Here is a 144,179-nt window from a genome sequence, read left to right as displayed (position 1 = left end):
TAGGCCAAAATGTATTCGGCCACATGTCTTTGGTAAAAAAAATGTCAATAAGCGTATATTTATTGGTTTGCGCAAAAGTTATAGCGTCTACAAACTAGGGTACATTTTCTGGAATTTGCACAGCTTTTAGTTTATGACTGCCTATGTCATTTCTTGAGGTGCTAAAATGGCAGGGCAGTACAAAACCCCCCAAATGACCCCATTTTGGAAAGTAGACACCCCAAGGAAATTGCTGAGAGGCATGTTGAGCCCATTGAATATTTATTTTTTTTGTCCCAAGTGATTGAATAATGACAAAAAAAAAAAAAAATTTACAAAAAGTTGTCACTAAATGATATATTGCTCACACAGGCCATGGGCATATGTGGAATTGCACCCCAAAATACATTCAGCTGCTTCTCCTGAGTATGGGGATACCACATGTGTGGGACTTTTTGGGAGCCTAGCCGCGTACGGGGCCCCAAAAACCAAGCACCGCCTTCAGGATTTCTAAGGGCATAAATTTTTGATTTCACTCCTCGCTGCCTAACACAGTTTTGAAGGCCATAAAATGCCATGATGGCACAAACCCCCCCCAAATGACCCCATTTTGGAAAGTAGACACCCCAAGCTATTTGCTGAGAGGCATGGTGAGTATTTTGCAGCTCTCATTTGTTTTTGAAAATGAAGAAAGACCAGAAAAAAAATTTTTTTTTTTCTTTTTTCAATTTTCAAAACTTTGTGACAAAAAGTGAGGTCTGCAAAATACTCACTATACCTCTCAGCAAATAGCTTGGGGTGTCTACTTTCCAAAATGGGGTCATTTGGGGGGGTTTGTGCCACCTGGGCTTTCCATGGCCTCCGAAACTGTGATAGGCAGTGAAGAGTGAATTCAAAAATTTACGCCCTTAGAAAGCCTGAAGGCGGTGCTTGGATTTCGGGGTCCCGTGCGCGGCTAGGCTCCCAAAAAGTCCCACACATGTGGTATCCCCATACTCAGGAGAAGCAACAGAATGTATTTTGGGGTGTAATTTTACATATTCCCATGGCATGTTTGAGCAATATATCATTTAGTGACAACTTTGTGCAAAAAAAAAAAAAAATTTGTCTCTTTCCTGCAACTTGTGTCACAATATAAAATATTCCATGGACTCGACATGCCTCTCAGCAAATAGCTTGGGGTGTCTACTTTCCAAAATGGGGTCATTTGGGGGGGGTTTGAACTGTCCTGGCATTTTATGCACAACATTTAGAAGCTTATGTCACACATCACCCACTCTTCTAACCACTTGAATGCAAAGCCCTTTCTGACACTTTTTGATTACATGAAAAAATTATTTTTTTTTGCAAGAAAATTACTTTGAACCCCCAAACATTATATATTTTTTTTAAAGCAAATGCCCTACAGATTAAAATGGTGGGTGTTTCATTTTTTTTTTCACACAGTATTTGCGCAGCGATTTTTCAAACGCATTTTTTGTGGAAAAAACACACTTTTTTAAATTTGAATGCACTAAAACACACTATATTGCCCAAATGTTTGATGAAATAAAAAAGATGATCTTAGGCAGAGTACATGGATACCAAACATGACATGCTTTAAAATTGCGCACAAACGTGCAGTGGCAACAAAATTAATACATTTTTAAAAGCCTTTAAAAGCCTTTACAGGTTACCACTTTAGATTTACAGAGGAGGTCTACTGCTAAAATTACTGCCCTCGATCTGACGTTCGCGGTGACACCTCACATGCATGGTGCAATTGCTGTTTACATTTGACGCCAGACCGACGCTTGCGTTCGCCTTAGCGCGAGAGCAGGGGGGACAGGGGTGCTTTTTTTTTTTTTTTTTTCCTTTATTATTTTTTTGCTTTTTTATCTTATTTTTAAACTGTTCCTTTCATTTTTTTTTTAATCATTTTTATTGTTATCTCAGGGAATGTAAATATCCCCTATGATAGCAATAGGTAGTGACAGGTACTCTTTTTTGAAAAAATTGGGGTCTATTAGACCCTAGATCTCTCCTCTGCCCACAAAGCATCTGACCACACCAAGATCGGTGTGAAAAAATGCTTCCCCAATTTCCCAATGGCACTGTTTACATCCGGCGAAATCTAAGTCATAAAATGCTCGTAGCTTCCGGTTTCTTAGGCCATAGAGATGTTTGGAGCCACTCTGGTCTCTGATCAGCTCTATGGTCAGCTGGCTGAATCACCGGCTGCATTCTCAGGTTCCCTGTTGAGACAGGAGAGCCAGAGAAAAACATGGAAGACGGTAGGGGGGGGGCATTCCCTCCCACTGCTTGTAAAAGCAGTCTAGAGGCTAATTAGCCGCTAGGATTGCTTTTACATGAAAGCCGACCGCTGGCTGAAAAGAATGATACCAAGATGATACCTAAACCTGCAGGCATCATTCTGGTATAACCACTCAAAGTCGTGAATGGCGTACCAAAACGCTACCAAAAAAACTGTTAGCGATCGCAGGGATCAGGCCTGACTCTGCGAACGCTGCAGTTATGCGTTTAGTGTTTTGTAAGTGACAGTGATCGATCGATACTGCACTTGGCTGGGCTGAGCCGGGCGGAGGGGCAAAATGCAGGTGCTAGCAGGTATCTGGGCTGATCCCGCTAACACTGCGTTTTTGGGAACCCTAAACTGCTGGGGACGCCAGTATAGATCTGATCGGATCAGATATTGATCCGTTTAGATACTATACCACTAAGGGAGGCGTATGCTGCGTGCGTGGGTGTTAGCGGTACTGGCGCTAATCTGACGCTGCCTGGGGCGACGCATATCACCGCCGGGCGATCGGGGGGCTAAACCTTTATTCGGTAATAAACGGCGGGTGCCCTGACACTATAAAAAATAAACAAACTAACCAGCGTCACCCGTAACGGTTATACAGTGATCAGTGGTGAAAGGGTTAACTAGGGGGCAATCAAGGGGTTAAAACATTTATTCGGTAGTATATGGGGGTCCCTGTTGCTATAAAACGCTGACGGCGAACCTAAATATTTACCTCACTAACTAGCGTCACCAGCGACACTAATACAGCGATCAGAAAAATGATTGCTTAGCGACACTGGTGACGGGGGGTGATCAAGGGGTTAAAACTTTATTAGGGGGGGTTAGGGGGGTACCCTAGACCTACAGGGGGCTAATACTCACTGCCCTACCACTTCTAACTGTCACAAACTGACACCAATCAGTAATCAGGAAAAAAAAAAAAAAAAAAACAGCTTGGTGTCAGTTTGTGACGGGGGGGGGGGGGGGGGGGTGATCGGGGGTGTTTAGTGTGCCTGGCATGTTCTACTGTGTTGTGTAGTGTTTTACACTTACTCGGATGTCTTCTCTCCTCGGCGTCGGAACGGAAACTGCCAAGCCGAGGAGAGATGACATCACATCCTCTGCCTGTGTGTACTATACACAGGCAGGGGATGTTTCTCATTGGCTGGGAGCGATCGCGAGGGGGGAGCCATGATCAGATGGCCTCCCCCTCATCTCTGATCGCTGCCAGACAAATGCCGACCGCCGCCGGCACGGGGGGGGGGGGGGTCCGATCGGACCCCCCGCCCGCGGGAAGGCATCACGTATCAGGTACGTGATTTTGCCTGCCCGTGCCGCTCTGTTGACGTATATAGACGTGAGGCGGTCGGCAAGTGAATATAGACTTTCACCCAGACAAATATTTTATGGGAAGTAAACTAATTAATATGACTCATATATGGTTTATATCCATATACAAGTAAACCAAGACTTAAAGTGATTGTAAAGTCTTGCTTAAAAAGAAAAAAAAACAAGTCATACTTACCTCCTCTGTGCACTTGGTTTTGCACACAGCAGCCCCGAACCTCCTCTTCTTGGGTGCCTCATTGCTGCTCCTAGCCCCTCCCTCCTGTCGAGTGCCCCCACAGTCAGCAGCTCTCTATGGGGCACCCGAGCAGAGTCACAGCTCCACGTATCCATCCAGACACGAAGCCCAGACCTGGCCTCATCCCCTCTCTCCCCTGATTGGGTGACTGACTTTGATTGACAGCTGTGGGAGCCAATGGCGCCTCCTCTGCTGTGTCTCAGCCAATCAGGAGTGTCCTGGATGGCTTAGACACTCATGGATAGCGATGGGGCTCAGGTTAGTAATTGGGGGGTGCTGGGGAGGATGCTGCACACAGAAGGTTTTTTTATCTTAATGCATAGAATGCATTAACATGAAAAACCTTCTGCCTTTACAACTCCTTTAAATCCATATGATTAAAAGCACATTTTTCATTATATTAAGTCCCAAACCTAATTAGTAGATGGAATATTTTACTGCCCTTGCAAATTATGTTGTGCTGTGTCTTAGCACCATAGCGCACAAGTTTTAACATATATCAAGATTTAAATTCAATCAACATTATATATCAAGAATTTGTGCAGAAATACAACCCCAATTCCAAAAAAGTTGGGACGCTGTGTAAAATAAAAACAAAATGTAATGGATTTGCACATCTCAAATTTTATTCACAATAGAAAATATATCAAATGTTTAAACTGAGAAAATGTACCATTTTAAGAAAAAAAATACGGTATTTTGAAATTGAAGGCCACAACACATTTAAAAAAAAAGTTGGGACAGGGCCAGGTTTACCACAGTGTAGCATCCCCTCTTCCTATAACATCTTGTAAGCCTCTGGGAACTGAGAAGACCAGTTTCTGGAGTCTCGGGAGAGGAATGTTGTCCCATTCTTGCCTGATGTAGGATTCTATCTGCTCTTCTTTGTTGTATTTTTCCTTTCAAGATGTGCCAAATATTGAAAGGTGAAAGGTCTGGACTGCAGGCAGGCCAGGTAAGTACCCAGACTCTTCTACTATGAAGCCATGCTCTTGTCATAGCCCTGCAGAAATATGGAAGGCCTTACCTGAAAAAGACATCATCTGCATGGGAGCATATACTGCTCTAAAACCTGGATATAGTTTTCAGCATTGATGGTGCCTTTCCAGATGTGCAAGCTGCTCATTTCATACGCAATAATGCAGGCTTTTGAAATGGCCGCTATTAAGCCAGAAGGCCCCTCTCCTCTTTATTCCAGAGGACACGGAGCCCTCAGTTGCCAAAAAGAATATCAAATTTTGATTGGTCTGACCATACAACAGTTTCCCACTTTAGATTAGACCATTTTAAATGGCCTTTAACCCAGAGTAGATGGCAACATTTCTGGATAATGTTCATTGTCTTCAATGTCTTCTTTGTTGCAAGACAGAGCTTTACCTTGTATTTTTGGATAGCATAGCAAACTGTGTCATAGACAGTGATTTTGGAAAGTATCCCTGAGCCCATGCAGTGATCTCCATCACAGAATCATGCCTGTTTTTAATGCAGTGATGTCTGAGGGCCCAAAGGTCACAGGACTCCAATATTGCATTTCGGCTTTATCCTTTGCGCACAGAAATTTTCCCAGATTCTCAGGATGATTTGATATTATGTACTGTAGATGATGATTTATTTAAAGTCTTTGCAGTTTTAGGTTGAGGGACATTATTCTGAAATTGTTCAACAATGTTTAGGTGCAGCTTTTCACAAATTGGTGAACCTCTGCCCATCTTCTGAGACACTCTGACTCTCTAAGATGCCCTTTTTATAACCAAATTATGTTACTGACCTGTTGCCAATTAAATTAATTAGTTGCAAACTGTTCTTCCAGCTCTTCCTTGTTGGTACCACTTACCTTGCCAGCTTTTCGTTGCACTGTCCCAATTTTTTTTTTTTGATGTGTTGCTGCTGGCAATTTCAAACTTACCTCACTTTATTTTCTTAAAATGGTACATTTTCTCGGTTTAAACATTTGATATGTTTTCTATTGTGAATAAAATGGGTTTATGATATCTGAAAATCATTAAATTCTGTTTTTTGATTAGATTTTACACAGCGTCCCAACTTTTTTGGGGTTGTATATAAAGAAGCAGAAAACTGCCAGGGATGTCAGACCACAGCCATCTAAATCCACAAGTCAGAAGTTACCCAAAACTTTTAAAAAACACATTGCAAATGCGGGTCATCTTTATTTGTTCAAGCAATTCATTATTCCATCTATAATAATCCAGAGGCTGGAAACTGCGGTCTTTGTCAATCATATGGGTTTATTCTGATTTACCTATTTGAATGCAATCAAAATGAGCTTTGTAGCATAAATGGATAACAGGTATGCTATATAGGTTAAATAAAATGATCATAAACTAGCCTAAAAGTGCACACACAGCCTATGTTGAGCCAGGTACACAACGGGCACTTTAAAAAAAAAAAAAACTGTCAAATGCCACAGCCTCCATGGATTGTAGAAACTATGGTATTTGATAGCAAAATAGAAGTGGTAGGGGTTATTGCCAGTAGAGGGTAGGTCTTAACCTTGATTTGAAAGAAGTTGAGATCTTGTGTACAAGCCTAACAAAATATTACAGCGCACACATGCAAAAAATGAAATTTCTCCCATGGTTCAGAGAAGCAGGATCTTCCATTCTATGGATAATGTAGGACCCACTAATAATGGGGTACTTTGTCGCAGTAAGTGAGCTTAAGCACCATACAGCAATATGGTGTGACCAAATCCCCATATTTTTTGAAAATGTTCAGGTGTTTTAAATAGCCTTGCAGATGTTAAATGTCATTGTTTGCGCTGTAGTATTTTGTTCTGTTTTATGGTCTTATGGCTGCACCATCTTTGCTGCAACTTTAAGGGTGCGCCCCCCAAATACTTTGTCTTGTGTACAACAAGCCTTCCCCTGGAATCAAATTAGTTCCACAAGAAATGTTCTGAAATTAGGTACCAGCAACATAAGGTGCACTTGAACACTATTGTTACATTAGTACTTTTTATGTCAGGTCATGTTACTTCAAGCTAATAAACTTTCTATTTATTACACATCTACTGATAATATGAATTTGAGAATTTCATTATTAATAATGCTTGGGCCGGGAATGTTTTTTTTTACAAATATTTAATAAATACTATTTTTTGTACTAACCAATATATTAGGCACATCATGCATAAAAATATATAAATGTATAACAGTCAATCCTAAAAATAAATAAGAGCCTCTATTGCATTGATTTCTTAAATTTTGTTATTAAAGTAGTACCAGTTTGCAATACAAACCATTATGTAGCATGATCTATTAAGTCAGCAGTACCATTTGGCTGGTCAAATGGTATTGACCTTCTTTGGCATCCCACTTACAATCAAAGACTTTCAAAACTGTAAACTGGCCGCCCAAACAATGGGCAAAGTTTTATCTGCTGGACACACTGTGAAAACACTGTTCAAATTAAAACTTAAAAAGTATACATATTTTTATTGAAATTGTTTATATGCTAATGGGAATTGTAAAGGCATATATGTTAAAAAAATGTAAAGTACACCTGCGTGCACATTAAAGGTTTTAGACATTAATAAGCAGTAAAAATTAAACAAGCCATCAGCAACCTCCCTAGTTGCTTGTACTGTGAAAAGTTATTCTCAATGACTACAACAGAAACTCAAAGGGTCAGTTCACATGTCTCACTGCTCTAACACACATTACATACATCAGTATGCTGGGGTACCATTCAGTCAGGTGCAGTTTTTACCATGCAACATACATTGGCAGCTCATTTAAAATGAATGGGCTATCTTTAATGGAAACACACATTTACCTGTGATGTACTGCTCGTTAGCACAGCGAAACATTGTGAGCCAAGCCTAAAGTAGTAGTTTCAATGTGCTTTTAGGCCTCATGCACATGGAGCTTAAAGCAGTAGTAAACTGCTTCAGAATAAAAATAAATAATAAAACCTGTAAGACAATGGCATATTGTGCTAGTATGCATCGCATACTAGCACATTATGAAATACTTACCGTAGAACAAAGCCCTCCCATGGCGCCCGGTTACCGCTGAGAGGGCTGATATCTTCCCCTGGTCTTTCTTTTGGGTTTGCAGGCTCCGGCGCTGAGAGAGGCTGGAGCTGTGCAGACATCACTCCGATGCATGTGCATGGGAGCCTTCGGTTCCGACAAGAAGCTCTGAAGGTCCAGCACAGTATGCTGGACTTTCAGAGTGCATGCGCCGGTGAGGTCAGCAGCTGCATGCAGGGTGAATATCGCCTAAACGGTGCACGTTTAGAAGATCTTAATATTACCTGCAGCTAAGCCTTATAGGCTTACCTGTCGGTAAAAATAACAAAGTAGGCTTTACTACTGCTTTAACCACTTCAGCCCCGGAAGAATTTACCCTCTTCCTGACCAGGCCATTTTTTGCGATACGGCACAGCATCGCTTTAATGACAATTGCGCAGTCGTGCGACGTTGTACCCAAACAATATTGACGTCCTTTTTTCCCCACAAATAGAGCTTTCTTTTGGTGGTATTTTATCAGCTCTGCGTTTTTTGTTTTTTTTTGCGTTAAAAAAAAAAAAAAAAAAAAAGGAGCGACAATTTAGAAAAAAAAACAATATTTTTGACTTTTTGCTATAATATCCCAAATAAAAAAAATAAATTGCAATAAGGGTATATTGATTGGTTTGCGCAAAAGTTATAGTGTGTACAAAATAGGGGATAGATTTATGGCATTTTTATTATTATTTTTTTCTTTACTAGTAATGGCGGCGATCAGCAATTTTTATCAGGACTGTGACATTGCAGCGGAAAGATCGGACACTTTTTTGGGACCATTGACATTTATACAGCGATCGGTGCTCAAAATAGCCACAGATTACTGTATAAATGTCACTGGTAGGGAAGGGGGTTAATACTAGGGGGCGATCAAGGGGTTAAGTGTGTCACAGGGAGGTGTTTCTAACTATGAGGGGATGTGACTGACTAGAGGAGCCAGATCGATGCTCCTCCTCTGTCAGAACAGGGGTTTACGTTATTACATAGAGATCGCGTCCGCTATGGCTCTCAAAGGAGCCGCTGTACACACGGCGATTCGTGCAGGAGAGCATTCCTGCCGCCGTATATGTACAAGAGCCTGTCGGGAAGTGGTTAAAGTGGTTCCGAAGCCAAAGCTCAACCTCTCAGCGCTCCACCAAGAGCCATGAGCCAACCCCTCATGCCATCTCCACAGCCCAGTGCTCCAGTGAGCACTGGAGGGGAGAGCAGAGAGCTGCTGCCCGACAGTCACGGCTCTCTGCTCAGAGCGGAGGGGAGAACTGAGCTATCAGCGGTGTTTGATCACTCATTTCTCACTGCAGAGTGGCAGGGAACAGATGCAGCATCGGATCAATGCTGCATCTACCTAGGTGAGTATAAATTGGGGTTTTTTTTGCTTTTTTTATTAGGAAGCCATACTTCTCTTCTAAAGTAAAAAACTTTCCACTAGTTTTTCTCCCCAATCCCCTTACAAAAGATTTAGTCTTGTATCGATCCAGCCTTGTGCCTAACTGCAGCAGTGCTGGTTCTTGCTCTCTCCCCTCTCACAGGCTCAGGGGAAGTCAATCAAATGGTGTAATGAGGGAGTGGGGGGAAGAGGGCCGAGCCACGATGCGATGTATGTAGCCCGACTCAGGAGTGAGACCATAGGAAGCAGGTTTCTATTGGAACATGCCAAGATGAGGAGTTGAGAGTGCCTTCGGGGGACCCCAGAGGAAAAGGTTTTGTATTTCTGTATGCACTACCATTGCACAGAGCAGCTAAGTATAATATGTTTGCTATTTAACCACTTGACGACCGCATTCTGCATTCTGCTTGGCTGCACAAACCGATGTACCTGTACATCGCTCAGACCTGTGGGTAGGGGGCACGTGCCACTGTGGCGATTGGATTTGTTTCAGAACCAATCAGTCTACAGGTCCAGGCCAATGATTTCTGGCCTGGACCTGCTGATCAGTTCTGGGGAATGAATAGCCTCCTCTGTCTGTGTAATGTAAACACAGGCACTCGTGGAGTCATTTTCGGTTCCAGCGAGTGAGAAGACATCTACAGTGAGTACACCAAGCACTACACTGACAACAGTACATTTGGCACACTTTTAACCCACTGATCACCCCCCCCCCACGTAACCCTTTCACTCCTTGTCACAGTGTCACCAAAAGCATTTTTCAGATTTTTCACTGTATTGGTGTCACTTGACACTAAACAGCATTGTGGCAGGTAGTGGTAGGCCCAGGAAGGTTTAGGGTACCCCCCTTATATTTCTCAATAATGGTTTAATCTCTTAATCCCCCCCCCCCCACTTTACCCTTTCACTCCCTGTCACAGTGTCACTAGTATAGTGTACGCATTCTTTTTTTTCTGATTACTGCATTAGTGTCACTGGTGACACTAGTTAGAGTCAGCGTTAGTCTTGTATAGCGTCAGGGTACCCGCCCTATATTCCCTAATAAAGGTTTAACCTCTCGATTATCCCCCCAGTTAACCCTTTCACTGCTTGCCACTGTCATTAGTATAGCGTACAGATCTCTTTTCTGATCACTGTATTAGTGTCACAGGTGACATCAGTTAGGTGTTAGCGCCAGTTAGTGTCAGCGTCAATCCCAGACAGTGTCAGATTTTAACCCTTTGATTGCCAGTTGCACTAACACACACACACCATACAGCTCCATTACTAGTATAGTGTCTAAATGGATCAATATCTTTGATCTGATCAGATCTATACTAGCGTCCCCAGTGTTCCCAAAAACACAGCATTCGCAGGATCAACCCAGACACCTGCCAGCACCTGCGTTTAGCCCCTCCGCCCAGTCCAGCCCTCCCAAAGTGCAGGGTCAATAGATCACTGTCACTTTACAAAATACAGCACACAAAACTGCAGCGTTAGCACGCCTGATCCATGCTAGCACTAACAGTTCACTTTTTTTAAATCGTTTAAAGCAGTCTCTGACAACCAGGTGCATTTTAACCTGTGAGTCACACTAGCTATACCTGTAAAATTTAGTGGCCAAAATGTCAAACAAAGGTACACTAGTGAAGAGGCCTACAGGATACTGAACATGACAGATGAGAGCGCAGGGGAAGCCTCACTGTCAGAATCACAATCGGATTCAGGCTCACTATACAAACCTGTAGAGAGCAGCGGCACCCTGACAGCTCTGATGACGGAGTAGAGTTCCCTGCTAAGGTCAGGCATACCCGACCTCGTTCTTCTGTTGCTGAGGTGCAACAACCACATGGTTCTCGTACGCAGCAGAGAGCCAGTACTAGTGTCGTGCAACCTTCTGGTGAACTGGCAAGCACCAGTGGCCTAGTACATCCTGGTCGAAATCAAACCAGCACTGCAGTATCATTTGGTGAGGTGGCGAGTCCCATAAGTGCAGTTCAAGCTGGTGTTAGGCTAGCACAAGTTGTGCCCCACAGCCACCAAGAATTCAAAGACAGGCCCGTAGAGCCCATAGTACCCCTTCCTGATGCGCTTTGAAATCCTGGTCGGCATCCCACTACTCCTGCAGTTGCCCGTACTTCCCCCATTCACTGGCAAACCCAGAATTCAGGTGGAAACAGCAGATTTTACTTCCATTGCCTTTATGAGCCGCTTTTCACAGAAGATCTGTACAGATCTATTGTGGACCAAAGCAATTTATATGCTGGCCAATTTATCGCCACAAATCCAAATCTGACCCTTGTCAGAGAATTTGGCTGGAAGCCTATAACGGTTCCCGAATTTAAGACCTTTCTGGTCCTATCCCTCCTCATGGGCATTACTAAAAAGTGAGTTGCAGTCACATTGGTCCACGGACCAAATTCACCATATGCCCGTGTTCTCTGCTGCCATGGCCAGGAATTGATACGAGCAAATCTTGCGGTTCATGCACTTCAAACGACAATGAACTCTGTCATCCTCGGGGTGACCCTGAATATGATCGGCTCCACAAAATTCGGCCCGTACAACCTACTATTTGCAGCCTTGTTTATTCCCGATCAAGATGTCTGCATTGACGAGTCCCTGATTATGTTTTATGGCCGCCTTGTGTTCAGTTTCTCCCCAGCAAGCGTGCCAGACATGGGGTCAAGATGTATAAGGTCTGTGACAGGGCAACAGGCTATACATATAGTTTCCTGGTTTACGAGGGAAAAGATAGGCGCATGGAGCCCCCCAACTGCCCAGACTACATAGGGGGCAGCGGAAAGAATGTTGGGGACTTGGTGTCACTCTTGTTCGGAAAGGGGTACCCATTTATACGTGGACAATTTTTATACAAGCGTGCCACATATTAGGCACCTCTTTTAATTACAGATTGGCATATTTGGCACCGAGCGATCTAATCACCGGGGCCACCCCAACGACTTGTAGATATCCAACTAAGACTGGGGGAGCCCGCTTGATGTCCAATGAATTGCTTTCAGTGAGATGGAAGGACAAAGGAAACATTTTCGTTCCGTCTTCTATTCATGCAGACACGGAAGTCCAAATTACAACGGCGACTGGTGTTGTTGAGAAGCCCCTCTGTGCCCTCGAATACAACCTTAAAATGGGTTGGACTTCAAAGACCAGATGATGGCGCCATACTTAGTTGCCCGTAAGGCCAGATGCTGGTACAAAAATAAAAGTGTCTGTATACTTATTCCAATTGGCTCTGTTCATCGCTTATGTGCTATACAAAGCACTGGATCCTTCCTAAAATTCCAAGAAGAGATCACAGCCCTTCTGTTTCCAGACGGTGCTGTGGCCCAACTTCTCAATCCAAATGCAGTGAGCCGTCTGCATGAGAGGCATTTTTCGGATATCCTCCCTGGTAACCCTACCCAATAAGCACCCCAAAGAAGATGTGTCTGTAGAAAATCCTGACATAGACATAACATCCGCTATTATTGTCCCTCCTGTCCTGACCAACCTGGTCTCTGCATCAGGGACTGTTTTCGTCGCTACCACACACTAGTGGAGTATTAGCATAGGCACAGTTCTAGGTCACACTATCACACTATCACACAGTGTCTCGAAAGATGAGATGGCCATCGCATTTTAAGAGACCCTAAGCTGGAACATTCAAAGTAATAAAAAGTGTAAAAAAAGAAAGAAAAAAAATAACAATACATATATATAAAAAGGCAAAAATAGTTGTTGTTTTATTGTTTTTCTCTCTCTATTGTGCTCCATTTTTACTGTATTTTATGCAATACTTAAATATTTTGTTATGGTCTTTTATCGTGTTTGCTTTGCAGGTATGTCATTCTACTGTTTTACCGTACTGTTAACCATTTTTTGCTTTTCAGGTACGCCATTTAGCTGCAGCACTGATTTATTTATTTTGACAGCAACAGGGTTTGCTATCATGATACGTAAATCCGTGACTCCAGCACTGTAGGAGGTGATCCTACTACCACAGTTAAAAAAGGGGCAGGGGTGGACTAAGGGGCGGATTGTCCCTATGCTTTAGCATATATTTTCATTCATTTTATTTCTTGGCAGAGATTTCTTCATCCATGTCGATTGATGTGAATGGAGGAATCTGTTAGGTTTTTTTTTTTCATTCAGGCTGCATGAAAAAAAAAAAGCACATTACAATATATGCCCAACAAGGACCACCGACATACTGGTATGTTGCTGGACTTTGAGTGGTTATACCGCAATAATGCCTGCAGGTTTAGGTACCATCTTGGTATAGTTTTTTTTCAGCCAGCGGTCGGCTTTCACTTAAAAGCAATCCTAGACTGCGTTTACAAGCAGTGGGGAGGACGTCCCGTCCCCCCCACCGTCTTTCATGGTTTTCTCGGGCTCCCCTGTCCCACCGGGGAACCCAAGAATGCAGCAAGTGATTCCACCAGCTGACCATAGAGCTGATCAGAGAGCAGAACCACTCCAATCGTCTCTACGCCTAAGAAACCAGAAGCTACTAGTTTTTTTTCAGCCAGCGGTTGGCTTTCACATAAAAGCAATCCTAGTGGCTAGACTGCGTTTACAAGCAGTGGGGGGGATGTCCCCCCCACCATCTTTCATGGTTTTCTCGGGCTCCCCTGTCCCACCGGGGAACCCAAGAATGCAGCAAGTGATTCCACCAGCTGACCATAGAGCTGATCAGAGAGCAGAACCACTCCAATCGTCTCTACGCCTAAGAAACCAGAAGCTACTAGTTTTTTTTCAGCCAGCGGTTGGCTTTCACATAAAAGCAATCCTAGTGGCTAGACTGCGTTTACAAGCAGTGGGGGGGACGTCCCCCCCACCATCTTTCATGGTTTTCTCGGGCTCCCCTGTCCCACCGGGGAACCCAAGAATGCAGCCGATGATTCCATCAGCTGACCATAGAGCTGATCGGAGAGCAGAACGACTCCAATCGTCTCTACGCCTAAGAAACCAGAAGCTACTAGCATTTTTATGAATTCAGTTTCGGCTGATATTAACAGCGCCATTGGGAAAGCATCTTATCACACCAATCTTGGTGTGGTCAGATGCTTTGAGGAAAGATCTAGAGTCTAATAGACCCCACATGTTTAAAAAAGAAAAAAAAGGGAGTACCTGTCACTACCTATTGCTATCATAGGGGATATTTACATTCCCGTGAGAACAATAAAAAAAATTTAAAAAAATGAAAAAGGGACAGTGTAAAAATAAAATAAAATAGCAAAATTAAGAAAAATAAAAGCACCCCTGTCCCCCCGTGCTCGTGCGCAAAGGCAAAAGCAAGCATCGGTCTTGTGTCATATGTAAGTAGCAATTGCGCCATGCATGTGAGGTATCACCGCGAACGTCAGATTCTAGCAGTAGACCTTCTCTGCAAATCTAAAGTGGTAAACTGTAAAGACTTTTAAAAATGTATTTACTTTGTCGCCGCTGCACGGTTGTGCGTAATTTTAAAGCATGTCATGTTTGGTATCTATGTACTTGGCGTAAGATGATCTTTTATATTTTACCAAACATTTGGGCAGTATATTGTGTTTTTGTGCATTAAAATTCCAAAAAGTTTTGTTTCCCAAAAAAGATTGCGATTGAAAAATCGCTGCGCAAATACTTTGTGGAAAAAAAAATTGCAACACCCACCATTTTAATCTGTAGGGCCTCTGCTTTAAAAATATATAAGGTTTGAGGGTTCAAAGTAATTTTCTAGCAAAAAAAAATATTTTTTGATGTAAACAAAAAGTGTCAGAAAGGGCTTTGTCTTCAAGTGGTTAGAGTGGGTGATGTGTGGCATAAGCTTCTAATGTTGGGCATAAAATGCCAGGACAGTTCAAAACCACCCCAAATTACCCCTTTTTTGGAAAGTAGACAACATGCCTCTCAGCAAACAGCTTGGGATGAGTCCATGGAATATTTTATATTTTACCACAAGTTTTGGGAAAATTCAAATTTTTATATTTTTGTATCACTAAATGATATATTGCTCACACATGGCATGGGTATATGTGAAAATACACCCCAAAATACATTCTGATGCTTCTCCAGAGTACGGGGATACCACATGTGAGACTTTTTGGGAGCCTAGCCTCATACAGGCCCCCGAAAACTAATCCCCGCCTTCAGGCTTTCTAAGGGCATAAAATGGTGATTTTACTCCTCACTACCTATCAGCTTCGGAGGCCCTGAAATGTCAAGATAGCACAAGACCCCCACAAATGACCCCATTTTGGAAAGTGGACACTCCAAGCTATTTGCTGAGAGGCATGGCGAGTCCATGGAATATTTTATATTTTGCCACAAATTTTGGGAAAATTACAAATTATTTTTTTTTGTGTTTTTTTTACACAAAGTTGTCACTAAATGATATATTGCTCAAACATGCCATGGGTATATGTGAAATTACACCCCAAAATACAAATACATGTGTAAATATATCATTTAGTGAAAAAATGTAAAAATAATAATTTTTAAATTTTCCTGAAATTTTTGGCAAAATATAAAATATTCATGGACTCAACATGCCTCTCAGCAATTAGCTTAGGGTGTCTACTTTTAAAAATGGGGTCATTTGGGGGGATTTTGTGCTATCTTGGCATTTCATGGCCTCCGAAACTGATAGGTAGTGGGGAGTAAAATCACCATTTTATGCCCTTAGCCTGAAGGCGGTGATCGGTTTTTGGGGTCCTGTACGCGGCTAGGCTCCCAGAATGGTCTGCCACATGTGGCATCCCCGTACTCAAGCAGCAGAATCTATTTTGGGGTGCAATTCTACATATATCCATGTGTGAGCAATATATAATTTCAGTGACAACTTTGTGTAACTTTTTTTGTCAATTTTCAATCACTTGTGACAACAGAGTAAAATATTCAATGGGCTCAACATACCTCTCAGCAAATTCCTTGGGGTATCTACTTTCCAAAAAGGGGTAATTGGGGGGTTTGTACTGCCCTGTAATTTTAGCATCTCAAGAAATGAGATAGGCAGCCAAACTAAAAGCTGATAATTCCAGAAAATGAACCATAGTTTGTAGACTTTGTAGACTGTAGGCTATAACTTTTGCGCAAACCTATAAATATATGCTTATTGAATTTTTTTTTTACCCAAGACATGTGGCTGAATACATTTGGTCTAAATATATGACTAAAATTTAAGTTTATTGGATTTTTTTTATAACAAAAAGTAGAAAATATCATTTTCTTTTCCAAATTTTCGGTCTTTTTTCGTTTATATCTCAAAAAATAAAAAGCCCAGGAGGTGATCAAATACCACCAAAAGAAAGCTTTATTTGAGGGGAAAAAAAGACACAAATTTAGTTTATGTACAGCATTGCATGACCGCGCAATTACCAGTTAAAGCAGCGCAGTGTCAAATTGCAAAAAGTTCTCTGGTCATGAAGGTGGTAAAACCTTCCGGGGCTGAAGTGGTTAAAAAATAAATTGAGTATATATATATATATATATATATATATATATATATATATATATATATATACACACACACACACACATATACATACACACATTATATATATATATATTATATACACACACACACACACACACACACACATACATATACATATACATACATACACACAGTGGGGATCGAAAGTTTGGGCACCCCAGGTAAAAATGTGTATTAATGTGCATAGCGAAGCCAAGGAAAGATGGAAAAATCTCCAAATGGCATCAAATTACAGATTAGACATTCTTATATGTCAAAAAAAGTTAGATTTTATTTCCATCATTTACACTTTCAAAATTACAGAAAACAAAAAAAATGGCGTCTGCAAAAGTTTGGGCACCCTGCAGAATTTATAGCATGCACTGCCCCCTTTGCGAAGCTGAGACCTGCCAGTGTCATGGATTGTTCTCAATCATCGTCTGGGAAGACCAGGTGATGTCAATCTCAAAGGTTTTAAATGGCCAAAATCATCTGACCTTGCCCCAACAATCAGCACTATGGGTTCTTCTAAGCAGTTGTCTAGAAAACTGAAAATAGTTGACGCTCACAAAGCTGGAGAAGGCTATAAGAAGATAGCAAAGCGTTTTCAAAAGTCAATATCCTCTGTTCAGAATGTAATTAAGAAATGGCAGTCATCAGGAACAGTGGAAGTTAAAGCAAGATCTGGAAGACCAAGAAAAACATCAGACAGAACAGCTCGCAGGATTGTGAGAAAAGCAATTCAAAACCCACGTTTGACTGCACGATCCCTCCAGAAAGATCTGGCAGACACTGGAGTTGTGGTACACTATTCCATTATAAAGAGATATTTGTACAAATATGGTCTTCATGGAAGAGTCATCAGAAGAAAACCTCTTCTACGTCCTCACCACAAAAATCAGCGTTTGAACTTTGCAAATGAACATATAGATAAGCCTGAGGCATTTTGGAAACAAGTTCTGTGGACCGATGAGGTTAAAATAGAACTTTTTGGCCGGAATGAGCAAAGGTACGTTTGGAGAAGAAAGAACCTCTGTCTTAATGAAAAGAACCTCTGTCCAACTGTTAAGCATGGGGGTGGATCAATCATGCTTTGGGGTTGTATTGCAGCCAGTGGCACAGAGAACATTTCACGAGTAGAAGGAAAAATTGATTCAACAAAATTTCAGCAAATTTTGGATGGTAACTTGATGCCATCTGTGAAAAAGCTGAAGTTAAAGAGAGGATGGCTTCTACAAATGGATAATGATCCTAAACACACCTCAAAATCCACGGGGGATTACATCAGGAGGCGTAAATTGAGGGTTTTGCCATGGCCTTCACAATCTCCTGACCTCAACATTATTGAAAATCTATGGATAGACTTTAAAAGAGCAGTGCGTGACAGACAGCCCAGAGATCTCAAAGAACTGGAAGACTTTTATAAGGAAGAATGGGCAAAGATACCTCAAACAAGAATTGAAAGACTCTTGGCTGGCTACAAAAAGCGTTTACAAGCTGTGATACTTGCCAAAGGGGGCAGTACAAGATATTAACTCTGCAGGGTGCCCAAACTTTTGCAGACGCCATTTTTTTGTTTTCTGTAATTTTGAAAGTGTAAATGATGGAAATAAAATCTAACTTTTTTTGACATATTATAAGAATGTCTAATCTGTAATTTAATGCCATTTGGAGATTTTTCCATCATTCCTTGGCTTCGTTATGCACATTAATACACATTTTTTACCTGGGGTGCCCAAACTTTCAATCCCAACTGTATATTATATACACACACAGTACTGTACAAAAGACAGGTGTGAAAAAATGCTGTAAATTAAGAATGCTTTCAGAAAGAAGTGCTATTAGTTTATTTTTATCAATTAACAAAATAGAAAGTAAATGAACAGAAGTGAAATCCAAAATCAAATCAATATTTGGTGTGATTGCCCTTTTGCCTTCAAAATAGCATTAATTCTTCCAGGTACTCTTGCAGTTTTTGGAGGCAACTCGGCGGGTAGGTTGTTCTAAACGTCTTGAACTATAACCACAGATCTTCTGTCGATGTAGGCTGCCTCAAATCCTTCTGTCTCTTTTGTAATCCCAGACAGACTTGATGTTTAGGTCAGGGCTCTGTGGGGGTCAAACCATCACTTCCAGGACTCCTTTTTTTTTTCTGCCGAAGATAGTTCTTAAAGGATAAGTTCACCTTTACAGAAAAAAAATTAAATAAATGCAAATTTTTTTGCAGGTAAAAAAATATGCATTATATTCGTAAAACATTGCACCCTGGGTAACGCCATGGTCCTGTCTGTTACACTCTGACAGGAAGCTCTCTGAACTACCTAGATTGATCAACAGCACCCTGGTAGCTCATACACAGAACCACAAGTTGACAGCCGCAAAGGATGCCGGTACTTGTAGTTTTCCCTTTCACAGAACACGGTGAATGAATGACGTGGCTGGGCAGAGCGGTATTTTTTTAGATTGTGACAGCGAGCGGAGGGGGAGATCCCCCGCTCACTGTTAAAACGGGGGATCAGGTGGGTGCGGGGGCCAATACATTTGTAACATGTTACATGCTGAATTTCCGTGTAACATGTTACAAAAGGTGAACCTATCCTTTATTGACATTGGCTGCATGTTTGGCAATATTGTCCTGCTGCAAAATAAGCTTGGGGCTAATCACAAGCCTTCCTGACAGTATGGAATGATGGATAAGTATCTGCCTCTATTGCTCAGCATTGAGGACACTCCACCATGCTCCACTGCTACCTGCAGATGCCCATTGTACTGCTCTTCAACTCTTCGGCGAACAAACTGCCAAACATTTTACATTTTCACTCATCAGTCCAGAGCACCCGCTGCCATTTTTCTGCACTCCAGTGCCTATGTTTTTGTACATTTGAATCACTGACTGATGAATAGCAAAAGGCAGTTTGTTTGGCCTGGAGAGCGGTACAATAAAGAGTGTCTGCAAGCAACAGTGAAGCATGGTGAAGGTTCCTAAGTGTGGAGCTGTATTTCTGCAAATGGAGTTGGAGACTTGGTCAGGTCAGGTGTCCTCAAAGTGGTTGTAAAGGCAGAAGGTTTTTTTTTTTCCATTCTATGCATTAAGATAAAAAAAAGCCTTCTGTGTGCAGCAACCCCCCTCAACTCCCCTAATACTTACCTGAGCCCACCTCGATCCAGCGTGGCACGAGAATCTCTGCTGTTCGGGACTCTCCCTCCTGATTGGCTGAGAGAGCAGCGAACCGCCATTGGCTCCCACTGTAGTCAAAATCAGTGAGCTAATGTGGAGAGAGAGAGGGGGTGGGGCAGGGCCACGGCTCCATGACTGAATGAACACAGGGGGCTGTGGCTCAGGTGCCCCAATAGCAAGCTGCTTGCTGTGGGGGCACTCAACAGGAGGAAGAGGACAGTGCCGAAGAGGGACCCAAAAAGGAGGATCTGAACTGCTCTGTGCAAAACCACTGCACAGAGAAGGTAAGGATAACGTTTGTTATTTTAACAAAAAAAAAAAAAAGACTTTAGTATCACTTCAATGCTGAGAAATGCAGGCAGATATTTATCCATTATACCATACCATCAGGGAGGCGTGTGATTAGCACTAAAATTATTCTGCAACTGGACAACGACCCCAAACCTGCAGCCAATGTCATTAAGAACTATCTACAGTGTAAAAAAGAAAAAAAAGTTACATAATTACATTAGTAGGCGAGGTTGAAAAAAGACACACCAACCTATGTGTGTGATTATAAATCAGTATTACATTGTATATCCCTGTATATTGTGGTTGTTCAGGTGCTTATCTAATTAGTTTTTTCAAATCATCGATGCCCCCTGCTGAGACCACCGCCTGTGGAAGGGAATTCCACATCCTTGTCGCTCTTACAGTAAAGAACCCTCTACATAGTTTAAGGTTAAACCTCTCTTCTAATTTTAATGAGTGGCCACGTGTCTTGTTAAACTCCCTTCCGCAAAAAAGTTTTATCCCTATTGTGGGCTCACCAGTACGGTATTTATAAATTGAAATCATATCCCCTCTCAAGCGTCTCTTCAGTGCTCGCAACCTTTGCCCTTAACTAATATCCTCCAGATCCTTTATTACCTTTGTTGCCCTTCTTAATACTCACTCCATTTCGAGTACATCCTTCCTGAGGACTGGTGCCCAGAACTGGACAGCATACTCCAGATGTGGCCGGACCAGAGTCTTGTAGAGTGGGAGAATCATTGCTTTATCCCTGGAGTTAATCCCTTTAATGCATGCCAATATTCTGTTTGTTTTGTTAGCAGCAGGTTGGCATTGCATGCCATTGCTGAGCCTATCATCTACTAGGATCCCCAGGTTCCTTTCTATCCTAGATTCTCCCAGAGGTTCTCCCCCTAGTGTATAGATTGCATTCATATTTTTGCCATCCAAATGCATCATTTTACATTTTTCTACATTAAACCTCATTTGCCATGTAGTTGCTCACCCCATTAATTTGTTCAGATCTTGCAAGGTTTCCAGTTATTGCCTTGCTTAGCTTAGTATCATCTGCAAATAGAGAGATTGAACTGTTTACCCCATTCTCCAGGTCTTTTATGAACAAATTAAATAGGATTGGTCCCAGCACACAACCCTGTGGGACCCCACTACCCACCCCTGACCATTCTGTGTATTCTCAATTTATCACCACCCTCTGATCTCACCCTAGTAGCCAGTTTTCAATCCATGTACTCACCCTATGGTCCATGCCAACGGACCTTACTTTGTACAGTAAACGTTTATGGGGAACTGTGTCAAATACTTTTGCAAAATCCAGATACACCACGTCTATACTGGAAGTGGTGGTATGGCCCTCACAGAGTCCTGATCTCAACATAACCGAGTCTGTCTGGCATTACGTAAAGAGACCGAAGGATTTGAGGCAGCCTACATCCACAGAAGATCTGTCTTTAGTTCTCCAAGATGTTTGGAACGATCTACCTGCAGAGGTCCTTCAAAAACTGTGCAAGTTTACCAAGAAGAATTGATGCAGTTTTGAAGGCAAAAGGCTGGTCACACCAAATATTGATTTGAGTTCTATTTTGTTCAGTTGCTTTCCATGTTAATTGATAAGAATAAACTGTTAACACTTTTATTTCTGAAAGCATTCCTAACTTACAGAATTTTCTCATACCTACCCAAAACTCTTTTGCACAAAGATTATACACACACACATTATATTTTATATATATATATATATATATATATATATATATATATATATATAAATAAATATATATATATATATATATAACACACACACACATACATATCTTTACAACAACTTTAATTAAAAAAAAAAAAAAACATTGCCTACACAGGCGTTCAGCATTTTTTTTTTCTTCCATGCCTGTAAAAGGACCTCTAGGTTAGCCTATGTGACCATTCACACATAGGTGTTTGCAGAGGAGCACTTACAGGCATAAAAATAGAAGCTTATGAGCAGAAAAACGCACATAATCCATGCACTTAAATGTATTCAAGTAGTGTATTTACGTTTAAATAGCATATACGTATAAATATCGTGACATTAGAGCGTGTTTTTTTCTGTCAAATTCTGTCAGAGGAAAAAAAAATGCTTATTTTCATAAGCCTGTGTGCATGAAGCCTAAACACCTGCGGTGTGTTTACATTGGACAGCTGGCAGGCTGCCAAGATTCCGCTTTCTGTAAAAAGATAGAAAGGAGCTGTGGTTTCAGTGCTTTTGTCAGTTTTGAAAATTAATTTCTACAATGTCTATAGCTACAGCTTTGAATGAGAGCTTATTTAAAGTACTTTTAGGGCCAATTCACACCCGTGCATTTTAGCGCAGCTGTAAAACCGCAGATCAATGGAAGGACAGCTAAAAAAAACAATTTCCAATGAGCCCTATTCACACCATAATGTTGAGTTGTGCTAAAATGAAAAAGACGTCAGCGCGTGTTAAAACACAACCAAAATTTATGGAAATGTATATGCATTTTAGCTCAAGTCAATGTGAATTGGCCCCAACTGTTTTTCTGAATATGTCTATACTTTAGTTGCAAAGTCTGAATTCTGGTTTACTTTAAATCTTGGTATGGGTTTCTCTTTCCAAATAGATTACCAGTCTGAAAAAGCTATTAAATTCTGAGGACACTCCCATGCAGATTGTCAGATTTTTAGCAATAAATTAGTTACTTTACCTTACTCCTTAAACAACAAAAAATATTTCTCAACCTCACTTTCACATTTTTTGCAGTTATCACTTAGAAGGGATCATGATGAATTTCTCTGTAAAGGTGAATTTTTCGATATTTCTTTCCTTTTGTCCATCTTGTAGAAGTATGATGAACAAAGCCAATAAATACAGTATATTTTTCAAGAATAATTGAGCCCACTTCAATTTTTCAGACACAGAGGTAGATTACATTTATAATTGAAGTTCATGAAGTATGCTTTTGGAACAATTTGACTTTTCACAGGTTAAAATTTCAGTTCAATGCAGTTTCAAAAACATAATCGCTTTATTTGCAAATGAAATTGAACAGTGAGAATTTAGAAAGAAGATTCTTGATGTTGATTTTCCACATTCAGCTTAGTTTTGAGATCTGTGAGCTGAATGAATCCTCTGCTCAGACCTGTTTGGAATATCAATTTTACTATTCATACACAATAAACATTCCGTTTTCGTGACTGCTTTAAATGAGTGATCAAATAAAATCTGAATTCTGTTTTGTCAAACCAATAGGGGTACTTTGGTGCAATATCGCAAGTTAAAAATGTTTTTCCTACAATGATAAGACAACTGATTTAGGCATACTTGAATAGATTTGTGAAGATTATTGAACAGAAAGATAGCAAACACTGATATTTATCATTCATTTGCAATCTGCAATTGAGAAAGGTTCCTGTGCAAAACTTTGGATCACAGCCAGAAAGACCATTTTCGGAAATCAATAGTCACGTAATGCTTTCTTCCTACCTCTATTACTCAATATACAACAATGGTGTTTAAATTTTCTCAAAAGTAGTTTTAAATTCAAGGAATTTTCTCTGCTGTGCTTTATATAAAGTCCACTTACAAAATCCAGAGCAAAAAAAAAAAAAAAAAATGTAAGAATCAGGAAGCGAATCATCTGCAATTAGGCTTTGATGGAAGCAGCCATCCTTTGACTTACATGTTGCACATCATTTCGAGGGCAGGCAAGCTGAATATTTTCACTGAATCAGGACTTTTGAATTTAGTATGCAGCAGCACATGAGTTTATTTGGTGGGTTTTTTTTTTTGGAGCACAAGCACACAGGTATTTTGGTACTAGAATGATCACCCCTGGATTTTACCAGGAGCTAAAATGATGAAGCAAACACATGCGAGATGCAGATGTTTATCTAGAACCTGCTGCATCTCTACCATCGTGCCTCGGTTTTAGCATGCTCTTGGATGTTAGCCCCATCCAAAGGGCCAATGCTAAGCAACAGGGTCTACAAACTCCACTACCACAGCCATTTTAATATGGTAAGGTGCAAAATGAATAGTGCTCAAGTTGTACAAACTAAAGCATTTGACTTATTGCACTTTCCATCTCAGATTTTAGGAGGTAGCTAATAACCAAGAATGATTGTGCCGATTTCCTCATTTTACTGTGTCTTGGAAAAGTTTTCATGCCCCTTGAAATTTTTCACATCTTGTCATGTTACAACCGAAAACGTAAATGTATTTTATTGGGATTTTATGTGATAGACCAACACAAAGTGCCACATAACTGTGAAGTGGAATGAAAATGATAATTTTTTACAAATATATGAAAAGTGTGACGTGCATTTGTATTCAGCCCCCTTTACACTGATGCCAAATGCCTTCAGAAGTCACCTAATTAGTAAATAGAGTCCACCTGTATGTAATTTAATCTCAGTAGAAATACAGTTGTTCTGTGAAGGTTTGTTAGAGAACTTTAGTAAACAAACAGCACCATGAAGGCCAAGGAACACACCAGACAGGTAAGGGATAACATTGTGGAGAAGTTTAAAGCAGGTTTTGGTTACAAAAAATATCCCAAGCTTTGAACATCTCATGGAGCGCTGTTAAATCCATCATCCAAAAATGGAAAGAGTACAGTATGGCACAACTGCAAACCTAGCAAGACATGGCCATCCACCTTAACGGACTGGCCGGGCAAGATGAGCATTATTCACAGAAGCAGCCAAGAGGCCCATGGTAACTCTGGAGGAGCTGCAGAGATCTGCAGCTCAGGTGGGAGAAACTGTCCACAGGACAACTATTAGTCGTGCACTCCACAAATTTGGCCTTTATGGAAGAGTGGAAAAAAAGCCATTGTTAAAAGAAAGTCATAAGAAGTCCTGTTTGCAGTTTGCGAGAAGCCATGTGGGGGACACAGCAAACATGTGGAAGAAGGTGCTCTGGTCAGACAAGACCAAAATGCAACATTTTGTCATAAAAGCAAACCGCTATGTGTGGCGTAAAACTAACACTACACACCCCTGGAGGAAAGCGTTAATAGCACCCGTTTTGCGGCGCTTCGGCAGGGCTGCCCATTCATTTTAATGGCCAGAGGCATTGGAGGAGCAGTGTATACACCGTTCCCGAACCGCCCCAAAGATGCTGCTTGCAGGACTTTTTTTTTCTGTCCTGCAAGCGCACCGGTGCTTTCACACTGGGGCTTTCACACTGGGGCTGCAGAAGAGGCAGTTTACAGGTGCTTTACAGGCACTATTTTTAGCACAAAAATGCCTGTAAAGCGCCTCAGTGTGAAAGGGGTCTTAGAGTCTGCAAAATACTTGAGACTGGGGTGGAGGTTCACCTTGCAGCTGGAAAACAACCCTAAACATACAGCCAGAGCTACAATGGAACGGTTTAGGGCAAAGTATATTTATTTGTTAGAATGGCCCAGTCAAACTCCAGACCTCAATCCAATTGAGAATCTGTGGCAAGACTTGAAAATTGCTGTCCACAGACACTCTCCATCCAATCTGACAGAGCTTGAGACATTTTGAAAAATATCACTCTCTAGATGTGCAAAGCTGGTAGAGACATACCCAAAAAGACATGCAGCGAAAGATAGTTCTACAAAGTATTGACTTGGGGGGGCTGAATACATATGCACGCCACACTTTTCAGATATTTGTAGAAAATTTAGAAAACCATTTATCATTTTCCTTCCACTTCACAATTATGTGCCACTTTGTGTTGGTCTAGCACATAAAATCCTAATAAAATACATTTGATTGTAACATGATAAAATGTGGAAAATTTCAAGGGGTATGAATGCTTTTTCAAGACACTGTATCTGCAGCAGCTGTGATGAAGGCCTGTACTGCAGACAGACCATAAATACAATAAGGGGAATTTATTAAAACTGGAGCAGACAGAATTCAGAGCATATCTGCATGGCTACCAACTATCTTCTAGCTTTCATTTTCAAAGCTTAACTGAACAAGCATAGAAGCTGTTTGGTTGCCATGCACAGCTGCTCCAAATTCTGTCTGCTCCAGTTTTGATAAACTCCCCCTAATGCTTTTACATGGTAATCACTGTATTTCTGTAGAAAACATCAGTCTGTTAAGCGCTGCTAAAAAAAAAAAAAAAAAAAAAAAAAAAAAAACATGGTAAAAACCAGGCAGACAGTTCGATTTTCCATTTATTAGGGAATTTTCAAATGGGGGCCTCTTCTTTGTGGAAACACTCCTTGCCCAAACAGAAATGTATGATCAAGCATAAGCCCATATGTCCATACATGCTTCAGTGCAAACAGATGCAGTTTGCCCTTATTTTTGTGAAACTACATCAAAAGATTTTGTTCAAGATGGCCCACCGATAACTAGAGCTACTAGTAGTATACAATAGCCTGGTGCCATGAACTAAAGATCTTTAAACCTTTTCATACACTGCAATCCTTTAAATATTAGAGCTTTTGTCACAAATTATTAATCTGGATACAATGGCATTTCTTATTCTGAAGGGATGGGAAGTAATGAAATGAGTATAAATATGGAAAAGAAATGCATATAATAATTTTTGTATTTACCATAAAATTTATTTTTGAAGTTCATTGAGGGACACAGGAATAGTAGACAACCTTAGACCTTCATGGTCTCCAAACTGCAGTCCTTTGCATACCTTTATCCGGCCCTTAGGAACTCCTCCCACAAATATGAAGTACTAATTCTCCCACTGACATCGACGATGGGGCACTATTCCTCCCACTGACACAGACAACGGTCGTTCTGGGCGGCCGTCATATGACGTCCACCCAGAACGAGAGCCGCGCCACCCAGCCGTCATTTGACGGCCGGGAAGAGGTTAATTACCTAAACTGGTATATTTCCTAACTAATGCCCCCTGCAAATTACCGGTAAACATTCCTATCACTAATACCCATTATGGGGCACAATTCCCCCTCCTACTGACCACAGGCACTATGTATTTTTTTTTTTTACTCCCACTAATCACAGTCCAGTCCCCCCTAAAGTAAAGGACAGTAAACTGGCTCTCTTTGTTTAAAAATTTTGGAGACCACTATCTTAGACCAATGGATTATACTGACTCCATCAGGAGTTTGGGAAACTGGAAAAATAAATAAAAAAGAAGTAGTAAAGCTACCATATGTATGACCCTGCCTTCAATTGTCATGCCACAGTTCTGTGAGCAAGCAGTACATGAGGCCAGACACAGAGGAGCAGGACATGTGCCCTTTAATGAGCTTAAAAAAAAAAAAAATATTATTTTTTTTTTGTTTATATGGTCCATTGAGACACAGGAATATGTAATCTTAGAACACTGGGACATACAAAGAGTAGTCCAACTGGGGGGCGAGCAATAGCAACAGACAGATCCAACAACGTGGAATCATATTACACATAGTACAGAAGAAACAGACTCCTGAAAGGCTGGATGAAGAAGGGCCAATCTAAAGAGCCGCTACGACTAAGGAGAGGGCACCTGTGTTACAAACTAGAACAGAAGTCCTCATAGCAAAAAACTGTATAAAGCTATAAAGTATGGGCCTTAACAGAGGAAACAATGGACCAGAAACAGTTTACCAAAATAGGAGGTACAAATGAGTAAAATCTGACAACAGAAGGAGAACTGGACCAAAAAGCAATGTGGTTCAGTAGGGACCATTTGTCAAGAAGATCCCTATCAAGGTATGAGACAGGGTTGTTTTCACTCCTTTGCTGTTTGATCAAGCTATAAAACGATCCTAAAATGGTGAGTTTGACTCTTGGTACGTTGGAAGACTAAATAATTGCATGCTGATGATACCCTGGTATAATTGGCTGACCCTGACCACAACCTCAATTGCTTGTTAAAGACATGGGATGAATTCAGGAACCCCTCCGATTTTTATGTCAATTCGGAGAAATCCAGTCTCCTAATAGACAAAGCTGCTACCCAAACAGTTTAATCAAAATCACGACTGCTAATTGTTAAAGCCTTTAAATACTTAGGAGTGATGGTAGGTCCACCTGCTACCTTCCACCAACCATTGATTTCTCTGTTACAACAGAAAACTACAAAGAATGGATCACCTCTAGATCTCATGGGCAGGGTTAATTTACTAAAGATGGTTAACCACCTCAATACAGGGCACTTACACCCCCTTCCTGCCCAGGCCATTTTTCAGCGCTTTGAATGACAATTGTGCAGTCATGCTACACTGTAACCATGTGAATTTTTTATCATTTTCTTCACACAAATAGAGCTTTCTTCTGGTGGTATTTAATCATTCCTGTTTTTTTTTTTTTTTGTTTTGTTTGTTTTTTTTTTTTAGGAAAAATAATTAAAAAAACAACCAAAAAAATTTTGAAAAAAAGTTTTTTTTTTTGTTTCTGTCAGTCAGTCTGTTTTGTTTCTGTCAGTAAATTTTATAAATAAGTAATTTTTCTCATTCACTGATGGGTACTGATGAGGAGCCCTTTCATACAGATCAGATTTTCTTCCATTTTTGCCTTACCAAAAGCAGAAGAAAAATGCATGAACATTAAATCCTACGAACTATTCACACCAGTTAGTTGCATTTCTAGTCCTGCATGCTGCATGTTTGGTGTGGTTATAAAAAAAAAAATAAAAAAAAAAAAAGGAAGGAAGAAGAAAAAAAAAGCACCTCACTATTGAAATGAATGAACAATGTATGTGGTTTCTGTTTTGAGCCATGTCTTTTCCACAGGTGCAAAATGCACCTGTAACACAACAAAAATGCATGTGTATGCAATAATAAACCCAAAAACAAAATTTTACACAATGCAGCCTGCCAAAACTTAATGCAGTGGCTACATTTGTTTATTTTTGTCACCCTTTATTTTCATACAGTGATCCAGCCAGTAAAAAACACTTCCTGTCTTGGGATGTCTCGATGCTAGATGAAGGAGAAACAGACTCCAAAACCTGCACTGCTAAAGTGCTCTGTGTATACCCCATTTTTAAACTAGAAAGTCAATCCTTTAACGTGAAAGGATTTCCCCCCTTGATGCTTGGAAAAGACTGATTAACACTACTCTACCGCTATACAAAATGACTTGGCTCAGGAAGAACCCACAGCTCTTTAAAAAAATTAGGGGATCACGTATTTACCTATACACTTACTACCCTGGAACCAGGTCTCATAATGCACATCATACAGAAGTAACAGTGGCAAAATGCTTCTGCAGTTAACTAGCACAGTACACAAGTGGAAAGTACAACAATGCAGAGCTCAGTGCACAAAGGCCACATACTAGGATATTACTGCCACATCCACAAGACTAAGTGCCTCACTTTCAAAAGAATTATTACACACGTAGTTGTCAGACTGTTACAGAGGCTATACCACTGCTCTCGATCTAGGAAGCACTTTGCAGCAAACCAATACAGTACGCACAAGTCTGGAAAGTACCACAATGCCAAGACCAGTACCTAAAGGTCGCATTCTATGATATCCCCATGGGGTCACTCACAGAGTGAGTCTTCAGAGATTGGGTCCCACCAAAGGTTGTGCCTTAAGCCTCGTACACACGATTGGATTTTCCACAGACAAAACCTCAGACTTTTGTCCGAAAGGCAACAAACATGAACATAGTGACGTATTACGTGTTTTTTCAGCTCTTTAGCGCCACCCTTTGAGCTCCTTCTGCTAATTTCAGGTTAGCAGAAGTTTGGCGAGTGTTGATCTGCGCTTTTCAGTTCGTTTCTGAACAGCCGTTCGTCAACCAGACATGTCGCGGAATCGGAGGAGATAACGATTTATTATTGGCCTTGGAGTTATTGCTTTGACCCAAGTCCAGTCCAGGAACAGGAGGAGAAGGATTTCTTGGACCAAAAATTGGTTGTTTTATTAAACATGATCAATTATGTCATATGCCTTAGCTGCGGGAGCTACAGGAGAATAATCCAGATGATTTTTGGAATTATCTCGGGATGACGGACCCCTGCTTTCACCAACTCTTGGCATTGTCGACCCCCTATATTAAGAAGCAGGACACATGCATGAGGCTTTTATTTTATTTTTTGGTTGAATAATGATTTGATTTGGTATATTTTCTATATTTCTGGATGCATAGAATGCACTTTTTGGTTAAGTTCTTTTGGCAGATAGCATGTCTAATTTTATTTGTTCTCTTTTTTTAATGCACAATAACAAAATTGTGGAGAATAATACCTGGCTATGTGTTTTACTTCAAATGACAGTTCGAGTAGGCAGTTACAATTAAAAAAAAAATACAATGTAAAATTGACAAGGGACACCAACATAGTTGTATCTTTGATCTTAAAATCTATGGGATAATGGTTTTGTGGTAAGTTGACCAAAAAAAAAAAAAAAAAAACAAGCATATTATTCTTCTTGATTATCACTAGGAAAAAAAAAAGCTTTTGAAAATTTGTTTGCAATAACTCCATCAGTATCACCAGCAAAGCAGCTTCATTATTATCCCATTATAGAAGAGAATGTGCGCTGCATTTTGAGATTTCATAATTTGCCACATTATGAATGTGAATTCTCCATTACGAACACTAGTTTACAAGACCGACCGCTTTTGGCTCATCCTTGCTTCCAAGCACGTGTGTTTGTACTTTGGACTTTTGTGTACACACGCTCGGAAAATCCGACAACAGACATTTGTCTGCAGAAAATTTTAGAACCTGCCATCCAACATTTGTCCGCAGAAACTCCGACAACAATTGGAGCATACACATGGTCTGACCTTACGCCAACAGCCTGTCATCACACAATTCCCGTCGGAAAATCAGTTGGTGTGTACGAGGCTTTAGCTCTGGACCCAGAGTGTGTCCTGCAGCAAACACATGGGTTTGAAAGTGCCACAAGCAGAGCCTTGGTCACATTCCAGGCTAGCCTCAGAATCTTTAATCCAGCGGAGTCTGGGTACGGCCTCCAAAGCCATTTGCTGAGAAAATACCAAACAGGATAGCTGCTGTGTAGCTCAGGCACAGTACAATGTGCATCTATCTAGTTTTGTAGAGAAAAAAGCCATCTACAAATTATTGACAACTTTTTCACAGAAAAAGAAGAAAAAAAAAAAAAAAAGTTTTCTTCAGCACATTTGAGAAAAAAAGTCATAGGACACTAGCAAAAAAAACTGAGGTATGACAGTTGGAGGGAAGGTTAGGCAGGGATCTATTGTTTTTTGTTTGCTAGTGTCTTAACCTTCTGAAGGTGGCAGTATAACCAATTGGTCCATGATTACCGTATATACTTGAGTATAAGCCGACCCACCTAATTTTACCACAAAAAACTGGGAAAACGTATTCACTCGAGTATAAGCCTAGGGTGGGAAATGCAGCAATTACTGGTAAATTTTCAGGATGCAGTGCAGCACGGACAACACAAAGGCTGCCGGCGTCACTGTGCCCATCACCGCAGCCTCACCGTGACCATCACCGCAGCCTCACCGTGCCCATCATTGTAGCCTCACTGTGCCCATCACTACAGCCTCACCGTGCCCACCACTGCAGGCTCACGCCCCCATCAGTGCCGCCTCATTGTGCCCGTCATTGCAGCCTCAATGTGCCTATCACTGCAGGCTCACCAGTAGTGACTGTGCCCACCATTGCAGACTCACCAGTAGTGACTGTGCCCATTCATGCAGTCTCAGCAGTCAGTACCGGGATGGCACAGTGAGCATCTCCCGCTGTATCTCGGAGCTCAGTCTGAAATGGTCGGCCGCGTTGTGACAAAAGTCCCGCCCTCCTCCTAGACCAGCTCGTGTGATAGACGCAGTGTTCTCTCTATCACACGAGCTGGTCTAGGAGGAGGGAGGGACTTTTGTCACAGCACAGCCGAAAATTTCAGAGTCAGCTCCGAGACACAGTGGTCTCCCGCTGTGTAAGGGAGGGAGAAAGGGGAGCACTGCAGCCACAGTTCAAAGCGGCCCCAGGGCAAGCAGCCTAATGCCCGGAATCCCGGTAGGCCAATCCGGCCCCGCCCTCACTCGAGTATAAGCCGAGGGGGGCTTTTTCAGCATTAAACAAATGTGCTGAAAAAGTCGGCTTATACACAAGTATATACAGTATCTACTATCCGCAAGTCCCTCAATGGATGATAATGTTTTTAGGAATTTCTTAAACCCTCTTGGTTAGAACTAAAGTCACTGCACATTTTTATTTGATTAACTTTTTACATAGGGATGGACAAGGGCCACAAGTACTTTTAGAGCCTTTACTATTGTAGCCAATGAAACATTGCATTTCAGAAGACCTTAAAGTGCTTACAGGCTTCGAGATTTGGCTGACTGGCTCCTTCTACACTTCAGTCTTGGATTTGGTATGTACTCTTAGTACACTTTCATTACACATTGCTGACTTTGATTTTGGAAAATGAACAGTATCCTTAATATTATTTATCCATCAATTATTTTTTACAGATTCCAATATACCAACATACGTAAAGGGAAACTATAGTATTTTTAGATATACATGCTAAAGTGAATAGCTTTTTGTACATAAACACAATGTGAGCTATAATTTTGAATACCCATTAATATGCAGATGCTTTTCACATGATTGGATAATTGAAGTGAATATTTACACAATTTTGGAGTGAAGTGTAAATTTCTTTAGTAAATCATTTAGCTCTACTATTGCAGATCAAGGAGGCTGATAGAGTAATTATCCATACAGAGAACATCCAATTCTGTGAAAACATTAAAATAATGGAAAAACGATACAACATGCACGTTAAAAACATGACTGCTGTATCAAAAATAAATCTAACATAAACCAGACAGGATTGGGTCTATTCAAGATTCACAATATTTAATCTTACAGACAATTTGGCAAATTACCCAGTCAGGGCAAAATGACAAGTCATCTTCAGGCAACCCTATCACCACCACCGATAATGGTCTTGCTTAGCCACTACTTAAATTGACTGACTTTCTCAGACTGATGTCAGTTTTGATCTTGCTGCTTGCAAGGACTTTCCAAGGGCAGAATCGCTATAGAGAGCACCGCAAGGAGATGAAACACTCCCCTGCTTGCATGTGTCATTCCCTCGCTGGTTGGATAAGCAAGGCATTGCTCTCTTGTTGGTAAATTACTATCTGTAGCTTTTTTTAAGGCAGCAAGGGAGCCACACAAAGTCTAACAGTTGCTGCTCTGCCTATTACCTGACAACACATGCCATCTCCTAAACATGTATAACCGTTTCAAATAGAAGAGCACTGTGAACAAGAAACCTATATACCACTGGTACCCAATATGCGGTCCACTGGCTGCCTGCTGCATCCTGGGCACATGTCGGCAACAAGATGCTGGGACACACTTTACGTTCCCACAAACAGCACCATAATAAACCTGAGTGGCAGCTCTGTGTTCCCACACTCAGAACTATAAATAAAGCCAGTACTGTCAGGTGGAGTTATGTCCACCAGACAGTAAAAGTTAAAAAGTGAAGAAATCCAGCCTGAGCTCGTTTGGCTTGGCTTCTCCTATGGTCCACAGGAGTGCAATTCGTTTCGCACTCCTGTGCCCTGTTTTCAGCAAAGAGCAGACTGAAGTGCACTCTCTGCTGTCGTCACAGGAATTAGTCCAGGCACCGTGTCATCGCGACAATAAAATCTGGGTCCGCCAGGTGCCTGGACTGATGCCCATTTCAGCTTCTCAGCACTGCCACTGATTACCAAAGCAGGGAGGGGGTTAAGGTGGGAGTAACAGTCTTGCCACTGACTACCAATGAATGTGGTCATTGGGATGGGGGGGTGCTAACAGCAATGCCACTGATCATCAACACAGGGGGTAGGGATTAACAGCACTACCCTTGACCATCAATACAAGAAGGGGGTTAACAGAATTGCAACAGACCGACAATGAAGGTGGTAGGAGTGTCAACACTGCCAGCAACTACCCATTTAGTGAGGTGAGGAAGGTGGTGAGGAAGGTGGGGGGGGGGGGGAGGTGAGGATTATCAGCAGGGCCACTGACCATCAATGAAGGGCTACTACTATAGGTATGGACACCAATGCTGGATGTTACTATTGCTGCCACTGACAGCAATCCTGAGGGTTATTACTGGCACCAATGCCGGGGGTTATTATTGAGATTACTATCACTACGGCTACTGACACCAACAATGGGGCATATTTTACTCCAATTCTCTTCAGTGTGCACAAAAAATGTACAAACCGCTATTGTGCAGCCCTCTGAAGTGTTAGGCCTCATGCACACTGGAAATTTTTACAGCTGCTGTTTTTGTTTTCAGATGTTTTTTTCTGCAGCCAGTAAACTCCCTAGCATGTTATCCTATGTGTCCATGCACACATAGGCTGTTCGCATTTTTTGGCAGGGACATTTCTGGCAGAAAAAAAAAAACAGAACTATTGGGATTTAAGAGGAGTTTTTCAGCTGTAAAAATGCTGCTATTCTGTGTTTATTAGTGTTTTTGAGCCATAAGCTTTTGTGGGAGTATAATTTTGATTAAAAAAGCCTAAAAAACGCTACTGCAAGACTCATTCTACAGCTAATGCTATTGGTGTTTTTAGAACATCCAGTGTGCATGAGGCCTTAGGGCTGCCCATGAGGCCCTCTATAATTTTCAAATTGACTCCCACTGCTTTTAATAACTACCAGCTCTTTGTTTCATATGGTTAGGGCTACTTAGAAGTTGGAAGACAGCATAAGCTATCAGCATGAATTTAGACGACTGAAACAGCAGTAGCTGAAAGACTAGTACACATCATCCTCAAACAGAGAAAAGCCAAATAAGAATGGAAAAATCTTTCAAAAATGTAAATCTGCAGAATTTGAATTTAACACTTAAATGTTCAGATTACTGCATGAGGCCAATTGTGACCTTATCTCTTTAAAGTAAAACTATGGGCAAAATAAAAAAAAGTCTGTCACTAGCAGTAACAAAGAAGTGTTTGTTTTTCTGAGCCCTCCTCCTGAACAAAGTTTTATTTCCCCTTGATCCTGACAGTCATTCTTATTTTTCAACTTCTTTTAACAGGCCAAGCTATCCAGCAAAAGTGGCACTTAGAGGGTTGAGACAAGCCATTTAACGCTGACAGGGGTAACTTACAATGGCCAGCTTTTTCTCACGTAGCTAGAAAAAAAAAAAAGATACTGTTGCCATAACTGCTGTAAAAGTCTTAGCTGCCTTTAGGCTTTGCTTGTCACTTGTGTCAAGAAAACCGAATGCAGCCACCACATGGAAGGGTTGGTAAGCCATATTATATTTCTAATTTTGGGTTAAGATTTGCTTTAAGGTACATGTTGGGATACCACCAAAAAAATAAAATAAAAATATTGGTATCAGAAATGTACAATAGTTTCCCTCTAAGATGATACAAGCAACCATTTAAAGTCCGCTGTCATTTCCTCTGCATGTCAGATTTCACAATAAACTGTAAAAAGAAATAAAAAAATAAAATGTACATTTATTGTTGTAGAAACCTTGTTCTTGCAGTTAGTACACACTACTAATGATTTGGTAGCCACCAGGAATTTCCTAATGTGCCATATAAAAAAGGTACAAATAACACATATAATCAGGTTTTTATTGCAGTCTGTGCCCTCATTAAGGAGATTCACCCTCTACATTTGTTCTGGTGACCATTATCACCAAAAGCGAAAAGTTGAACAGCAATAGAGGGGAAATCTTCCCATGGGGATACTAGTTCTGGTGACAACCAGGGATTCCTTAATTTTAGGGACTTCCTCTCACTTCCTGTTTTGGCTATAGGACAGGAAGTGAAGGTAAATCGCCACAAAAGGACATAGATGGCAAAAATTGACAGGGGTTATAAATTTCCCTTACTCTAGCCATGAAATTAGTTCTTATAAAAAAAAAAATGATAAAAAAGGAACAGTAAGGAGACTTTGCCCTTGCTATTCTATTCCTCTTTCAAGCTGCTCATATATTTGTCATCAAGAATATGTGCAACACATTTATTCATGCTTAATTCAATTCCGGAAATTAGAAAAGTGATTTAAGAAGCACCCGTTCATCATTTTAAAAAACAACTAATGACCTTTTCATGACAATTACTGGAATCATTTTTGATTGATTTATTTGTTTAAATTTACAGTTTCACCTAAATAAAAGTATTTGATCACTCACATATGCAGTCCATCCTCAGGATTGTGTTTGTTGCAAGAATCACAACTCAGAATTAGTTTCTCTTTTTTTCCTTTTTAATAAGATACAACCATGTATGGAAATGATGTGGTTGTTTGCAGTGGGTTTTAGTTTTAACTTTGTTTTTGTAGTTTTTATTGAAATTGTACATGAACAAGAAAACTTAATATACAGTCACAGAACAAACTGTAGAGGCTTGTAGAGCCATAACCAAACAATTTGGTAAAACTTGTTTCCCTTCCAAAAAATGTGAAGTTGTATAAAAAAAAAAAATAAAATTAATCTATACCTAGGAATGCAAAACAGTTACACAAAACTTTAAAATGCTTATAAAGACATCTATTAAAACTACAGAAGACTCATCTAGTGTTTACACTTATGTACATCATTATTCAATTTGACAAACAGAGGTTCTTCAGGAAAAACAAAATTTAGCTTTGGTGGGCTGTCCTGAGATATGCAGTCATCGGCTAATTATGCTGCATAAAGGGGAAAGGGCTGTGTGTGGTCCAAATTGCTGACCTGCGCATTGGAAACAAACTTGTTGCTAGGGAAAGCCATGCGACACAAATAACCAAATAGGTCTTTAAGGACCAGTCCATCTATTTGAATTTTAGATTAGAGCTCACCAGCCTTAGATCCCCTGTACAAGTAAATTAGCCAACTCTGCATCACAGAACTCCCCAACATGGAGATTTTTTTTTCTGGAGAATCTCTTTAGGGTGATTTATGAGAGAAATACTCAAGCTGCTATTGCAGACCACCAGAAGGGTAATCCCTAGTTTCTGTACTTTCCATGCATGCAGATTAGGACTGGCAATTTATGAATTCTTGTCCAGAGTCAGGGACTCAAAAAGAACTGAAGCCACAAACAGCTTAAGTAGCATGTTACAGGGGGTCTGCAATGTTAGCCCACATATATTTCTCTCAGGACAGGTGTCCTTTAAGGGACAACTAGCAAAATAAACTACATATTCAGCAAAAAACGTTTACTGTCCCCAATAACAAATTCCAAAGCCTTCTAAAAATGTCCTAAAAACCAAGAAAACCACTGGTATCCCCTAATCACCTGGTGAGGGGTGCTGCTGTCAGCCAAACTAAAATACCAGTGTTTAATCCAAAAACTTTATCACAGTCTAAAAATGTGTGTAAACATTTAGTTAAGCAGAAAACTCACATCTGGGGCTTGATTTTCAGTTTAAACGAACCCTACACAAGTTTTCATAATTGTACCAATGCTTGCTTGGTGGACACCAATAAAACAAAAAAAAAAAAAAAAAAAAAAAAAAAAAAAAAAAAGGTATTTACAGTATAGTAATCAAACACAAGCCTAGTTAAGAAAAGACTGCAGTAGCTACTGAACCCTAGGTGTTTGTTGGTATGTAAATATATATATAATTGTAGGTGTTTGAATGATGAAAATGTGTGGTTTTATGGTTTTAGCCTTTCCTATTTCCACTGCTGCCCATAAGAATCCTGATAAAACTCCTGGCTGTCATTACTGTAACCATAGTTACCAGTGTAATCACCGCCTTGCTGCAATGGCTGCTGGGCTATGGGCTGGCTTCCCCAATTCTGCTGATTGTTGGTCTGACGGCGCTTGGAGTCTGGCTGACTGTACCCGTCTGCCTTTCTCTTTCCACCAACATTCCCACCTCTATTTCCACGGTTACCACGCAAATTCCGACCTCGTTGTGATTGTTGAGTAGGCCCACCACGTCCACCTCTGGATCCTCTAGGAGGGCCCATGGGAGAACCCCTTTGTAAAAAATGTGAGCGCCCTCCACGTTGGGGCGGAGCTGCTCTACCTCTAGATGGTGGAAGTGCACCTCTACCGCCTCTGCCGCCTCTCCCACGCATAGGGTATGCATCATCATAACCATAGTATGGGTCATCATATCCACCGCGGTAGTCATGGTAATCGAGTGCATAATAATCATCATAGTAATCTTCATAGCCATAGTAATCTTGGGGATAGGCATAGCCACCTCTGCCTCCACGGCCCCTGCCTCTGCCTGGAGGAGGCATACGAGGAGGGGGATAATAGTAAAAATCATCATACCTACAAATATAAACCAAGTATAAGCACAATCAAGCATTTTTACTATAATCACAAGAAATACAAATGCAGAGAATTAAAAAAAAAATAAAAAAAGCTATAGTATACTTGGACTTATTGAAAGGGGAATGTATAGCATTTTCGAATGCGTTTCCTCTTTTTGTAAAAGATTGATATATGTTAAAGATTAGCTCAATGTAAATAATCTGATTTATGTTTAAATATTTAAAATAATTCTGTTTATACCCAAAGTTTGAAATCAATCATGTAAATAGGGTCAACCACACTGGTTCATTACATATGAAAGCTTTGTATTTGCTTTACACCATTGTACATTTTTGCTCCATCTCATCATGCAAGTCTGGGAGTTTGCAAACCTTAGATGACTAAAGTTAGTAATCTACAGCTTTTTATATTAAAAACAATATTATGAAAGTGCAAGCATGTAATATGAGAGTCACATCAAGAAATATTTTAGCGCAAACCTTTTCTGAGGGATGCATACATATCTGTAAATGCTTGTTTCAGATAAAGGATATAAAGTATTGAAGCTAAAAAGGACATGACAACCAGGAAACTAGCATGTGCAAAATGAGAAGTAGCAATGACAGTCTCTGATTTTTTTTAAAAACTGAACTCCAGGCAAACAGCCATTGCACAAATTTTGTTTCTTGTATTGTAGCCCAACTTCTTAGCTAATTGTTCTGCTTCTCTCTGTCTGAGCTCTACCATACAGTGGAAGCATCTGATATTGAAGTGACCAGATTAAGGTACTTACACTGCATGCATTTATAGCGCTTGAAAAACGCCTCCCCTGCAGCCCGTGTGAGAGCCCGATTGCTTTCACACTGGATCGGTGTGCTTGCAGGACGGGAAAAAAAGTCCTGCAAGCAGCATCTTTGGGGCATTGCGGGAGCGGTGAATACACTGCTCCTAAAATGCCCCTGCCATTGAAATCAATGGCCAGCACTGCCAAAACACTGGCAGCGGCGCTTTGAGGGCGCTAGCAGAGGTTAAAAGCGCCCTGCTAGCGGGGAGAAAAGTGCCGCTAAAACAACGGTAAATCGCCGCTAATTAACAGCCCCACCCCAGTGTGAAAGTAGCCTTAGGGGTGTAGAATCCATTTTACGGTCACAGAAATATGGCATATGTCACTGGCAGCAGGAGATTATACACACATTTCGGGCTGCTAAGTGTGCATATATTTCACAAGCCAACTGTTTGCATTCAGGCTGGCTTCACACCATCTTCGCATGCGGCTTACAGCACGGGTCCGGTGCGTCCCCGTTGACTGTTTCAGGACCGATTTCAGTCTGCATTTTTGCCTGAATTGGGACCTGAAACAGACCAAAAGACACACAGGGCTCCTGTGCAAATTTGCACCGGAGCCCCAGCGGACATATGTGAACCGGCACTATAGAGCGCCAGTCAAAATCTCCTGCTATGGCAAATTGGATGCAGGTTTCGCAATAGTGTGAACCCAGCCTCAGATGAAAGCAACCAAGTGGCTTTAGGGCCGCCCAATTACTTTCATGGACATAAAAGAGACGGGGGATGGGGATTTTTAGGGTGCCAAATAATGTCACATGTACCGTATTTATCGACGTATAACAAGCACAGGCGTATAACACGCACATTCATTTTAAGAGGGACGTTTCAGGAAAAAAACTTAAATTTTAAATAAGGAACTTTGAAGCAAAATAAGGGTCAGTGCCCATCTGCAGCCTCACCATTGGCATCAATGCAGCCTGATCAATATCCATCTGCAGCCTCATCAGTCCACATCAATGCAGCAGCCTCACCATTGCCATCAATGCAGCCTGATCGATGCCCATCTGCAGCCTAGAGGGGACAGGGAGGGGGGTGGGACGAGCGTCAACAGATTACACGCAGTGAGAATCTCCTATGATAGACAGAACAGTGGTCCAATGGCGGCCCAGGAGACGGGACTTCCTATTACAGAGGCCGCCAAGTAAACAGGAGATTCTCACTGTATGTAATCTGACGGCGCTCGTCCTGCCCCCCTCCCTGTCACCTTCGAGGCAGCTAAAATTGAAGTATTGGCGTATAACACGCATACACTATTTGCACCTGATTTTCATGGTGAAAAAGTGAGTGTTATACGCCAATAAATACAGTATTTATTTTGAATACATGTGACATTATTTGGCACCCTAAAAATCCCCATCCCCCGTCTCTTTTATTTTTATATTGAACTCGGGATTGGTGCTTATTGCCAGCTGTGCCTTCCACGACTAATTATTTTTTCTTTCATGGACACCTAGAAAAATTGGATATTGTATTGCGTTTATGTGCCTTAAAATTAAACTTAAGCGTATTTTCTAATGACGATTTGCACTTAACCACTTTAATACCAGGCTCTTTTACCCCCTTCCAGCCCAGGCCAAATTTTCAGTCATACAACACTGTACCCAAATTGAATTAATATAGAATATATTATATCGAATATATATATATATATATATATATATATATATATATATATATATATATATATATATATATATATATATATATATATATATATATATATATATATATAGAATATATTCTTTTGCTAAATAAACTAAAAAAATAAATAAATAAAATTAAAAAAAAAATTTAAAAATGAAAAAAAAAGTTTCTTCGTTTGTTTATAAAAAAAAAAAAAATAGCAAATAAGTAATTTTTCTTCTTCACTGAAGGGCACTGATGAAGCTGAACTAATCATCATGGCCCTGTACTGTAAAATACAGTACTCACTGCTCCCCTTCCCTCACACATGGTCTCTGTGTGAGGGAAGGAGAGCCTTTAAAACAGGCAAGGACCTGTTCTATTTACATCTGTGATCGCTTGTGACTGGACACAGTAGTCACGTGGTAAAGGGCCACTGTGATTGGCCCTTTAACCCTTCTGTGATTTGCTGTGTCCAAGGCACATAGTGGTCAAAGAGCACACACCCATGGGTGGACGTTCAGGGACGGTAGGAAAATGGTTAAAAACCAATCCGCCAATACTGTATGTCATACAAAGTTAAATCTAGCACTATTTATTCTCCAGGGTCTCTGCTTTCATAAAATATATATTGTTTTGGGGGTTTTTACTAATCCTTAGGCCTAAATAATAAAAACTGCTCTGGCAGCGAAGTGATAAATACAGAGCTGCATGAATTTATGCCTTTTATATCTGTCTGGAGTTCAGTTTTAAAGGTAAAACACTAATCATAATAGCCCAAAATATATGCTTGCTGAAAACATACTATACTATATTTCCCCTTTAACAGCTATCCATTTTAATGACTGCATAGGATAGATATCAAACACAAAACGATAAAATAATCAGCTTACTTTAAAAGACAGCATAAAATCCAGCGACTGTTCAAACTGTAGTAACCCAAAGCAACCAATTGCAAATATAAAACTTATAAAAATATAAAAGGGTTAGCTCCCCTGCGCGAGCCGTCATGGCTCTTTAACCACTTCAGCCCCGGAAGGATTTACCCCCTTCCTGACCAGAGCACTTTTTACAATTTGGCACTGCGTCGCTTTAACTGCTAATTGCGCGGTCATGCAATGCTGTAACCAAACGAAATTTGCGTCCTTTTCTTCCCACAAATAGAGCTTTCTTTTGATGGTATTTGATCACCTCTGCCGTTTTTATTTTTTGCGCTATACACGGAAAAAGACCGAAAATTTTGAAAAAAAATGATATTTTCTACTTTTTGTTCTAAAAAAAATCCAATAAACTCAATTTTAGTCATACATTTAGGCCAAAATGTATTTGGCCACATGTCTTTGGTAAAAAAAATGTCAATAAGTGTATATTTATTGGTTTGCGCAAAAGTTATAGCGCCTACAAACTAGGGTACATTTTCTGGAATTTACACAGTCTTTAATTTATGACTGCCTATGTCATTTCTTGAGGTGCTAAAATGACAGGGCAGTACAAAACCCCCACAAATGACCCCATTTTGGAAAGTAGACACCCCAAGGAAATTGCTGAGAGGCATGTTGAGCCCATTGAATATTCATTTTTTTTGTCCCAAGTGATTGAATAATGAAAAAAAAAAAAAAAAAAAATTACAAAAAGTTGTCACTAAATGATATATTGCTCACACAGGCCATGGGCATATGTGGAATTGCTGAGAGGCATGTTGAGTCCATGGAATATTTTATATTTTGACACAAGTTGCGGGAAAGTGACAATTTATTTATTTATTTTTTTTTTTTTGCACAAAGTTGTCACTAAATGATATATTGCTCACACAGGTCATGGTCATATGTGGAATTGCACCCCAAAATACATTCTGCTGCTTCTCTTGAGTACGGGGATACCACATGTGTGGGACTTTTTAGGAGCCTAGCCGCGTACGGGACCCCGAAAACCAATCACCGCCTTCAGGATTTCTAAGGGTGTACATTTTTGATTTCACTCTTCACTGCCTATCACAGTTTCGGAGGCCATGGAATGCCCAGGTAGCACAAAACCCCCCCAAATGACCCCATTTTGGAAAGTAGACACCCCAAGCCATTTGCTGAGAGGCATGGTGAGTATTTTGCAGCTCTCATTTGTTTTTGAAAATGAAGAAAGACAAAAAAAAAAAATTTTTTTTTTCTTTTTTTAATTTTCAAAACTTTGTGACAAAAAGTGAGGTCTGCAAAATACTCACTATACCTCTCAGCAAATAGCTTGGGGTGTCTACTTTCCAAAATGGGGTCATTTGGGGGGGGGGGTTTGTGCCACCTGGGCATTCCATGGCCTCCGAGACTGTGATAGGCAGTGAAGAGTGAAATCAAAAATTTACGCCCTTAGAAAGCCTGAAGGCGGTGCTTGGTTTTCGGGGTCCCATACGTGGCTAGGCTCCCAAAAAGTCTCACACATGTGGTATCCCCGTACTCAGGAGAAGCAACAGAATGTATTTTGGGGTGTAATTTCACATATTCCCATGGCCTGTTTGAGCAATATATCATTTAGTGACAACTTTGTGCAAAAAAAAAAAAAAAAAAATAATAATTTGTCTCTTTCCCGCAACTTGTGTCACAATATAAAATATTCCATGGACTCGACATGCCTCTCAGCAAATAGGTTGGGGTGTCTACTTTCCAAAATGGGGTCATTTGGGGGGGTTTGAACTGTCCTGGCATTTTATGCACAACATTTAGAAGCTTATGTCACACATCACCCACTCTTCTAACCACTTGAAGACAAAGCCCTTTCTGACACTTTTTGATTACATGAAAAAATTATTTTTTTTTGCAAGAAAATTACTTTGAACCCCCACACATTATATATTTTTTTAAAGCAAATGCCCTACAGATTAAAATGGTGGGTGTTTAATTTTTTTTTTCACACAGTATTTGCGCAGCGATTTTTCAAACGCATTTTTTGGGGAAAAAACACACTTTTTTACATTTTAATGCACTAAAACACACTATATTGCCCAAATGTTTGATGAAATAAAAAAGATGATCTTAGGCCGAGTACATGGATACCAAACATGACATGCTTTACAACTGCGCACAAACGTGCAGTGACAACAAAATAAATACATTTTTAAAAGCCTTTAAAAGCCTTTACAGGTTACCACTTTAGATTTACAGAGGAGGTCTACTGCTAAAATTACTGCCCTCGATCTGACCGTCGCGGTGATACCTCACATGCATGGTGCAATTGCTGTTTACATTTGACGCCAGACCGACGCTTGCGTTCGCCTTAGCGCGAGAGCAGGGGGGACAGGGGTGCTTTTTTTTTTTTTTTTTTTTTTTTCTTTATTATTTTTTTGCTTTTTTATCTTATTTTAAAACTGTTCCTTTCATTTTTATTTTTTTTTTAATCATTTTTATTGTTATCTCAGGGAATGTAAATATCCCCTATGATAGCAATAGGTAGTGACAGGTACTCTTTTTTGAAAAAATTGGGGTCTATTAGACCCTAGATTTCTCCTCTGCCCTCAAAGCATCTGACCACACCAAGATCGGTGTGATAAAATGCTTCCCCAATTTCCCAATGGCGCTATTTACATCCGGCGAAATCTAAGTCATAAAATGCTCGTAGCTTCCGGTTTCTTAGGCCATAGAGATGTTTGGAGCCACTCTGGTCTCTGATCAGGTCTATGGTCAGCTGGCTGAATCACCGGCTGCATTCTCAGGTTCCCTGTTGAGACAGGAGAGCCAGAGAAAAACACGGAAGACGGTGGGGGGGGATTCTCTCCCACTGCTTGTAAAAGCAGTCTAGAGGCTAATTAGCCGCTAGGATTGCTTCTACATGAAAGCCGACCGCTGGCTGAAAAGAATGATACCAAGATGATACCTAAACCTGCAAGCATCATTCTGGTATAACCACTCAAAGTCGTGAATGCTGTACTCAGACAAAAATATGGTTAACAATAAAGCACAGTAAACGGTAAAGTATAAAAAATTGCAGACCTGAAAAGCAAACATGATAAAACATAATAACAATAAAACATTGCAGAATAGAATACAGTAAAAAAGAGCAGAACAATAGAGAGAATAGAGAGAGAGAGAATAGAGAGAGAACAATAAAACGACAACTATTATTTTTTATTTTATATTTTTGTTTGTGTTTTTTTTTTTTTTTTTTTTTTTTTTACACTTTTTTTGTAACTGTAACTTTTATAACTGTAACCGGTTCCAGGTTCGGGTCTCTCAAAATGCAATGGCATCTTGGGAGACCCTGTGAAAGTGTGTCCTAGTCTGTGCAATGCTGTACCCTACGCTAATACTCAGCTAGTGAATGGTAGCATTCAAAACATTCACCAATGCAAAGACCAGGATTGTCAGGACAGGAGGGACAATAATAGCGGGTGTCACGCCTATATCCGCGCTTGCTGCAGACACAACATCTTTTTGGGGGGGGGTTCGTTGGGTAGGGGTACTCGGGAGGACATAAAAATGCCTCTCATGCAGCCGACTGCATTTGGTTGGGGATGTGAATGGGGGAAGTACGGGCGCTGCAGAAGTGGTGGGTTCCCAATTAGGATTGGCGAATGCAGCAGGAAGGGCACTATGGGCATGACGGGCCTGTGTTTGTTTTCTTGGTGGCAGCGGGACATTACTTGTGCTTGCCACCTCACCAGCTTGAACTGCACTTATGGGACTCGCCACGTCACCAAGTGTTACTGCAGTGCTGGTTTGACTACGACCGGGGTGTACTAGGCCGCTGGCGCTTGCCAGTTCACCAAAACGCTACCAAAAAAACTGTTAACGATCGCAGGGATCAGGCCTGACTCTGCGAACGCTGCAGTTATGCATTTAGTGTTTTGTAAGTGACAGTGATCGATCGATACTGCACTTGGGTGGGCTGGGCTGGGCCGGGCGGAGGGGCAAAACGCAGGTGCTAGCAGGTATCTGGGCTGATCCCGCTAACACTGCGTTTTTGGGAACCCTAAACTGCTGGGGACGCCAGTATAGATCTGATCGGATCAGATATTGATCAGTTCAGATACTATACCACTAAGGGAGGTGTACAGTGCGTGCGTGGGTGTTAGCGCTACTGGCACTAACCTGACGCTGCCTGGGGCTGGTGCTTGCCAGTTCACCAAAACGCTACAAAAAAAACTGTTAGCGATCGCAGGGATCAGGCCTGACTCTGCGAACGCTGCAGTTATGCGTTTAGTGTTTTGTAAGTGACAGTGATCGATCGATACTGCACTTGGGTGGGCTGGGCTGGGCCGGGCGGAGGGGTAAAACGCAGTTGCTAGCAGGTATCTGGGTTGATCCCGCTAACACTGCGTTTTTGGGAACCCTAAACTGCTGGGGACGCTAGTATAGATCTGATCGGATCAGATATTGATGCGTTCAGATACTATACCACTAAGGGAGGTGTACGGTGCGTGGGTGTTAGCGGTACTGGCACTAACCTGACGCTGCCTGGGGCTGGTGCTTGCCATTTCACCAAAATGCTACCAAAAAAACTGTTAGCGATCGCAGGGATCAGGCCTGACTCTGCGAACGCTGCAGTTATGCGTTTAGTGTTTTGTAAGTGACAGTGATCGATCGATACTGCACTTGGGTGGGCTGGGCCGAGCTGGGCGGAGGGGCAAAACGCAGGTGCTAGCAGGTATCTGGGCTGATCCCGCTAACACTGTGTTTTTGGGAACCCTAAACTGCTGGGGACGCCAGTATAGATCTGATCGGATCAGATATTGATGCGATCAGATACTATACCACTAAGGGAGGCGTATGCTGCGTGCGTGGGTGTTAGCGGTACTGGCGCTAATCTGACGCTGCCTGGGGCGACGCATATCACCGCCGGGCGATCAGGGGGCTAAATCTTTATTCGGTAATAAACGGCGGGTTCCCTGACACTATAAAAAATAAACAAACTAACCAGCGTCACCCGTAACGGTTATACAGTGATCAGTGGTGAAAGGGTTAACTAGGGGGCAATCAAGGGGTTAAAACATTTATTAGATAGTATATGGGGGTCCCTGTCGCTATAAAACTCTGACGGCGAACCTAAATATTTACGTCCCTAACTAGCATCACCAGCGACACTAATACAGCGATCAGAAAAATGATCGCTTAGCGACATTGGTGACAGGGGGTGATCAAGGGGTTAAAACTTTATTAGGGGGGGTTAGGGGGGTACCCTAGACCTACAGGGGGCCTAACACTCACTGCCCTGACACTGTAACTGTCACAAACTGACACCAATACAGTAATCAGAAAAAAAAAAAAAAAAAAAAAAAAAACTGCTGGTGTCAGTTTGTGACAGGGGGGGGGGGGGGGGGATCGGGGTGTTTAGTGTGCCTGGCATGTTCTACTGTGTGTGTAGTGTTGGTGCACTTACATTGCAGTCTTCTCTCCTCGGCCCGGAACGGAAAATACCGAGCCGAGGAGAGATGACATCATTTCCTCTGCCTCTGTGTACAATACAGAGGCAGGGAAATGATCCCATTGGCTGAGAGCGATCGCGAGGGGGGGGCCACGAATGGATGGCCTCCCCCTCACCTCCGATCGCCGGGGGAGATTTGCCGACCGCCGCAGGCACCGGGGGGGGGTCCGATCGGACCCCCCACCCGCGGGCAGGCAAGGACGTACATATACGTCCTTTTGCCTGCCCGTGCCGCTCTGTCGACGTATATAGTCGTGCGGCGGTCGGCAAGTGGTTAAGACGCTGTAGCAGGCGCCCGCAGTGTGTCCCCGGAGCCGATGCACGTGCCCGGCAGGCGTGATGACCGCCGGGCACCCACGATCGCTCGCGACAGAGCAAAAACCGGGATCGGTGTGTAAACACACAGATCCCAGTTCTGTCACCAAGTAGGAACAACGATCGGTCTCCTCCACTAGTCAGTCACATTTCCCCCACAGTTAGAACACATTTAACCCATTGATCGCCCCCTAGTATTAACCCCTTCCCTGCCAGTGACATTAATACAGTAATCGGTGTCTATTTATAGCACTGATCGCTGTATAAATGTCAATGGTCCCAAAAAAGTGTCTGATTTGTCCGCTGCAATGTCTCAGTCCCGATAAAAATCGCAGATCGCCATGACTAGTAAAAAAAAAATAAATAAAAATGCCATGAAATAGGATTTTTTTTCATCATATTTACCTGTAAAATACTTTTCTTTGAGTACATCATGTGACACAGAGTCAGGCTAATATTCATTACCTGCCGGGACATCCCAGAGCAATAGCCTTGAGGGGAGGGAGATGCCCTGCCAAACAATAGCTATCAGAACTTATACGGCAGCCCACAGTACACTGCGGCCGAAAGCCGAATCCTCGGCTGTTCGAAAACCCACTTGATAAAATTTTGTGAACGTATGCACTGAAGACCAGGTGGCAGCCTTACAAAACTGAGCTATAGATACCTGATGGCGAAAAGCCCAGGAGGTTCTTACACCCCTGGTAGAATGAGCTCTCACCTTAAAGGGAGGAGCTTTATGGCCTCAATGACCAACTGACGGACCCAATTGGCAATGGAAGCTTTGGAAGCTGCCTGCCCCTTCTTGGGTCCCTTTGGTAAAACAAAAAAAACAAAACAAAAACAGAAAAAAAAAAAATGTGTCTGATCCTCGGATCTCCACAGATCTAGACAAATAAACCTTGACTGCACGGACAACGTCCAAAGAATGCAGTCGTCTCTCTTCCGCTGAACGAGGCTGTGAGAAAAAAGGCAAAATAATGTCCTGATTTAAATTAAAGGCCGACACCACTTTTGGCAAAAAGGATGGAACAGGTCGTAACACGACTCTTATGTCTGACACCCTTCTAACCGAGGTGATAGCCATCAGGAAGGCTATCTTGCATGACAGCAAGTCTAATGGAATTTCCTTAATAGGTTCAAACGGTTGTTTCAGTAACACAGACAGCACCAAGTTCAAGTTCAAGTCCCAAGGACACATAGGTGACCTAATGGAGGGAAGCAAGCGAGTTGCCCCTTGCATAAAGGTCTGGATCCATGAATGGGAGGCTAAAGGCCTTTGGAAGAATACTGATAGGGCCGAAACTTGACCTCTGATTGTACTCAAAGCCAATTTATTTCCACAGCTGACTGTAGAAAAGAGAGAATTCTCCCAATCACATATACCCGAGGATGCCATTTTCTGGCTTCACACCAAGCAACATACCGTGTTTAATCAGCGTATAACACGCACATTTTTACCCTGAAAATAGAGGGTAAATCGTGCCTGCGTGTTATACACCGATATCTGTTTTTTTTTTTTTTTTTTTTTTTTTTTTAACAGGGGGCAGGGATCGGGTGGTCCGCCCCGGGTGCCACGCTGGCCGCCCCGCCTCTCCTGGCTGTGGAAGTGCTGCCAGTAAACTCTGGGGGTCAGAGGACATTCCTGCAGTGCCCGTCCTTTGTGGTGTACCGCTCCTCCTGTGTAACTCGATGTACATCTAAGCCTTTGAATCCCTTAACGCGCTCGTTGTGGCTGCTCTCCTCCTCCCGCTCCGCGCTCCTCCTCGTGTGTAGCTTTTGATTGGAGGAGAGCGGTCACATGACCATCAATGAAAAAGAGGAAAACAGTCACATGACCGGGTCCACGAGAGAGAGCAGCTTTAATGGAGGTATTTAGAAGTATTTTTTGATATGCGATGAGTGACAAAGGAGGAGCAGTGCATGGGAAGGGGCTGACAGGCTGTAAAGTTTTGTCAACTTTGGAGTGTGCTTGCTTGGGAGTGCAGGGGGGTCTTTATAATGAAAGGAGGCTGTGTGCTGTACAGGGGGTCCGTGTACAATGCAAGGGGTCCGTGTACTATGCAAGGGGTCCGTGTACTATGCAAGGAGTCCGTGTACTATGCAAGGAGTCCGTGTACTATGCAAGGAGTCCGTGTACTATGCAAGGAGTCCGTGTACTATGCAAGGGGTCCGTGTACTATGCAAGGGGTCCGTGTACAGTTTTTTTCCTGAAACTTCCCTATTAAATTGGGGTGCGTGTTATATGCTGGCTCGTTATACGCCGATAAATACGGAAAGTCTTCCGGACCTTATGATAAATCTTCCTAGTGACAGCTTTCTAGCATTCACTAGAGTAGACACCACTGGTCCCGAGATGCCATGGTCCTTTAACACCCTGGCATCAATAGCCATGCCATCAAATTTAGAGACTGTAAATTGGGGTGGAATATAGGACCTTGAGACAGTAGATCGGGGCGACATGGAAGCGTCCATGGCCTGTTTATTGTCATTCTCACAATCTCCAGGAACCAGGGCCTTCTGGGCCAGGCTGGTGCCATCAGAATCACTGGAACCCCCTCTCTCCGAATCCTGCACAACAAATGTAGAAGGAGAGTGATCGGAGGGAAAGCATAAACCAGGGAGTACTGGCTCCATGGAACTATCAGAGCTTCCGCTCCAGTTGCCAGAGGATCTCTTGTTTGAGACACAAACTGCTGTAGCCATCCCCAATGTTGGCAAATTTCCTGGAACACCTCTGGGTGTAGGGACCATTCCCCCGGGTAGATCTGCTGGCGGCTGAGATAATCTGCCTTCCAGTTCTCTACTCCCGAGATATAGACTGCCGATAGAATTGGCACATGTCCCTCTGCCCAGGCTAGTATGTAGTTCACCTCCTTCAGAGCTGAACGACTCCTGGTACTGCCTTGGTGGTTTATATAGGCCACTGCCGTGGCATTGTTGGACTGAAGCCTAATGGGGCAGTCCGGAAGCTCCACTGTCCAGGACCGTAGGGCAAGACGTACTGCCCATAATTCTAGGACGTTGATGGGCAGGGTCTGCTCTGTCCCTGACTATTTCCCCTGAGCTGTGAGTCTGTCTAGGGTCGCTCCCCAGCCTGAGAGACTGGCATCTGTATTCAGTACTCTCCAAGTTACCGAGAGAAAAGATTTTCCCTTTCGCAGGTTCTGATCCTGCAACCACCAGTTTAGGCTTAAGCATGCCTGAGGAGATAAGCACATTGGATAATCCAGGGCTTTTCTTCCTCTGTTCCAAGCCAACAAGATGTCTTGTTGTAACGGCCTGGAATGGAACTGGGCATAGGGCACTACCTCAAAGGAGGATACCATCCTCCCTAGAATACTCATACAGAGACGAATGGAGGGTTGTCTGGTGCCCCTTATCTGACGCACCTGATCTTTCAGGGCACAGATCCTTACGGGTGGCAAGAATACTCTTGCTTGGACCGTGTTTAGGATCAGACCTAAATACTTTAGACTTTGAGTTGGTCTCAAGGCTGACTTTCCAGTATTTATGATCCAGCCTAAGCTTTTCAAATACTGCACTGTGTATATTATGCTCTGTTCTAGAGCCTGTACTGAGTGATCTTTGAGCAGGAGGTCGTCCGGATACCTGAGCACCAGGATCCCTTGGGCCCTTAAAAAATCCAGTACTGATGCTAGGACCTTTTTGAACACCCAGGGAGCTGTAGCAAGCCCGAAGGGTAGAGTCACAAACTGAAAAGGACGTGCCTCTACTGCAAAACGTAGGAACCTCTGATGAGGCTGAAAGATAGGTACGTGTAAGTACGCATCCTTTATAATCGATGGAGGCTAGAAAGTCTCCCCTCTGGAGTGAGGTTACTACTGAGCAGGCAGACTATCCGAAAGGACTGTATCAATAGATACTTGTTCAGGGACCTTAGGTCCAAAATGGGCCTTGTGTCCCCATTTGGTTTATGAACAGTAAACAGGTTTGAGTAAAACCATGTGCCTCTTTTGAATACAAGAACCTCTACAATCAACTCCTTGATGCACTAGATAATGTAGTGCCTGAAGCAATAAGTTTCTTTTTGGAGGATCCAAGGGAACACTAGAAACCTCTAAAGAGGGAACCCTCCGCAACTCCAGCGTGTAACCGCAAGATTTAATCGAGGTGACCCACTCGTCCTGAATTGTTGTTTTCCAAATGTCCGCAAAGTGCAGCAGCCCCCCCCCCCCACCCAATGGAGTGAGGGCCTCCCCTCAAAAGGAGGGCTTGGTGCTGGGTTTAGAAGAATTTTGGACCCAGAGCTTTTTCTGGCCCTGGCGGCTTACCCCTGGCCCTAGCGCCCTGTTGGTGGCGGAACCGCCCCAAAACTGAGACATTTGAGGAAGCAGTCCCTGGGTTTTTTAAATGAGGGACGTCTGGTGCTTTTCTTCATAGGAAGTAGAGAACTATTCCCTCTGGAAATCTTTTGGATACATTTGTCCAAATGATTACCGAATAAATGTTCCCCCTGAAACGAGAAACCTGCCAATAACTTTTTACAAGGAAGCTCGGCTGACCAGTTCTTAAGCCATAAAAGTCTGCGCATATGTACAGACAAGAGAGCCAGACAAGAAACCTGCTGTATTTAATCCTTTAAAGCATCAAAACACAGCGCTTGAGGAATATCAGTCTTACTTACAGGCAGATCATCCTCCTGGTTAGGCCTTTCCAGACATTTGACCTGATCCTTTAAGGACTGGCAAATAGCAATTGCTGCAACAGCTGGCTGAATAGCTGAACTGGCCAAAGAAATTAACTCCAATTTCTTGTCAACAGGGTCTTTCAAGCCCTGTGCGTCACCTACCAGACAAGTTAAGTTCTTGTTTAAGGAAGAGACCACTGCATCTACGGCTGGCATGCTCCATTTTTTAACAAACTTTTCATCCATGGGCTATAAAAGGAAAAACCTCTTAGGAGGAACAAAAGTCCTGTCAGGATGTTCCCAATCAGCGTACACTGCCTGTTCCAACAGGGGGTGTAGAGGGAAAGTCTGTGTGACCTGAAGAGGCCTCAGAGATCCCAAAGAGGACCAGGGGGGGCTCAGTCACCTCTGCAAGAGGCAACTTAAAGGCAGAACGAACCATTTCGGTCAGAGTCAGGATCAAAAGCCTCTGCGAATGAGAGGCAGACATCGACTGGATATCTTCTTGTCCAGATTGCTCGGAAGCAGACTCCTCTGCCGGGCAACTCCAGCAAATCCCGAGCTGTAAGCTCTTCCCCATCCTCAACCCATTCCTGCTCCAGACTAGGAAACTCTGGGGAGGCAGATCTACCATGCTTCCTGCCACCCTGCGGGATGGAGGCAATCATGCCAGCAATCCTGTGCTCTAACCCGGCTAGGGCTGAGGACAGTTCATCCTTAGTGATAAAGGATGAAACCGCAGCATTGACTGTAGGCACAATACCAGATAGGCGCAGCGGCTCAGACTGCCCAGAAGCCTCTGTTTTTTCAGGGGATACAACACTAGGGATACGACTAGGTTCATCAGGAACTACTGACGACATAGGTGTGCCCTATCCCTGTGGTGTTAGTCCCACTCCTCTTTTTGGAAGACATTTAATAGCCACAAACAAAGAGTACTTGGGTACATGTTAAAACACCTCAGAAGGGAGACCCTTTAATAGGGCTCACCAAGCCCCTATGCAACAATCCTGCTAAGCATCTTTAGCCTGCCAAGCAACACCTGGTGACTCACGTGACCCGGGTAAGGAAAAATGAACCACTACCAAGTGTCTGTTCAGAGCCTGCTCTGTGTTCCACAGCTGCCTTCTGGAAGCACCATATGCTTAAATAAGCTGGGTGTGCGCCAGAACGTTCTGTGCATGCGCGTGGCCCCGAACGGGTGTGACTGTATTCACTTATGACGCAAATATTCATGCGCCCAGATAAATGCTACGGCGCGTGTGCCATGGCCGCCAAACAAACTGCTGAGCCCAGCTGCGCTCTTGCGAACTCACGTAAGCCATGGCGAACCAAGGCGAAATGGCGCACCTTTGTGCGCCATCATACAGGTAAAAAACAGCCAGACATAAGCAAAAAAGGTACACTTTGCAAACACTCACAGCTATCCCAAAACTCCCCCGTATGGTCACCGCACACAGGTGTCCATCTTTTAGCTAGCTTGACTGATTGTTACAATCACTGGGACACCCCACAATAATAAAATAAAGGAGTTTCACTTACCCGTCCAGGCGCAGGGCCCAATCTTCACCCATCATGGCGGGTTCCTGTCACTTGGACCTTCAAGGACTGGGTACCCTTTCACGTTTAGGGTCCATTCCCTTGGACATGTACAGCACCCTGCAGGAATTGCGCTGTAGTGTCCAGAATTTGCACTCCGCAGGGTCCAGCGCCCAGAGACCACATTACAGGCAAAACCTTTGCAGACACTGGTAAAAAACTAAAGTACTTCCTGTATGGGGGGGGGCACTTCCTGTCTGAAGACCTTTGGTCTACCAGCGTCCATTCACCCAATGATGAAATATAACCCAGCAGGTAATGAATATGACTCTGTGTCCCATGATGTATGAAAAAGAAATTGTGGGTTTTTTTTTTTCAAAATTGTCGCTCTTTTTTTGTTTATAGCGCAAAAAATAAAAACCGCAGAGGTGATCAAATGCCACCAAAAGAAAGCTCTATTTGTGGGTAAAATAAACACCTACATTTTGTTTGCTACAGCATCGCACGACCGCGCTATTGTCAGTTAAAGCAACGCAGTGCTGTATCGCAAAAAATGGCCTGGTCATTAAGGGGGAAAATCTTCCGGGGCTGAAGTGGTTAAACAAAGTAAAATGAAATACTATTAGATTAATGCACTTTGCACTGCTCCCATTCCTTCATATATGCAGCTATCTAATTTGCCGATGCAGTAAATTTCAGATTTAACATTTTTTCAGTCATAATTGCATTAATCATCAAAATATATCTCTAGGTTTCATTTAAATTTATTCCTGCTTTTATATATAAATTTGCATAGGTTACAATAGGCTCTCTGCATGTCCTCCTCTGAATTAAAATCCTTTAATAAGATCATTCAGAGAATTCAAAAAGGTCCATCTTACAGGGCATTGTGCTATACAGGTGTGTCTGAATAAAAGCATAGAAGCAAAAAAAAAAAAAAAAAAAAAAAAATATTATATATATATATATATATATATATATATATATATATATATATATATATATATATATATATATATATATATATATATATATATATATATATATATATATATATATATATATATATATATAAAATTTTTTTTTTTTTTTTTTTTAAAAGCTAAAGAAAGAATTTCTAAGCAATGTTGGGGCTCATTCACATGGCATTTATATAATATTTTTTTCAGATAATTTTGTAAGTGGTTCTATAGCCAGATGAATATGACAAAAACTCACCTGAGTTTTAGAACAAAAGTATGTTTCTGTTGTGGTATAAAATGACACCTGCAATCTTTCCTAGTCTAAAGAATTGTGAGGGGAGCCAATTAAAAGTCAGATTTATAGTCAAATGCTATGCAAACACTTTTAATATGGTTTGCAAGTGTAGAGCAGGTATCATGCAGTCAAATAACTTACTGGAGGTCCTCTGAAAGAGGAACCAGCCCAGAAGTCTCAAAAAAATAAAACCAACCAACCTCTTTGCATAGTAAATCACTTTCCACATTGCCCTCCCCATACTCCAGTAAACAGCTCCCCTTCTCAAACCTAAAATGTGTCTATATGTAGATCAGTGTTTCTCAACTCCAGTCCTCAAGGCACCCCAACAGGTCATGTTTTCAGGATTTCTCTCAGATGAAACAGCTGTGGTAATTACTAAAGCAATGAAACTGATCAAATCACCTGTGCAAAATAATGGAGAGCCTGAAAACATGACCTGAGGTGCCTTGAGGACTGGAGTTGAGAAACACTTATGTAGATGATGTAAAATAAACGTAACCTTTGAAATGCTTTATCCCCCAATAAAACTACAAATGCTTAAAAAGGGGAAATAGTTTTTCTTCAAAAACCCCTGCTCCTTTCCCAAACTTAACTAACCTTTCTCCCAGTGATGAACTTTGAAAGTTCTTGAAGCCACAGTTCAACCGGTCACTGCAGTGTATACATCCAGCCAAACACACAGTTGGTGAGTTCTCAATAGTTTTTTCTCCTTTGGCCCCCATTCTGCCCCAAAAGAAGCTAAAGTACATTTTCAAGTATCGAGCTTCAACTACGTTCAGGTGTGAACAGTGCCTACTGCATATAACCTAGTGCTGGGCACTGAATGTGCTTCTTGTGAAGCTTCAAATCTCTCAGGTGTGAACAGGGCCCAAATTAGGAGACACTTGGGACAGGAGACTACAGGTTTCTAATGCGCAAGCCCTGATCATGGAAAAAACTATACTTACCCTTAAAAGTCCCTTGAAATTCAGCAAGTGTTTTATTACATTTCCAAATTATTACCATGTAAACAGCAGCTTTATGCTGGTCTTGTGCAAAAGAATCTAACTAGATTCTATTCTATTTCTACCCTTTTCTGCTGCCTGATCAATGCTGGTCCTGGTTCTCCCATTTGCACTGTGGTTCATCTGGCCAACCTCTATTTTGCTATAGGTCAAAGTGTTGTAGGAATTTGGACATAACCACACTGTGTGGCGAAGGATCATAAATCAGATTTCCTTCACAGCAATACAGCAGTGATCAGCAGGTGAGGTTAGTATTAAATAACCTCTGTCTGGGCACATTTTTGACCATAAAGATTATAGTGACAGTCACTTTAACAGTGAAGAGTGTTTAACACAAAGGCTACTTTCAGACTGGGGTGGGCCTTGGCGGTAAAGCAGCGCCGCTATTCAGCCGCTAGCAGGGTGGTTTTAACCCCCGCTAGCGGCCGACAAAGGGTTAAAACTGCCCGAAAAGCGCCGTTGCAGTGGCGGTTTGGCGGCACTGCCCCATTGTTTTCAATGGGCAGGGGCGCTCTTGTGAGCCAATAACTGTGTTCTCTGCCTGTGCACAAGGGGGTTATGGACGCTTTAGGAGCGGTGTTTACACCACTCCTACAGCACTGCAAAGATGTGGCTTGCAGGCCTTTTTTTACCGTCCTGCAAGCGCACCGCTCCACACACTTTCACACTGGAGAGACAGGAGAGGCTCTTTACAGGCACTATGTAGGCGCTATTTTTAGCGCTGTAGCGCCTGTAAAGCGCCTCAGTGTGAAAGTAGCCTAAAGATTAAGGGTTTGAGTTATTTGTGGTCTCGAGATGTTAAAGGATAGGTTCTTGTTTTTAGGGTGGAACATGTAACATGTTCCCGCTCCTGCAGCCTCTCAGTGATCCCCCTTCTAATTGACAGGGGCTGGGTATCTTCCCCCCGCATCCACTGTCACAATCACCCACTGTCACAATTTAAAAAGGATGCGGCCGTGTGGGCTCTGCATGGTTTCTGTGAATGAACTATAGATACCGACAAGCCTTTGCTTGTAACTTTCAATGAACTATCAGAGCACTGGTGAGTGCTCTAGGAAGTTCATTGATGCTTCCTGTCATTCACAACTGTCTGCTGTATGAGGTACAGGCAGACTGCTACATTGACAGTCAGCAGGAGCCTAAACCTGAGATCTGCTGATCATGGGAGCAGGGCTTTGCAGGCTCCTAAATAAAAAAAAATAATAATAATAAATGCACATTTTTTGAAATGTGCATTTATCTTTTTTTTATAAATGTGAACTATTCCTTTAAAGTGTATGTAAAACTCTAACAATGAACTTTTTTTATTTGCTCCCTTTTGGGCTGATAAACATCAATTGAACGTGGTTTGACACTTTTTTGGTGAGCGTAAACAATACCTGTTGATTTTGCCAAAAATCTTGTGAGCCGATAACTTTGTGTTCTCTGCCTGTGCACAAGGGGGTTATGGAGAGGGGGAGGAGAGTTCTTTGTTCAACATGAGAAATTAAGTATGCTGGGGCATTTATTAAAATTGGAGCAGCAGTGCATGGCAACCAGTCAGCCTCTAACTTTAGCTTGTTCAGTTAAGCTTTGGAAATGAAAGCGAAAAGCCAATTGTTTGTCATGCACAGTTGCTCCAGTAAACTCCCCCCACTGTGATGTCATGTCAGAGAGGAAAGTAGGTACAGGATATATTTCTGAGACCCCAAATTATTTTTCAGTACATGCATGTTTACAGGGATAAAATCATGCATTCCAGAAATGTATTAAAAAAAACAAAAAAAAAAAACAAACATATTTAATTTGTTTTGACAACGAAATACAAGAAATATACAATATACTCACATGGGACCGCGAGAAGCTTGTCGAGCTGCCTGGCGCTCTTTCCTCTTCTTGTCTGGGGGTTTTGCCAATACTATTTCAATGTCTTCTCCTTCCAAGTCTGTTCCATTCATTTCATCCATTGCCTTTTATGGAAATTGATAGGACTGAATATCCAAAAGCAACAAGGTAACCCAACATTAAGCAAGCAAAGTAATAGATGAAAATGGCACCAACCTAAAACACTAGACTAAAAAAAAAATGCTGAAGGCAAGGTCCTGCTTGTATATTGCAAAACAAAATCAGCAGAAAATTCTACAAAAGAATACGTCTTAAAATGGTTATGCTGCATTTACGATTGTCATCATTACTCCCATATTCTTCCTTGTCTACCTAAAAATGATTTCCATTTTAGATGTCAGTAATAAACTAAGCATACAAACTGTATGGGCCACAATATAACTGTTTACGTTATTTTGAATACAAGGCTACATAATCAAAAACCCCCCTTTATCATTCTTACCAGATTGGTTTCTGAAAATCTTTAATTGGTCTCACCCTGACTGCAGAGTCTCTCTCCTCAAAGTGTACAAAGGCATAATCCTTTAGCTTCTTCACCCGCTCCAGCTTTCCAAACACTGAAAAAGCCTTCTCCAGGGTTTCCTCAGTTACAGTGGAAGACAGGTTTCTCACAAAAAGTACTTTGACCTTAAAGAAAAAAAAAAAAAAAAAAAAGTGGTGAGGGGAAAGAATAGAATGCCTTTTCTTACACTTTAAATACCGCCAACATCTTGTATGAGTGGACCCATATATCAGTCATTATCCAAAGGGTGTTTTAATCAAAAGCATTCACAGCTGGATATTACCATGATATGCCGATTTTCTCGGCTTTTGTCATGGCAGATTATATTTTCCTCTGCTTTAAATACCTCCTCCAACATGAATTTAATAATTTTTGCCATTTTGGGCTCTTTTTATATTTCCCTTCATCTACTCTAGCAAAAGTGCCAAATTTAGCTCTAAAAACTGCTGTATCAATGTTAGCAGTATGTGTGGCCATATAGTTTTAATTTTTATTTGTGTGCATTCCTATCTGCTCAATATTAGGTCCTCTGAACATATGTGCACATTAGCTTCTCATTCAGCTACTCACCTTTGCCATAATCTCAGGATCGGGCTCCTCCACAGGATCTGCCCACTCTACAGTGACCGCATTCCCCCAAACCTTCACCTTTCCACTCATCAACCTCCGTCTGGCTTGAGCTGCACTTTTGTGGTCCTCATACTCCAGAAAACAAAACCCACGGTTCTTTTTCTTGTCATCCGGTTGGTGATACAAGATCACATCCACCAGGCCCTCTAGAATATACACAATGTATTGTCAACAGCTATTGTAAAACAGCAAAAAATACAGAACATGAATATTACTTAGGCCTTTTGAACATGGGCAAAAAAAAATAAAAAATAAAAGTGCCTTTTTTTTACATATCTGAATACAGGTGCATTGTTATTTATATATGAGACAATGGACACAGCTACATAAAGATCAGTAACACAGCCTTCATAGTTCAGAGCCGAAAAATAAAAACAGAAATATTATGTTTGATTTCAGTAATTTACGCATTTATGTATAAACTGCAACACTGGCAGCTAAAAGAGGATACACAAGGTACATACGAAACATAACTTGATTTTTCATCCAGAAAGATACTGCACATAAGCATCAGTAAAATATTACTTCCATGTGCAAGGGGCTCTAAAGCATATTTATATAATTTTTTTTTTTTTTTCATAGAGTGGGGAAGGATTAGAACTTTTTAGGTTTACCATAGTCGTTGAAGGTTCTATTGGAGGGATTCCTTCACTTCCTGTTAAAATGTTGTCCCCAGGACAGGAAGATTCTAATTTTTCGGCATTCTATCCACTACTAAAACAAAACTTTTGCATATTGATGCATTTTAAAAGGAGCAAATTTCTGCCGGGCACCCGCGATCGCTCCTGACACAACGAGAACAGGGATCTGTGTGCGTAAACACACAAATCCCGGTTCTGTCAGGGGAGTAGAGAGAGATTGTGTGTTCCTACTAAGTAGGAACAACGATATGTCTCCTCCCCCAGTCACACACCCCCCCAGTTAGAAACACACATAGGGAACACAGTTAACCCCTTGATCGCTCCCTAGTGTTAACCCCTTCCCTGCCAGTGACATTTGTACAATAATCAGTGGCTATTTTTAGCTCTGATCGCTGTATAAATGTCAATGGTCCCAAAAAAAAAGTGTCAAAAGTGTCCGATCATTCTGCCGCAATGTCGCAGTCCTGATAAAAAAAAAAAAAAAATCGCAGATCTCCGCCATTACTAGTAAAAAAATAATAATAATAAAAAGGACATAAACCTATTCCCTATTTTGTAGACGCTATAACGCTAAACCAATCAATAAACGCTTATTGCGATCAATTTTTTTTTTTACCAAAAATGTGTAGAATACATATCGGCCTAAACTGATGAAGAAACTTTTTTTTAAATAATTTTTTGGGATAATATAGCAAAAAGTACAAAATATTGTGTTTTTTTCAAAATTGTCGCTCTTTTTTTATAGCGCAAAAAATAAAAACCGCAGAGGTGATCAAATACCAGAAAAAGAAAGCACTATTTGTGGGGAAAAAAGTACACCAATTTTGTTTGGGTACAACGTCGCATGACAGCGCAATTGTCAGTTAAAGCGACGCAGTGCCGTATCGCAAAAAATGGCCTGGTCAGGAAGTGGGCAAATCCTTCCGGGGCTGAAGTGGTTAAAGTATGAAAGATATCCCAAAAAAAAAAAAAAAAAAAAAAAACAGATATCCTTCCTCTAAAGCTATCCTATTAAATCAAAAAATAGATATTCACCTCCAGATTCTGAAGAGGCTACAGTGCTTATGAGCCAAGTTGAAAAGAAGGTCTCCACTACTGGTGTTTCTATAAAAACTTGATAGCTGAAATACCAAGGTGAGTATTTTGATTTAAGAAGAACAGAGAGGCACTGGAGGGAGGATATTTATTATTGTGGGATAATCATGGAGTTATCTTTTAACTGGTTTAATGTAAATAAAATCCCACAAATGTATGGCTTCACAATACCAGTAAAAATTAATCTGCCTAAAAAACAGTACCTGTAACTTTACTAAATTCCTCTAGAATATTTTCTCTTGTCTTATTTTTGGGTATTGAGCCAACAAAAAGTCTGTTATTTGCCACAGAAATGCACACTCCAATGTGTTTGCCAGGGCGTATTTCATAGTTGTCACACTGAAAAGAGAAAAGTAAAAATGTACATATCTCTGTAAATGTGAGTGAAGAGACGGATTCCAGGACATTTTAACATCGCAGCAAATATTCAAACCCCCACATCCAAAGTTGGATTATCAGTTTTAAAAGAATTTACCCATAAAAGCATCAGTTATGCGTGTCTAATAACCATAAGCAATGGGGCATGTGTCCTCCATCTTAAGTTTGCAAATCACTAATTTTATGTGTGGTAAAATGACAATGCTATCCAACATGCCCAGTAACCTAAAAACTGCAAGAGGCACTGCAGGCACTATGTACAGTGCTAATGTTGTTTACCTGCTCCACCATTTTACTGCAGGTTTATGCCATATCAGAAAAACCCTTTATGAAAAGCTATAAAAGGATGGCGTGGATGAATTAAGTCTACTTGGTCTCTGGTGCATGGTTTAAGTGTGGGGAAAAAGATGTATAGAAAAAAAACAGAATAATGCAAATTATAATTTCACTGTAATGAGACAAAACAGATATTAAAAACATCCAAACACATTGGCATCATAATATATATTCACACATACGAAATACTACGCTAAAGTCTTAAAATCACTAAAAGAAAGAAAAAAAAAACTAGGATTTTTGTACTTACTGTAAAATACCACTTTTTCCCTCCAATGAACTCCAAGAAATACAAACAGACAAACATTGACAAGCCTGGTATAACTCCTCCCACTTACAGCATGCCTGGAGAAATGCAATACTAGAAGCATGATCATAGACACAAAAGGGCGGAACCTGTGTATCTAAATGAACTCCAAAAAATGGATTTTACGGTTAGCAATTTTCTTTGTCGTCATTCATTGAAACACAGAATTTAGACAATGTGAAATGAAAAAAGCAGTCCAACTGAAGAGTAGGCAACATTCACAAAAGACTAACAGGTCCACACAACAAAACTGAATTTAGGACTGCTTGTACTGCTCAAAGCTGGCAACAGAAAAGGTAGAACTTCCTGTGAAAAGAGGACCAGGTGGAGGCCTTGCAAGTCTGGGAAACAGATGCTGAAAAGCCCAAGAGGTAGTTACACAGATCTAGTAGTGTGCCTTAACAGGAAAAGGCACCCAATCCTTAAAGCAGAACTTCAGTCATTTTTTCATCTTTCCATCTATTGAATCTTCTGCCCTTGTTGTTTTAACTTTGGATAGTAAAACATTTTTTTTCTGCCAGTAAATACCTTATACAGCCCACTTCCTGTTTCTTGTCTGGTAAAATGCCTAGACATATGACATCATGCAGAGTTCTCTCGCTCACGCTCGTGAGAGTTTGCCAGGAAGGGAGGGGGGTGAGTCATAAGAGGGCCAATGAGAGCTGCAGGTATGCCTCTGTACTGTAAATCCAGGAAGTGAACAGGCAGCAGCTTCAGCTGCCCACAGTTAAATTGATTGCAGTCAGACTCAGTGGAGGGAGATTTCTGTAGCATATTTGGCAAGTACAGAATCACAATACATATAAAAGTGGTTGGAGAGAAGCATCAGAAGGGCAAAGATGTTTTTATTACAAATTATGTGAGCAGACTGCAGTTCCTCTTTAAGAATATAAGCCTGAACGGTCTGTCTGACCCACCAATAAATTGTGGACCAAGCAGTTGGTTCCCCTTTAGTGGCTGCATTCAGAAAGTGAAGGGGAATTTCCTTTGGATGCACTGCAGCAGCACAGAGGGGCAGAAGAACAATACCCTGGTTGAGGTGAAAGGCAGAAACCACCTTAGGAGGCTCTGGGCCGTAATACCACTTTGTCCCTATGAAAACAGAAAAAGATCTTTACAGGACAAAGCCACCAGCCCTGACACGTGCCTTGCAGAAGTGAGGTTAACAGGATAAGCAACCCTGTGATTAAGGGTGGAAAGGGGAACAATCCTGATAGATCAGAAACTGAGTCCAGAAAGAACCAAAATTCAAATATAATTAATACCAATCTGACAGGAGGAGCTACATGAGAGACAATATTGGAAGTGCCAACATTTGACCCTTGAGGGTGCTTAGGGCCTGATTGCAAAAAGGTTACGATTCATCCAAAAGAGCCTGTAAAGAAAGCTTCCAAGAGCGATGGTAGATCTTACAGAAGCAGACTTCATAGCTTTTAGCATCATGGGAATCACAGATTTAGAAGGCCCCTGTTTCTCAAGACCTGGGCTTCAAACCCATGGCATTAAAGCCAGTGACCAGGAACTTTCTTTGGGATAGACCATCTTGACAGTCTGGGAAAGCCCACAAAGCATCTGCCATCCAGAGCTAAAGGAGTATTGAGGAAGGAGTTTCAGAGGAAAAATGGTTGTATTGATCCCAAGGAGCTACCAGTGCAACCGCTACACATAGAGGACCTCTGTACCTGAAGACAAACGTGTCCAGTTTGTTATTAAATTTGGAGGCCAGAAAATCCACATCTGCCACCCCCCCAACAGTGACAGGTCCTAGAACAGCTCCAGATGTTGTTTCAATGCCCCAGATATATGCTCTGGACAGCTCTGAGGAAGTATGCCTGCCAACTGTCCATCCCTGGGATGTAAATGGCAGAAAAAGCTGGAACATTTAGTTCTGCCCAAGACAGAATCCTTTCTACCATTTCTGGTTCCCCTGCGATGGTTGATATACACTACAGTTTTGGCATTGTTCGACTGAATCCAGATCAGTAGATGGGATTTCTCACGCAACCAAGTCCCCTGCATCAACAAGGTGCCTAGGGCTCCACCCAAGCCCATCAAGCTCGCATCAATTGTAAGGATCTTGCAAGAGGTTACAAGGAAGGATTTTCCTAAGTCCAGAGCTGGATTACTTAGCCACCAGGCCAGAAATAACCCCGTGCTCAGTATCTGGTGAAATGGTTTGTCTAGAGCAGAGTTTCTTAACCAAGGTTCATCCAGAGGTTGCTAGGGGTTCTCCGAGCAATTTCTGCCTCTTAGATAAGTTCCCACTGACCTTTTTAGCTATCTCCAAGGGGTTAATTCTTCCCAATGACCACAAGTGTAAAGGGCATTCTTTCCACTGACCATCACACCAATGTATCACAAGTGGTAAACATAGCAATATTTAAACAGGGGTTCCCTGAGAGTGGAAACTAAATTTCAAGGGTTTCTTTGTTGAAAAGGTTAAGAAAGGCTCATCTAGAGACTTAACCAATTTGTCCTGCAATGGGAAGAGCTTGAGTTGAAGCGGTCTTGAGCCGAATTAGGCAAAGAGGATTGTCTCATAGGAGGCTACCATTATCCCCAGGGCTCCTAAATACAGAAGAGTTGGGCAGCTCCTGGAAAGTTAGAAGTTTATTTTGGGGGAAAGACAACTCTGGCTTGACCTGTGTCCAGGATAAGCAGGCAGTCAGTAAGAACCTGTGCTGACTGTTCCTTCAACAGGAGCTTGTCAAGATATCCCACAATAGCGATGTCCTTGAAGCATGGCAAGACAAGCACAGTGGCCAATACCGTGATGAAACACACTGGGTGAAGACAGGCCGAATGATGAGGCCACATCGAGCGAAGAAAGTATCAATGTGCTGGAAAAAGGCAAGTATAAGACGCCCTTAATGTCCGCAAAGACCAGAAAGTCTGTCTCATGGAGGCAGACAATGAAAGAACTGGTGGATTCCATGCAGAGTTTTAGGCCCGAATGAAGACATTTAGTGCCTTGATATCCAAGATGGGGCAAATTCTTCTTTTTGGTTTGGCGACTGAAAAGTTTGGATTGGAACCCCCAGAACCCCTTTGCCAAATGAATCAGACCAAGAACCCTTTGATCCAGAAAATCTGTAAAGGTTGCACAGGGATTGGTTAGCCTGCACAGATACAAAAACTGGTTGTAAAAAAAAGTGGGCAGGGGGCCAAAAGCAGATTTGTAGCTTGGAGCCCCTGGAAACCATATCCCATACCCAGGAATCCAAGATTCTGCCTGGCTAGGTGTCCACAAAGGCTAACAGACTTTACCAAACTTTGGAAAATGGGGCACTCCTTCTTGCTGAAGAGGATTTGTTAGAGAACCCGGGGTGTTTGGGGGCCCAAGATTTGCAGTTGAGGTGGGCACCTGGATTTGGTTAAGGCCTGGGAATATGGAATAGACACTCTTCTTGGCTAATGAGGATGTCTAATGCCGCGTACACACGAGCGGACTTTACGGCAGTCTTTGTCTTGCAGACTTTGACAGACTTTACGAATGAACGGACTTGCCTACACACGATCAACCAAAGTCCAAAGGATTCGTACGTGATGACGTACCGGACTAAAACAAGGAAGTTCATAGCCAGTAGCCAATAGCTGCCCTAGCGTCGGTTTTTGTCCGTCGGACTAGCATACAGACGAGCGGACTTTTCGACCGAACTTGAGTCCGTCGAAGATTTGAAACATGTTTCATTTCTAGGTCCGTCAAACTTTTGGAGAAAAAAAGTCCGCTGGAGCCCATACACGATCAAATTGTCCCACAGACTCCGGTCCGCCGAACAAAGTATGCCGTAAAGTCCGGTCGTGTGTAAGCGGCATAAAGAAGCTCTCCAAAAAGATGCTTGTCCTTCGAAGGGCTTTTTTTTTTTTGTTTTTTTTTTTCAAATTCAGCATTTCAACCAGAGAGTTCGAATTATGTTCACTGAAAGTATACCAAAAAAATCAATGATTTAAAAAAAAATAAATAAAAAAACTAAAATAAAAAAAGTATCAGATTTTTTTTATTTTATTTAAATCAGATTTTTTTGATTTATATCAAATTTATTTTAATAAAATGCTTTTAGAGTAAAAATCTATCTATCTAAAAACCGTTTTTATTTAAGATATATTAAGAATTGAGTTTATTCAGCATGAAATGGAGCTTAGTTATGCAGCATGGAGCTGTATATTCTGCAATATTTACATTTTTGGTAAACTCATTAAATGAATCCAAGCTCTGCAAGCTGAGATAACATGCAATGTTATTGTTTTAATTAAATAAAATAAATTTGAGTAGTTCAACTATGTGTGATTAACCTAAAATCAGTTCTGATATCACTGTTTTACTAACCTGACAGCTTATTATTCTAAATAGAAAACATTAATTTTGTTTGCAAATATTAAAGATTGTAACTACTAGCAGGAATGAGTCCTTACATTTAAAGAGCACCTGTCATTTCAGATCCATCATGGCAGCGCCTGTTAGCAGGAAACCACTCACCTGCTGCCGCCATGTCCCTCACCTTGTTGCGTCACTGCCGCATTACCAGCCGTCCCATTAAAGTGAATGGGACTGTCGGTGAGTCAACAGCAGGTCAGAGGAGGAGCCATTGGGGGACAGAGATGACAGCTGCTCTTTAAAAATTATGATTTAAAAACAGAGTTGATTAAATCAAGCCTTTTTACTAATGATTTAAATCAAATCCACCCTGCAGGATACTTATCCAGACAATAAGCCAGGTAATACCTACTGTTTAAAAAAAAAAATATATAAGCATAAGCTTTAAATGTTCCACAAACAGGGATTTAATTTGGAAAGAAACGTGATCCCTTCTCATGGCCCTGGTCCACTCACCTAAATTTTGACAGACTAGCATTGCAGCTAATAAAGACTGTAATGCAGGACCAGGTAGATAAATTGGTTTAAAAGTTTTAAATGCTCACCGATACAATCTGAGCGGGTGGGAGGAAGGGGAGGCAGGAGCTGGAACATGTTACAGGTTCCACTCAATACAGGCGGAACCTGTAACCTGTTCTAATGGTAAACTTATCCTTTAAATGATCGAGATTTAAATCTACTTTAAAACTATGGTACTACCCTATCTTGTCAAACACACCATTTGCTACAACCTAAAACAAGCTTTAAAAAGGTTTGCTTGCATTCCTACAAATTTAGGAGAGGCAAACTGGCTCCGTTGACCTTTTTGTCAAGGTAATCCTGTAGGAGTCTATCCAATTGATTTTTTTTCGTACAGATAGACACATTTCACGCCAGAATTTTTATTTTTCCTTTATATACTTCTTCAAAGCAAAAGAACATGACAAATCATTACCAGCTTAACGGCCTCTTGTGCTGCTTCTTTATTGCAGAATGTGATGAAGGCATAGCCTCTATTTTGTCCAGTCAAAGGATCCATCATAAGTCGAAGATCCCAGATAGATCCTGCTTTTTCAAAAAGAGGTACCAACTCATCTTCATAGAGATCTCTAGGTATCTTACCAACAAAAACCTGTTAAAAGAATTACATGATAAAGTAACGTTATTTAGATTGTAATGCAAGTGTGTGTAAAGGAGGAAGTAATTTTGCACAAACCTCTGTTCCAATTCCAGGCTGTGCACATGACGCCACGGATTCTGGAGGAGGACCTCCATACTTTCTTTGTCCAGTTGTCACATCCAAGCTATATCCAGTTCTTTCCAATAATGCCTGAAAAGAAAATCAAAATTGTCATCTCCGATGGCTCGGTTTGTAAATCAAACTTCTTTTAAATGCACAAAAATGCAAAAAAGGGGGGCTTCTAACACACAAAATTACTACAGTATCAAACTGCTTCATGAAGGTAATTCAGATATTTAGTTACTTGTCAAGGGAGAACTTTCAAAGTTTTTCAAATATACTCAAATATAACCAGGGTAGGAAAGAATTTATTATAACCACTCAACTCATCTTACTAAATAAACCTAGAGCTAAAGTCACCAACCACCCCCAGAATGCACACATTGGAATTAGAAATGCTTGGCAAAACAAAAAACTGTTAGAATCAAATCACATAACTTGTTAAATACAATTGAAAAAAAAAAAAATGCGGCTCTAAAGCGGAGCATAGATGGATAAAAATTTGGCTGATTCAGATGGCTGCAGCCGCTGATCAGTGTATTCTGACAGTGGAGCTTCCTAGTAGGGAGGATTCCTCCATTGACCTTGCTTGTTTCGATGGAGAAATCAGCCTGCTGGTTAATCTGAAAAAGTGAAGTAATCTAGCGCCAGTGTAGTATAACTATAGAATTTTTTTTTTTTGCTCCATAAGACGTACCTAAGTTTTAGAGGAGGAAAACAAGAAAAAAAATATTCTGAAACCAAATGGTGTACCAAAATATTACCAGTGCCCATGAAATGCAGCCCAACCTGTGCCAAATAAATGCAGCCTTACCTGTGTCCATTAAATGCAGCCTGTTCTGTGCCTGGCGACTGGTGAGGATGTCATCACAGTCGGCCTGTCCACCTGTCACTCAGAAGACACAGCAGCCCGAGCGGCAGTACTCCATTCGGCCACTGGGGCTGCTCTGTTTTCTGTCTTCTTTAAGTGACAGGAGATCACCTGGCGCTCGCGGGAGACGGCCGCCCTGTATTGTGACATGGCGGCTACAGGCGGGCTGTTCAGTATTCGCTTATGCAGCGAAAAATACGGTATATATAATAATATATATCCCTTACAGGGGCTATAACCCTCCCTTACGCTAGCCAAAATGAACATAAAGGTTTGCCTATATTTCTACTTTAAAGCGGACATTTGGCCCCCACTTCCGGGAGTCCGGGCCGCGGCCAATTACTTAACAGCTCGGCTCCCTCATCCTTCCCCCGTCACCGTGCCAGTAGGAGACCACAGCGGTGCCTTGTGCATGCTCAGTAGGGACCCGGCGTGAAGACACAATGCTTCACTACCGGGTTCCCTTACCGGCAATGGTAGCGGCAGCACCCGACAGCTAATGGAAACACCAGCTGTGGTGCAGACATCGCTGGACTTCAGGACAGGCAAGTGTTCTATTATTAAAAATCGGCAGCTGCAGTATGTGTAGTTGCTGGCTTCTCATCTTTGCAGGGGTGGGCGGACCTCCGCTTTAAGGTTTAACTAAAGCTTGTATATGTAGGTTATCTTTTCTTGCTATATAGTCTCAGTTGTGTGACACTGAGCACAAAAATCTGAGTTTTACCGCTCTATAATGATATTGTAACAAGAAATAAACTGACTGCTTCTTCCAAATCATCTTCTGACAGAGAAAGTATCTAAATTTTACTTATTTTATCAAGAGGGGAAGGTTTTGAACGCAACAGCTTTTTCTATAGGAGCATTTGAATAGGCCACCTCTTTAAAAGCAGTTTTAAACCCAAAAGCAAACTATAATATTACAGCTTAAATGGATAAGTATAGCCAAAGATCGTTTGGCTGTACTTCTCCTGTGGATCACAGGAGTATCATCCGTTCTGCACTCCTATGACCCATTTTCAGCAGACAGCGGGCTATAGCCCGCTGTCGGCTGACGTCACAGATCCGGTCCAGGCTGGGGAAAGATCATGATCAAATGGTCAGGGTTCCACCCAGAAGCCTGGACCCACACCTGGCTTAGTCTGTCAGTGAGCCGCTGAGAGCCTGAGGGATCCGCTCCCACCCCCCTCCACAGACCAGCACTCCAGTGAGTGGTCAGATCCACTTACATTACAATCCAAAGCACCTAGAGGATTTTTTCAGTATTTTAGAATGAGGACATTAGAGACCTACTGTTTGGGACAGGAGTTTGTATATGGTTAAAAAAATCAAATAAAATAATAGCTAGTGACTCATATGAAGTGGCTATAACTACTTTCAAAGATGAGTAAGCATTATCTGCTAGCAGAAATGCTCACTACTGAATATATACCCATGCAGTTGGAGCACAGACACTAAATTCAGAGAATCCTGATATGTTTGTATGCCAATAAAACAAAATCACTGATTACACGTTTTGAAATACTTTCTTGGAGATTCAACAGGGTAAATTTGCTAGGACAGAGTAACTTGAAAATAATACTACTAAACTATGGTATAATTAAACTACTCAAGTTTAATTATACCAAAAAAAAAAAAAAAAGTGTTATTTTCTGTAACAAAGCATGCAAAACTGGACATTATCAAGCGCTGGGTAAAATAATTGAGACTGGAGGCACCTGGGATACAGTCCAATGCCAGTCTATAAGGGAAAGCGGCTCACTGCTGATAAGGCATAAATATCATCTCTGCTGGTGGTTTTAGTGTAGGATATTTCAAGAGGGCTGAGCATGGTAGGTTAGCATTTTTATTAAAACCTACAACTGCTCTTTAACCATTACAACTGCAGATATCAGCCACCCTTAACCACTTTAGCATTGGAACAATTTTCTTTTCATTTCTAGCACACAGGCAAAAAAAAAAAAAAAAAAAATCTGCATTTTTGGCCATAAAAAAAAATAAAAATATTCTACATTTTCTGAAAGCAGAGGACCCGTAGAATAAAAGAGGATAGTATAATTTTATGTCGCATGATACTTGCGCAACTATTATATGCATCTTTCCAGAAAAAAAGTATACAGAAATTAATTTTAGTGCACAAACAGAATAAAATACCCAATTTATTGGTAAAATATAAAAGATGGTGTTGCATCAAGTAAATATATACCAAAACATGCCAAGTGTAAAAAATTTGGTACGTTGGCGATATCGCACAAATCTATGGTACCCAAAAATCTCCATAGGTGACACTTTAAAAGCCTTAACTGGTTATCAGTTTAGCATTAACTGCGAGCTCTGGTAATAGTATTATTGCTCTCACTTTGCTGGTGATTGCTGGGTTGCATTTTTAGGTTCTTTTTGGGGCTTTTCCTTGGAGTTTAAACACCTTTTTCTGACACTTTTTTTTTTTTTCTTTGCTTCCTTCAGCCTACTAATTAAGGGGAGTGGTTAATTGGTCACAGGTGCTTGAGGCCTATATAACCTTATGCAGAACTTATTGTGAGCCTGCTCATCTTTGAGCCTGCTGGAACTCTGTCCAAGTGGAACTGGTCTAAGTGGTGATTTAAAAACCAGAGTTGAAAACAGGAGGTTATAACAGGGGTCATAGTACCTGTGTGTTGTCCGAGTAGTGTGTGTGGATCGTTAGTACTTGTTTATTGTGTACTGTGTATTGCGAGCGCACGTAGGTCTGCAAGTGGTCTGCGAGTACCTGTGTATTGTCTTGTTGAGTATTAGTGTCAGGAAGCTAGTTGTTAGGTAATTTGGACAGGGTATAATCCTCAATCCTCATTAAATTTAATAGGTACGATGCCTGGCGGGTGTGGAGAGGCGACTCATTGTACATCTTGTGGCATGTATGCGTTCCTTGATCATCCGATCGAGGGTGAATACTGCTGTGCAAAATGTAAGCACATTGTGTCCCTGGAAGCGCAGGTTCTGAATCTGGGGAAGCAACTGTCAGCACTGAGAAGTCCCTCTATAATAAAGGAGAGCCAGGAACGTACACGGCAGGTGCCGGCTGGGGCCAGCACAGAGGCGGGTGGAGACAAAGAGGTGCAGGCACTAGCAAAGAGTAGATGGGTGACAGTCAGGAAGTGTAGAGGGGGAAGTACCAGGGAGGCCTATCCAGGGCTGAAGCATCCCAATAAGTATGCTCCATTGAGTGACATTGGTGAAACCAGTCAGGAACCAGCACTCCTGGATCTGAGGGACTCTCCGAGCTGCCAGGGGAACTCCTCCAGTGAGAGTGGGGGGGAAGCAAAGGGAAAGGAAAGACAGATTCTGGTAGTAGGGGACTCAATTGTTAGAAGGACCGAGAGGCCAATCTGTAACAAAGACCTGAAGCGCCGAACAGTATGTTGTCTACCGGGCGTTCGGGTTCGGCACATCACAGATCTGGTGGACAGATTACTGGGAGGGGCTGGGGAAGACCCAGCTGTCATGGTGCACATTGGCACCAATGACAAAGTCAGAGGCAGATGGAGTGTTCTAAAGAACGATTTTAGGGACTTGGAAGCTAAATTGAGGAAAAGGACCTCCAAGGTAGTATTCTCAGGAATACTACCGGTACATCGAGCCACACCAGAAAGGCAGAGGGGGATTAGGGAAATAAACAACTGGGTGATGAGCTGGTGTAGTAAGGAGGGGTTTAGGTTCCTGGAGGACTGGGCCGACTTCTCAGTCGATAACCGGTACTATAGAAGGGACAGACGGCACCTAAATGAGGAGGGTGCAAATCAGCTGGGAATGAAGATGGCCAAAAAGTTAGAGGTTTTAAACTAGGCGATGGGGGGGTCCAGAGGTAGAGATAGTCAGCGCGGGAACATATTCCAGAGGGTAGTATTGGGGGCATTAGCGGTAGGTTGACCAAAGCACATAAACCCAAGGTAAGTATAGTAGCAAGTCCTTGTTGCAATCTCAGAACACCCAATAAGAGGATAATATGCGACAGGTCTAAACTACGGGGCATGATCATCAATGCCGGGAGCCTGGCGGACAAGATGGGTGAACTAGAGATACTGTTGTATGAGGAGGATTTGGACTTTGTGGGAATTTCAGAGACCTGGTTCAACAGCTCTCATGACTGGCTGGCAAACATTCAAAGGTATACCCTTTATCGCAAGGATAGAGAGGGTAAAAAAGGGGAAGGGGTATGCCTATATATCAAGAATAATGTACAAGTGAATGTGAGAGATGACATTACTAAAGGAGCTAGGGAGGAGGTGAAATCTTTATGGGTGGAGCTCCAAAGGGATGAAGCTAAGGGGAAAATAATACTGGGAGTATGCTATAGGCCACCCAACCTGAAGGAGGAAGGGGAGACAGATCTCTTAACACAATTTGGATTAGCAGCAAGGCTGGGAAGTGTTATCATAATGGGGGATTTTAACTATCCAGATATAGACTAGGCGGAGGGAACTGCGCATTCATCTAAGACTCACCAGTTCCTAAATGTCTCGCAGGACAATTTTATGGGTCAGATGGTAGACGCACCAACTAGAAATAAAGCGTTACTGGATCTACTGATTACCAACAATACAGACCTGATCACGGATGTGGAAATACGGGGCAATTTAGGTAACAGCTCAATTGGCTTCAGTATAAATCACACAAATAGGAAACATAAGGGGAATACAAAGATACTGAATTTCAAGAGCCAACTTCCCTAAACTACGACCCTTGCTAAAAGGCATAAACTGGGATAAAATCTTAGGAACAAAGAACACAGTGGAGAGATGGGTTTGCTTTAAGAGCATATTAAATAAGAGCATTAGCCAATGAATTTAAAAGAGCGATCAAAAGTCCTGGATGGCTTAACTCCAATGTAAAAATGCATATAAAAGCAAAGGAGAAGGCCTTCAAAAAATACATGGTTGAGGGATCATCATCAGCATTCAGACTTTATAAAGAATGCAACAAGAAATGTAAGGGTGCAATAAGGACTGCTAAGATAGAACATGAAAGACACATAGCAGAGGAGAGCAAAAAAAAAAAAAAAATCCCAAGAAATTCTTTAAGTAGGTAAACATTAAAAAAGGGAGGACAGACCATTTTGACCCCATAAAGAATGGAGGAAGGACATCTGGTTACAAAGGATGGGGAGATGGTGAAGGTATTGAATTTATTCTTCTCCTCAGTCTTCACGAGGGAATCGGGGGGCTTCAGTAACCAAAACTGCAGTGTTTATCCTCATGACACATCACAGGAAGCACCTCCATGGTTAACAGAGGACAGAATTAAAATTAGACTCGAGAAACTTAACATTAATAAATCACAGGGACCAGATGGCTTGCACCCAAGGGTACTTAGGGAACTCAGTCAAGTAATTGCCAGATCATTGTTCCTAATTTTTACTGACAGTCTACTGACTGGAATGGAACCAGCTGATTGGAGAAAAGCCAATGTAGCACCAATATTTAAAAAGGGCCCAAAATACGTCCCTGGGAATTACAGACCAGTTAGCCTAACATCAATAGCATGTAAACCCTTGGAGGGGATGATAAGGGACTATATACAAGATTTTAGTAATAAGAACGGTATCATTAGCAGTAATCAGCATGGATTCATGAAGAATCGTTCTTGCCAAACCAATCTATTAACCTTCTATGAGGAGGTGAGTTGCCATCTAGATAAAGGAAGGCACGTAGACATGGTGTATCTGGATTTTGCAAAAGCATTTGACACAGTTCCCCATAAGCGTTGACTGTACAAAATAAGGTCCGTTGGCATGGACCATAGGGTGAGTACATGGAATGAAAACGGGCTACAAGGGCGAGTTCAGAGGGTGGTGATAAATGGGGAGTACTCAGAATGGTCAGGGTTGGGTAGTGGGGTCCCCCCAGGGTTCTGTGCTGGGACCAATCCTATTTAATTTGTTCATAAACGACCTGGAGGATGGGGTAAACAGTTCAATCTCTGTATTTGCGGACGATGCTAAGCAGGCCAATAACTTCTCCGCAGGATGTGGAAACCTTGCAAAAAGATCTGAACAAATTAATGGGGTGGGCAACTACATGGCAAATGAGGTTCAATGTAGAAAAAAATGGAAAATAATGCATTTGGGTGGCAAAAATATGAATGCAATCTATACACTGGGGGGATAACCTCTGGGGGAATCTAGGATGGAAAAGGATCTGGGGGTTCTAGTAGATGATAGGCTCAGCAATGGCATGCAATGACAAGCTGCTGCTAACAAAGCAAAAAGAATATTGACATGCATTAAAAAGGGGATCAACTCCAGAGATAAAACGATAATTCTCCCGCTGTACAAGACTCTGGTCCGGCCGCACCTAGAGTATGCTGTCCAGTTCTGGTCACCAGTCCTCAGGAAGGATGTACTGGAAATGGAGCGAGTACAAAGAAGGGCAACAAAGCTAATAAAGGGTCTGGAGGATATTAGTTATGAGGAAAGGTTGCGAACACTGAACTTATTCTCTCTGGAGAAGAGACGCTTGAGAGGGGATATGATTTCAATTTACAAATACAATACTGGTGACCCCACAATAGGGATAAAACTTTTTTGCGGAAGGGAGTTTAACAAGACACGTGACCACTCATTAAAATTAGAAGAGAGGTTTAACCTTAAACTACGTAGAGGGTTCTTTACTGTAAGAGCGGCATGGATGTGGAATTCCCTTCCACAGGCGGTGGTCTCAGCGGGGAACATCGATAGTTTCAAGAAACTATTAGATAAGCACCTGAACAACCGCAACATACAGGGATATACAATGTAATACTGACATATAATCACACACGTGTTGGACTTGATGGACGTTTGTCTTTTTTCAACCTCACCTATGTAACATAAATGTGCACAGCCTAGACACACGCATTTGAAAATGTGTGTGGGGTAACAGGAGTTATGGGGGTTTTTTGCTATCACAAGGGGTTAGCAAACGAAAATGTCTCCCATGTGATCCTGGGCTCTGTGTAATAGCGGAACATTGCGAAAACTTGGGCTTAACCGTTCACTGTTTGGACATACGTTATACGTCCAAAGAGCTGAATTAGTTAACAAAAATTCCAGCAATTTCAGCCTGGTGTGCATTTAGCACTGGCAGAAGGAAGAATGATCAATTAAAAATAGGTGGACTAGGGGTAAAAAACGTCCTAGATGAGCTACTATAAGGATTGATCATTTGCAGCAGAGACAGCAAAGTACTCACACCAGACTGAGACAACTGTACTTTAAGAGTAGAAGAGAATAGTAAAAACACAGACCTAATTTCACTGTCAGGCAGGGTTATCCGTTTTATAAGCTGAAGTGAATAACAACTCTTTCGGAAAAGGGAAACTGTTTACATATACATACTTCACCTCTCTATTATTTAGTGGTTTACCTATGATTTAGCTTTAAAGTGGTTGTAAACCCTTTACAACCACTTTAAACTACAGGCAAGCCTATAATTAGGCTTACCTGTAGCTGCACTGGATATCTCCTAAACCTGCACGGTTTAGGAGATATCCCTGTATTTGCATGTGCCAACGTCATCGGCACATGCGCACTTAAGCCAACTGAAGCAATGGCACGTACGTGGCGTTGCTTCAGTTGTACTGTGCCGTGCCGTTCCCTGCGGCTCCCACGCGCATGAGTAACATCATCGCGGCTCCGGCCAATCACAGCGCCGGATCCGCGATACCCAGAAGTAACCCCTGGGAGAGATGTCGCTGGCCGGAGGGGGAGATGAGGACGGCTGTGGGTGCTTCGTTCTCGGGTAATTCATAATGAGCTAGTATGCTATGCATACTAGCTCATTATGCCTTTGTCTTGCAGGATTTTTTTTTTTTTACCCAGGTTTATAACCACTTTAAAGCATCCCAATAAGGAAATGCTATGAAATCTTGTTTAAAGATTCTCAACTTTGCAATTTGACATGATGTTTAATTTGCAGCCTAGACCTGTAAAATGTGCTTAAAAGAATCATTAATATCAATAAAAATATGTAAAAGTACAGGCATGTTTTAATAACCATTAATATGATGGAACTATTGTTGTAGCTGATGCTTTGTCTTAAAAGACAACTTGAATTTCGATAAAATCTGATAGCATGATTCTCCAGTCAACATTACACTTGAAAACAATTACCTTGATCTTGGCTTCATCCGGTGCCTTGACACTTTCCTGAGGCTTGTTTCCTGGTTTCTCCCTCTGCCTGTACGTTTTCATAACTTCAATGGAAATGGAGTGTCAGTTCTGAAAAAAGCAACATCATTCCAGTTACAATTTTGAAAATGACTTGTGCATGCTGGCCACACACTTAGCAATTTTAGAGTTTTCCTTTATTCTTTAACCACAGTAACAGTCATACAACCAACCCATCGAAGCAAAGGTGGAAAATATTCTAAAGCCAACACAATACTAGTCATAAGGTCTTTTTACCCAATTTCCATTCAAATTTGTATCAAATTCAATAGTGTGACAGATTTCTTAAAGTAAAAACTGATAAAAAAAAAATCAATCAAAAACTGCCAAGAAAAATAGCCAGTACTATTGTTTAATCACACTGCAGGTGTCATGGGTATACCCAAAACAGGGCAAGCAGATGCTTCACTAAGTGGGAACTGGAAATGTTACTTATCTCCTAGAAAATATAAAGTGAGACTTGCAAAAATGGTTATATTTAAAGCAGAACTAATGTTTCTGCTATTTTCCCAAGCTTAGATTTAGTTCAAATTTAACCACTTCAGCCCCAGAAGGATTTACCCCCCTTCCTGACCAGAGCGTTTTTTGCGATTCGGCACTGCTAAAAAAACATTTGTTTTCCTCAGTTTAGGCCGATACATATTCTTCTACGTATTTTTGGTTAAAAAAAAAAAAAAAAAAAAAAAAAATCGCAATAAGCGTTTATTTGTTTGCGCAAAAAATATATCGTTTACAAAATAGGGGATAGTTTTATGGCATTTTTATTAATAACTTTTTTTTTTTACTAGTAATGGCGGCGATCAGCGATTTTTATTGTGACTGCAACGTTATGGCGGACATGTCGGACATTTTTTACACATTTTTGGGACCATTGTCATTTATACAGCAATCAGTGCTATAAAAATGCATTGATTCCTGTATAAATGACACTGGCAGTGAAGGGGTTAACCACTAGGAGCCGGTCGGGAACCGGTTAAAAAAAAAAGAAAAAAAAAAGCACAAGGAACTGTACTCCACTTTTAAACTTGTACCTACAGGTAAGCCTATAATAAAGCTTACAGTGAGGAAAAGAAGTATTTTATCCCCTGCTGATTTTGTACGTTTGCCCACTGACAAAGAAATGTTCAGTATACAATTTTAATGGTAGGTTTATTTTAACAGTGAGACACAATAACAAAAAAAATATCCAGAAAAACGCATTTCAAAAAAGTTAAAATTGATTTGCATTTTAATGAGTGAAATGTATTTGTTCCCCTATCAATCAGCAAGATTTCTGGCTCCCAGGTATCTTCTATACAGGTAACAAGCTGAGATTAGGAGCACTCTCTAAGCCCTGTTCACATCGGGCCGATCTGATATGTCAAATTACATGCCAAATCTGAACCTATTGCTGGCAACGGCACCGCCCGTAACGGTGCGACGCCGGCTTTGTGGTGCCGCACCGATTCCCAAAAGTAGTTCCGGCACTATTTTTGGCGACTTCTGGGGTGATTTCAATAGACATCTTGTGCATGAATCCGCACAGATTTATTTCAAAATCGCCCCCGAACTCGCACTACAATGCGGGTTTGAAATTGTGCGAGTTCAGGTGAACTTGCATGATTTCTAACCTGCCTTCAGTGTGAATGAGGGCTTAAAGGGAACGCTTCTAATCTCAGCTTGTTACCTGTATAAAAGACACCTGTCCACAGAAGCAATCAATCAGATTCCAATCTATTCACCATGGCCAAGACCAAAGAGCTGTCCAAGGATGATAGGAACAAGATTTTAGACCTACACAAGGCTGGAATGGGCTACAAGACCATCACCATGTAGCTTGGCGAGAGGGCAACAACAGTTGGTGCGATTATTTGCAAATGGAAGAAAATAACGGTCAGTCTCCCTTGGTCTGGGGCTCCATGCAAGATCTCACCTCGTGGAGTTTAAATGATCATAAGAACGGTGAGGAATCAGCCCAGAACTACACAGGAGAATCTGGTCAGTGATCTCAAGGCAGCTGGGACCATAGTCACCAAGAAAACAATTGTTAACACACTACGCCATGAAGGACTGAAATCCTGCAGCGCCTGAAAGGTCCCCCTGCTCAAGAAAGCACATGTACAGGCCATTCTGAAGTTTGCTAATGAACATCTGAATGATTCAGAGGAGAACTGAGTGAAAGTGTTGTGGTCAGATGAGACCAAAATCGAGCTCTTTGGCATCAACATAACTCACCGTGTTTGGAGGAGGAATGCTGCCTATGACCCCAAGAACACCATCCCCACTGTCAAACATGGAGGTGGAAACATTATGCTTTGGGGATGTTTTTTTGGTATGCTAAGGGGACGAAACAAAAAAAAGGGACAATGCACAGGGCCCTGTACTGTCAAATCTTGGGCGAGTACCTCCGTCCCTCAGCCAGGGCATTGAAAATGGGTCGTGGATAAGTATTCCAATATGAAAATTACCCAAAACACACAGCCAAGGTAACAAAGGAGATGCTCAAGAAGAAGTACATTAATGCCTTCCTGCCCGCCATATAGCAGAATGACAGTGGCAAAGTGGTTGTGATATCCTGACCAGACGACATATGACGTGATCAGGACAACACAGCCGGCGTGCAGCACGGCGATCAGTCTGACACATCGCAACTCTGATCGTGGTATGAAGCCTCTAGCGATCTACTGATCGGGACATCTGATGAGCCCATTCCGTATAGGGCTGGCCCTCTTCCCGTTGTAGGCTGCGAAATTTGAACCGGTTGAGCTTTGGGGGCGATTGTGTATCATGCCAGCAGCCGCTCCTTGACTCACTCGTAGTCTTGGTCTTCCGTAGGTATGGCTTCAAAAGCATCCAGTGCTGAACCAGACAGCTTGCTGATGAGGATTGTGTAAAAATTACTAAAGCATTGATGTGAATGATTGTATCAAATTGTGAACCAAAAATTATATTAAGATGAACAAATGATAGTGACTGCTATTATTGTGTTATGTGCTGATATCACAAAAAAAGAAATATATAAAAAGTTAATAAAGCGCTACCATCAACCTTAATATAGCACAGTGATCCAATAAATAATGTGATCCAATAAAGGATGTGATCCTATAAAGAATAAACTAATCATATATAAGTGTCCAGTAAACCACACTACATATAAATTAATTACTGTTCTTCCAAACTGCTTGTAGATATCTGGAGATGCTGGGAAAAAAGTCAAATACCACTCATTTGTAAGATAAAACACAAAAGGACAACGATACCCAAATGATCAGGTGTGTAGTCTCTGATGTTGTTCACATGTGGTGGATTGCTTTCATACCTTCATTGCATTCAATCCTTCATAGATCGATATCGCTCGAATAAAAGAAAGAGCATACCTAGGAGGAGCCAGTAACCCCAGTGCTGTGTGAGCAAGAAAAAAGCTAAGTGAGGAGACTGTCTGAATATATGCAACTGTCCTTCTTAAATGCGATCTTATTGCAGGGAATGTGTGAGTGCAATTGTGTTTTATTACCCACATGTCGTTTTTAGTTAATTTATCTGCGCAATGAGGTATGTTCTTTCTTTCTTTTATTCTAGCGATATCGATCTATGAAGGATTGAATGCAATGAATTCGTACGAATTTCCATAAATTCGCACATTCGGAGGTATCTGAAATAAGAATTGCTATGCTCCAGAATTTTGTACGAAATTTTGTTTACGAATTTCGGATCCAAATTCCGTTACAACGGAAACGAGAATGTTCGTTAATTACGATTATTCGTTAAAATTAAAGTTTAAAAAACCCAGGAAGTCAGCACAGGGATGGTGGGAGCCCCTCAATGATAAATTCATCATAACGAACATAAGTAATTGTTGGAATTAATTCAAATACGAAACGGAATGGAACAAAATTTATTGACGGCGCACATGTCCACTGTGTGTCTGTATAAATCCAGGAAGTAACAGGCAGCAGCTTCAGCTGCCCACAGTTAAAATGGATGCAGACAGACTTAGTGGAGGGAGATTTCTGCAGCATATTTAGCAAGTACAGAATCGCAGTATATATATAAAATAATAGTCAAAGTGGTTGGAGGGAAGCTTCAGAATGACAAAGATGTTTTTATTACAAATTATGTGAGCAGACTGCAGTTCCTCTTTAATTTTCTCTTTTTTTAAATCTTCATTATTTATTAAAGCTTTCAAACATTACAGCTGATCAACAAGACAAATTGCATTATCTGCAGATTATACACGTTACTACTTTACAATACTTCTCTCCAATTACAGATAATCTCCAGGATACCAATTTAACATACCTAACAGAACAAACAAATCAAACAGACAACACACAAAAAGGGAAACAAAAAAACAAAAAAACAAAAAAAAAGGGACCCCCACTCCTCCGCCCCTCCCCACCATCACCATGGGGCAGTTCCCCAACATATGGATCAAGTCAACCGGGGCCTGCTTACACCTCGGACAATCCGGGGTTTCCCTCCTCCTCCACTTATATAATTTTTACGGCGTCCTATATATAATAAACAATTGAAAGGCATTGTGTATGCGATATGGATACCAATGGGGGGCCTCTTCAAAATATTTTGCCATTCATCCTCTGTTTTACCCCCCAGGTCTGTCTCCCACCCCTTTCTACCTGGAGTATTATTAAAATCTTGATATTTCATCATAAGTTGGTTATAAGCTAATGTAATCAGACCTTTCATTTTCTCCTTAGCCCCCGCTAATAAAGACATCAATGGCATAGATCTTGTATTCATCCTGACACCCTTAAACTGCGAGTTAGCTGCATGACGCAGTTGTAAATATTTATAGAAGTTATTATTATGTCGTTGGTACGACTCCTGTAGCTCCTGAAATGAACGCATAACATTTTGAACATAAAGCTGCAAGATACAGGGGGTCCCCGGGTTACAAACAAGTTAGGGACTGTAGGTTTGTTCTTAAGTTGAATCGGTTTGTAAGTCGGAACAGGTACATTTTTTAAGTGTAGCTCCAACCAAAAAAAATATTTTTAAGCTTTTTGGATAGCATAGGTAAGGTTTAACACCCCGGTAACATTTGTTTTGCTGTGTGTGCCCCTGTTCAGAAGATTTCACCTCACTTTCTGTCCCAATGACAATTGTATTTTGAAAATTTTGGGTTGTTGTGGAAACAAGCCTTGGTGATAAAGCATCAGTAGAGGTACCTTTTCCCCATAATAACACTTACAGGAGAGAATTTCCCTTCCTAGGGGTAGATTTCCTCTCACTTCCTGTTGTCTCCCTCCGTTTGTAAGTAGGAGTCGTTTGTAAGTCGGATGTTTGTAACTAGGGGACCCCCTGTATATTGTATTCCTTTAGAACGCCAGTGCTCAAACCCTTCATAATACCTGTTCCCCCAAATTGGTGAAAATTCTGACACCCCTACATATTCCATTATACGTCTCATTTCTTGCCATATTTTATTCATAAGGACCAATGTTGGTCTAGACTGAATACTCGCAAATGATCCAGATTCTAACTGGGCTATGAGATTATAATGATAGTTTGATCCTAGGGCTTTTTCCTTTCCACAATAACTTTCGGAACCAGAAGTCTATTTTCTTAAACCATTTTAAAGGAACCCATATGGGTGAGTTGTGTAACACATACAACAGTTGGGGAGCCCAAATCATCTTTATAAGGTTTGCTCAACACACCACTGATGAAGGCAACTTAGACCAGGCCAAACTCTTTTGTTTAAATTTGTTCAAAATAGGGTTCAAATTATATTGTAGGTAGTCCTTCACCCTTAGGGATATCCATATTCCTATTCCTAGATATTTAAAGGATGTCACAACTTTTATTTGCTGATATACTTAAATTGGGATCATCTATAGGAAATAAAACGGATTTGTCCCAGTTAATGATAAATCCTGAAAAGCCAATTTTTTTTTATACAAGTCATTACAGAGATCAAGGAATTATCTGTATCTCCCAAAAACAACAAAGTATCATCCACATAAAGTGATATTTTTTCAGTTTGTGCCTCTCTAATAAATCCACAGATATCCTCAGACTGTGGAAAGTCAAAAGTCAAAAGTATAAGACCCATGTTGTCTTCAATCACACTAAAGTGGTAGGCAAAAGATCACGCAGCAGGCAAAAAACATGGTCGATTAAGCCAGTTCAGGTGGAAGGCAGAAACATGGTTGATAAACAGGACTGGGTAAGTTCAGGCGGCAGGTAGAGAAAACAGGGAAAATGATCAGTATACGTGATAATATCTTAGTGTACGTGATAATATCTTAGTGAAGTATGGTAGTGCCGGAAGTAGTTTCCTATACATGTGCCAGGTTTTGAGGACCTTGGGGGAAATAGTATTGGGTGTCACATCCTACTCCTCTGCTGCATAAATATTGTTTCAGCCTGTTTGGGTAAAAGGGATAATACTGGGGAAGTTTGTTTTGTGCAGCCTGCTCATTGCATCAGAACAAATCATGTGCAGGGCCCTCTTGATAGAGAAGGATTGTCACAATGTCCTATTGGTACTTTAGGTAGGATCCAGGTCTTTCTGTGCACTTACAACAGACAAAAAAGTTGTACAGGGCTAACTGAAACTGGTATATGGATACTTTTTTGTACCAACGGATTGATCTTTTGGCTAAGTAGGGCTGTAACATTTGGTCATTATAATTTAAACCTCCCGTGAACAGGTTGTAGTCATGTATGCACTTGGGTTTTTGGACAGGACTGTGCCTTCCTGGGAATTGCAATGAGATGTTATCATGGATTGAGAAAAGGACATACACATCCCATTTATCTCTTCCTTTTAGGGCCAAAATCTCTTAATTCCGCAACTGGCTGGCTCCCTCCTTTTTAGCTTTGTGGCAACCAATCTTTATAGCAAGCCCCTACGGTTTGACCACACTGTCCCACAGGCCACAGTTTGCTGGAGATAAAGATGGCGGAATAGTGGGAGGCTAGTGTAAAAAAATTCTCTATGAAAAGGTGGTACCCCTTTTGGAATAACGGAGTTACAAGGTCCCACACAATTTTTTCACTGCTCCCCATATAGGCACTCAGGGCGCTTCAGCAGGCTGTCCTCTCTTTCATAAACCTGAAAGTTATGTGTGCCCTGTGGCCCTCTCACAAATGTTGTATAACTTTACCCCATATCTGGTCTATTCACTGGGGATATACTGTTTGATGCCCAGCCTGCCAGTCAAATAGATGAAGGACTCGTCAACACAAGTATTTGTCATAACTACATTTTTGGGATAAAAAAATTGCTTAGTTGCTGAATTTTGTACAGCTTGTCATAAGCAGGATGATTTTGAGGAGAGCACAGAGAATTATCACTGAAGTGTAGAAACCTCATGATCATTGCAAAGCATGACCTGGGCATAATCAAGGTACAGAGTGGCATATGGTGAACTGTGGACCAGTAGGATTGGCCTTTTTTTTTTTTGCGAGTCCCATTTTGAATGTAAGTCCAAAAAAAAAAAAACCCCCACCAAACTTCAAATTCTTCATCCATGACAGGTTTCCGCAGAAATGGACAGGCATAAGACAAATTTGGATCGTTGGAAATAAATTGGTTGGCATACAGACTGCACTAGTACACAATTAAGCTCAATAAGTCATCGTTAAAAATACATTAAAAAAATGAATGGGTGTAAGCCATACTGGATTTAACCACTTCTAGCCCGGTCCCCGCTTTAAGCTAAAAGTGGTCTCCGTAGCGGATTCGCTGCAAGATCACTTTTATAGGCGGTGGGGGAGGTGTCCCCTCCGACCGCGTCCTGGACGTCTCCGCCCACGTCCTGGACGTCTCTGCCGCTTACCGGAGCTGTTGAAAGCAGCAGAAACTATCTGGTCCTATGCCTGATGGGCCCCCACTCCACTCTATGCCCTTGGAGGACCAGAGCGGCCTTAAAGCGGAGTTCCACCCAAATTTTGAACAATATCTGTATGTATTCTCTTCCTTGCATAGATGCTGACATGACGTTTAAAAAAATTTAGATCGCCGTAATTACCTTTTATTTTTCTATTCTTCTTTGCACTTCCTGGTTCTCCTCCCGTGGGAGTAGGCGTGTTTCTAGCCTCTCCCAGACTCCTGGGAGCTAGTCTCAGGCTTCCCAGGATGCCACTGAGCATGTGCGGGAACGAGCGGTGAATGCTGGGAGCACAGCATTCACCACATCCAGGAAATAAATGCTTGTGGGCTTCAAATGCCCACAATGAAGATGGAAACCGCCTGCAGTGAATAATATAAGTTATTCTTTCCGACAAAATCTGACACAGGCGGACATATTACACACAATATGTGAGTATGTAATGCTGAGAAGAAAAGTTTGTGAATTAACTCAAAAAAAAAAAAAAATGATAGATAGGTGGACCCCCGCTTTAAAGGGACAATTTAAATAAATAAAAAAGTTTTTTTTTTTTTTCCTTTTGCTTTTCAGTGTAAATGTGAGATCTGAGGTCTTTTTGACCCCAGATCTCACATTAAAGAGGTCCTGTCATGCTTTTTTTTCTATTACAAGGGATGTTTACATTCCTTGTAATAGTAATAAAAGTGATCCTTTAAAAAAAAAAAAAAAAAAAAGTGACAGTGTAAAAATAAAAAATAAGCAAACGCATACGTAAGTAGTGCCCACATAAGTAAACAGTGTTCAAATGACACTTGAGGTATCGCCGCGAACGTTACAGCGAGAGCGTTAATTCTAGCACTAGACCTCCTCTGCAACTCAAAACTGATAACCTGTAGAGATTTTAAAGTGCCAAAGTTTGTTACCATTCCACAAGCGGGAGCAATTTTGAAGTGTGACATGTTGGGTATCAATTTTCTCGGCGTAACATTATCTTTCACAATATAGAAAAAAAATTGAGCTAACTTTACGTTTTTCTTATTTTTTTTTTATTCAAAAAGTATTTTTATTTTTTAAAAATTGCGTTTGTAAGACCGCTGTGCAAATACGGTGGACAAAGTATTGCAACCATCTTCATTTTATTCTCTAGGGTGTCTTAAAAAAAAAAAAATTATATTATATATAATGTTTGGGGGTTCTAAGTAATTTTCTAGCAAAAAAAAAAAAGATTTTAACTTGTAAACGTGTCCAAAACAGGCTTGGTGCTTAAGTGGTTAAAAGCACCTCTGGGACACTAGTACAGTCCATAATCCTTGGTTATCTAATAGGTACTATCTGCGCTCGGCATAAAGAATGAATTAAATTGGTGATAAATTAAATAGTACTGACAGCTGCACTCAAAAACATTGCACATAATATTAAATTAAAAAAGAAAAGAAAAATGTTGCGCTGTAAATCAAATACATATATAAATTCATAAATATATGACAGTAAACAATTAATTGCATACAGTGCCTCAAACCAGTAAATCTGGTGATCTCATCAAATTCATATAATTCACAATTAAAAAATAAATAACAATAAAAAAAAAAAAGCGGTGCCATTATGCAAAGAAAATAAATGTGCAAGGAAGGTCCAGAAAAATTTATTAAAAAGGGTAAAAAGTCCCAAACAATCAATTTGTTGGAATAAAGTGAAAGTGTTCAACATGTGCACATCTTATTGTGCTGGTGCTGTAGGTGATCACCCAAACGTGCTCCACACCAAGGCTGGAAAAAGATTAGTTTCTTACCAGAAAGTATGACCCTATTAGCGTCTGACCTCGCTTTAGTCAATACACCCCTCACTATAGGTATGGAAAGCGTCTCCCAGTGGGAAAGTCCATATGGACGCTCTCCAGATCACCTCGCCAATAGTCATTTCACCATATATTACCCCAGAAAAATCATATGGGGCAGAATATATAAAGAAAGAGGGAAGAGAGCCTCCATGTGCAACCTCCATTCATTTTGGTAATTAAAAAGGCCCAGCGAGGACGAAACGAATCTTACGATGAAACGTACTTCGGGCAGAGGAAATGGCGGTGATGTCAGCATGGGTGCCGGACGATATTGTACACCGAATGCCTGTTTTTTAATCAGCTTTGTAAGTAGGTGTCTTTTTAATACAACAACAAAATGAATGGATGGTTGCCGACGTTGCTACTTGTACTTGGTCTATCACCCTGGTGTACTGGCGCTATTTTTAGCCCAAAAGCGTCTGAAAAACACCTCAGTGTGAAAGTGGCCTAAACGTCTCCCTGAGGGTTTGTTTGGCACTGAAAAGGCTGTAAATCATAGTAAACTCACAGATAGTCTCTCTCACATGTGCTTCTCTGTGTGATGGGAAGGAGGGAGAGCCAGTACAACAATATGTGCCTTTTGTTCACATTTGTGATCCACATGGTACAGGGGAAAATCACAGCATCCCTGCACCTATTGGTAATGCCTTGCGTCCATTGGACACAGCCATTACAATCTGAGGCCATCCATGAGCATTAAAATTAGGAAGATGCACTAGTGCGTCCACATAGAATGAAATTTGTCATCCATGTCACTTTAACCGCTTCCCACCTGGCTAATGCACAGATGTGGCCAGGCGGAAGCTTATAGTGACCCTTTCACCAGAATAGAACAACATGCAGGTAAAAGCTTACTTGCTGTGTTTTCCTTTCCTTAAATGATTAACTTGCAGTGTGCCTCAGAACTTGCTAGAAAGGTTGACTAGTCAATTCATTAGCACAGCCTTCTCACCCATATCAGGTTATAACCCTCTCCTCTTTGGGAAACTTCAAATTACCCTCTGTGCTGCCACTACATGCAAGATAGCAGAGCCCAGCAGCAGTCTCACTGCTTTGGGATGTCTACACAAGGGAGGCTTTTACAGGTAAACAGGTTTACACTAACATTGGGCTACAGACAAAAATAAACAATGTATTAACTTATACAGAGGTACTTACCTCTGAAAAGAGCATTGGGAAGTTTGAGAATTAAGGTGAATCTAAACCCAGAAACAAAAAATGTAAATCTTTAAATGTGGTGGCAGCATTTGTATTTTTATGTTCTCTCCCGCCCTTATTTTCAACCATGATTTCTTCAGAGGTTCCTTGAGCAACAAGCAATTTCTGCCTCCCAGATAAGTAACCACTAACAAAGACCTTTTGATCTTTCTGTAGGAAGGCAATTCTTCCATGACAACAAAAAGGAGCATTCTACCCAGTGACCATCACGCTAAAGTATGGTGAGCTATAGTAATTATCAGAAGGGGTTCCTTGAGATACGAAAGTAAGATCAAGGATTCTTCATGTTAAAATGGTTGAGAAAGGCTGCTCCACACTATAGAGGCGCAGTGTAACCAACCTTGGACAGTAGCACTGTAAACCAGTGGAGAAGGTAGAGTAGGATGCACTATGAAATTCAGATGTACGTGCCTACAAAATTAAAGCAAACTCCAGTCTACAACCCTTTTAAGAATTTACAGCAACAGTTTTTGTTTTCTACCCTTTTAAGATAAATGTTTTACATAAAGTAAAGTAATAAAAGCTGACCATTGTAAGGACTCATGTCTCAGCCCTCTGCCACATATGCTGTATACCCTGGGCCCATATAGGAAGTTAAAAAATAGCCTAAAGGCTGGATCACCAGGTGAAAAAAAGCCTAAAAACAAAACTAATGTAGTCTTCACTTTTAAAGGGGTTGTAAAGGTAAAAATTTTTTCACCTTAATGCATTATATGCATTAAGGTGAAAAAACTTTTGACAATACCGCCACCCCCAGCCCCCCCGTTTTACTTACCTGACACCTCAAATCTCCGCTGCTCGTTCCCGTCATCTCTATTGCAGCTCAGCCTGGTCGCTGATTGGCTGCAGTGGATGGATTGAAAGCAGCGCAGCCATTGGCTCGCACTGCTGTCAATCACATCCGATGACGCGGCGCGCCGGGGGGCGGGGCCGAGTGATACAGTGAGCGGCTATAGCCGCCGGCTGTATCACGGGAGCGCGCCCGCAATAACTAACCACCATGCGAGGGAGCTCGCATTAAGGTGGTTAGTTCTTGCGGGGAGGAGCTGAAACAGCCGCCGAGGGATCCCAGAAGAGCAGGTTCGGGGCCACTCTGTGCAGAACGAGCTGCACAGTGAAAGTAAGTATGACATGTTAGTTATTTAAAAAAAAAAAATAAAATTACCTTTACAACCCCTTTAAGCATTGGTAAGCTGCAATAGATTACATGGTTTTATACATGCTTTAAACATACTTCGTGTACAGCACAGTTGGAGAACAAACTGTTTTCCTTTGCACTGGAGCAGGTTATGTTACCCAGTTACAATGCAGATACCAAAAGGTTTGTCATTCCACAGTACACAGACAGGAAGGCGAACACATATAGCTAAGTAATCCAACAAAAATAGACTGAGCGGCATGCCAACTCTAATATAACAAATGTTTGTGTTGCAGCTCTTTCCCCACACACAGCTTGAATTAGGAAAAGGGGTACGACTGTGCTGGAGGAGTCAGGGGAAAGAAGAGTCCATCCTGTTAGCCTCATTACCCAAGAAAAGACCTGTATTTTAGAGAAGTATATTTATGTACAGGTAAAAGCCAGTAAATTAGAATATTTTGAAAAACTTGATTTATTTCAGTAATTGCATTCAAAAGGTGTAACTTGTACATTATATTTATTCATTGCACACAGACTGATGCATTCAAATGTTTATTTCATTTAATTTTGATGATTTGAAGTGGCAACAAATGAAAATCCAAAATTCCGTGTGTCACAAAATTAGAATATTACTTAAGGCTAATACAAAAAAGGGATTTTTTAGAAATGTTGGCCAACTGAAAAGTATGAAAATGAAAAATATGAGCATGTACAATACTCAATACTTGGTTGGAGCTCCTTTTGCCTCAATTACTGCATTAATGCGGCGTGGCATGGAGTCGATGAGTTTCTGGCACTGCTCAGGTGTTATGAGAGCCCAGGTTGCTCTGATAGTGGCCTTCAACTCTTCTGCGTTGTTGGGTCTGGCATTCTGCATCTTCCTTTTCACAATACCCCACAGATTTTCTATGGGGCTAAGGTCAGGGGAGTTGGCTGGCCAATTTAGAACAGAAATACCATGGTCCGTAAACCAGGCACGGGTAGATTTTGCGCTGTGTGCAGGCGCCAAGTCCTGTTGGAACCTGAAATCTCCATCTCCATAGAGCAGGTCAGCAGCAGGAAGCATGAAGTGCTCTAAAACTTGCTGGTAGACGGCTGCGTTGACCCTGGATCTCAGGAAACAGAGTGGACCGACACCAGCAGATGACATGGCACCCCAAACCATCACTGATGGTGGAAACTTTACACTAGACTTCAGGCAACGTGGATCCTGTGCCTCTCCTGTCTTCCTCCAGACTCTGGGACCTCGATTTCCAAAGGAAATGCAAAATTTGCTTTCGTCAGAAAACATGACTTTGGACCACTCAGCAGCAGTCCAGCTCTTTTTTTCCTTAGCCCAGGTGAGACGGTTTTCGCGCTGTTTCTTGGTCAACAGTGGCTTGACACGAGGTATGCGGCAGTTGAAACCCATGTCTTTCAAGCGTCTCTTGGTGGTGGATCTTGAAGCACTGACTCCAGCAGCTGTCCACTCCTTGTGAATCTCCCCCACATTTTTGAATGGGTTTTTTTTCACAATCTTGACTAGGGCGCGGTGATCCCTATCGCTTGTACACTTTTTCTGACCACAGTTTTTCCTTCCCTTTGCCTCTCTATTAATGTGTTTGGACACAGAGCTCTGAGAACAGCCAGCCTCTTCAGCAATAACCTTTTGTGTCTTTCCCTCCTTGTGCAATGTGTCGATGGTCGCCTTTTGGACAGCTGTCAAATCTGAAGTCTTCCCCATGTTTGTGTAGGCTTCAGAACTGGACTGAGAGACCATTTAAAGCCCTTTGCAGGAGTTTTGAGTTAATCAGCTGATTAGTTTGTGGCACCAGGTGTCTTCAAAATTTAACCCTTACACAATATTCTAATTTTGTGACACACGGAATTTTGGATTTTCATTTGTTGCCACTTCAAATCATCAAAATTAAATGAAATAAACATTTGAATGCATCAGTCTGTGTGCAATGAATAAATATAATGTACAAGTTACACCTTTTGAATGCAATTACTGAAATAAATCAAGTTTTTCAAAATATTCTAATTTACTGGCTTTTACCTGTACACCTTCGAGATATTTAAGAAAGGCTGACTATAGATAATGCAAAGGTGAACCAAACACCCTACAGATTAAAAAAAAGAAGAGCCAATGTGTTCTCCCAGCAGGGAGGAGCTGTCCCTTCCAGGAGAACACAGTGATTTAGCCGCTGGCAATGATCGCATGTAAAAATCCGACATGATGGTTGTACCAAAATCAATTGATGGATCGACTTGGGTACAATCAGTCTGCCCATAGATGGTTCGAATCTTGGCCAGTCCCTGCTGAGCCAGCTGGAATGTAAACATCTATGGCTGGCGTCAGGGTGTAGGGTATTAAAAGAAAAAGATTGGCTTGCGCTTTAAGGCATAATGCACACTGTAGCTCAAAAAAGCCATTTCTTTGGGCATTTGAGCTTCTTTTTCTCTGCCTGTAAACGCCCCTCCATGTTAGCCTAGGTGTCCATGCACACTATAGGCGTTTACAGGAGTTTAGTGGCAGGGGAATTTAGAGGCAAAAAAAAACAAGAACAAAAAATATATCACTTATGTGTCCAGGAGAGGAGCTTTTAAGCACAAGAGGAAAAAAAAAAAAAAACATGCTCAAAAGCGCATTAATGCATTCTAGTGCTCAGAATTCTGGCCACTAGAATGCATCAACACCAGATGTATGACAGCATGGTAATGTGCATTAACGCTCAAGCAAAAATGCTGCTTTTGATTACATTTTTGATGCTGCAAACTTCTGTAGGAGAAAAAAGATTTTTAAGCTTACAGGTGTGCATGAGGCCGAAGAGTGATGTTGGGGAGTATGGTGGATGGACTAGGGATAATGACAGCCTCCAGCTAGTAAAAATTAATTTTGAATTTGGATAGTTTACCACAGCTGTTCATTTCTGTTATGAGGTTATGATTATTTTAGGGGGATTATGAAGAATAAACGATGCACAAAAGCTGCAACTTTGTTTTGGGAGTGTTATGAGATGTACAAGTACATTTAAAAAAATTAATAAAAAAAAAAAAAGTTCAATAGTGAAAGAATAGAACTGCAGAATTGGTTTAAACTTGACTCAAAAAAAAATAAAAACCTGTAGTGGGCCCCCTCTTTCCCCTGCATGGCAAGGGTTAAAATATTATGTCATGTCAAGGAGTGCCAGAGTAAGTTAAAGTTGTTATAAACCCTAGGACAAAAAAAAAAAACCTGCAAGAAAAAGGCATGATGAGCTAGTCTGCATAGCAGACTAGCTCATTATGAATTACTTACCTGAGATTGAAGCTCCTGCAGCCATCCTCGTACATGGGTCCCGGAGTTACTTCCTGGTATTGCGGGCTCCGACAATGTGATTGGCCGGAGTCACGATAACGTCACTCCCGCGCATTCACACAGGAGCCACCGGTAACAGCACACTGACTGCAGCAATGGCACGTACGTGCCATTGCTTCAGTGCGCATGTGCCAATGAAGTCGGCACATGCAAATACAGGGAATATCTCATAAACTGTTCAGGTTTAGGAGATATACAGGGTAGCTACAGGTAAGCCTTATTATAGGCTTACCTGTAGCAAAAAGCGTGTTGTAAGGGTTTACCAGTTTAATAAAACATACCTTATTCTACACAACAGAAGGCTTCCTCTATCTGTGCAAATGGGTTGCTGCAGCCATAAACCTGGATCTCTCAGTGATGAAAGTGGAAATCTAGCAAAGGAAAGAAAAACCCTATTCAAGATGATGTGAATTAAAATTGCAAAAATATGTTTTTTTCATCATACTTACCTGTAAAATCATTTTCTTTGAGTACATCATGGGACACAGAGTTAGGCTAATATTCATTACCTACTGGGTTATACACCACCTCTAGTAAATGGACACTGGTAGACAAAGTCTTAGACAGGAAGTGATCCCCTATATAACCCCCCCCCATACAGAAAGTACATCAGTTTTGTAGCAAGCACTGAATCCTCAAAAAAAAAAAAAAAAAAAGGGGGAGGGATCTCTGTGTCCCATGATGTACTCAAAGAAAAGGATTATACAGCAAGTATGACAAAAAAAAATCCTATTTTCTTTTTCATACATCATGGGACACAGCGTCAGGCTAATATTCATTACCAACTGGAACCAACTGGAACGCCCCAGAGCAATAGCCTTGAGGGGAGGGAGACACCCTGCCAAACAATAGCCATCAGACCTTATACGGCAGCCCACAGTATACTACAGTTGAAAGCCGAATCCTCGGCTGTTCGAACATCCCCTTGATAAAATTTTGTGAACGTATGCACTGAAGACCAGGTAGCAACCTTACAAATCTGAGCCACAGACACCTGATGGCGATAAGCCCAGGAGGATCCTACACCCCTGGTAGAATGAGCTCTCATCCTAAAAGGGAACAGCTTTAGGTTTCAGATCGTAGGCCTGAATGACCAATTGACGGACCCAATTGGCAATGGAAGCTTTGAAAGCTGCCTGCCCCTTCTTGGGTCCTTTTGGTAAAACAAAAAATGTGTCTGATCCTCGAATCTCCGCAGATCTAGACAAGTAAACCTTGAACGCAGTCATCTCTCTTCCACCGAACGAGGCTGAGAGAAAAAAAAGGCGGCAAAATAATGTCCTGATTCAAATGAAAGGCTGACACCACTTTTGGCAAAAAGGATGGAACAGGTCGTAACATGACCTGTCATGGTGAAGGATCAAGTATGGTTCCCTGCACGAAAGGGCCGCCAACTCCGACACCCTTCTAGCCGAGGTGATGGCCATCAGGAAGTCTAGCTTGCGTGACAGCAAGTCTAATGGAATTTCCTCGATAGGTTCAAATGGTTGTTTCTGTAACACAGACAGCACCAAGTCCCAAGGACACATAGGTGACCTAATGGGCAGAAGCAAACGATTTGCCCTCTGCATAAAGGTTCGGACGAGCGAATAGGAAGTTAAAGGCCTTTGGAAGAATACAGACAGGGCCGAAATCTGACCTCTGATTGTACTCAAAGCCAATCTGATTTCCACAGTTGACTGTAGAAAAGAGAATTCTCCCAATCACGTATTTCCGAGGATGCCATTTTCTGGCTTAACACCAAGCAATAAAAGTCTTCCGGACCTTATGATAGATCTTCCTAGTGACAGCTTTTCTATCATTCACTAAAGTAGACACCACTGGTCCCGAGATGCCATGGTCCTTCAACACCCTGGCTTCAATAGCCGTGCCGTCAAATTTAGAGACTGTAAATTGGGGTGGAATATAGGACCTTAAGACAGTAGATCGGGGCGGCGTGGATGCGTTCAAGGCCTGCTTATTGCCAATCTCACAATCTCTGGGAACCAAGGCCTTCTGGGCCAGGCTGGTGCCACCAGAATGACTGGAACCCCCTCTCTCCGAATCCTGCGCAACAAATATGGAAGAAGAGGGATCAGGGGGGTAAAGCATAAACCAGGGAGTACTGGCTCCATGGAATTACCAGAGCATCTGCTCCGATTGCCAGAAGATCCCTTGTTCGGGACACAAAATGCTGTAGATTGTTGTTGAACATGGATGCCAATAGGTCGACCTCTGGCCATCCTCAACGCTGGCAAATTTCCTGGAAAACCCCTGGGTTTAGGGACCATTCCCCAGAGCAGATCTTCTGGTGGCTGAGATAATCTGCCTCCCAGTTCTCTACTCCCGGGATGTGGACTTCCGATATAAAAATCAGCACATGTCCCTCTGCCCAGGCTATGTGGTTCACCTCCTTCAGAGCTAAACGACTCTTGGTACCGCCTTGGTGGTTTATATAGGCCACTGCAGAGGCATTGTCGGACTGAACCCTGATAGGGCCAGGACTGTAGGGGGCCAGACGTACTGCCTGTAACTCCAGGACATTGATGGGCAGGGATCTGTTCTGTCCTTGGCCATTTGCCCTGAGCTGTGAGCCCCTCTAGGGTCGCTCCCCAGTCCGATAGACTGGCATCTGTGGTCAGTACTCTCCAAATTACCAGGAGGAAGGATTTTCCCTTTCACAGGTTCTGATCCTGCAACCACCAGTTTAGGCTTAAGCGTGCCCGAGGAGAGAAGAACATAGAATAATCCAAGGCTTGTCCTCTCCTGTTCCAAGCCAACAAGATGTCTTGTTGTATAGGCCTGGAATAGAACTGGGCATAGGGCACTACCTCGAAGGAGGACACCATCCTTCCTAGAAGATTCATACAGAGCCGAATAGAGGGTTGCCTGGTGCCCCTTATCTGGTGCACCTGATCCTTCAGGGCACAGATCCTTATGGGTGGCAAAAATACCCTTGCTTGGACCGTATCTACAATCAGACCTAAATACTTCAGACTTTGAGCTGGTCTCAAGGCTGACTTTTTGGTATTTATGACCAAGGCTAAGCTTTCTAAAAACCGCACTGTGCAGGTTATGCTCTTTTCTAGAGCCTGTAGTGAATGAATGATCTGAGCAGTAGGTCTTCCAGATACCCGAGCACCAAGATCCCTTGGGCCCTTAAAATACCCAGTACTTGTAAACACCCAGGGAACTGTGGCAAGCTCGCACAGTAGAAACACAAACTGCAAATCGCAGGAACCTCTGATGAGGCTGAACGATAGGCATGTGTAAATACCCGTCCTTTATATCCATGGTGACTAGAAAGTCTCCCATCTGGAGCAAGGCTACAACTGAGCGGACAGACTCCATCCGAAAAGGACTGGATTAGTAGATAGTGGTTCAGGGATATTAGATCCAAAACGGCTTTGTGTCCCTGTTTGGTTTCTGAACCGTAAACAAGTTAGAATAAAACCCTGCGCCCCTTTTGGATACAAGAACCTGTACAATCACTCCTTGATGCACTAAATTATGTAGTGCCTGAAACAGTAAGTCTATTTTTGGAGGATCCGAGGGAACGCTGGATCTTAGAAACCTCTGAGGAGGAAACTCCCGTAACTCCAGCTTGTAACCGTGGGATATAGTCGAGGTGACCCACTCGCCCTGAACCACTGTTCTCCAAATGTCCGCAAAGTGCAGCAGCCTTCCCCTCACCCGATAGAGTGGGGGCGTCCCCTCAAAAGAGGGGATTGGTGCCAGGTTTAGAAGAGCTTTGGACCCAGGGCTTTTTCTGGCCCTGGCCTTGCGGCTTGCCCCTGGCTCTAGCGCCCTGTTGGCGGCGGAACTGTCTTGGCGCTGAGACACCTGAGGAAGCAGTCCCTGAGGTTTTAAAGGGAAGACGCCTGGTACTTCTCTTTACAGGATGTAGAGAGCTCTTCCCTCCGGAAATCTTTTGGATATATTTGTCTAAATCATCAAACGTTCCCCATAAAAGGGGAAACCTGCCAATAACTTCTTACAAGGCAGCTCGGCTGACCAGTTCTTAAGCCACAAAATTCTGCACATATGTACAGACAGGAGAGCCAAATGAGAAACCTGCTGTATTGAACCCTTTAAAGGCATCAACAGCAAAACACAGCACTCAAGGTTCCTGGTTAGGCCTGTCAGGCCATCTGACCTGATCCTTTACGAACTGGCAGATACCAATTGCTGCAACAGCTGGCTGAATAGCTGAACTGGCCAAAGAAAGAGAGATCCATGAGAAGAGATCTGAATCAAGGGTGATTATAACTGTTCCTGTGTGTGGATTCCAAAAGGAGAGAGGAGTTTGCGTCATTGTGGGTGATTGTAATCACGATCCCTGGATTGAAAGACAGGTGGAAGATTTCGATGCCGGCAGGCTGATGCAACAGGCTCCCATGATCTCTATAATTTGCGGTCCAACTGATCTGGTAAGCGGCAGTAATATCACAAGTTTTTAGGCTACAAGAACATCTCATTCCCATCTCTCCTGGTTACCGAGTTTCTCCATACTCACATTGTCATTTTTATGGACTTTGCTTATATATTTTTGATCACTTAGATACACTCACTTTATATGGATTTTGTATATATCAGAGTACTTTTGCTTTAGGTCCTTGTAACAGGTTGATGGTGCACACCACTGTTTACATGGGCATGTTTTGGTAGCTTTTTTTTTTTACTTTATTGTATCACTTTTGCACAATACTATATATATCTTTATATGAGTTTGTATGGTTGTGTTTAATCATCTTCACTGATTAATTAATGGTTGCGCGCTTGTTTTTTGGAGACAAAGAAAAGGAAGCCTTTAATAATGACTCCAGTTTCTTGTCCACAGGGTCTTTCAAGCCCAGTGCATTATCCACCGGACAAGTTAAGTTCTTGTTTAAGGAAGAGACTGCTGCATCTACCGCTGGCATGCTTCACTTCTTAATGAACTTTTCATCCATGGGATATAAAATGGAAAACCTCTTAGGAGGAACAAAAATCCTCTCAGGATGTTCCCAATCAGCGCCTGTTCCAAAAGTGAGTGTAAGGGGAAAGCCTGTGCGGCCTGAAGAGGCCTCAGGGACTCCAAAGGGGACCAGGGGGGCTCAAAAACCTCTGCAAGAGGCAACTTAAAGGCAGAACTAACCATCTCGGTAAGAGTCTGGATCAAAAGCCACTGCGACTGAGAGGCAGACACCAACTGGTTATCTTGTTGTCCAGATTGCTCAGAAGCAGACTCACCCGCCATTCCCGCCGCAGAATCCTGAGCTTCCCCATCCTCAACCCATTCCTGCTCCAAACTAGGAGGCTCGGGGGGGGTCTGTCATGTTTCCTTCCACCCTGCGGGATGGAGGTAATCATGCCAGCAATCCTGTACTCTAACCCAACTAGGGCTGAAGACCGTTTATCCTTGGTGATAAATAGTGAAGCAGCAGCATTGACTGTAGCCACAATACCAGATAGGTGCAGGGGCTCAGATTGCCCGGCAGCCTCTGGTCTTTCAGGGGATACAACACTAGGAATACGACTAGGTTCATCAGGAGCTACTGAGGACATAGGTGTGCCCTTCCCTACAGTGTTAGTCCCTCTCCTCTTTTTTGAAGACATTTACAAGCCACAAAAAGGGAGTACCTGGGTGTAGCATTAACACACCTCAGAAAGGAGATCCTTTAATATGGCTCACCAAGCCCCTATCCAACAATCCTGCTAAGCACCTTAGCCTGCCAAGCAACACCTGGTGACTCACGTGACCCGGGTAAGGAGAAATGAAGTGCTGCAAATGCCTGGTTCAGAGCTTGCTCTGTGTCCCACAGCTGCCTTCTGGGAGCACCGCATGCTTGGCATACACAGCTTAAAGTGGAGGGCCACCCTTTAAAAAAAAAAAAAAAATGGCATGAAAAATCCTAAGTAAATTTAAAAAAACACATTTGGAAAAAAACATTTTTTTTAAAACTTACCTAAACCCTTGTTGCTAGGCAGTCTTCCTAATCTGCCTCTTCCTATTCCTCGGCGTGTTCTGCTCCTCAGTGAGCGGCTCCGTTGCCTTCTGGGAACTGTGTGTGTTCCCAGAACACCACGGGGCCATTCACAGAGCGCCGCTCGTGCGTGCACAGTAGGAAACTGGCAGTGAAGCCACAAGGCTCCACTGCCTGTTTCCATTACTTAGGATGGCGGTGCCGGGACCCGAGAGCCGACTCGGCCTCGGGCGGCCGACATCGTGGGCACCCAAGACAGGTAAGTACTTATTTAAAGTCAGCAGCTACAGTGTTTGTAGCTGCTGACTTTAATTTTTTTTTTTTTCACGTCCGGAATCCCGCTTTATATAAGCTGGCTGTGCGCCGGGACGTACTGCGCATGCTTGAGCACGCACATGCGCAGTCCCAGGAAACGGGCGTGGCTGTATTCGCAGATGATTAGGCTACGGCACATGCACGGCTCCAAGTGTGCATAATGCCTATGGCATAGCTGCATGCGCCATGGCCGCCAAACGAACAAACTGCTGAGCACAGCAGCACTCTTGCGGATGCACGTGTGCCATGGCGAACCGTCGTGCGCCATCATACAGGTTAACAGCCAGACGCAAGCAAAAAAAGGTACACTTTGCAAACACCCACAGCTAGCCCAAAATTCTCCCACATGGTCACCACACACCGGTGTCCAGCCTCTAGCTAGCTTGACTGATTGTTACAATCACTGGGACACCCCACAATAATTAAATAAGGGGGTTTCACCTACCCATCCAGGCGCAGGGCAGCTTAGAAACTAAGAGCCCAATCTTCACCCATCACGGCGGGTTCCTGTCACTTGAGGACCTTCAAGGACTGGGTACCCTTTTTCATGTTTAGGGCCCACTCCCTTGGACCTGTACAGCACCCTGCAGAAATGCCTTAGCGCTGTGGTATCCAGGATTCCACTACGCAGGGTCCAGCGCATTACAGGCAAAACCTTGCAGGATCGGTTACCATTTATCTAAGCATATTGAGCCTGTGTGAAATGGACCCGATCGGTCAAACCCTTGATTCATTTAAGAACCGTTTGTGGGACTAGAGACCTGAAGATCAGAGAGCTCAAACAAACGTGCCCACCCACCTTGCAGACACTAATAAAAAACTGACGTACTTCCTGTATGGGAGGGGTTATATAGGGGATCACTTCCTGTCTAAGACTTTGTCTACAAGTGTCCATTCACCTAGAGATAGCGTATAACCCAGTAGGTAATGAATATTAGCCTAACTCTGTGGCCCATGATGTATGACAAAGAAAATCCACGCTCAGGTTGCTAACTGATTACTAGTGGAAAGCAGCTGACAGTGACACTGTACGTTGATAACCAATATCACAACTGATACACCAAAAAAGTTCCACGCACACCTTACACTGTATGAAGAATAAAACAATTGCAGATATAATCATAGTGCAGTATTCAAAGCAATCTTTCTTCTTAACAGTACAAATAAACAGATAATATTTTATATAAAATAATTGCACACGCTGTATAATTAGTGACATCCAAAACAAGTCCAGATAAACTTCTTCACAGATACTGTATATGATAAAACTCTGTGCCAAAGTGGGAAATCCATTACCGTGCACATAGAACTTAGTGACCCTCATACACTGAGCAGTCTAATGTGCTAATGGTGTTAGAAAGCAAACATACAAACCAGTCAAAAGATCCTTCCAAACGCAAAAAACCTCCAGCATTCTCCCATTGGATAGACAGATCGTCATCCATGTGTCCGAGCTTTGTCCAACACATTTCATCGTGTCATCTGGGACTTAGACATGCACCATCACTCAACTTAATCACAGGAGAACAGCGGACCTCCTCCCACTGTTTCTACCTGTATTAGTGGTTTATCGATTTTGGTCTACTTTTGATTTTCTACAAGCAGCAGTATAATCCAAAAACTGTCTAGAGATTGTTCACAATTCCTGTGTCCCTTAACCACTTGACCTCCGGAAGATTTACCCCTCCTTCATGACCAGGACAATTTTTGCGATACGGCACTGCATTACTTTAACTGACAATTGTGTGGCCATGCAACGCTGTACCCAAATAGAATTTATATCATTTTTTTCCCCAAATAGGAGCTTTCTTTTGGTGGTATTTGATCACCTCTGCGTTCAACCACCACAATATTATTTTACTTTCCACTATAAAACATATACGCAAAACAAACAAAAAAAAAAATTCAAAATTTCTTCATCAATTTAGGGCAATATGTATTCTGCTACATGATTTTGGCAGAAAAATATACCAGTAACCTATATTGGTTGGTTTGCACAAAAGTTATAGCTGCTACATACTATGGGATATTTTAAGCTATTGTTTTTTTTACTAGTAATGGTGGCGATCAGCGACTTATAGCTGCAAAATTGCGTTGGACATTCTGACACTTTTTAGGAACCAGTGACACTAATGCAGTGATCAGTGCTAAAAATATGAACTGTACTAATGACATTGGCTGGGAAGGGGTTAACATCAGGTGCGATCAAAGGGTTAACTGTGTGCCTAACCAGTCCTTATGTATTGTGTGAGGTGCTTTTACTAGGGGAAGAGATGGAATTTATTCCCTGCTTTGCAGAGACACAAACTCCATCCCTTCCCTCCTGTCAGAACTAAGATCTCCCTAGTTTACATAGGCAAATCACAGTTCTGTGTCTCTGCCCGATGATCAGCAGGTGCCGGATGACATAGAGTACCCGGCACCTGCCAATCGGTGGCAAGCATGCGCGTCCCCTTCCCAGAAGTGTGCGATCAATTATATATGTGATCTGGCGCACAGCTGCCATCCTGTAGCAGTAGAACTGCTGTAGGGCGGACAGCAAGCGGGTAATGGATGATAATGAAAAGCATTTTAAAACAAGCCCCCATTTAACACGGTAGTTATAGAGAATGTAGATCATTTCAAAGTTCACATCAGAGACACTCTAATATAACAGCTTCTCTCCCTCTTATTTTTCTATGAATAGCAGAACTGTTGCCTCTAATGTAAAGACCAGGTATTTGTAAGCCATTTTTGGTTTGGGGTTTAATACCACTTTAAAGTGGAATTCCACCCACTTTTACAACTCTTCAGCATCCCTCACTAAACTGTGCACTGTAAACGAATTGGATATTTTAAATTTCTTTTTCTCAGCACCTACTGTATATCTGCTGTATTCATTTTTCACTTCCTGCTCCCTGGCCGTGGCCCATCGCATCATTTCCTGTTTGCAATGCCTTCTGGGAAGGGGCGGCAACTTCTTCTGACACTGAAGTTGCTATGGAAACCTGACCTGAAACCTATTACACTGCTTGTGCTGTACTGAGCATGTGCGAGATCTGCAATGATGAGATCCAGGAAGAACTACAGTCTGGCTTCAGATGCCCACACTTAAGTTGGCCACGGCCTGCTGTAAGTTTGTAAAATAACAAACTACTGCTATAAACTAACAAAACAGACCTTAGTTTACAGACTAACTTTACTAGAATACATTAAGCTTGTGTATTATAGGGGTATTTTTATTTAAAAAGTATAATTTCGGCCGCAACACTAAGTCTTTGTTGTGATCTGTGGGTATCAATTACATAACAGTACATGCAGCTACAGAGTCAGTTATGGCTAGTTTCTAAAGCTCTTTTACTTATGTAAAAAAATGTGCTGTATTTTAATTTGATGTCCATAGTATGGCACATGTGCAAAAGTGAAAATCACAGCATCAAATGAGGGGCTCCTAAGGCTGGATTCACACCTATGCATTTTTTGTGCTTTTTGCATTTTGCAGATTTGCACTACAGAACGTGTTCCATAGGGAACCATGGTAAATGGACAGTAATGCAAATCTGCAAAACGCAAAAAGCACTAAAAATGCACAGGTGTGAATCCAGCCTAAGGGGATGCTGCTCTTTTTTTTTTTAACCACTTGCTTACCGGGCACTTAAACCCACCCAGACCAATTTTCAGCTTTCAGCGCTGACGCACTTTGAATGACAATTGCGTGGTCATACAACACTGTACCCAAATTAAATTTGTGTTTCCCACAAATAGAGCTTTATTTTGGTGGTATTTAATCACAGCTGGGATTTTTATTTTTTGCTAAACAAAAAAAGATGGAAAATTTTGAAAAAAAAAAAAAAAATCATGTTTCATAGTTTGTTATAAAATTTTGCAAACAGATAACTTTTCTTCTTCATTGATATGCGCTGATGAGGTGGCACTGGTGGGCACTGATAGGCTGCACTGATGGGCACGGATAGGCACATTTAAGGTGGCGCTGATAGGCACAGATAAGGCAGCACTGATGGCCACTGATGGGCCCTGATGGGCACTGATAGGTACCACTGATAGGTGGCACTGATGGGCGGCACTGATGGGCACTGGTAGGTGACACTGATGTGGAGCACTGTTGAGGCACCGATTGTGGGCACTGATAGGTGGCACTGTGGGCACTGGTAGGCGGCACTGCTGCCTGTTGCTAGGTGGCACTGGCAGAGGGCACACAAGGTGGGCACTGATGATCTGGTGGCGCTTGCCGTGAGCGGGACTGATGTCCCTCTCACGGCCGCCGGTGATCATCCTTTTTTTCCTCCTCACGCTTTCAGCGCGAGGAGAAAAAATAGCCGATTACCGGCTCTGTTGATGTCACATGATCAGCTGTCATTGGTCTGTTGCCTATTGGTCTTAAAATTAACTCTGTTCTGAAAGCCACGAAAAGGCCTCTTAATTCTGGCGCTTATTCCTTTGAGAAGATAGAAACCGTTTACCATTCTTAGAGGAACGAGCTAGGACTTCCTCTAAGGAACAACCAAATAAGAGCTTGCCCTCAAAGGCCCGTCTAACTGAATTAATGAATGCTGATGTTCTGGCAACAGATTTTACAGAATCTGCTGCCGCATCAGCCAAAAAAGCAACTGACTTGGCAATAAGGGGTAGAGAATCCCTGATCTCCTCTATGGGGGTGTTGGAGGAGAGAAGGTCATCCAGACGTTGGTCCCACACGTCGAAATTCCTAGCAACACAGGTGGACGCTACAGCTGACCCTAAAGAAAAAGCAGAGGCATCCCAGGCCTTACGTACTAAGGAGTCGGCCTTTCTATTCATCTGATCCTTAAGGACTCCAGAGTCCTCAAATGAAAGATCTGACTTTTTAGATACTTGCGACATAGGAGCATCTAATTTAAGACATTTGAAAAAAACCTCCTCAAAAGCAGACTGAAAGGAAAATCTTCTCTTATGTTTTCTAGACTGGAACAACCTTCTTTCAGGTTCTTTCCACTCAGAAAGGATCATATCCTTCCTTGAGAGAATGATGTACAGGAAAAGACCTAGATTTTCATCCTTGTAGACCTCTGTACATCTTATCCTGAACAGACTGGGCTTGCTGAAGCATCTCGATCTGTTCAGAAGTATTTATTGACCTTGATAGGTTCGTCAATATCTTCAACTGGAAAAAAAGATACCTAGTTGAACTACCAGTATCCTCATCCTCTGATACAGACTCCTCATCAGACGTAGATACCGGATTCATACCTTCTTCCAGGTCAGAAACATTATGTGAACTAACAGTCTTTGACACTAAGAGAGGTAGAGATTTAGCTGAAGGCTCCTGAGTCACGCAGGCTTAAAAGTGGAAGGACCTAGCTTGGCTACTCTGTCGTTAAAGGACCAAAAGGAGGCCACTACCTCCTTCATAGAAGTTATCAACTCCTTTAAAGAGGCAGTAGACCAAGAACCTGCCTTTGACGGAATACAATCCTCACAAAATAGTTTTTTATAACTATCAGAAAGCCTGGCTCTACAGTTCCCACATTTTTTCTTTACAGGTTTGTCAACCTAGAAAAACATAACCATAAAAAAGGCTTATACAGACCCCCCTGCTGCAGAAGCTCTTTAGCCACAGATAAGGGCTTAACTTGGAGGCAGTATTGGACCCGGATGCCGCTGCTGTCTCAGCTCGAGCAGGTGCTCCATCCTCAGTCCTGTCCTCAGACTCCATAGAGGAAAACGTAAGCTGGCTGGTGAGACTCCTCTGACTGCCGCTGCACTGCTAAACTAGTCTGCCCTGCGTTTGGCAGACTGTTTCCAAAGCAGCGAGGCCCCTGCATTGTACCACGCTGAGATCCTTTAAGAAAACAGTGTCCAGGAAGTGTCATGTCACTTCCGGTTCCGGCGCCATCTTGCCGCATCACCGGAAGTCCTCCGCCGCTATTTTGGTACACTCAATGCGGGGAAGACACGATGAAGATGCCTCTCCACACAGCTAGAGGCTGCAAATGGAAGGGAGTTGCCGCTGCTAAATCACCAGGGAGGCAAGTAACCCAATACATACAGTGGGCCCTTCTTGGTCTATAAACATAGAAAAACACCCCAGACATGGCCACAACCAGTCCTGGATATCACCAACAGAAGGGGGGTCCACCAACCACAGTTACCAGACCTATATAAAAAAAACAACAAACAGTACAGTGTGGTCCTGGAGGGTCTGGAAACACAAAACAACTGAGGGTCAGAGGAGAGGGAGGGGCCTTTTAAATTGTGTCCGATTTGTTTTTCCTGTAGAGAACGGAGCCAATCATCTCTCAAGTAGCTGTCCTGGAAAATGAGGGGGAGAAACCGGTTTCAGTCCATTATACACTTTAGACTGTGATGGAGTCTTACCTTTCAGATACAATGCACCTCAAAACACAGCCAAAGCTACTACACACGCTCCCTTGCAGTCCATTCAGAGCAGAGTGAGCAGACAAAAGCGTGATCCTCCGATGGGACAAATCCCATGCTTGATGGACAGTGCATGCCTCTCTGAAAGGCCTGGGAGGGTGTGTAATAGCTTAAGCTATGTCACAGGACATGTGATGCACTGGCTGTACGGATGTGTGGTCAGCCTGTCATTAATTTGTACAGACTGCTCCGCGCAGTCACATACAACTCCCAGGAACAGAAATATGCAGCCTCTTTATGCTGTACAGCCCTTTGCGATCATGTTTATGATTATCTGTTTTTAATTTATTTTATTAATAAATGTAAAAAGACAGGCACCTGTCCCCCACACCCCCCCCCCGAAAAGTGCAAAATGTGGCACAGGGGGGGGGGGGGGGATACGGAGAGCGAAAGTTCCACTTTTGAATGGAACTTCGCTTTAACCTCCCTGTCGGTATAATTATTTCAGATTTTTGATGCTCAAAGCGGTACAATTCTTTTGCATAGAGATTTGGCGTTTTATATTGTAGGCCTGTAATTCTTAGGAATAACTCACTTAAATCTGTCCAAACAAGAGCCTAGTAGATAGACATCCCGGGTATGATAAAGTTTGAAACACGAAATCATAAAATTATAATATCATAAATAACTATAAATAATTACAACAAATAATAATATAATAATAATAATAAAAATTATTCAATAATGTAATCAGATCAAAAACACTGAAATTTGCTCAGTTGCAGAATTGTCACTGTCGATACTTTCAGTGTTTGATGACAAATTCCCCCACAAATCACTGTCGCTCCATTCTGCAAGTGATTCTAATTTATTATCTCTGTTTTCTAGCTGGTCTAAAACTGCTTTTGATGCAAAGGGACGGTTTTGGTTGCTATGGACAATCTCCAGTTTCCAGGCAGAAAGAACAGTATTTATAATATAAAACTGCATGCAGGGCACTGCAGAAACCACTAGGAACAAAAGGGATGCGAAATTATTTCATACAGAAATGTAATCTGTAAGATTACAGTGTACTGTATGTATAGTGTGTTTCACTTTTTGAATTTGGCGCCGTGCTCCGTCCCCGTGCGTGGCAACGCTTGCAGGGAACGGAGCTCGGCTCTGTGATGAATTGAGTGGAGACACAGCCGCCGCACACTGCAGGGAGACATCGCAGGATCCTAGGGACAAGGCAAGTAAGCTGTACCTGGATCCTGCGATGCGATCCCGAGTGTGGCTCAGGGTTACCACTTTTGGTACTGATATACCATCCCTAGCCACACTCTGTAATACCGTCTGGGAGGTTAATAATGCTGTTTGTTCACTAAGGTTCTCTAACAAACCTCTGAGGGCTTCACAGAACAGCTGTATTTACATTCAGATTAAATTACTCACAGGAGGACTTTATTTACTAATTAGGTAGGCAAGTGGTTCCACTAGATTTTAGTTAGGGGTATCAGAGTAGAGGGGGCTAAATACAAATGCACACCACACTTTCCAGATAATTATTTGTAAAAAAAAATTGGAAAACCCATTTATCATTTTCCTTCAAATTCACAATTATGTGCCACTTTTGTGTTGATCCATTACATAAAATACATTTGTTTTTGGTTGTAACATGACAAAATGTGGAAGATTTCAAGGGGTATGAATACTTTTTCAAGGCACTGTACAAGCGGATCTGTTCCCCTGCATATCCTTATGATTATGGCAGCAAAAGGGTTAATGGATGGTACTCAAGTGGCTAAAACAAATGGTAAAAACCACAATCAAGTTTACCTTAACCACTTGCCGACCGCCGCACGACTATATACGTCGACAGAGCGGCACGGGCAGGCAAAAGGACTTACAGGTACGTCCTTGCCTGCCCGCGGGTGGGGGGTCCGATCGGACCCCCCCCCCGGTGCCTGCGGCGGTCGGCAAATCTCCCCCGGCGATCGGTGGTGAGGGGGAGGCCATCCATTCGTGGCCCCCCCCTCGCGATCGCTCCCAGCCAATGGGATCATTTCCCTGCCTCTGTATTGTACACTGAGGCAGAGGAAATGATGTCATCTCTCCTCGGCTCGGTATTTTCCGTTCCGGGCCGAGGAGAGAAGACTGTAATGTGAGTGCACAACACACACACACACACACAGTAGAACATGCCAGGCACACAAAACACCCCGATCCCCCCCCGATCGCCCCCCCCAATCACCCCCCCCCTGTCACAAACTGACACCAAGCAGGTTTTTTTTTTTTTTCTGATTACTGTATTGGTGTCAGTTTGTGACAGTTACAGTGTTAGGGCAGTGAGTGTTAGGCCCCCTTTAGGTCTAGGATACCCCCCTAATAAAGTTTTAACCCCTTAATCACCCCCCGTCACCAGTGTCGCTAAGCTATCATTTTTCTGATCGCTGTATTAGTGTCGCTGGTGACGCTAGTTAGTGAGGTAAATATTTAGGTTCGCCGTCAGCGTTTTATAGCGACAGGGACCCCCATATACTACCTAATAAATGTTTTAACCCCTTGATTGCCCCCTAGTTAACCCTTTCACCACTGATCACCGTATAACCGTTACGGGTGACGCTGGTTACTTCGTTTATTTTTTATAGTGTCAGGGCACCCGCCGTTTATTACCGAATAAAGATTTAGCCCCCTGATCGCCCGGCGGTGATATGCGTCGCCCCAGGCAGCGTCAGATTAGCGCCAGTACTGGTAACACCCACGCACGCAGCATACGCCTCCCTTAGTGGTATAGTATCTGTACGGATCAATATCTGATCCGATCAGATCTATACTAGCGTCCCCAGCAGTTTAGGGTTCCCAAAAACACAGTGTTAGCGGGATCAGCCCAGATACCTGCTAGCACTAGAGTTGCCACCTCATCCCTTTAAACCCGAACACATATGAATTACACAGGTTCTGCGGCTAATTTAATGCAGATAAGGAACCAAGTGAGTTTAATTACCACCTTAATCAGCCAGAGAACCTGTGTAATTAATATGTGTTCGGGTTTAAAGGGATGAGGTGGCAACCCTAGCTAGAATGATAATAAGTACTTGTGCGCACACCAAAAAATTAATAATCCAACAATAAAAAATTAAAAAATCCCTTAAAAACGTCAAATAAGAAAAAGAATAGCAGCCACAAATAATAGTGTTCACACACCTAAAAACAATTATTAAGAGAAATAAATCTGCGGCGCTAATCTAAAAAACATATTCCTGAGACGCCAAGAATAAAAAGCTGGTATGAAAAATGCCAATAAAGAACTCAAACAATGACAATGATTCTAAGGTGCGTAGATAACTGATAATAGTAAAGGAATAATGCTTAAGTGCCAAAGCCAAATACAGGACATGTAAAGCAGCAATGATAATTGTCAAGCTCAAAGGAGCCAAGGATAATAACCACAGATGATAATGTTCACACACCCATAACAAATGATATGGGGGGTAAAAATGCGGCGCTTAGCTCAATGGGTATATTCCTGGGATGCCAAAGGAAAAAACAGTGGACACCGAAGGAATAGATGCCTGTAAGAAGATGCAGGTAGCAAAAAAATTCCTATGATGCGTGAATAACTAATTATTACCTCAAAGAGATGAACTATGTAACAAAGGAACTAATAACCACACCAGGAAAAATAAATTCCAGGTAAGGATCCAGTTCATGTACATTTATATTCCACCATTTTTGTGCAATCAAGAATCATAACAAATAAATGTTGCATCAAAAGAGTGCAGCTAATTAAGGGAACTAAATGACTGAGATCCAGATAATTAGTGACCTCTTTACAGACCTTAATTGTAAACAGCAATAAATATAACTCGTGACTCAAACAACACAGTGTTCCTAAAACATATGTGCAAACAATAATTCTGTGCAGCATCCAAAGTGAAGGCAAGTGAATGAAAAAATATTAAATAAACATTACGGTCCTAATAATTGAAACACAAATTCATATAATAAATAATGTTTAAATATTCCATAAATCTAAATAAATAAATCCATAAGTAAAAATAATTGAAAGCAATAATATCTCTGAATAAATTATATAAAAATACACTCTATAGATAATAATGTGCAAATATTTGTGCAGCATCCAAAAATTGATACTAAATAAATATGTATCTAGTTAACATAAAATGTGTCAAATCGGACAATTATTTCTACTAAGTGAACAATGTGTCTTCCATAAAAAATAAATAAAGTGAACAACTAATAACACACCAGAAAAATAGAAAAAACAGTGTTCAGCATAAAGTGTTCGCTTTGCACTCGCTCTCTCAATGTCAGCTTTGGATTCTATGCTCCATGTTCTGTGTACGCTCCGGCTCCCTTCACAAAACCACCTGCAGGCACAGACTGCGTGAGGATTTTTTTGGGCTGTTATCGCTCAGCCAGGAGGTGAGAGGCTGGGGGAACTGGCTTTCTTTATACACCTGTTTTTTTCCTTCACTGGGGATATGTGAAATAATTTTCTTTGATTCATCACGAAGGAGATAGGAATGGGATGCTTTGCATATACATTTTTTTAGTTTAGAAACGATTTACTTTGGGACACTTTTTGGTATCACATTTAGTGTGATATTTATGCTGAACACTGTTTTTTCTATTTTTCTGGTGTGTTATTAGTTGTTCACTTTTATTTATTTTTTATGGAAGACACATTGTTCACTTAGTAGAAATAATTGTCCGATTTGACACATTTTATGTTAACTAGATACATATTTATTTAGTATCAATTTTTGGATGCTGCACAAATATTTGCACATTATTATCTATAGAGTGTATTTTTATATAATTTATTCAGAGATATTATTGCTTTCAATTATTTTTACTTATGGATTTATTTATTTAGATTTATGGAATATTTAAACATTATTTATTATATGAATTTGTGTTTCAATTATTAGGACCGTAATGTTTATTTAATATTTTTTCATTCACTTGCCTTCACTTTGGATGCTGCACAGAATTATTGTTTGCACATATGTTTTAGGAACACTGTGTTGTTTGAGTCACGAGTTATATTTATTGCTGTTTACAATTAAGGTCTGTAAAGAGGTCACTAATTATCTGGATCTCAGTCATTTAGTTCCCTTAATTAGCTGCACTCTTTTGATGCAACATTTATTTGTTATGATTCTTGATTGCACAAAAATGGTGGAATATAAATGTACATGAACTGGATCCTTACCTGGAATTTATTTTTCCTGGTGTGGTTATTAGTTCCTTTGTTACATAGTTCATCTCTTTGAGGTAATAATTAGTTATTCACGCATCATAGGAATTTTTTTTGCTACCTGCATCTTCTTACAGGCATCTATTCCTTCGGTGTCCACTGTTTTTTCCTTTGGCATCCCAGGAATATACCCATTGAGCTAAGCGCCGCATTTTTACCCCCCATATCATTTGTTATGGGTGTGTGAACATTATCATCTGTGGTTATTATCCTTGGCTCCTTTGAGCTTGACAATTATCATTGCTGCTTTACATGTCCTGTATTTGGCTTTGGCACTTAAGCATTATTCCTTTACTATTATCAGTTATCTACGCACCTTAGAATCATTGTCATTGTTTGAGTTCTTTATTGGCATTTTTCATACCAGCTTTTTATTCTTGGCGTCTCAGGAATTTGTTTTTTAGATTAGCGCCGCAGATTTATTTCTCTTATTAACCCTAGCTAGAACCTGCGTTTTGCCCCTCCACCCGGCTCGGCCCAGCCCACCCAAGTGCAGTATCGATCGATCACTGTCACTTACAAAACACTAAACGCATAACTGCAGCGTTTGCAGAGTCAGGCCTGATCCCTGCGATCGCTAACAGTTTTTTGGTAGCGTTTTGGTGAAATGGCAAGCACCAGCCCCAGGCAGCGTCAGGTTAGTGCCAGTAGCGCTAACACCCACGCATCGTACACCTCCCTTAGTGGTATAGTATCTGAACGCATCAATATCTGATCCGATCAGATCTATACTAGCGTCCCCAGCAGTTTAGGATTCCCAAAAACGCAGTGTTAGCGGGATCAGCCCAGATACCTGCTAGCACCTGCGTTTTTCCCCTCCGCCCGGCCCAGCCCAGCCCACCCAAGTGCAGTATCGATCGATCACTGTCACTTACAAAACACTAAACGCATAACTGCAGCGTTCGCAGAGTCAGGCCTGATCCCTGCGATCGCTAACAGTTTTTTTGGTAGCGTTTTGGTGAACTGGCAAGCACCAGCCCCAGGCAGCGTCAGGTTAGTGCCAGTAGCGCTAACACCCACGCACGCACCGTACACCTCCCTTAGTGGTATAGTATCTGAACTGATCAATATCTGATCTGATCCGATCAGATCTATACTGGCGTCCCCAGCAGTTTAGGGTTCCCAAAAACGCAGTGTTAGTGGGATCAGCCCAGATACCTGCTAGCACCTGCGTTTTGCCCCTCCGCCCGGCCCAGCCCAGCCCACCCAAGTGCAGTATCGATCGATCACTGTCACTTACAAAACACTAAACGCATAACTGCAGCGTTCGCAGAGTCAGGCCTGATCCCTGCGATCGTTAACAGTTTTTTTGGTAGCGTTTTGGTGAACTGGCAAGCGCCAGCGGCCTAGTACACCCCGGTCGTAGTCAAACCAGCACTGCAGTAACACTTGGTGACGTGGCGAGTCCCATAAGTGCAGTTCAAGCTGGTGAGGTGGCAAGCACAAATAGTGTCCCGCTGCCACCAAGAAGACAAACACAGGCCCGTCGTGCCCATAATGCCCTTCCTGCTGCATTCGCCAATCCTAATTGGGAACCCACCACTTCTGCAGCGCCCGTACTTCCCCCATTCACATCCCCAACCAAATGCAGTCGGCTGCATGAGAGGCATTTTCTTTATGTCCTCCCGAGTACCCCTACCCAACGAACCCCCCCAAAAAAAGATGTTGTGTCTGCAGCAAGCGCGGATATAGGCGTGACACCCGCTATTATTGTCCCTCCTGTCCTGACAATCCTGGTCTTTGCATTGGTGAATGTTTTCAACGCTACCATTCACTAGCTGAGTATTAGCGTAGGGTACAGCATTGCACAGACTAGGACACACTTTCACAGGGTCTCCCAAGATGCCATCGCATTTTGAGAGACCCGAACCTGGAACCGGTTACAGTTATAAAAGTTACAGTTACAAAAAAAGTGTAAAAAAAAAAAAAAAAAAAAACACAAACAAAATAATAGTTGTCGTTTTATTGTTCTCTCTCTATTCTCTCTCTCTCTATTGTTCTGCTCTTTTTTACTGTATTCTATTCTGCAATGTTTTATTGTTATTATGTTTTATCATGTTTGCTTTTCAGGTATGCAATTTTTTATACTTTACCGTTTACTGTGCTTTATTGTTAACCATTTTTTTGTCTTCAGGTACAGCATTCACGACTTTGAGTGGTTATACCAGAATGATGCTTGCAGGTTTAGGTATCATCTTGGTATCATTCTTTTCAGCCAGCGGTCGGCTTTCATGTAAAAGCAATCCTAGCGGCTAATTAGCCTCTAGACTGCTTTTACAAGCAGTGGGAGAGAATGCCCCCCCCCCCCCCATCGTCTTCCGTGTTTTTCTCTGGCTCTCCTGTCTCAACAGGGAACCTGAGAATGCAGCCGGTGATTCAGCCAGCTGACCATAGAGCTGATCAGAGACCAGAGTGGCTCCAAACATCTCTATGGCCTAAGAAACCGGAAGCTACGAGCATTTTATGACTTAGATTTCGCCGGATGTAAATAGCGCCATTGGGAAATTGGGGAAGCATTTTATCACACCGATCTTGGTGTGGTCAGATGCTTTGAGGGCAGAGGAGAGATCTAGGGTCTAATAGACCCCAATTTTTTCAAAAAAGAGTACCTGTCACTACCTATTGCTATCATAGGGGATATTTACATTCCCTGAGATAACAGTAAAAATGATTAAAAAAAAAAAAAAAATGAAAGGAACAGTTTTAAAATAAGATAAAAAAGCAAAAAAATAATAAAGAAAAAAAAAAAAAAAAAAAAAAAAAAAAAGCACCCCTGTCCCCCCTGCTCTCGCGCTAAGGCGAACGCAAGCGTCGGTCTGGCGTCAAATGTAAACAGCAATTGCACCATGCATGTGAGGTATCACCGCGACGGTCAGATCGAGGGCAGTAATTTTAGCAGTAGACCTCCTCTGTAAATCTAAAGTGGTAACCTGTAAAGGCTTTTAAAGGCTTTTAAAAATGTATTTATTTTGTTGCCACTGCACGTTTGTGCGCAATTGTAAAGCATGTCATGTTTGGTATCCATGTACTCGGCCTAAGATCATCTTTTTTATTTCATCAAACATTTGGGCAATATAGTGTGTTTTAGTGCATTAAAATGTAAAAAAGTGTGTTTTTTCCCCCAAAAATGCATTTGAAAAATCGCTGCGCAAATACTGTGTGAAAAAAAAAAATTAAACACCCACCATTTTAATCTGTAGGGCATTTGCTTTAAAAAAATATATAATGTGTGGGGGTTCAAAGTAATTTTCTTGCAAAAAAAAATAATTTTTTCATGTAATCAAAAAGTGTCAGAAAGGGCTTTGTCTTCAAGTGGTTAGAAGAGTGGGTGATGTGTGACATAAGCTTCTAAATGTTGTGCATAAAATGCCAGGACAGTTCAAACCCCCCCCCCCCCCCAAATGACCCCATTTTGGAAAGTAGACACCCCAAGCTATTTGCTGAGAGGCATGTCGAGTCCATGGAATATTTTATATTGTGACACAAGTTGCGGGAAAGAGACAAATTTTTTTTTTTTTTTTTTTTGCACAAAGTTGTCACTAAATGATATATTGCTCAAACATGCCATGGGAATATGTGAAATTACACCCCAAAATACATTCTGTTGCTTCTCCTGAGTATGGGGATACCACATGTGTGAGACTTTTTGGGAGCCTAGCCGCGTATGGGACCCCGAAAACCAAGCACCGTCTTCAGGCTTTCTAAGGGCGTAAATTTTTGATTTCACTCTTCACTGCCTATCACAGTCTCGGAGGCCATGGAATGCCCAGGTGGCACAAACCCCCCCCCCCCAAATGACCCCATTTTGGAAAGTAGACACCCAAAGCTATTTGCTGAGCGGTATAGTGAGTATTTTGCAGACCTCACTTTTTGTCACAAAGTTTTGAAAATTAAAAAAAGAAAAAAAAAATTTTTTTTTTGTCTTTCTTCATTTTCAAAAACAAATGAGAGCTACAAAATACTCACCATGCCTCTCAGCAAATAGCTTGGGGTGTCTACTTTCCAAAATGGGGTCATTTGGGGGGGGGGGTTGTGCCACCTGGGCATTCCATGACCTCCGAAACTGTGATAGGCAGTGAAGAGTGAAATCAAAAATGTACGCCCTTAGAAATCCTGAAGGCGGTGATTGGTTTTCGGGGTCCCGTACGCGGCTAGGCTCCTAAAAAGTCCCACACATGTGGTATCCCCGTACTCAAGAGAAGCAGCAGAATGTATTTTGGGGTGCAATTCCACATATGCCCATGGCCTGTGTGAGCAATATATCATTTAGTGACAACTTTTTGTAATTTTTTTTTTTTGTCATTATTCAATCACTTGGGACAAAAAAAAATGAATATTCAATGGGCTCAACATGCCTCTCAGCAATTTCCTTGGGGTGTCTACTTTCCAAAATGGGGTAATTTGGGGGGTTTTGTACTGCCCTGCCATTTTAGCACCTCAAGAAACGACATAGGCAGTCATAAATTAAAGGCTGTGTAAATTCCAGAAAATGTACCCTAGATTGTAGGCGCTATAACTTTTGCGCAAACCAATAAATATACACTTATTGACATTTTTTTTACCAAAGACATGTGGCCAAATACATTTTGGCCTAAATGTATGACTAAAATTGAGTTTATTGGATTTTTTTTAGAACAAAAAGTAGAAAATATCATTTTTTTTCAAAATTTTCGGTCTTTTTCCGTGTATAGCGCAAAAAATAAAAACGGCAGAGGTGATCAAATACCATCAAAAGAAAGCTCTATTTGTGGGAAGAAAAGGACGCAAATTTCGTTTGGTTACAGCATTGCATGACCGCGCAATTAGCAGTTAAAACGACGCAGTGCCAAATTGTAAAAAGTGCTCTGGTCAGGAAGGGGGTAAATCCTTCCGGGGCTGAAGTGGTTAATTCCAAGTTGTAACAAAATTTCAAAAGATAAAACGATAGTGAATACTACTTCTTAAAAGCAAATATACTCAAGTTCAACCCTATAGCATCTTCCAAATTGCTCTCACTATCACTATTGTTGTTTTTGGGTGTACTACAGTACTTTCTGCTTCAAGTCACATCGCAGTAATATTTGGGGTGATCCCCAACACACAAAAGCCCCTCTCATCACAATCAAGTGTCCTGAGATTATAGAAAACGGATACCTAAAAAGATCAGATTTTCAACCAAATAATGCAGACCCTGCTAAGCAGTACTTACTTTAAAGTGGTAATAAACTCAAAACCAAAAATATATTGCAGCTTATGAATCCTTAGATGTGATGGCTGCATTCATTTTCACCTCATGATCTAGCTAGTAACACACCTCCTGTATTAGAGTGCCCCCAACTCTGGATGAAGAAGCCCAGGGGCACAGTAGACAGCAGCGTTGTTAATCTGGGAGGTCACAGTTTTGTTTGTTAAGATAAAGATTTTACATGAATAAATAAGAGCGGATTAGACAAACCCATCAGTGTTAAATGGTTTGTCTCAACACTCAACTAATTGAGTTTGCAGGAGAGCTTGGTCTTTAGACAAAACGGACTTACTGACTGGATCACCAGGTGAAAAAAAAAATGTAATCCAATGCAGGCATAATACCAATTGTTAAACTGCAATATAGTAACGTTTGCTTTTGGGAAGAATACCACTTTCATTTTTGCTTTGTTAGTCTGGCTAAAACACAAAACCAGCATAAAATACATGCCTAAAGCCGCATTTAGGTGTGTCAAGTGTTTGGCATTCATTCATTTTACTGGCCAGAATAATAATTTATTCTGGCCATTGAAGTGTTCGCTCAAGTCAAAACACCTTTGAAAGCAATGTTTGACGCCCAATGTGCACGAGGGCAAAGGTGTTTCTTGTATTTACCCAAGACAGTGCAGGATTTTATACTTAAAAAATAATAAATGTCCAGCACTGATCTTGGCACATTTTTTGTTTTCTTAGCAAATCTAAGCAAAATACTTTCTTATACAGTAGCTGAAATACAGATCGCCACATACAGTGGGGCAAAAAAGTATTTAGTCAGCCACCAATTGTGCAAGTTCTCCCACTTAAAAAGATGAGAGAGGCCTGCAATTGTCATCATAGGTATACCTCAATTATGAGAGGCAAAATGTGGAAACAAATCCAGACAATCACATGGTCTGATTTTTTAAAGAATTTATTTGCAAATTATGGTGGAAAATAAGTATTTGGTCACCTACAAACAAGATTTCTGGCTCTCACAGACCTGTATCTTCTTCTTTAAGAGGCTTCTCTGTCCTCCACTCATTACCTGTATTAATGACACCTGTTTGAACTAGTTATCAGTATAAAAGACACCTGTCCACAACCTCAAACAGTCACACTCCAAACTCCACTATGGTGAAGACCAAAGAGCTGTCGAAGGACACCAAAAACAAATTTGTAGACCTGCACCAGGCTGGGAAGACCGAATCTGTAATAGGCAAGCAGCTTGGTGTGAAGAAATCAACTGTGGGAACAATAATTAGAAGATGGAAGACATACAAGACTACTGATAATCTCCCTCGATCTGGGGCTCCATGCAAGATCTCACCCCGTGGGGTCAAAATGATCACAAGAATGGTGAGCAAAAATCCCAGAACCACACGGGGGGACCTAGTGAATGACCTGCAGAGAGCTGGGACCAACGTAACAAAGGCTAAAAAAGCATTTGGATAATCCAGAAGAGGATTGTGAGAATGTCATATGGTCAGATGAAACCAAAGTAGAACTGTTTGGTAGAAACATAACTCGCCGTGTTTGGAGGAGAGAGAACACCATACCTACTGTGAAGCCCTGGGGTGGCAACATCATGCTATGGGGCTGTTTCTCTGCAAAGGGAACAGGACGACTGATCTGTGTACATGAAAGAATGAATGGGACCATGTATCGTGAGATTTTTGAGTGCAAACCTCCTCCCATCAGCAAGGCATTGAAGATGAAACGTGGCTGGGTCTTTCAGCATGACAATGATCCCAAACACACCGCACGGGCAATGAAGGAGTGGCTTCGTAAGAAGCATTTCAAGGTCCTTGAGTGACCTAGCCAGTCTCCAGATCTCCACCCCATAGAAAACCTTTGGAGGAAGTCTGTGTTGCCCAGTGACAGCCCCAAAACATCACTGCTCTAGAGGAGATCTGCATGGAGGAATGGGCCAACATACCAGCAACAGTGTGTGACAACCTTGTGAAGACTTACAGAAAATGTTTGACCTCTGTCATTGCCAACAAAGGATATATAACAAAGTATTGAGATGAACTTTTGATATTGACCAAATACTTATTTTCCACCATAATTTGCAAATAAATTATTTTTTAAAAATCAGACAATGTGATTGTCTGGATTTGTTTCCACATTTTGTCTCTCATAGTTGAAGTATACCTATGATGACAATTACAGGCCTCTCATCTTTTTAAGTGGGAGAACTTGCACAATTGGTGGCTGACTAAATACCTTTTTGCCCCACTGTATCTTGCAATCACGCTTTGACACAGAACAATAGGAAATACTGATTGAATACCAACAGGCCAATAAACATTCACACCACCAGTGAGGATTTCCAAAAGCATACATTTACTCATAAAGTATGCTATGTACCTGTTAATACATACATAGCTGTAGACTTATATTTTTTTGGTAACTTAACACAATGCAAAGTGTGAGGTAGTGCATACACCAAGTATTGGTAACAAAGGGACAGTAAGGCACCAGCAACTATCATTCAAATAGCTTGGAAGCAGGAGCAGGGGAGTGGTTTGCCATAGTGCTGTGTGTTTGCATTGACAGAGCCAGCTGGAAGGGTGCATGTGAGGGGGGGCTCCATAGGACACTGAGAGAAAGGAGCCATCCTAAAACTGAAAAGGGGGGCAGTGATCAGGGGATAGCATTTAACTGGATGAAAGGGTTTCAAGAGAAGCAATACTGTATTATAATCAGCACTTGAACTAGATTAAAAAAAAAAAAAAGGGGGGGGGGGGTGAAGGTGGTTTTAACCGCTTCAATACTGGGCACTTTTGCCCCCTTTCTGCCCAGGCCAATTTTGCACCTTTCAGTGCTGTCGCACTTTGAATGACAATTGTGCGGTCATGCAACACTGTATCCAAATAAAATTTTTTTTTTCCCACACAAATAGAGCTTTCTTTTGGTGGTATTTATTAAATACTATTTAATCACTGCTGAGTTTTTAACCGCTTGCCGACCAGCCGCCACAGTTATACTGCGGCAACATGGCTCGGCTGCACGAATCGCCCTCATGTTACGTCGTAACAGACGGCCACTAGGGAGCGCGTGCCCCCTGCTCGCCCATGGAGCCGATGCGAGTCCCCAGCGGTCGCGATCACTCGGGGCATACAGAGAACCGGGATCTGTGTGTGTAAACACAGTTTCCGGTTCTCTGAGGGGAGAACAGACAGATCGTCTGTTTATACAGAGTATGAACAGCATTCTGTCATCTCTGTTGCACAGTCCCATCCCCCTTCAGTTAGAACACACACTAGGACACACTTAACCCCTCCACTGCCCCCTAGTGGTTAACCCCTTCACTGCCAGTGACATTTTTACAGTAATTAGTGCAATTTTATAGCATTGATCGCTGCAAAAATGCCAATGGTCACAAAAATGTGTCTAAATTGTCCAGCGTGTCCGTCATAATGTCGCAGTCCCGATAAAAATCGCAGATCACCGCCATTACTAGTAAAAAATAAATAAGCCATAAAACTATCCCCTATTTTGTAGACAGTATAATGCCCCGTACACACGGTCGGACTTTGTTCGGACATTCTGACAATAAAATCCTAGGATTTTTTCCGACGGATGTTGGCTCAAACTTGTCTTGCATACACACGGTCACACAAAGTTGTCAGAAAATCCGATCGTTCTAAACGCGGTGACGTAAAACACGTACGTCGGGACTATAAACGAGGCAGTGGCCAATAGCTTTCATCTCTTTATATATTCTGAGCATGCGTGGCACTTTGTCCGTCGGATTTGTGTACACACGATCGGAATTTCCGACAACGTATTTTGTTGTAGGAAAATTTTATATCCTGCTCTCAAACTTTGCGTGTCGGAAAAGCCAATGGAAAATGTGTGATGGAGCCTACACACGGTCGGAATTTCCGACAACAAGGTCCTATCACACATTTTCCGTTGGAAAATCCGACCGTGTGTACGGGGCATTACTTTTGCGCAAACCAATCAATATACGCTTATTGCATTTTACCAAAAATATGTAGAAAAATAAATTTCAGCCTAAACTGAGGAAAAAAATTGTTTTTTTATATATTTTTGGGGGATATATATTATAGCAAAAAGTAAAAAATATTGCTTTTTTTTCAAAATTGGTTGCTCTTTTTTTGTTTAGTTTCTGTCAGAAAATTTTGTAAAGAAGTAAATTTTTCTCCTTCACCGATGTTCGCTGATAAGGCTAAACTGAAAGGCAGCAAGGACTTGCCTCACAGATGGGCACAGTTGGGGCTGCACTGATCATCAGTGCCCTGACGATCTGTAGAGGTCTTCCCTGTGAGGAGTTGCCACTGATCTGCCACTGATCTGCTCTGAACGTGTGAGGCGAAGAGAGATAATAAACGGCATTTCCTTGTTTTGATTGGGCTATTGGACATAGCTGATCACATGGGTAAAGAGCCCCAGCATCGGCTCTTTGCCAAGATGGGGGTCGCACTGTGTCCCAGTAAGACAGCAAGGCCGCGATCGACACGCTGCGCCCCCATATGACGATGTCCCAGAACAACGGAGCATCCTGTCCGCTGTCATTTGTCTATACGGCGGGCAGGAGGTAGTAAATACCACTTTAGGGGCTGTTGTAAGTGAAGCCCAGTATAACTATTAAAGTGGAACATCACTCTCTCAAACAATATTGGCTATTTTTAATTGTTATGCTGCTAGCCATAGTAAATTGACAGGAAAGTATATAATTTTTACATTTCTTCAGTTACTTTCTGGTTTCCAGAAAAAGGGAAAATAGGGGTAAACAAACCACAGGACATTTAAGGTGCTTATATTATGGGGTAGATAGAGTAGATAGTAGGGCTGGGAGATTTTCTTAAGAAAAAAAAAAAATCTTCGATTCTCTTAAAAAAAACTCGATTTACGATTCGAATCGAGTTTTCTTTTTTTCTTTGGAAACCGCGCCGGTGCTGAGACGCTGCGGGCATGAGCTTTTAGGCGAGGCCACGGCTTCAGCCTAGTCCGTGGCGTCCGGCCTCGCGGACTAGGCCGAAGCCGCGGCCTCGCCTAAAAACTCATGCCCGCAGCACCTCAGGACCGGCGCGGTGAGAAAAAAAAAAAAAAAAAAATCTAAAAAAAAAAATCGATTTGCTTAAATTTTGAATCCATTTGACCTCTCAACTCGATTCAAGATTTAAATCGATTTCCCCCCCCCCAGCCCTAGCAGATAGGCATATACAACTTATCCATAAAAAAGATGTTTTATTACAATTGATACAAATTACACAACATGGTTAAAAAAAAATATGTCAGTATCCACATCCAATTTGGGCAGACAGTAGAAAAAAATACCACTCAATAGATACCACTCAACATGTTTCACTCATTTGGAGCTTCCTCAGGAGTTTCGGTATAAATTATGGTATACTAGAAAGGATAAGAAAAACCCCCGTTAGACTTACCGGTAACAGTATTTCCAGGAACCTTCCAGGACAGCTACTTGAGAGATGATCGGCTCCACCCTCTACAGGAAACACAAATCAGATAGTATTTAAAAGGCCCCTCCCTTTCCTCTGACCCTCAGTTGTTTAGAAGATCAAGTAACCTCCACCGAAGGTGCACTCGGCAGAGGAAAAAAATAGAAAACATAAAACACACCACCATCAGGAAAACATGGTTGACCAGTGAAAAAATAGAATAGGGTGGGAATATAGACGCTGTCCTGGAAGGTTCCTGGAAATACCGTTACCGGTAAGTCTAACGGGGTTTTCCCCCCTCACCTTCCAGGACAGCTACTTGAGAGGATAAGCAAGATATTATACCTTTGGGAGGGACGGCAGCCTGAAGCACTTTCCCACCAAAGGAAAGGTCCTGGCTGGAAAGCATCTGAACTCTATAATGCTTGACAAATGCATGAGAGGAGGGCCAGACGGCAGCTTTAGAGATATCTTCCCATGAAGCTCCCGCTCTTTCTGCCCATGATGTGGCCATGGATCTCGTTGAATGGGCCCTAATTCTAGAAGGAGGGGTGCGACCTGACGCTTTATATGCCTCACAGATAGCTCCCCTAATCCACCTAGCAATAGAACTTTTAGATGCATTGGACCCCTTCTTGGGGCCACTGAACAAAACAGTTGGGAGGAACTCCTAAACCCACTGGTCTTTTCTAGATAAAGTAGAAGACACCTCTTAACGTCTAAAAGACCAAACCTTTCCTCTTCCGCATTTTTGGGAGAGGTGCAGAAACTAGGGAAAACTACCTCCTGGGACCTATGAAAGTTGGAAGAAACTTTGGGTAAATAGAGTGGATCGGTTTTAATCACCACCATATTCTCTAAAATCCTCAGGAAGGGATCTTTACAGGAAAGAGACTCTAGATCCGGAATCCTTCGCCCTGACGTAATAGCCAAAAGGAAGGACAATTTCAAAGAAATCATTTCCAGGGAAGCCTCATGCAAAGTCTCAAAAGGAGCCCTTGTTAGTGCATTTAATACCAACGACAGATCCCAGGGAGGAACATGTTTGAGGATCCTGGGAGTATGCCTAGATCTGGCTAAAAGGAACCTCCTGACTAAGGAATCTACCGCTAGTCTTCTCTCTGAAAATAAAGATAGGGCAGCAACCTGAACCCTAAAGGTGTTGACAGAGAGACCCTTTTTCACTCCCTCCTGCAGAATATCTAAAATGCAGGGAGTGGAAAAAGAATCTAAACCAGATTTCCTTTGCCAGGAAATAAAAGTTTTCCAAAAACTTTCCCACAGATTCTTCTTGTGACCAATTTATGGCTGTCCAGGACAGTATGAATAACCCTCTCTGAACATCCATTTAACTGTAGGATGCACCGCTCAGCCTCCAGGCCGTCAAATGGAAGGTCTGAGGGTTACACAGATAGGGCCTTCAGAGAGGAGAACCAACTCCTCCTGGGCCACTAGGGGGCAATCAGAATGACTTCTGCTCTGTCCTGAATAATTTTCCAAACCACTAGGGGCAAAAGGGGAAAAAGGAAGGAAGGCATAGGCCAAGCTGAAGTCCCAAGGGAAGGACAGTGCACCCGTCCCCAAGGACTCTGTTTCTCTCTCCAGAGAGAAGAACGCCGGTAGTTTCTTGTTGAGACCGGAGGCAAAAAGATCCACTACGGGGAGACCCCATCTTAGCACCACCTCCTGGAACGTGCCTTGATGTAGTTCCCAACCGCTGGAACTGATGCTCACTTGGCTCAGAAAGTCCGCCAGCACGTTTTCTGACCCCTTGATGTGAACTGCCCTTACTGAAGAGACACAGATCTCTGCCCAGAACAGAATCTGCTGCGTTAATGACAGAAGTGATTCCGAGCGAGTGCCCCCTTGCTTGTTCAAGTACGCCACTGTTGTGGCATTGTCTGAAAATATTAAAAAGGTCCTTTGAATAGACCCTCTCTCCCAGAGACATAAGTGCTTTCCTCACAGCCAGAAGTTCTCTGAAATTCGAGGAGCGACCTGCTTCCTCTGGCAACCAGGCTCCTTGAGCACCCAACCCCACAGACTAGCGCCTGTGGTAATCTTGATCGGGCAATGTTGTGCCCAATCCTTCCCCCTCTGCAGATGTTCTTGCTGCTCCCACCAGGCGAGATCTAGAAAATTCCCTTCTGGTAGTTTTACCTGCTGAGCCAGAGAATTTTTCCTGCAATCCCAATGGAGCAAAAGAAAAGCCTGAAGGGGTCTGGAATGCAATTGAGCCCAAGGCACCCCTGGAATGGCTGCAGTCAATAGGCCCAGCAACTGCATGATACGCCGCAGGGAGGTCTGAGGGAGCAGTTTGAAGGTCTGCACAGAGAAGAATTTTCACAATTTTCTCTTCGGGAAGAAAAATCTTTAGGGCAACAGAGTCTATTAGATAACCCAGAAAAAGTATGCTCTGTGAGGGTACTAGGCAAGACTTCTGTTGGTTGACCTTCCACCCTAATTTTTGAAAGGTCCGCAAAACCAACTGTAGGTCATGAATAAGGGACTCCTTGCCCTGAGAAAAAAAAAAATAAAAATAAAAAAAAAACGTCTAGATATGGGACAATTGATACACCTTGAATCCGAAAAAAGGCCATGACTTCGGCCATGATTTTTGTGAAAATCCTCGGTGCTGCCGAGAGACCAAAAGGAAGGGCATTGAACTGCCAATGAGACGGCTCGTTTCCCACGAGCACTGCAAACCTGAGGAACCTTCGGTGGCTCTGGCAGATTGGTACATGAAGACAAGCGTCCTGAAGATCCAGGGTCACCATGAAGACCTCTGGTAACAACAGATTTCTTACTGAATAAATATTTTCCAAACGGAAACGTCTGGAAACTATGTATAGGTTCAGGACGCTTAAATTTATGACCATACGAAAGCCGCCGGAAGTTTACTTGACCAGAAAGACGTGTGAATAAAATCCCCGGAACTTCTGATCTTCTGGGACAGGAGAATAACTCCCTGTTTCCCACACACAGATCAAATTTAACATGGCTTGCCGTCTCTCGGCAGGTGGGTATGAAAAAAACTCTGGGGGGGGGGGGGGGATATTTTTGAACTCCAATCTGTAACCCTTTACCAAAGTTTGAAGGATGAAGGAATTGGTGAAAATCTCTGCCCATTCCTTGATGAAATGGCACAATCTTCCCCCTACCCCTAACCTGGCGTCACTGGGTATTTTCGGAAGGGGCTGAAGGAGCAAAGGGAGTTCCTCCTTTGAGTTTGTCTTTGTTAAAGAACCATTTCTTTTTAGCCCGTTGCCTGTTGGCTTTAAAATTAGCCTTGTTTTGGAAGCCATGAAAAGGCCTCTTATTCCTTTGGGAAGAAGGGAATCGACTACCTTTCTCAGGAGGAGCGAGATAAGACTTCTAAGGAAGAACCAAACAACAGTTTGCCTTCGAAAGGAATGCCACAGAGCTTATTTTTGGAGATAAGGTCACCTTCCCAAGATTTAAACCAGATAGCTTGCCTAGCTGAATTAATGAGAGCAGAAGCCCTAGCTGCGGATTTCACTGAATCTGCTGCTGCATCAGCTAAGAAGGTGACTGACTTGGCAATGAGTGGGAGGGACTCTCTAATCTCTTCCTTGGGGGTGTCAGATGCCAGAAGATCATCTAGACGCTGAACCCATACGTCTAAATTTCTAGCCACACAGGTAGATGCAACCGCTGGGCCTAAAGAAAAAGCTGAAGCATCCCAGGCCCTATGCAGCAACGAGTCAGCCTTCCTATCCATTTGATCCTTAAGGAACTCAGAATCCTCAAAAGAAAGATCTGATCTTTTGGACACCTGCGACATAGGGGTATCTAATCTAGGACACTTAAAGAAAACCTCCTCAAAGTCAGGCTGAAAAGGAAATCTTCTTTTGTGTCCTCTGGATTGGAACAACCTTTTTTCAGGTTCTTTCCATTCAGATAGAATCACGTCTCTAAGATTTATAAGGGCCTTCAGGGACGGAAAGGTTCTAGATTTCCGTCCCTGAAGGCCCCTATACATTTTATCCTGTACAGATTGAGCATGCTGTGGCATCTCAATCTGCTCTGAGGTATAAATTGCTTTTAATAGTTCATCAATATCCTCAACTGGAAGAGATACTTGGATGCTACCTGTATCCTCCTCTGATGCAGACTTTTCATCAGATGAAGAGACTGAATTCTCACCCTCCTCCAGATCAGAGGTATTGCGTGAACTAATAGTCTCAGATACTAATAAGGGAAGGGACTTGGCAGAGGTTGAAGGATCTTGAGCTATGGGTCTAGAAGAGGGAGGGCTTAAACATAGCTTTTTATAACTATCAGAGAGCCTGGCTCTACAGTTCCCACATTTCTTCTTCAACAGTTTGGCCTAGAAGAGAGCAGAAACAAGGCCATGAATAAAAAGGATCCATACAAAAGAAGTCCCTTGCTGTAGCTATCCACAGACCAGGGCTTACCTTGGGGGCAGTATGGGACCCGGATGCTGCCGCTGGTTCAATACGAGCGGACGTTCCATCCTCAGACCTGTCCTCAGGCTCCATGAAGCAAGCGGAGAATGGTCGCAGAGAAGACTGCTGCTGTACCGCAAAAACTGCGCCTAGAATGGCGTTTTTAGCAGGCCATTCCCCTGCAGCATGTCCTCAGTGTCTCCACACCATGCTCCTCGGCGTCCGGAAGTGCGTCATGTGACTTCCGGTTCCGGCGCCATCTTGCTGCATCACCGGAAGTCCTCCTGACGCCATCTTGGTACACCGGAATGAAGCAATTAGGAGGACACAGTTCCACACAGCAGCGCTGGGGAAAGAAAGGGAGTTGCCACCATTTTACAAAGGCAAGTAACCCTTATGCCCCGTACACACGGTCGGATTTTCCGATGGAAAATGTCCGATCGGAGCGTGTTGTCGGAAATTCCGACCGTGTGTGGGCTCCATCGGACATTTTCCATCGGATTTTCCGACACACAAAGTTGGAGAGCAGGAGATAAAATTTTCCGACAACAAAATCCGTTGTCGGAAATTCCGATCGTGTGTACACAAATCCGACGGACAAAGTGCCACGCATGCTCAGAATAAAAAAAGAGATGAAAGCTATTGGCCACTGCCCCGTTTATAGTCCCGACGTACGTGTTTTACGTCACCGCGTTTAGAACGATCGGATTTTCCGACAACTTTGTGTGACCGTGTGTATGCAAGACAAGTTTGAGCCAACATCCATCGGAAAAAATCCTAGGATTTTGTTGTCGGAATGTCCGAACAAAGTCCGACCGTGTGTACGGGGCATTAGAAATAGGAAACCCTTCTGGTACAGACCATCATCCAGGACTTGGCCACAACTAGTCCTGGATGAAACCAGAGAAGGGGGGTCCACCAACCACAGTTACCAGACCATAAGAAAAGAACAAACGTGTCGGTGCTCCTGGAGGGTCTGGAAACACAAAACAACTGAGGGTCAGAGGAAAGGGAGGGGCCTTTTAAATTCTGATTTGTGTTTCCTGTAGAGGGCGGAGCCGATCATCTCTCAAGTAGCTGTCCTGGAAGGTGAGGGGGGAAAACATGGATGAGATATTGTGTTACGCAATAAAATTTACAATCCAGAATATGTAAGTATGTATATGGATAACATGTCATATGAAGCTATAAACAGCTGAAAAAAAATCAGAAAGATCAATCAAAAAAATCAGGTCAACAAAGACGGCAGCATAGGAACAACTCTGTATCGAAAACCTTCCGCAGGTAATTCCTTGCTCCACGCCACTAGCTCCCACCCTGCATCTCTTGTAGCAAATGTGCCCTAAGGGCAATATTTGAGAATAAAACGAAATTGCAGTGCTGATTCAGACTTTGAGGGGGAAACCAAGTTGCTGTGGTCTCGTTTGCAACAACGAGGCTACAGTAATAAATGTCTGAAGAAAGCTTATTTGAAGGCCAAAAACCAAAATAGAGCCTCTCTTATACATGACCCCAAATCTAAAAAAAGGCAAACCCAGGTGTTCGACTGATTACCAGGTTCTCGGGTCAGCACAGACAGGTGCGAGATATTATGAGAAAATACTGGTACCTTCTGATGGGAGACAAAAAAGTCTCCAAACATCTTAAAGCACACCCTGAAATCACCTTCAGGCGATCTCGATCCCTAAGTGTCGGTTCACACTGAGGCAGCACGACTTGCAGCGCGACTGCCTCAGGCGACCTGGACACGACAGAAGCGGCGACTTGCAAAACGACTTCTGTATAGAAGTCAATGCAAGTTGCCCCCAAAGTCGTACAGGAACCTTTTTCTAAGTCGGAGCGATTAGAACGGTTCCATTGTACAGAACGGGACGCAACTTGTCAGGTGGCCAAGTCGCCTGACAAGTCGTCCCAGTGTGAACCGGCACTTAGTGATACTTTAGTGCACAGCCATTCTGATATCCAAACCGAGACTCCTGGTGAATCTAAGAAGGGCAGTAGACCCTGCCATAAATGCAATTTTTGTAGGTTTATTTATGCTGCACGTGGCATCCTGCTTCCCAATGGCTGTTTATTCAAACCCAATTTTTCGGTAAGATGTCAATCGATTGGCATTGTATACATCATGCAATGTGAATGTCAAATGTTTTACATTGGCAAGACCAAGCAACCTTTTTTTTGCCGAATCCCTAATACATAAAAGTGGAAATCCCGATAAGTCGGCACATTGGTCTATATCAACTTTGATAGCAGTAAAATGCAATTTTCGCCTTAGAGTATATCCCCCCTGGTGATAGGTGAGGCAATTATGACAAGTTACTTTTACAGCAAGAGGCACGTTAGATACATGACCTATCAGCCTTAAAGTATCCTGGCCTCAATGATGCCTTTAGCTTTAAACCTTTTCTTTAAAATTAAAAATTAATAACTAAAACATAATATTTTTCCTTTTTCTATTTCAATCACACTTTTGTCATTCTTTTCTTTTTATGTTTTCGAATATTGTATATATGAACGTACTTTTCAATTTCTTCACAGGCTGCCTTCAAATTATTCCTAAATACTGCAACCATTATTGCTATTAATGGCATTAATTAAGCATCTCCTAGATCCCCAATTCACCTGTATTCCTGTCCTTCTATTTTTTGGCTCACACAGACGCCAGGGGCACTCAATGAATTGTGCGAGTAATCAATCGCCTTTCATTTGGGAGCCCTAGGAGGTGTTAGTCCCGAGGGGAGCTTCGTTGTGGATAATATATTTATTTATTTATCCTTTATTATCTCTCTGGGTTAACATTTTGAATGTGCTATCTCTTACCCAATCTATTTTCATTGACATTCATTCCATCTAAATCCTTCCCTTTTCTAAGATGGCGCCGCTGGCTTTTGCCATGACAAATGATGTGCCCTACCTGTTCCACACTGCCTACTTATTTCCCTTTTTCAAGATGGCGCTGTTGGCTTTTGCCATGATGAATGACGCGCTCTGTACTCTTCATTACTCGGCGCTTGCGCATTCTAAGCAATGACGTGTCTAGCGTCACGCCATGATGCCTCCACTCCTTTCATTTTCCACACGCCCCCAACCCCCCCCCTCCCCCGGGCTTCCTCACCATACGTCCGCATCCCGGATGGAAGGACTATAAGAATGCGGTCTCACACAGCAATCCTCTGTCGTAAGCTCCCCGTCCAGGGGAGAGGTTGTTTCTCTCCCATTCCATGCCTGTCTGAACCATTACCATATGTAAGTGTCCTATATATCACTCGGCTTGATCTCTGAGTGGTTTATACATTTGGACCTCATTTGACCAGCATTTTCTTTACTTTGTTTTTCCAGTTGTATCTCTATGCATCTACACCTTTGGATACTATTAAGATCTCCTTGGCCCTTCAATTGCTGGCTGGGAATCTCCACATTATGGTGATTCCAAACTACCACTTGTGCTTGCAGTGAGGATTTTTTACCTCTAGCAAAAGAGTTTTGATTCCACCTAAGGTAACCCCTATATTGATTTTGGTGCTCAGATTTGATGCCTTATTGACATCATCTACTGGATTCCATCCCTCATACCTCTGTATTTTTTCCTATTAAGGATATATCAATTCTGTGTCCTGTGACCATAATAGATGGGAACTTTTGCTTTGAGAGACCTACCTGATGTCTTGTATCTCTGATGTTATTCATCGATAATAAATCCAACTCACATTCAATTCTTTGGCAGCCTGGTAAGATTACTAATTTTGATGGATTGATTTTTTTGATTGTTGTTTGATCTTTCTGATTTTTTTCAGCTGTTTATAGCTTCATATGACATGTTATCCATATACATACTTACACATTATGAATTGTAAATTTTATTATGTAACACGATATCTCATCCATGTTTTTCTTATCCTTTCTAGTATACCATAATTTATACCAAAACTCCTGAGGAAGCTCCAAATGAGCGAAACATGTTGAGTTGTATCTATTGAGTGGTATTTTTTTCTACTGTCTACCCAAATTGGATGTGGATACTGAAATATATTTTTTAACCATGTTGTGTAATTTGTATCAATTGTAATAAAAAATCTTTTTTATGGATAAGCTGTATATGTCTATCTACCCCATAATACAAGCACCTTAAAAGTCCCGGGGTTTGTTTACCCCTATTTTCCTTTTTTCTGTTTGCAATATTTATGGGATGTGGTGCTATTTTTGATTGTTCCTGCCCTCGCTATTGTTTTTTTCTGGTTTCCAGGTCAAGGCATGCGTCATACATCCCCGAAGTCTTCAGGAGGGGAGGAGACATTTTCTCAGCTAAGCCCACACCCTGCCTGCATGCCTGAGCTAAGGACAGATGGATTCCAGGAAGTAAATGCTATATGGATCATCTGCCCTCATGATGGCCACAAATAGAAATGCTAGGGGGGGTTTTTCAGTTCGACCCTTTTTAGTGTTTGCAGTCTACCCCAACAAGTTAGGTGTAATTTTTCAGGGACAACTAGGGCTTTCATTTTCTTGCAAATTGGGATACATATGTTTTTACTTCCTTGCTTTTTTTTGGAATAATTAGAAAAAAAAAAGTTTTTTAAAATTATAGTTTCCCCTTATATTTACCGCAAAATATAAAAGTCTACTGATTAAAGTATTACTTTAATCAAAATATTGACTTATATAACAAAGTAAATGGATGCACTTTACTTTAGGAGAGCTTTATTCCCCTTTTGACACTACACTGTGCAGCACGCAAGGGGATAAGGCAATTTGTGTAATCAGTGTAACATGAAGATCAAGTCAGGTTACCAAGGACACACAATTAGCACAACGGCAACTTTCACAGGTCGGCAATCATTTACCACTTAACGCTAAGCAATATATGGGTACGTCGCCCAACTTTAAGTGGTTATACCGGAATGATGCCTGCACCTGCAGGCATCATCCCGGTTATCATTTTTCAGCTGGCTTTCTTGTAAAAGCAATCCTAGTGGCCAATTAGCCGCTGGATTGCTTTTACAAGCGGTGGGAGCGGACGCCCCCTTCCTTGCGCCTCCTTCTCGGGCTCTCCTGTCCCACCGGGAAACCCACAAGTGCAGCTGGCAGTTCTGCTGGCTGATAACAGAGCTGATCGGGGACCGGAACGGCCCCCATCTCTATGGTCTGAGAAACAGAGTATTTTGTCACTTCTGTTTTGTCAGATGTCAAGTGTTAATTCTAACTTTAGTTTTAGACCCCTTTCACACTGGGGCGATTTGCAGGCACTACAGCGCTAAAAATAACGCCTGCAAAGCGCTCTGAAAGAGCCGCTGCTGTCTTTCCAGTGTGAAAGCCCTAAGGGCTTTCACACTGGAGAGGTGCGCTAGCAGGATGGTAAAAAAAGTCCTGCTAGCAGCATCTTTGGAGCGGTGAAGGAGCTGTGTATACACTGCTCCTAAAAAAACTCCTGCCCATTGAAATCAATGGGGCAGCACAGTTATACCGCCAGCAAAGCGCGAAATTGATGGTAAAGCGCCGCTAAAAATAGCGGCGCTTTACCGCCGACGGACCCACCGCCCCAGTGTAAAAGGGGCCTTAGTCAGTCTTTTAAAATGCCATTTTTGTTTTAGTAATTTTAGTCGTATTTTCGTCAACTAAAATCAAATGGGTTTAGTTAAATTGTAATGCATTAAAGTGGATGTAAACCCGATTCGTGAAATTTGAGCTGGGCACATATCAGAAGTGTTTTCTTATTTCACTTCAATGCACTATGTCCCGTAGCTTTCTCCTGCTCCATTCTTCTGTTATCAGCCTGATAACTCCTGACAAGTTATTCATGACATATGATAAAAGCAGCCTGAGTTTTGTATTGGGGAGGATGCTATAGATTAGCAGAGCCCTGAACTATTCAGAGCTGAAAGTCTCTACCTATGAATAGAGGGGCTGTGCGCCTTTCCTCCAATCAGCTGTCTTGGCTGTATGCCCAGACTTCACTGCAGTGTTAACCAGGAAGAGAAAATCTAACAGGATGTGCACTTTCTAAACATTATATAAAGCTGAAGACAGAAGATATACAAGTAAAACTTATGTAGGAGGATTTGTTTCATCCCTGTGTATCATCTGAGGCTGTTCACTTCACTGGGTATATGTGAGGGTTTACATCCATTTTAACCACTTAAGGACAAAGCCTCTTTTTTAGATTTGTTGTTTACAAGTTAAAAACAGGTTTTTTGCTAGAAAATTACTTAGAACCCCCAAACATCATACATTTTTTTTTCTAACACCCTAGAGAATAAAATGGCGGCCGTTGCAATACTTTGTCACACTGTATTTGTGCAGCGGTCTTACGAGCACACTTTTTTTTGGAAAAATACACGTTTTTGAATTAAAAAAAATAAGACAATAGTAAAGTTAGCCCATTTTATATTATATATCATATTTAATATTTTATATTGTGAAAGATAATATTACACCGAGTAAATTGATACCCAACATGTTACGCTTCAACATTGCTCCCGCTCGTGGAATGGCGACAAACTTTTACCCTTAAAAATCGCCATAGGCGACGTTTAAAAAAATTCTACATGTTGCATGTTTTGAGCTACGGAGGTCTAGGGCTAATTATTGCTCTCGCTCTACCGATCGCGGCGATACCTCACGTGTGGTTTGAACACCGTTATCATATGCGGGCGCTACTCACGTATGCGTTTGCTTCTGGGCCTTTTCTGGAACGTTTTGTTTACAAGTTTAACCACTTAAGGACCAGCCACCGTCCTTATACGTCGCTACTTTGATGTTAAATACCATTAAGGCAGCAGCTAGTTGCCATAACCCCAGTATTTTTAAAAACAGCGGACTGTCCTCTTTCTGATAAAAGTGGTCTCAGCAGCAGGTCGTCTCTGCCGCTCCCCTCACTGCCTGGATGCCGAGTGAGGGAAAGATAGCTCCATAGTATTGGAAGGCAGAAGCGGCGTCAAACCTCACTTCCGCCCAAAACTCTTAAAGGGGAAATTGTTTTGCATTTTAGTGTAAATATGAGATCTGAGCTCTTTTTGACCCCAGATCTCATATTTAAGAGGTCCCGTCGTGCTTCTTTTTTTTTCTATTACAAGGGATGTAACATCCCTTGTAATAGGAATAAAAGTGACCCAAATTAAAAGGGCAGTGTCACGCCTGCATATGAAAACTGTTCAAACCACACATTTCAAGTATTGCCACGATCGTTAGAGCAAGAGCAATAATTCTAGCACTAGCCCTCCTCTGTAACTCAAAACTGGTAACCTGTAGACGTTTTTAAATGTCGTCTATGGAGATTTTTAAGGGTAAAAGTTTGTCACCATTCCTCGAGTGGGCGCAATTTTGAAGCGTGACATGTTGGGTATCAATTTACTCGGCATTACATTATTTTTCACAACTTTACTGTTGTCTTATTTTTAAGTCAAAAAAGTGTATTTTTCCCCAAAAATTGCGCTTGTAAGACCGCTGCGCAAATACGGTGTCACAAAGTATTGCAACGACCGCCATTCTCTAGGGTGTCTGGAAAAAAAAAAAAAAAAAGTCATTTTTGGGGGTTCTGAGTAATTTTCTAGGAAAAAAAATTATATTATATATATATTTTTATTAACTTGTAAACACAGAGTCTGAAAAATATGCCTGGTCCTTAAAGTGGATGTAAACCCGAATTATTATTTTTTTTTTTTTTTATCATACTGTAGAGAGTATAAGATTTCCTATCATTTGAGCCCAGTCTTGCCACACAGAGTTAATCCATCTCTGAGCAATCCTCAGAGACATGCATTATTTTTTTTAATTCCCTCCCCCACTCCTTTCTTCAGCAGCTCTGCAAGGATTGGCTGTTCCACACCTCAGCATGATTTGGAATGCTGAAGTCATGTGGTTACTTTCCTGTCTTTTCACTGGATGTTAGAGATCATAGCAGAAGTTCAGTTTTAGAAATACACAGGAGAAAATGCATACTGACAAGGGGAGTGTAGAGGTGGGCGGGGAGTCTACTGACATCACGGCTCCACCCACCAAGCTCCAGACAACAGACCCACCCACAGAATATGCAGTTTTTCAGCTCTCATAACAGACAGAGGGGAGACATTTGACAGGTAAAGAAACATGCAGAAGGCATGTATATCCTTATAGATAACCCCTATGGCAATAGTTTAGAAAGGATGACATTGGGTTTAAATCCACTTTAAGTAAAGTGGAACTTTACTCATAACAACTTGATAAAAAATAATGTTCTCTAGCAAACAAAATACATTCCAAGTTAATAATTATGCTACAAAAATGAGCGTGCTGTAAATTGCCTCCAGCATTGTTCCTGTTTATCCTTGCTGGAGGCTGCCTTTTTGCTGAAGCCCAAAGACCCTGAACAGCGGTAAATCATACATATGAACTAAACCCATCAAGTTACTGATTTCAAACAACAGTTACATTCCTGGAATGCTGGAAATGCAAACTGTCACATTTGATTGTTTCCTCAACCCAAACTGAAAAGCCATCAAATGACTGGTGTCATAACTGTTTACATGGGCGGCACCATGGCAGTTGCAGATCAAACAGAAGCAGCTTCCTTGGCTGTAAAGTATAGGGGGGTTAAATTCCACTTTAAGGCTGTCAGCAGATCGGCCTCTACAAATTCAGCAGTGGCTAAAAATGAAGAGCAACTGAGCATGTGCAGGGCAAGACTGTATTAGTGGATTTTACACAGTATATAGACACTTATTGTTATGTTTTACATAGCTATACCTGCAAAATTGGCCAGTTTGAAGTGATCAAGCAGGACTTCATTTTCTGACTAAAGTTCCACTTTAAATTAGTACTCAACTTGTAAACAAAAAGTGGCGGAAGAAGACCTGATCTAAAGTGGTTAAAGCGGTAATAAAGTCATATTTATAAACACTGCTGACAGGCAGGGTTGTTATAACAGAAGAGACTCTAGTGGTCTTGATCGTAAATGTCCCCCCCCCCCCCCCCCAATGGTAATGTGATCAGACCCACGCATGCACAGCTCAGACCACATTTATGTCCCCCACTGCGTGCTGTGGTGATTGCTGTGCACACGTGGAAATGACGCTGTGGCAGCCTGGCCATTCAACAGCTGAAGATACAGAACCTGGAAGAGCAGGTGAAGATGGAAGCACCAGGGCCTGGGGGGTCCAGTGCTGGAGGACTCTGTTTATAGGAAAGTCTGGCATAATATGCTGTGCATGTCCCAATGAGAAGACCCATTGTAGGTTAGAAGAGTGCACGGTGGGTGTGTCTGAGAATCGCTCACTTCCATCCCAAGCTAGTGTTCTCAGGTCACCAAAGGCACTAGGTAGGCTGTGCATCCTGCAATGTGTAATCTCTCTCATTGCATTACACCAAAGATGGAGGTAGAAGTACCGTGCTACATGTACCATGCACACTAGAAAGCCTGTATGACAGAGATATATAGTGCAGCCGGGAGCTGTGTGCACGCTGCATCCTCTCACCACACAAAGCTCTATGAGGAGCAGTGATTGGGATCCTTCCTGACTAAAACACACAGCCCCGTCTGTATACAAAGATCAGCCAGTCCCCCTCCTCTCTCTCTCACTCACCCGCTCACACCGCCGTACTAGGCTGCTAAAATGGCGCGTCTTCCCCGGCTAAGCCGCCTCCTTCTCCCGTCTTCTTCTCCCAATCACGGAGCCCTGCGTACGGGGTCGTCTACGTGAAGTATCAGGGGCCTTCCAATGAGGCAAGCCTAGAGACGAGAGAGCGGGAAGAGGGGGGTGTGTGTTACTAACCACACACCGAGCACGGCTCATAGGATGACAGGCGGCGGCAATGGCTGCTGGGAGATGGATGAGGCAGCACAGCTCAGGGGCCCACACTGGGCTCCTCACACAGCTCAGGGTTCACGCAGCTCGGGTGTCCACTCTGGGCTCCTCACGCAATTCAGGGTTCACAAAGCTCAGGGGCCCACACTGGGCTCCTCACGCAGCTCGGGGGCCCACACTGGGCTCCTCACGCAGCTCGGGGGCCCACACTGGGCTCCTCACACAATTCAGGGTTCACGCAGCTCGGGGGCCCACTCTGGGCTCCTCACACAATTCAGGGTTCACGCAGCTCGGAGGCCCACTCTGGGCTCCTCACACAATTCAGGGTTCACGCAGCTCGGGGGTCCACTCTGGGCTCCTCACACAATTCAGGGTTCACGCAGCTCGGGGGTCCACTCTGGGCTCCTCACACAATTCAGGGTTCACAAAGCTCAGGGCCCTCACTGGGCTCCTCACGCAGCTCGGGGGCCCTCACTGGGCTCCTCACGCAGCTCGGGGGCCCTCACTGGGCTCCTCACGCAGCTCGGGGGCCCTCACTGGGCTCCTCACGCAGCTCGGGGGCCCACACTGGGCTCCTCACGCAGCTCGGGGGCCCACACTGGGCTCCTCACGCAGCTCGGGGGCCCACACTGGGCTCCTCACGCAGCTCGGGGGCCCACACTGGGCTCCTCACGCAGCTCGGGGGCCCACACTGGGCTCTTCACACAATTCAGGGTTCACGCAGCTCGGGGGTCCACTCTGGGCTCTTCACACAATTCAGGGTTCACGCAGCTCGGGGGTCCACTCTGGGCTCTTCACACAATTCAGGGTTCACGCAGCTCGGGGGTCCACTCTGGGCTCCTCACACAATTCAGGGTTCACGCAGCTCGGGGGTCCACTCTGGGCTCCTCACACAATTCAGGGTTTACAAAGCTCAGGGCCCTCACTGGGCTCCTCACGCAGCTCGGGGGCCCTCACTGGGCTCCTCAGGCAGCTCGGGGGCCCTCACTGGGCTCCTCAGGCAGCTCGGGGGCCCTCACTGGGCTCCTCAGGCAGCTCGGGGGCCCTCACTGGGCTCCTCAGGCAGCTCGGGGGCCCTCACTGGGCTCCTCAGGCAGCTCGGGGGCCCTCACTGGGCTCCTCAGGCAGCTCGGGGGCCCACTCTGGGCTCCTCAGGCAGCTCGGGGGCCCACTCTGGGCTCCTCAGGCAGCTCGGGGGCCCACTCTGGGCTCCTCAGGCAGCTCGGGGGCCCACTCTGGGCTCCTCAGGCAGCTCGGGGGCCCACTCTGGGCTCCTCAGGCAGCTCGGGGGCCCACTGTTGGGTGGAGAAGGAAATCAAACTGCACATCCCATGTGAGGAACTCTGGGGCTCATTTACACCACAATCTCTGTGCTCACTTCCTCATGCTTACATGCATTTCTAATAGGTTTGCTGTGCTTTTTTTAGGCATTCTTTGTTTTTGTTTTGTTTTTTTGTTTTTCCACTGAATTGCATTTTCATAGGTTCTGGTACATTTATACAGGGACTGATATAGTGCCATCAATTGTACACATATATTATACATTCACATCAGTCCCTGCTCTCAGAGAGCTTACAATCTGAAGTCTAACGTCCATTCGCACATACTAGGGCCAATTCACCTACCAGCATGTCTTTGAGTGTGGGAGGAATATGTTCACATGTAAAAAAGACGCAGCATGCTCTACTACTTTAAACACTTGTGGGCGAGCCAAATATTGCTGCCTGCTTACAGGTTTAGAGTATGCGCACCATCCCCACCATCACCCGCTGTGATTGTACACAGCAGGAGCCTGTCAGCAAGTCCAGATCAATGATTCATAGCCAGGACCTGCTGATTGTCTGTGTCCAAACACAGAGCTCTATACAGAGGGAACAATCTCTCTGTTTCTCATCCCTGCAAAGCAGAAATAAAAAACGGAGATCTTTAGTAATAAGCAGCACACGGTACGCGCACTGCTAGGCACACATTTAACTCCTTGATCACTCTAGATGTTAAAGTAGAACGATAAGCAAAACTTTTTGTTTTGGATAGAGTAAGGGAGGGTTATAACTCCTGTCAGATTTTTTTTTTCAACATTTGTGTCCCATTGTGGAGATTTTCCTTCACTTCCTGTCCCATAGCCAAACAGGAAGTGACAGGAAATCCCTGCAAATTAAAGTGATTGTAAAGTGTTTTTTTTTTTTTTACAAGGAACATGTTATACTTGCCTGCTCTGTGTAGTGGTTTTGCACAGAGCAGCCCAGATCCTCCTCTATTCAGGTCCCTCCTTCTGTGCTCCTGGCTCCTCCTTCCTATCGAGTGCCCCCACAGCAAGCAGCTTGCTATGGGAGTAGCTGAGCTCTTTGTAGCTGCTGACTTTTAATAAACATAAAAATTACTGAAACTCCACTTTAAAGGCACAAGGAAGCACCACAGTGATGTAAACTAGGCTCATTGACCTACTGTACATTTGCTTTTCTTGCATATGCAACCATACTGCTTTTGAGGCTGGGTTCACACTGCAGACAGATGCGGCTCACAGCAGGGGTCCAGTGCATCCCTGTTTCAGGCCTGAATTTTTGCCTGAGTTCGGACCTGAAACAGACCCAAAGACGCATAAGACTCCTGTGCAATTTACTCCATAGCCGGTCCGGAGATGTGTGAGCCGGCTCCATTGAGAGCCAGTCACAGTCTCCTGTCATGCGACTTGGATGCGGTGAAAACACCACATCCAATTCGCTTAAGTGTGAACCTAGCCTAAAACAGAACTAGACTCGCTTTCTATTCACCGCTGCACTGTCCTAGAGCTCCCCACTAGCCACTGACATCTTCAGCCAGTCTGCTTCAGGGTACCCATCTCCAGCTGTTTTCACTGGCTGGGCCAAGATGACATCACTTCCACGCATGCAGTGGAGTTCATTCATCTCAGCATTGCCGAAATTGTACACAGATTTGCACATGCGCTACTCAGCAGACAGGCAGGTAAAAAACTTGAATGCAAAAGAGACTTAATGGGGTTGATTGACCTAAACTTAAGTGTACAAAATCTGGTGCAGGTGTGCAAGGTAGCCAATCAGTTTCTAACTTCAGCTTGTTCAAGCTTTGACAAAGAAACCTGGAAGCTGATTGGTTTCTATGCACAGCTGCACCACATTTTGCACTCTCCAGTTTAATGGCCCGTACACACGATCCGAATATCGTACTAAAACGGTCGCCCGAGGAAGAATCGTACGATTTTCGGATCGTGTGTACACTACTTTCGACAGCCAATCACGAATGTTCATCCGATATTATTCGATCGGACATGCACAGAAATTTTCCTTGTACGATTCCCGATCAGTCAGTAAAGTTGTTGTCTGAAAATACAATACAAATACATTACAACACATGACGTCACTTCAGATTTTTTTTTTCTGTCGTTCGAGAGTTTTGGTGACTTTATCTACCTATTCCATTTCTACTTGCGACTATTAAGCGAAAACGGTCGTACGATATTCGGATCGTGTACGGGCCATAAGGCTGGGTTCACACTGATACTACACAACAGTCCTACGACTGTCATCCTGCTTTGCTCTGTGACATGATAGTCTGATTTGTCCTTTGATCAAAACAATCCCAGTGTGACATAAATTCCTTTTAGCCCGGGTTCACACTGGTGCGACACGACAGCCGTCCTACTTTGGATCCAACTTTACCCTGTGACTAGAAGCCGACATGCGTCCGACTTTCAGTGAACGGGGATACGACTTGGATCCCCGACAATACCAGTCACTGTGTTTGGTATGAATCTTGAGGGGGAACTCTGTCCAAATTTTAAATAAAAAAACCAGCATGGGTTCCCCCTCCAAGAGCATACCAGGCCCTTCAGTCTGGTATGGATCTTAACCGGATCAATACAGGGCATTTTCACCCCCTTCCTTCCTGGGCCAATTTTTAGTTTATTGTTTCTCCCTACACAGCGAAACTGTTTGTTTTTTTCCAAATAACCGAAGCCTGGGGCTGGTGGTCTCCCCCCTGGGAGCCGGACCAATCGCCTGGGAAGCCTCTGGGTCTGGCAAGATATATTTATCCTTCCCGGGGGGTTCCCCTATCCTTTCCTCAGGAGGGGGCAGCAGAAACTGGGAAAGCCCCCCTGAGAGCTGAAGGCCCCTGGGTACAGTGGTGTACCCAGAACTTCAGGGGCCTTTATCCTGTCGCCCCCCTTACCTGTCCGGACGTCCGTTCAGACGGGGGTGCTGGCCGTCGGTTCTTTCCAGGGGGATCATATCCCCTGACTCCTGGGCCCCTGGTAGCTCGCGTGGGCTGCTGGGGAGGGCACTGCCTGAACGACCCGCGTTCTTACCCTGAAGGGAAGGCTGAGAGTCAGCAGGAGCAGCCGCCCACATCCTCCTTTCGAGGAGGCACCAGTTCACTATGGCAAATGTCCGCCTAAACCACCTCAGATGGGAATGAGGAACGTACAGCATTGCCCCCCCCCCATGTGTATATACTGACTGGACAGTGCAGGACACAGCCTAACCTTGCAGCTCCCTAAAGGGACAGCAGTTGTGGGGGGGGGCACTTTGGCGGCTATCCTCCTTGCGTGTGGACCATAAGGATGGAAAAGCAAGCCTGTGGCAAAAGGGGAAGACGACAACGGTGAGTCAAAAATCCCCAAGCCCAGCCAGATGGTTTCTGGGCATTTGAGATAATCTCCCCTGGGGTCTGGATTCAAATAGCCCAGAAGCTTTTGCTACAGACACCAGCCACAGCTCCCTCTTACATCAGAGATGCTGTATGGTGGACAAGTGGTGCAGAGGAGCGAGTGTGCCTAAACCACCTCAGATGGGAAAGAGGTAGGTAAGTCATTTTTTCCCCTTCCACCTGTATTTACTGAGTGGTGCAGGACCTGGGGTCTCCATAACAAAATAGCCCAGAAGCTACTGCTAAAAACCACCAGCCACAGCTTCCTCTTATAGCAGAGACACTGTGGTTATCACAACAGTAGGTTGCCAGCCTCTCCCTACATACCCGGTTATGGTACATTAGTAGGGGTGAATATAGCAAAGAGGGTGACCTGGTAGAACAAAGAGTTCCTTACTGGCCAGGTATACCACTGAACAAGTTATTAATGGTGCAATGGTTGAAGGATTCAGGAGTAAGCTCCCTTGCTCAGCAGGTGCACTAGGTTATCTGGCCCTATTAGCCTAGCTGCTAGGAATCTGCTTAAAGTTGCTCCAAGATGCTTAAAAGCTGACCTAACTTTCAACAATGTGGCAGGGACCAAGCTTCTGTGTGGCACAGTAGGGGTTCCCTTGTGACAGATCCTCCTTTTGGGGGTTGCTTGCTATGGGTAACTTTTCATAAGCTCCAACCTCCCACTCCACCTTTACACTGTGGTTATATTATAATGCAGGAGGTAAGAAAAACCTTTTTGTTGGTTTGGGCTACAGTCCACTCAGTGACAGATCTAAAAGCGATTTACCATAAATCGTTTTCCTATATCCTTTGATTAAGGATTTTCTGTGCAAACATATGCAAGAGCTAGATGGCTATATGATTGCTTCTTTAAGGGCTGCAGGTGGCTATTTACCTCCAGGCTAAATTGGTAACCGTCCTTTCTAGAGGTCTTAAATTGGTCTCTAGGGCTGGGCTCATTGAGACTTTAGTTACTGATCAGCCCCACCCGTGTATGAGAAGGCTAGCGTTTGCTCAATCTACAGTGTATGAGCTGGCTAGCGTTTGCTCAATCTACAGAGGTAAGGTAGGACAACAGCTACTATAGTAAGGTGTCCAACCATTTTAGGATTGGTTCCTTCACTGGTGGTGAAGGATTAGTATCTACAGCCCAGGCTATGCCTATGAAATAAATTGCCCCTGTTTGGTTATTTCATAAAGGGATACACCATGACTCCTTCTTGGCTGCACACCAGCAGACCTCAGTAGTGAAGGTTTGTCCTTGCTGGGCTGTTTGGTGGCACAACTAAAGTACACATTGAGATTTGTGACAGCTCTGCTGAAGCTTGTTGGGTGTCCTTTATATCCTAAAGGTACTGCTTTGTTTGGCTACAGATCAGAAAATACAACAGGGAAGGTGGTCTGTACTTTCTGGTTTTGTGCCGCACGCCAGAAACGCACATCATTGAGTCTGGTGATGACATTTCTGCTCATAATTGTTATATTGCTGCACATCAGACCTACACAAGATTGAGGTCTGTCTCTGGGGTTTTTGTGTCCTGTATTACTGCCTTATTGGCTGCTTATCAGAAAGGCAGCAGGAAAGATTGATGGTCCTGATTTGTCGGGCTCCATAACAAGTACAAATTGAACCTGTGCCAGGGGTAGTACATATACTGCCTTTGGTAATCGGTACAGCACCACAAGGTGGCGTCATGCTGATTCAGACAGTGCTATTAACGGCAATAGCTGCCGATTTTAGGCATGCGATTTGACATGTTGAGTCGCATGCCAAATCGCTTCAATATGGATGTGCTATCTCTATTCAGAATTGTTAGATTGTTGCACATCAGAGATATACACGATTGAGCCCTGTCTGTGGGTCCTGTATTACTGCTTTATTGGTTGCTTATCAGAAAGGCAGCAGTGAAGATGGATGGTCCTGATTTTGTTGGAAAATACAAAATTGAACCTGTGCCAGGGGTAGTACACATACTGCCATTGGTAATCAGTGCAGCACCACAAAGTGGCCCGTGCTGATTCAGACAGTGCTATTAACGGCAATGGCTGCCGATTTTAGGCATGCGATTTGACATGTTAAGTCACATGCCAAATCACTTGACTATGGATGTGCTATCTCTATTCAAGATTGTTGTTGCACATCAGACACATACAAGATTGAAGGTTGTCTGTCCTTTTATGTCTTACATTTACTGCCTTATTGGCTGCATATCAGAAAGGACACAACAGTGAAGGTTGTTTCTCTTTTTCTGATTTGTTTTTGCTCTCAGCAGGGAGACACATTGAGAGTTATGGCATCTCTGCTCAGTATTGGTATATGCTACACATCAGACATACACAGAGATTGAACATTGTTTGTGTCCTGTATGTCCTATATTTACTGCCTTATTGTCCATATATCAGAAAGGCACAGCAGTAAGTGGTGTTTCTCATTGATCTTCCTTGCTGTTTCTTAGGTATACAAAGTAGGGGGTTGTTGGCTGCACTCCTCCAGGGAGCCACAGCATGGGGACCCCTTGTTTGTTCGACCTGAAAGCTGCTTTTCCTGCGACCTGTGTAATCTTGAGGTCTGTGGTTCCGTAAGCAGGGACTGCTGGAGACTCTGCGACCTGGAGTCGCACAGTCACGAATGGTACCCTTTGGAAGCCATAGTATATGACTTCTCATGCGTCTTGCATTCCCAAGTGGCAGGTTGGGTCGCACGTGTGTGGGAACCCTAAGCTTATCTGTCCCTTCTGGTTGAGGTTTTGCTACGCAGCAGGAATACTCATTGTGGAGTTATTGCCTTATTTTGCAGTAGACCAGAAAGATCGCAGCTATAAAGGCTGTCTGTTGTTTCTTTGTTTTTATGTTGCTGCACAGCAGAAATACTCAACATTGAAGCTTGTTGGTGCTTTCTGTTTCATATTGCCTTACCTTATGGCACTTCAGAAAAACACAATGCTGTAGGTTGCTTGTGTTCTTTCTCTGTTGGTTCTATGTAACTGCACTACAGAACTGCATAACAGGAAGGATTGTCTTATAACTGTACTTGGTGGTTCGTCATAAATACGCAACATAGAAGTTTGGGTCTTTCTGTCTTCTCTTTATGGCCTTGTTTTACTGTACATCAGTAAAACACCACTATAAAAGTGGGTTCCCGTCCTTTCTGTATTTACCAGTTATGACCTAGCTAGCTGCACTTCAGAAATGCGCAGCATTTAAGGTGTGTTTGTGTCTTAATGCTTACATATTGGTCGCACATCAGAAAACCAGACTGTGAGGTTCAGATTTGGGTCTCTTCCCATATTTGATATTTTGGTTTAGCTAGTCACACTCAGATACACAACATTGTTGTCTATGCTTGTGTCCTTTCTGTCTACATCTATTGTGCTATGTCCACAATCTATGATTTTTTTAATTTGTGATATTAATAATGCATGTATCACCTTTTTGTATTTCAGCCTTCTCTTCCGTGGAAGGGCCAGGAGTTCTGGCTGCAGATGTCACATGTCAGAAAGCCTCGACCCCTTACATTCAGGGATGCCAGAGCCATTTCCTAGGGTGAAGCCCAGTAGAGTTATGGGTCACTGGAGGAAGGCGATAATGAATCGCCCTGTTTAATAAGAACTTAGGAAGTTCGGTTCAGAGGAGTTTTATGGCCTGAAGATGAAGTATAAACATGTATACCCGACCAAATAGGTTACAGCTCGGTGCATGGCCTTCATTTTGCCCTTCTAGCAAAACTAGATGTAGCAATATGAGTGTTCTTCTCCTGCTATGGATGTTAATCTCCTGAGTAGGCTCTCAGGCGTAAGTAAAACTATAGATTGGGCATGCCTTAAACCCAGGGATTAAGTTTTTGTTAATCTATTTCCCTTAAGTAGGTTTCCCTTCAGTCTTTGCTGACGTAAAGATAAAAATGAACAAAAAGGGGTTGTCTGTCAGGGGCCCCCCTTTTTTGGCAGTTTTATTTCCCTGGACAGGGTTGTGTTAAGACAGGCCCCCTTATGGATCAATGTAGTGTCCTTGTCTTACAACACAGGTCTCCGATTAATCTTTTTAGTGGTTCTAATCAGCACCTATAGGCAGAAAGGGCCATTGTTGTTGGATGTGTGACAGGCAACATTGATAACCTACAAGTTTAACATGTTTTCTGATTCCATCTTTAAGAGCCCACTCCACCTAGATCCTGCATCCGAAGCAGAGAAGGCAGGGACACCGGTGGAGTAGACCAGCAGATCAGCCGCATGATCCAGCTAAGATACCTTCATCAAGCATATGGAGTGAAGGTAAAGCTTACTGCAGAACCGAGGTTCGCCAAGAGGGTCTTGCAGTGGTCCCACCCTAAGGTAGGCCTGAGGTACTTGATTATCCTCTCAGGTGTGCCGTCCTGGAAGATGACTTGAGAAAAGTACTAGTTACTTACCGATAACTGTCTTTCTGGGAAATCTTCCAGGACGGCAGGCCTACTTCCCACCCGTTGGAGGAGGGAAAAAGTTTAGAACACTAGAAAGTGAGTGCCTATGAGGAATGATTTCCCTTGTGAACCAGGTTCAGGAGTTATTTCTCTACAAACTGAGGATCAAGGGGAAGGGTGTGGACTTAAAACAGCTGTTGATTGATTGTGTTTCCTGTGGGGAGGAGCCTCTCATCTCTCAGGTGTGCCATCCTGGAAGATTTCCCAGAAAGACAGTTACCGGTAAGTAACTAGTACTTTTTTCCTCAGTTTCGGCCGATACATATTCTTCTACATATTTTTGGTAAAAAAAAATCGCAATAAGCATATATTGATTGGTTTGCGCAAAAGTTATAGCGTCTACAAAATACAGGATAGATTTATGGCATTTTTAAAAAAAATATATATTTTTTTTTTTTTTTTTTTTTACTAGTAATAGCGGCAATCGCGATTTTTTTTTTTCGTGACCGCGACATTATGGCGGACACATCAGACACTTTTGGGACCATTCACATTTATACAGCGATCAATGCTATAAATTTGCATTGAATACTGTGTAAATGTGACAGGCAGTGAAAGGGTTAACCACTAGGGGGACACAAGGGGTTAAATATGTTTCCTAGAGAATGATTCTAACTGTAGGGGGCGGGGACGTAC

General features: G+C 42.5%; 1 protein-coding gene across 1 annotated transcript; it reads right to left on the bottom strand.

Moving 5' to 3' along the window:
- Nucleotides 1-36,285: 36,285 nt before the first annotated feature.
- Nucleotides 36,286-134,356, bottom strand: LOC141128337 (heterogeneous nuclear ribonucleoprotein R-like). The gene is made up of 10 exons (XM_073615576.1): nt 134,204-134,356; nt 91,984-92,073; nt 76,296-76,403; nt 67,279-67,392; nt 67,018-67,194; nt 60,891-61,026; nt 58,892-59,097; nt 58,297-58,446; nt 57,763-57,884; nt 36,286-38,313 (listed from the first exon to the last, which is right to left on the bottom strand). Exons 3-10 carry the CDS (start codon nt 76,374-76,376, stop codon nt 37,701-37,703), a joined length of 1,599 nt encoding a protein of 532 aa, XP_073471677.1. The 5' UTR covers nt 76,377-76,403; nt 91,984-92,073; nt 134,204-134,356; the 3' UTR covers nt 36,286-37,700.
- Between the last annotated feature and the right edge of the window lie 9,823 nt (nt 134,357-144,179).

This window comes from Aquarana catesbeiana, linkage group LG02 (genome assembly GCF_042186555.1).
Source record: "Aquarana catesbeiana isolate 2022-GZ linkage group LG02, ASM4218655v1, whole genome shotgun sequence".
Lineage (NCBI taxonomy): Eukaryota > Metazoa > Chordata > Amphibia > Anura > Ranidae > Aquarana > Aquarana catesbeiana.
The sequence above is the reverse complement of the archived record's forward strand: the minus strand, read 5'-3'. Positions and strand labels throughout refer to the sequence as shown.

Bases quoted from the DNA above. Each gene is read 5' to 3' on its own strand.
- LOC141128337 (XM_073615576.1), bottom strand. From the start codon at position 76,376: ATGAAAACGTACAGGCAGAGGGAGAAACCAGGAAACAAGCCTCAGGAA. The intron at 67,393-76,295 runs GTAATTGTTTTC...TTTTCTTTTCAG, and splicing joins CGGATGAAGCCAAGATCAAG to GCATTATTGGAAAGAACTGG. The intron at 61,027-67,017 runs GTAATGATTTGT...TTCTCTTTTCAG, and splicing joins CACAAGAGGCCGTTAAGCTG to TGTGACAACTATGAAATACG.